Genomic DNA, 135,579 nt, shown 5'->3' on the forward strand with positions numbered 1-135,579 from the left:
GGGTCAACGAAGTTAGTATTAAGGTGTTTTTTATACAGCGTATATAGATACACCTGTAGATTGAATTGTATCTTCTGTAAATATGCTGTATAAAGAAACAAACTACCGGAGTACTAATTGAGGCAAGTGTACATAAGGATTTTGTACATATCAGAAGTACTTTGATTAAAGTATATTGATGTCGTGATCATTTAATGATGTTTATTAGGCTCTACAAAAGGAAAAGTAATGTAAAGAGCTCCCCTGTGCTTTGCACCATGCCATGAAGGCGTATAGGTGGTGTGGGGTTAGGGCCCCACACTTTCTTGATCTCGGCCGAGCTGTGGGTGAGTGATGTGCACCATGCCTTTACTCCCCAGAGTTTCCTCCAGGTACCCACTTTATACGATGCTGGGTGGGCGCCGGAGCCGCTGGGATCGAACCTGGGTCTCTTGCATGGTAGTCAGATGTGCAAACAAAATATATGCACTGATGGGGTGAAGGTCATAGGAAATAAAATGTAATTTGTAAACTGTAGACAGTTTCTACTGAAATTTCTCTTTATTTAAAACTCAATAATTTTTATAGACCCAAGTAGCAAACATTTCATGTAAATAATATACAAAATATTAATCATGTAAAACTGTAAATAAACATGGCAGATGATATTTTACGAACTATCACAGGGGTTCCCAAATTTTTTGTTTCACGGCACCCTTAGTGTTATATATTTTTCCACGGCAACCAAGTAAGAATGTAGGCTTATCCAACACTTGCAATGCTCAGTAAAAAATAAACACATATTTCAAAATAAGAAACATTTTACATGTAAAGGTACTAAAACTATTCATGTGTAGTCTAACAAGCAAGTGCCATTTCAGTGAAAATATTGGAACTGTTCGCAGCTTACACTTTAAGAACCACTGAACGAACTGTCATTTAAAAAATTGCCATAATTGAGCTACAAAGACTATGATTTGATTGATGTGGTGTTTTTAGTCCACTTTATGCACAGTAAGGTTAATTGAGACTGGACCTACAGTTTAAAGTGGGATCTGAACCAGTATGTGCCTCCACTGGGTATCGAAACCGGGACCCCTTGATTACAAGGCGACGACGCAACCACAAAGACTATGAAGAATTATTTAAGTTTCAATTATATAGTACATCCAGAATATTTTATTGTCATTAAAAGAAAAGTTACTGAAATTATTATAGTTTCATTAACACCCTCATCAAGCATTTCCATAGTATGTTCATATATACAGTAACAGAAACATTTATATTTACTTATAATTTTTTATTTGCTTTCATCAAACTGTTCAAATATTTTTCATGGCCGTTTATCAAAAAAAGCCTTTTTACTAAAAATATATATATGTATATATATGGTTTCAAAAACCATACAAGCAATTTTAAGTATGTTACAAAAAACAATTTAAATAAAATTAAAAAAAAATCATCAAAAATATTTTTTTGAATAAAAATCATGATTTTTATCCACCTTGATTAAAAACATACCCTTATAATTACTTATATTAGTATGCAAGTGGGTGGTTTTGTAGTTGCATGTCTAGGCCCTTGACTGACAGTACTCCTTGAATTATGTCAATTTTTATATTGATAAATTTAGACTTTGATGTAATATAAAATGTGTTTCCGAGTGTGGAAATCACAAAAAACTGGGATATTTGACCCCAAAGATATGGTGCATGTAAGTTAAAAGAAAAGCTATCTCAGTTAAAAGAAAAGCTATCTCATAGCACTTTTGCTGTACAGGACCAGAATATTTTGTTTGTTTCAAAATATTTTGAAGTTAGATTTTGAGTTAATTTGAAAAATTTAAAATCTGGTAGCCATTTTTAAAAATTTTCAGAAATAAGTTGTCACATTTTCAGAAGGAACGAAAAAGCCATCAATTTTATTTATGGGTAAGTTAGATAATATATATAAGCTCATTTTCAAAATACTTTTGTTTGTGTTGCACCTTTCCCTTTCAACAATAATTCAAATTTTAGTAAACAATGTTTTCGGTCCAAAAAAATCAGATTATAATATTTCATTAATTTATTAGTGTACTAAAATATAAATGTGATATGTTGACATATTTCTTTCTGGTATCCTTAACATTGTTGTGAAGTTTCAGAGAGAATGAATAATTTCTAAGGGAGATAAAATTATTTTTCCAAGACAGTGCAGCTCCCACTTGGAGGCTCTGGGAATGGAAGAAATAAGTGATCACTCAAAGTTTGAGGGGCTATAAAAATGAAACCAGTCAAGTTTGAGACAAAGAAATTTACGTGGTTTCTCACCTCCATGGAAGGATTAAATGTGCCAAGTTTGATCAAAATCTGAGAGCATGGGTTCCCAAACCCTATTTTTTTGGTTGAATTGACATCAAATGACTCGACGGAGAAACAGGAATAAAAGAAACCCAAATATAATACAGGAAAGGGGGAACACCGTAAGGTAAATGCCAAAACGGTGGCCATCTTGGATTCAACTTCAGTATTTTAAATGGGAAGGTGAGCATGCAATGTATGAAAATGGGCTAGATTTTCAAGAGAAACACATTGGTATGATTCATTTTTGTGTAGCTTTAATCCTAAACTTGTTTTTACGAGATGCGTCCTGCCACTTTCATCTAACACATGTGTTCTATGTGCTGTTCACCAACTGCCCATGTTAGATCCAATCAGTGCACCCACTCCTGCTGAATCTTGATCAACACATCAGGTTGAATGCTCGCACAAGCATCCACAATGCGCTGTGAAGATGTAGAGTGCAACACACATATCTTTGCTGTTGCGCAGTTACCAATTTTAATTTAGTTGACCTGTCCCTTACCATCACGTGTTCTAACCTGCTCGCCAACCGTCGCCATTGTTGCCATATTGTCATTCCATTCCTGGACACACTCGCGCAAACATCACTGAAAACAATTGAATAGCGCTCCAGCTCGCGGTTCACACCGTTCGGCAGGGACAGTAATGTGGCATGTTTATTGGCTAGCTAGTAACTAGTGTTACCAACTGTAATAATGAAGCACTATTTCTGTCACGGAGGGAGAAAGGCAGTTAAAGTGACTGAGTTTTGTTGGATTGGAAGCACCATATTTTTATTTTATGCTAAGTGTTTGACGTTGTGTGCGTGTATTGCGTGTGTGTTTGTTAATAACGTCAAATTCCATAATGCCTCCAGTTCTGTCAAAGTTGAAATCAAAAACCTTGCATAGCCAAGCTTGGGAAATTCTAAGCAACGTGCACGAGTTCATGAAGGAGGAAGCCAGTCAAGGTGTTAGCATCCCAATAAAGAATTTTGGCAAGAGAGTAGCGGCTGCGACTTTTGTTCCTGAATATACAATCAGGGCTATCATGAACGAAAGACAATCTCTTGAGATTTCAGAAGGCCCCTCCACATCATTCCACACTCCCGGTAAAGAACGACAAAGACCAGCGACCAAATCGTCAGTGGACACTTTCGATGAAGACGTTATCCGTAGGCGCATATACGACTACGCTTTGCGTGAAAATGAAGTGCCGACATTGAAAGAATTGCATGTCAAATTACAGGCGGACATAAATTTTGTGGGAAGTCAAGAGAGTTTGCGACATTTGCTGCGAAAGATGGGATTTAGGTGGAGGAAGACACAAAACCTTAGAACCATTCTGACAGAAGTGCAAGATATTCGCCTTAAAAGGACAAGGTTTTGAGGCAAATGATGCACTACAGACGACAAGAACGACCAATAATATACATAGACGAGACTTATTTGCACAACACCCACACCACATTGTTTTCTTGGTCGGATGACTCTGGAAGAGGGCTTCAGATGCCTTTGTCTAAAGGACAGCGCCTGGTAATAGTTCACGCATTAGGCAAGAATGGATTTGTCCCCAATGTCCTACTCTTATTCAAATCAAATACCATGTCAGGAGACTACCATGATGACATGAATAGCGATAACTTGATGAAGTGGCTCCGTGTGAAATTAATTCCAAATCTGCCGCCCAGTTCTGTGGTGATTCTTGACAACACTTCTTACCACAATGCACAAATAAATCCTGCTCGTACTTTCGGCTTGTTAAAGAAAAACATACAGTGTTGGCTCCAAGAAAGGGGCATTCCCTTTACACCTGATATGATGAAGCCTGAGTTATATGACATAATTAAAGTACATAAAGCGAAACATGTAACATATAAAGTGGACTCTTTGTTAAATGAACATGAACTTTCCGTTTTAAAACTCCCACCATATCATCCTGAATTAAATCCCATAGAAAAAATCTGGGCTCTTGTAAAGAACTGGGTGGCATCACATAATGTGACATTTACGAGGGGCGTATCATAAAGAATTACACTTTATTGTATTCGATACATACAGACATAGATACATTTAATCGGCTATATGCACTTTCTCAACATAGTCCCCCTGGAGCTGTGGACACTTACGCCAGCGGTGTGGAAGTCGTTCGAGACCATTTTGAAACAAGTTCTTTGGAGTTGTGTGCACCCAACGCTGGACAGCCTCATGGAGTTCCTCACAATTGTTGAAATGGTGACCACGCAGGGGCTTCTTCATGGCGCCAAACAAGTGAAAATCGGACGGTGCCAAATCGGGAGAGTATGCTGGATGTGCTAACACCTTGAAACCCAGTCGGTCAATAGCAGCTGTTGTTTCACGACTGGTGTGCGGCCGGGCATTGTCATGTTGGAGAAGCACACCTTTGCCCCATTTGCCTTGTCTCTTCTTTTGAATTGCACGACGCAACCGCGTCAGTGTTGCCATGTAGACTGCACTGTTAACGGTGGTTCCCCTCGGTAGCCAATCAATGAGGATGATGCCATCACTATCCCAAAACACAGTGGCCATTTGTTTCCAAGCCGTGGGCGCTGTTTTGAATTTCTTGGGTGGGGGGCTACCCTTATGTTTCCACTGCATGGATTGGGATTTGGTTTCCGGTTCGTGGTAATGCAGCCACACTTCATCACCTGTCACAAGTTTCCCCATGAAATCAGCTGGATTCTGGTCGTAAAGTTCCAAAAGCTCCCTGGAAATGTCTACGCGTTGTTGTTTGTGGCATGCGTTAAGACATTTCGGTACCCACCGAGCTGACACTTTACCCATTTTCAAGTCACTGTGCACAATGCGTTGCAGGGTTCGTCTGCTTAATCCCGTAATCCTCTCCAGTTCCGTAAACGTCACACGCCTGTTCTCCAGTATGACATTTTCCACACGCGCGATGTTTGCGTCTGTTTTCACACTCACATGTTGCCCTGGACTCTTTCCCTTCTCCGTCGACGTTTGACCATTTTTCCAGCCAGTTACCCAATTATACACCATTTTCCGTGACACTGCATACTCGCCACACACAGCCACTAACCGTCTATGGATACGTGCTGTTGTTTCCCCTTCCTTCCACAAAAACCAACTCGTCCATCGTTGACCACGTTCATCTTGTTCCATGTTGTCCGCAACAGCACTCGTGACGTTGTGCTTCGACGGCTGCACAGGCCACAGACTACGCACTGTCACACGGTGCTGCCACCTGGCGGTAGACAAGGTACCTATGCGTCCATCCTGCGCAGTGCGTGGAATTACGCCATTTCATTTTGCATTAAAACAATAAAGTATAATTCTTTATGATATGCCCCTCGTAAATTGGACGATGTCATGACGCTTGCGGTACAAAAATTTGAAAAAGTCACGACCGAAGAATGGGAGTCAACATATCGTCATGCAGAACAGATGGAGTATGAGTACATGGAACGGGAGGGATTAATAGTACGAGGACGTGGCTGTCCCTCTCGTCATCTATGTAGGGTCTGATTCCACCAACACAGAGGATTTATTAGGAATTGAGGATCTACTCTCTTCAGATTATCTGGAGGTAAGTCCGCAGTTGTTTTTTTTTTTTCTGAACTGTAGACAATTTACCAAACCCATAGATGATTTCAATGTGTTCTACTGGTTATAATCAGGGCTAGGATTTATAGGTAAATACATACTTTTAGTTTGACGAAATATTGCTGAAATTTTGTGATATCGTTGCGAATAGTAATGTTTGTAGTGATTTAAGGCACATTTTATTGTCAATATTTTTCCATATTTCTAACTTCAATACATACTTCATGTGGCGAATACCATCATATTTGTCGTTGTGCTTCAAATTATCTAAACAAACTGCTACCCGATGTTCAAAATTCAATAAATAAATATTTGAAGCGTACAATTTTTAGGAAGGTGCTTACTTAGTTATCATTCACCCAGCCCAATATTACACCCTGAACTACGTGGATCGATTTTGCTTGCTCGGAGGAGACAAAGAACTCAAATTGCCTGAGTGCACAAATCTGGGTTAACGTAATCTTATTGAGAAATGGGGGAATCGTCTATTTCCCCCTCCCAAGAAAATTACGTACGCCCAAAAAAAAACAGATAGAAGATCTCTTTTACACTAATTATTCTACGTCGACGGCTTATTCATGAATAGTTTTGTTATGAAAACCAGAACAGTGACTTGACCCGTACAAACAAAGTTCAATTCCTTAAATACCCCGGAATATAACAATTCAACGAATACATTTTTATGGAGTCAATAATGTTCACAATTATCCGTAAGTTAACCTCAATTACAATTTACTCTCCCGTTCCCTTATTTTTGAAGTTTTCTTATTTCTGTTCTTTTCTATACTGCCTATAATAAATAGAAATGTATTCTTCCCAAATTTAACTTCTATGCATTCACACACTCACTCCCGCTCCCAATCCTTCATTCAAGGAAGACATAAGGGTCATTCCATGTCAAGTGGCCTAGTTTCAGAAAAGTGCCACGCTCGACCATCTTGGATTTAGCTTAAATTTTGTATGTAGAGTACCACATGTCTAAAACGAACTTTGGTAAAGTTTTAGATTCTACAGTAGAATACTTATTGAGATATAGCCATTTGTTTGACCCCATACCCTGACCACGTAACGTACGACACTGAGATTTCACCAACTTTGATACCTAATATCTCTCTTGATATTCTTTTAAAATGAGTGAAACTTAGCTAGCTTGTACAACTTTATGCACTCTATTTTATGGTAATAATAACTATTATTTCTGTGCACGCTGTAGGTAGATAAATTATATCAAAGTCGGCCAAAAAAATGGACTTTTAAAAAAAATTGAAATTTTAAAGTTGCATAGTTCCTTCAATAATTATTTAATAGATGTCAAATTTGATGCATAGCATGTCTACAAGTTGTCCTTTAAAGGTTTATAATTTCATTGTGGTAGCTCTTTCTGTTACTTTACAAAGTTAGTGTAAAGTTGACAATTTGTGTAAAAAGTAAAAAAACTGAGGTATTTTAAATTCTATTTTGCAGAAAAGTATCTTCTAGAAACGTTTGAAAACCACTTCCATTGGAAAGAGCATGTCTTGAAGCACCTAGAAAAGTAGATTTGATTGACTAACGCCAGCATCTAGTGCCAAAAAAAGAGGGCCAAAGTTGAAAGTCATTGCCATAGCGACAAATATAATTCAAAATGCAATCATGCTGTCATTTAGATTTCTTGATTTTCTCATATGTGTTGATATTATTAGACAAGTTTTCGTTCATAAACGAGCACATTTAACCTATTATACAGATTTTTAGATTCCCATTAGTATGATATAATTTGCTAATTGATCTAATTCGAAATGGACGTCAGCGAAGCAATTGATTATGATTCTCCTATAACCGAATGCACTGTTGGGCAAAAATTGTCATCAAAATGTCACCATGGTTCATTTTATTCCAACAATATCGGGCTAATTTCTGTTAGCAGCTTGTCAGCAAATGAAAAATTACTTATTGCTCGACGATCAGAAGTTGAGCTTATGGACAATGAATTGGTCTGTTTGCATCACCAAGGAAAATACCTCCTCAAATACGAAATGAGCCAAAAATCGTGTTGCAATCCGTTTGGAAAGCAGAACCACATGATCAAAGGTGGCTTGTTAAAGGTCACTTTAGCCATGTCTGAGGAACTGAACAAAGTGACCAAAGTGAATGTAAAGCCAGGTCAGAAAATTTGCATCAAGTGCAAAGCTGAATAAGACTGAAGTCACAGCAACTTCTTCTTCTGACGAATTTGATTCAAATGCATCCGATAGTCTTGATCAAAGCTTGACTGCTTTAGGCACTTCTCCATTGAAAATTCGTAGGATAAGCAGCCAAAACAAAGCTGGCTATTTGAAACACAAAATTGAACGTGCACAAAATGTGATAGCAGAAAAAATCATGTCCGTCTCCGGAATGACAGATGATATTGCACAATCTAGTCGCTCTGCTGAATGCAGTTTGTGTAATGATTACACTGACCTTATCAAAGAAATGAAAGCTAAAATCGAAATATCCAGTAGATCAAGAAAAGTTCAGCTGCTGACTATGGCCCCAAGAAGTTGGTCAATAAAGGAAACTGCAAGGAAGTTTGGCGTTTCTGAACGCATGGTCAAAACAGCCCGGAAAATTAGGGCAGAAAAAGGTATATGTACATTACCTGATGCAAAGGTTGGCAAACCATTGTCAAAGGAAGTTGCTGAAAGAGTCAGCCGTTTCTATGAAGATGACGAATTTAGCAGGATGTGTCCTGGCAAAAAAAGATTATGTTTCAGTTCGGATTGGTGGTATTAAAGTTCAAAAGCAGAAGCGGTTGATATTGTGCAACCTTAAAGAGCTGTACGTGGCATACCGTAATAAATATGGAGCTGAAATCAGTTTCTCCAAATTTTGCGACCTCAGGCCAAAGTGGTGTGTGACTGTTGGTGCGTCAGGCATGCATTCCATCTGTGTGTGCACCATACATCAGAATGTTAAGCTCATGATGCAAAGTGCTAATATTAAAGATGACTACAAAATGCTAATAGAAAAGGCAGTATGTGATCTGAGTGCCAAGGACTGTATGCTGCACCGTTGTCAAAGCTGCCCAGGTGAAGATGCAGTTATGGTTTACTTAGAAGAAATATTCCATGACTGGGATGCAGAGGAATCGATTGAATTCAAACAGTGGGTTCATACTGACCGTGAAACACTAGAAACCAATGTATTAACAGTGGAAAACTTTATTGAAAAACTCTCAAGCAAGATTTGGAAGCTGACAGGCCATCATTTTGTTGCAAAGCACCAAAGTGATTACTTGAAGTCATTGAAGACTAACTTAAAAGCAACAGAATTGATAGTTCTGATGGACTTTGCCGAGAACTACTCATTTGTAGTGCAAGATGCTGCCCAGGGCTTTCACTGGGAAAATTCACAGGCCACCGTGCATCCATTCGTTGCATATTATGTCGACAATATGGGCAACTTGCAAATTGTTAATTGTTGCATGATTTCTGATAAATTGCAACATGATACAGTGTCTGTACATGTGTTTATTCGAAAGTTAATCGAATTTTTGGTGACGCGGACAGAAGTTACCAAAATATACTACTTCAGTGATGGTTCTGCTGCCCAATATAAAAACTACAAGAACTTTGTGAATTTATGCAACCATAAAAATGATTTCAATATCGAGGCTGAATGGAACTTCTTTGGTACAAGCCATGGAAAATCACCCTGTGATGGGGTTGGTGGCACAACTAAACGGCTGGCTGCTCGGGCAAGTCTCCAGAGACCTTCATCTGACCAAATATTGACGCCAAAAGATCTCTTTGACTTTTGTGATCAAAACATAAGTGGAATTAAATATATTTTTGTCACAAAAGATGAAATTGAAGAGAGCAGAAAGTTTCAAGAAGAACGGTGGCGAGAAAGCAGCACAATAGCTGGTACTAGAGAGCATCACCAATTCATACCAGTTGGCTTAAACTCGATTAGTGTCAGCCAAGTTTCCAATGACACGATAAATTTTGTTGCCAGAATTCCTGATACCACTATTTTGCACTTGAAATTGGCTGAGCTGTCCCCTGGTTGTTACGTTGCCTGTATTTATGACAACAAATGGTGGACTGGCAATGTTTTTGAGGTTTCAATTGAAGAAAATGATGCATTGGTAAATTTCATGCATCCGCCAGGTCCTGCTTATTCGTTTTATTGGCCAGAAAGGCAGGATATATGTTGGATTCCAGAGCAACATCTCATTTGCATGCTCCCTGCTCCTTCAGTCACATCGTCAGGCCGACAATATCAATTTCCAGAAAATGTGCTGAAGGAAGTGGCTTATAAATGTAACAGAATGTGAAGATTGCTATCAATTGAAATCAAGCTGTGGACATCGGCTTAGGAACCATATAAGATACCCACTTTAGGCTTGAGAACCTAGGATAAGCTGCTCAATCATTGGCTTGGGATCCAGGCAGACACCCACTTGAGGCTTTGGAACCTCGATTAAGAAACCAAATCAAAGGCTTGGGAACCTTCACTAAGAAACCCACCCGTGGCTGATATTGCACGGCTATTCGGCGTGGCCCTTACGGCGATGGGGCTGCCAGTTCATGTTCATGAACTGGTAGTGACAATGTCACCATGGACCAACGCAATATAATACTCATAATTTCTCTATAAAAAGCATTAAGAGAAGTCTTAACCTATAAAAGGGCAGAATTTGAATATTAAAATGAAAGCTGTAATAAGGAAATGCTTCTCACTTTGGCCCATTTTTTAGGGCATTGTATGCTGGCGTTAGTCAATTAAATCATTACCTGACATGTGCAAGGACTATGGAAAAAACGACCATGTGATCATAATGGGCGGTTCCAATGATATATCAAGAAATGAAGGAAAATTGGTAATCTCAGTAATTAAAAACTGCCTTGAAACAACAAAACATACCAACGTCGTCATTACTGCCATTCCTCACAGATACGACCTAATACCAACTTCCTGTGTAAATTTAGAAATTAACCGTGTGAACTCTAAAATCTACAAAGTGTGTAAATCCTCTCCCACAGCAAAAATGCTAAGCGTTAGTGAAATTGGAAGAGATGGCCACACAAACCATGGCCAACATCTGAACGGAAAAGGGAAAACACTTCTGTGTGATAATCTCTATGCACTATTTACTAATACACCACCCTCGCAGAAATCAGTGTACCCTCTTAAGGAAAAACCAGAAAGTGAAGTGTGTGAAGTGCAGTGTGATACTAACCTCGTAACTCCAAACAAAAATGATGATACGGTAAAAGGTGAAGAAAAAATTAGTGTCAGTGTAGGCAATGTAACCACAATAAAAGGAAATGGTGAAAATGAAGAAACAATTGAAAACAATAAAGGTACCCTTCGAAAATCTACGAGGGAGAAAAAAGTACCAATAACACATGATAATACTTTTTTATGGGTAAGGTAACTGGAACACTGGATGGTATGGTAAGCTCTAAAAAGTCAGAAACCTTGAACATATTTCATCAAAATGTTCAAGGCTTAAATACGGATAAGAAAATTATGTTAGAAATCCACCTATCAAATTCCTCAGAAAAAATAGATGCACTATGCCTCACAGAACATTGGCTAAAGCAAGAACAACTCAAATATATAAATATCCCATGTTATAATCTCATATGTAGTTATGCTAGGCCAACCATAAGTAGGGGAGGGTCATGTATATATGTAAAGAATAACATAGAGGCAAATGAGTGCACAAAATTTTTGCATCTAAATTTAGAAAAACATTTCGAAGCATGCGTAATGGAATTACCAAAACATAAACTAGTTATTGTATGTATATACAGAACCCCAGACAGCGACTTAAAAATATTCATAAAACACCTGGATATCATCTTAAATTACTACCAACAGAGTAACAAACTTGTAGCAGTTATTGGCGATCTAAATATAGACTTTCTAAAAGGAAATCTAAACAATAATTTAAACACACTCCTTAACATGTATAATTTAGAACACATGGTCAAGCAACCCACAAGAATCACCAAATACACAGAAAGTGCACTTGACCAAATACTCATAAACCAACATCTATGTAACTGTGAGACATCTGTATTTGACACAGGTTTCTCTGACCATCAAGCTCAAATGTTTTCTTTATCACCAACCACAGTGACTAATCCAAAACACAGTGCCAAAAATGAAACACAAGTTGTAAGCAGAAGGTCATTCAGCAAACAAAATATTAATTATTTTCATTATTTATTAAGCAAAGAAACGTGGGGTGATATTCATGAGTCAAATGATACAGATGAAGCATATAAGTCATTTCTAAAAACGTTCACTTATTATTTCGAAATAGCTTTTCCCAAGAAACAAGTTAGAACTTCAGCAACCCAAAAGAACCACTGGATAACACCTGGAATTATTAAATCTAGTGAAAGAATGAGATATCTAAGCAGAATCAGAAAAGATGGAGATACCACAGCTGATTTTGAAACATATTTCCACAAGTACAAGTCAATCTATAGGAAAACAATAAAAAAGGCTAAGCAAATGCACAATGAGAATACCATCATAAATTCCAAAAATAAATCTAAAACAATGTGGCAAATTGTAAACACAGAGCTACATGGAGGCAGCAAAAGAAAAGAAAATATTACACTACAACATAATTCTGAGACTGTAAAGGAACCTCTCGAAGTTGCAACATTATTAAATGAATACTATGCAAATGTTGCGAAAATGTACTCCACCCCCAACACTAATACCAGTCACAACACAAACAACTTAAAGAAATTAGGAACGTGCACCAAAACAATGTACTTGCATCCAGCAACTACTATGGAGGTTGAAAAAATCATACAGAAACTCAGACCTACTTGGTCAAGTAGTGTAGATGAAATCCCCACTTATGTTGTCAAACAATGCAAAGAATATATTGCAATCCCACTGTGCCACATAATCAATTTGTCCTTCACCGCAGGAGTTTTTCCACAAAAGCTGAAGGAAGCAAAAGTAATTCCAATATACAAGAAAGGAGATAGAAACAACTTAACCAACTACAGACCAATATCTCTCCTCTCCCCATTCTCGAAAATTTTAGAAGCTACGATAAACAATCGAATTGTATCATTTTTAGAAAAACAACAACTTATTTCAAATACTCAGCATGGCTTCCGCAAAGGGAAATCAACTGAATCTGCTGTGTTTCAATATTTGGAATATATAAGAGAAACATTAGACAAAACGGGACAATGCACGGGACTCTTTCTAGATTTGACAAAAGCCTTCGACCTAGTACCCCATGAAAAACTATTACAAAAAATAAAACATTATGGCATAAGAGGCATCGCACATGATTGGCTCACATCCTATCTTAGCAATCGCATGCAAATAGTCGAGATTATCCACAGAAAGGATGACGGTGTGCAATCTAGCTTTGTCTCAAAACCCTGCACAATATCAAGTGGAGTTCCACAAGGTTCTATTATTGGACCATTACTCTTCTTAATATATATTAATGATTTGCCAATAAATTTAAATTCAGCAAAAACGACTCTTTATGCAGATGATACAAGTGTAGCCATCACTGGTGGTAAGGAACAAACCCTTAACTCTAATATCAAACATGTAACAATCAAACTCAGCAAATGGTTTTCTGACAATAATTTAGTATTAAACAGCAGCAAAACTGTGGCTGTCAATTTCCATCACACAAGGAATAAAATGATAAATGTACCAAATGTTACATTAGGTAATATGACAGTAAATCACGCTAAAACAGTCAAATTCCTGGGAGTATGGATTCATGAAAGCTTAAAATGGGACCCACACATAGATCACCTCTCCGCAAAACTAGGTAAAATTATATTTGGCATTAATACACTGAAAACAATATCAAACTTAGAAACATTGAAAATACTATATTACACCATGTTTCAATCTTTATTAACATACGGTATAATCTTCTGGGGAAATTCCACTAATAGTAATAAAATTTTTGTGCTGCAAAAGAAAATTGTCAGAATAATAGCAGGAGCTAAGAGAAATACACCCTGCAGAAGACTGTTTAAAAATTTAGGCATATTACCCTCACCATGCTTGTATATACTTCATCTGCTGATGTATGTAAAAACTGACTTAGATTCCTTCAAATGTAACAACTCCTCACATAAATATTATACAAGGAATGGCAGCAACCTCACAATACCATCACACAACACCACATTATTTGAGAAAGGACCTAAATACATGGCTGTTCACTGTTTCAATAACCTTCCGAGTGACATAAAAATAATACAATCAGCTACCTCATATAAAAAGCATGTAAAAAAATACCTATTAGATCATTGTTTTTATTCTGTTAAAGAGTACCTGACAATAAATTGCAAATTGTCACATCCTAAATGAACTCCTAGGACATGTATATGTATGTATTGATTTTATCTATTATATGTATGTAAATTTAATGTAAACCTTGCAACTAACAGCAAGAACAAGGAGAATCAATTATAATGTAATCAATGTTTTTTTTAAATGTTATGTATAATATCTTCATACTTGTACCTATTTGAAAATAATTATTAACGGTAATGTGCTGACATGTTCCATACCATGTGTGGAAAACAACCACTGTACAATGGTCAAAGGAATGAAATAAATCATATCATATCATATCATCTACTTTTCTAGAAGGTTTAAGACATGCTCTTCCCGATGAAAGTGGTTTAAAAACGTTTCTAGAAGATACTTTTTTGGAATATGGGATTGAAAATACCCTCTTTTTAGCCATTTTACAAAAATTGTCAACTTTACACTAACTTTGTAAAGTAACAGAAAGAGCTACTGTCATGAAATTACAAACTTTCAAAGAACAACTTGTAGAGCCACTATGTATCAAATTGGGCATCTATTAAATAAATATTTAAGGAGCTATGTAACTTTAAACTTTCAGTTTTTTTGAAAGGTCAATTTTTTTGACTAACTTTGACATAATTTATCTTGCTACAGCATGCACAGAAATAATAGTTATTTTTACCATGAAATAGAGCGCAAAAAGTTGTACAGGCTAGCTAAGTTTCATTTGTTATAAAAGAAAATTAATAGAGATATTAGGTCTCAAAGTTGGTGAAATCTCAGTACCGTACGTTATGTGGTCAGGGTATGGGGTCAAACAATTGGCTTTATCTCAATAAGTATGCCACTGGAAAATCTAAAACTTGGCCAAACTTCGTTTGAGACATTTGGTACTCAACATACAAAATTTCAGCCAAATCCGAGATGGTCGAGCGTGGAGCCCTAGACCACTTGACATGGAATGACCCATAAGTATTATTATATTATTATTATATATAAAGTATATATATATATGGATACACTCATTTGATATGCATCCTAACAAATATACATACACTATTATGGTAGTGCCGAAAGAAGTCACTGATTGATTTATTGTAAAAATGTTACGTGATATCCAGCCGGTTCGGAGTAGAGAGACAGAAGAAAAAAATAATTTATCACAGATTGATTTTTTTTTGTAAAAAAGTAAAAAAAAAAGAAGTAAAGTGTTCCCCTGTGCTTAGCACCACACCACGCCATGAAGGCGTATAGGGGGTGTGGGGGTAGAAAAAAAAAGTCATTTAAAGTTACTCATGAATTTAGAACAAATATTAAATCTCTTGACAGCAAACATCTCGTGTTAGAGAGTTACAAAAAAACTGAATTATACAAAAGCCCACATTGACCCCTTTCCTTCCCCGTTACGTAACATGGCAGAATCCAGATCGACTCTTAAGATATGGCAGCTCAAACGTATAACATCAGCTAAAGTGCCATGCCAATTACGCAACGAAGGGGAGGTAAAAGGTCGGGCACCCGTTGCACGAACTAATTGATATACCTGAGGTCTCTCCGCTCCGGCTGGCGTCTATCCCTGGTCTGTACTGGGTCTCTACTCTGTCGGAACTGTACTGTCTCTCTCTCGTTCTTTGAGTTCCCAGCACTGCCCGATCAGCAAGAAAATTTACCCATGTGCAGAGATACCTCTCGGGGAAGCAAAACGCGCTCTATCGAGAAAACTGTGCAACTAGATAATATTACGTGATGATCAGTGACTTATTTGGGCGAGTGGAATACTTCACTCTCTTATATCAAGAGAAGAGTGAAGCTGTGGCGGAATGATATTTATATAAATATATCAACCGTCACATTACTTTTACATATTTAAGGAAAATATACTTAATTTTACATATTTCAACAGGTTTATTTCACAAATTGTTCATATGTCATAATTTTGGAATTGTTCAAAAGAAATAAATTATGTGGCTTCATGAGCATTTCAACTCTTGGCTCCGGCACGTGTTCTTGTAGAAATTTCATAGAGGAAGCTGTCATTTTTGCTGCTTAATGCGATGCATATTTTTTTCTGTGTTAAAATTGCCATGCTTTGATGGGTGACAAGTTCATAGCAAAAGAAAAAGCCATGCATCTTATCGTCTAGTGGCAGTATATGTACTTGTTATTGTTGTGGAAGCCTGCATCGTTTGTAAATGTACAACAAATGCAACCGACTGTCGCCGATCAGAGAGAGAGAATAATACTGCTTGAGGAGTAGGTGGAGTAGTGTTGTGGTCCAATTGTCGTGGTTTAACACGTTTGCATGTTATTAGTTCTCAAAGCAGTGGTAGTGTCGGTCGTGTATTATCTGTCGTTGCAGTTCCGTACCAGTGTAGACGGGTTTTGGGAGTGAACAGTTAGAACACCACCAGTGCATTAATGGAATGGAAAATAATAAATTGTTTATTTTGTTTGAAATAACTATGAAGACGTCTTCTTTGCAGCATTTTTGGTAATTTTACGTATGTGTTAGTCCATATTTTGAGAATTTTTAGTCCATATGTATGTAGCTACATACAAAGCTACTTGTTAGTACGTATTAATCCTAGTCCTGGTATAATGCATGACGTTTAAAACTCAACGTTGGATAGACCTGAATTCTCTAATTTTCTTGTTGTACGTAACAGCTGTGCATCGGCTCACTGCAGCGATTTTTCTATCTGCTCCATTAGCAACACTGCTTCTTGAGTTGTGTCGCGCATCGCACGGCAGAAATATATGTGTTGGGCTCTACACATTGAAGATCCTGCATCTTAACGGCATAAACAATTCCTTTTAAATTCCCCCACATATAAAAATCTAAAGGTGTGAGGTCAGGGGATCGTGGTGGCCGTTCAACAAGTCCCCCTACAACCAATCTTCCTCTGAGGAAACTGCGTATGCAAGTAATTCCTGACAATGTTGGCATAATGAGGCAGAGCACCATCATGCTGGAAAAAGTCTGGAAATATTCAGTCTTCAGAAAACAATGATGGAAACACGTTGATCTAACAATTGGAGGTAACCTTCTGCATTCAAAGTTCCCTCAATAAAGAATGGACGACCTATTATACGAGTAACTCATACACCATACCAGGGCCTACCCGATGGCACAGTGGTAGCATCATCACCTTACAATCGAGGGATCCCAGGTTCGATACCCGGTGGAGGCACATAGTGGTTTGGATCCCACTTTAAACTGTAGGTCCAGTCCCAATTAGCCTTTCTGTGCATAAAGTGGACTTAAAACACCAACTCAATCAATCAATCAAAACCCCATCATACCATCACTTTTGCAGAGGCAACCATTTTGAACGAGTAACCAGTGTGGGTTTGTGTCTGACCAGTAATATGGTTTTGTTTAGTTACCTCCCCATTTACGTAGAAGTTCGCTTCATCACTAACGAGCACACAATCTGTAAAACAAAGGTTCATCCTCAATTGCTGTGTTCCCCACTCACCATTCCTGCACAACTCCATCTCCATTACTAGAAGCTCTTCACAGCACAAAAATGCAATATTGCTCCATAAAATTTTGAAAATGCTCTTTTACAAAAAACCGGGAATTCCTTGAATTCTGGGAATTATGCGTGAATTCTGCTTGAATTTTTCTCCGCAGACGTGAAAAATAGCAATTTTTATTAGTCCAAATCCCATTGAATCAATACATATTTATTAATGCTCTGAGGCAAGTTTTTTAACAGTTTAGCTTTTATTTTTATCGAGGAAAGAAAAGATAAAAAAGCTGCGTGAAAAGTAAAAATAATTCTCTGTCTTTTGTTATGTTTGTTACTGTCCTTTGCAGAACAATCTGACATATGGAAGATTATTGTAAGATAAGATATCTTGAAGTTGATTAGGTACATTTGAAATTCTTATACAATTTACAATTTCTCGTAGATTACTATATCCCGTAAAATTTGTGACTTGTGTTTATCGATGTTTTTCTAGTTTGAGTATGCGAAATGGCAAATGCAAACTCCACACCTTAAATTAAATATACACTACCGACAAAAAGTTTAAGACCACCATGAAAAACGGCCAAAAATTCAGTATGGAGTGTTGTGTGGAACCAACGGTTCCTGCCCAAGAAAGACAGGATGATACGCATGGAAAATGCAATGTAGTCTAGTTGGAACCTCGCAACACACAAAACCAATTTTTTTCCGAATATGTAGCATGTGGTTGGCAAAATGGAAAGTGACAAAAACGTTGCTGAAGCTGGCAACATTGCAGCTGTGTGCGTGAAACCGGTCAGTACGGTAGCCAGTCAGTTGCTTTTCATGCAGGCGACATTGCGAGCCCATTATTGTGTGTGAGGTGTGCAAGGTAAGTGGAGCTGAGTGAAATGGCCCGTCATCGTGGGGAACAGACGATTTTGGTTGAAAAGCATGCTATGATATGTGCACTGAAAAATGAAGATTATTCGGAACGCGAAATAGCAAGAAAATTAAATATTTCCAAGACTGGTGTTCATTGTGCATTGGACAGATACCGTAAAAGCAACAGTCATGCTGATCGTGCACATAGTGGAAGAGATCGTGTAACGTCTGCAGGTGACAATAGATATATTACAGTAACTAGCAAACGGAACAGGCCCCTAACAGCACCGGTCATCACTGCTTCCCTGAATAACAGCAGAGTGACGCCTGTGTCTGTGTCAACGGTGAAGAATAGGTTGCGTGAAGAAGGGCTGCATGGCAGAGTAGCTGCTAGAAAGCGATTGTTACGACGTGTGAACAAGACGAAACGATTGGCCTGGGCTAAAACGCACCAAGTTTGGACTGTGGATAACTGGAAACAGGTACTCTGGACCGACAAATCCAAATATGAATTATTTGGCAGCAATAGGTGAACCTTTGAGTGTCGAAAGGTCGGTGAGAGAATGAAAGAAGAGTGTCTTGTTCCCACAGTGAAACATAGGGGTGGAAGTGTAATGGTGTGGGGATGTTTTGCCGGAAACCAGACGGGGAACCTTCATAAAATTCAGGGAACATTGATAAAAGAACTGTATCATCAGATATTGGTGCACCATGCCATCCCCTCTGGTCGTCGTCTTGTTGGTAATGGGTTTATTTTTCAACAAGATAATGATCCCAAACATACATCCAAATTGTGCACGCGGTATTTGGAACGCAAGGCAACAGAAGGGGCATTAGTTCTCATGACATGACCATCACAGTCTGCTGATCTTTCACCAATTGAACTGCTATGAGACGAAATCGAAAGGGACATCAGGAAGAAGGTACCCAGCAACACTCAACAGCTATGGGAAGTCATCAACGATGCCTGGCATAACATTCAATCCTATCTGGAAAAACTATTGGAGCGCATGCCACGTGTTTGCGCTGCTGTCATTAAGGCCCATGGCGGACATATTGATCAAAGCAAAATATGAGGTGACATTAGTATGTATAGTGGATGTACCTATGTTTGTACATTGTCAAGCAGATTCTTACATCTGTTTCTTGTACATTAATTACGAAATACATATATTTCTACTGATTTTTGGCACTTTTTCCTGGTGGTCTTAAACTTTTTGTCGGTAGTGTATACTATATATACCGTTCAATTGAATTGAATTAGAATTTTTGGACACATTGGAATTGCACAGACCCTTTATATTGTTAATATATTTTGTGTGCGAGTGATGAGAGGCGGTAATACGTAAGGTTGAAAGAGAGAAAACATCTGCTTGTATACCCTTGAATTTTAGGAAAGTTCTCCTTGAAAACCTGGAATTATACTTGAATTTTATCATGGTCGTAGAGTGGCTACCCTGTAACTACATACATGGCTGTCAAAGCAAAGTGACTGCCCATTGTCTCTTAAGTAGGACTTGAACCTTAGAAAGCTCCTCTACCAACACTAGAGGAGCATACTTGAAGTAAAATGTCACCAGTTTGCAAATCCCCTGGTAGTTCTCCAGTAGAAAAATTTTCTCCAGACAAAACCTTAGCAACCTTCATTTTTTTCGAAACTTAAATCGTTTTCTTGGCCACTGTCCCATGATCTTTTTCAAAGTCACTTGTCACTAGGTGTCTTGCAGAAGGAAGAATTTACCAGATTTCTTGAATAAAAGTTACTCTGAAATTTTATACTGGCAAGAAAAAAGTGGGTTCCTTTCAAAAAATAATTAAAAAAAGAGTAAGAAATCTCTCTCCTCTTGAAAACATAAAAAGTAAGATAATGTTAAAAATGCTCCGTCAAAGATGCTCTGTTTGGCTGCTTTTGTGATGAAAGATCTAATTCAGTAATGAATGGGATTTCGAAATAATTTAAAAAACAAATGTATCAAAATTCCAGCCTTAGTTATACATATATGAATACATGTATTAAGAATTGTTATACACTTTTCAATACAATAATCTTGAGCAATTAATTCTAGAGGGAGAGCCAGTGTGTCAAATTGTATCTTGTATATTACTCTTTTGAGACTAATATGAAAGTAATCATTACTAGTCTGCTAATTACTGTAGTATATGGCTCAGATGTACTACATAGAAATTCCAACAAAAAGTTCAGGATCAACCAGGACTTGAACCCATGTCGAACCACCTTACCATGCTACTCTACGAACTGAGCTACCGAGCCAGCACTTGTTTTTGCCTGATTTTTTGCTCTTTCTGTTTTACCTGTGCTGGATTGTCAGTGCTATCGCAATGAGATCTGTGCCTTTGAAACAAGGATGTCGACAGTTCCTAGTCATTACCCACCATACTTCACGCAACTGGTTCCCTCATGGAGAATATCAAAGAAACGCACACTATCATCCAGCAGAAATCAATGCTAAAGTCAATGGACAAGCACACCCCACCTAGCTTCGAGATATTCCAGACAGCAAGAAGAATAAATGCAGACCTCCCACCAAGGGAACACAGACCACAGGATGCAGAGCAACACAACACAGCAGAAAGCCCAACCCATCAATCATCAGCCACCAGCACTACCAGATGACTGAAATCGGAACAACTGCCAGAGGAGAGCCCAGCAGAGTGGATATTTTCAATTTGGATTATCCATTTTCTACAATTACAGATACGTGTGTTGGAGATTTAATAGTGGCAATAGTGCTGTATATACGCCATGAAACGGAACCAGTGTTTCTCGCTCATACCACAGGTTAGTTTGATACCTAACCTACCTCCCAGTAAATGGACTCTTACTTTCAACACTAGGTGCATGCGCAGTGATGAGAGGAGTAGAGTATCATTGGAGTTGACGGTCTAAAGTTATGTAGTTTTCGAAGCAGGAACAGCGGAGTTGCATAAAGATTGAATGTGCCCTCGGCTTTACATCATGACAGTCTCATCAAGGTCTTGGTGAGACTTGCGGGGGGATCTGCGTTAGATAGAAGTGGCGACACTTTGTGCAGAATCTTCCCATCATTTTGCAGGACAATACTCGGGTGCATGTAGCACAACCTGTGGCTGATTTGTTAACTTGATGGGGCTTGCATGTGCTCTACCATCTCTCATATTAGCCGGACTTAGTCCCCTATGACTTTGATTTGATCCCTGAGAAGAAGGGCATTTGCTTCCGAACTGTTCTAGAGATTCTTCAGGCAATAGACTGCTCCATTCGAACCATCAGCAGAACGGGCGCTGCTACAGGTATACGATGACTTCCACTTCACTGGCAATGGGTTGTACACAATGCTGGTGACTACATCGAAGGGTTGTAAAAGTTTCACAGAGGTCTCTCTTTTGTATCATTTATAAGTAGAGACTGGATTTTAAAGGGAAGTCGTTTTTAATTTTTCAATAGGGATCATGGAATAAACAACAATACTGTTGATAATTATCTTCCACCAACAAGATTACATGGTTTTGACTTCCCTTTTTAAGCCCACATTCCCTCCCCCCCTTTTTTAAAACATTTTCCTTTCTGGTCCCTGTATTGATTACAGTCGGGACGCAATAAGAAGCAACGTGCAATCAGAACGGCAGAACGTGACCAAATTCTGTCTCCTCATTGGCTGCCATGTGGCTGGGGGTTTTCTGCGTTGCCACGTTCGCACAAACAGACGGACAGGCTAATCAGCTGTTGGCAAGCTCGGGAAAAAATTAAGCGTCACGCGAAATTAAGCACGTACATATCAGTATGCTAATATATGTTATTTCCGTCGTAAAGTGATAATTTAACGAATCGAGAAGTTTGAATCTGAAGTTTCTTGTAGTTTTACGTTAACTTCCCATGTGAATTTTACATTCTGGCAAGCATGAAACATTTTATCTTCCTGCTCTACACAGCAACCGAAAACTTTCACTGAAAGAACCTCTGTTTTGTTTTTATTATGGTACATTGCAAGCATCAGTTACCGGCATATTTTTACTTGTGTTGTATCATATCATAATTACCTACAAAAGAAAATGCATCTTGTGTTATGAACAACTGTGGCAAATCATTCTCCTTTGATTTCATGCCTCCTCTCTTTGCCTTCTTTGTCACACCGCGACGTTTGTCTTTTTCGCAACTCAATACCGACCGCAGCTATGCCCGCCTATTGTTTTTGTATACGAAACTCGCCCTTTGTTTTGTAACAACATGGAATTTATACTTCTGTGACATAGTTGAAGCTTCAGAACATACAAATGAAATGTATTTCTTGAAAATTAGGGCGAATAACGTATAAACAAATTACGTACAACTTGGTTTCGTTAACGTTTTTTAAATTATATTTTGCGGAACCTACAAAAATTTACCTTTTATGCAGAATTTCACAGAACTGAGTTACTGTATTACAGAGAAGAATTGATCAAGATCAAATCAATTGTGTGTGAAATGATTGATTGATTGATTGAGTTGGTGTTTTAAAGTCCACTTTATGCACACTACGGCTAATCTGGAATGGACCTACAGTTGGAAGTGGGACCCGAACCACTATGTGCCTCGACAGGGTATCGAACCCAGCACTACTTGATTACAAGGTGATGACGCTTACCCTACCACTGTACCATCGGGGTGGCACATGTGGGTGTGTGAAGTGAGATAATTTGGGAAGCTACAGGATAATACAGGCTCTGGCAATAGAGAGTTCAATTAATTACAACGAAACGCTTGGCAATTGCTCGATTTCCTAAACATTAATGATACATTTGGTACATGTGTAATTAATGCTTCGATCTACCTGTATGTAAAAACATAAAAAATGAATGAAAGAACAGAAGTAGTAGAGAATGAGAACAATGGAAGTGTCCCGTCGTTGACTGTTTAACCAGATGTTTAATCCTACACGTGTTTCTGTGGAAGTACGTCAATCCGGCAACTGCGCGTCGCTACCAGAGTGGGTGCTTCCACGCCGCTTGCTAGCACGTCCCGACTGTAGTTTTTCAGCCTACATTCCTTTCCATCCCTTTTAGAAACATCTTTCTTGGTCCCTTTATTGACAAGATATCAAATATTTTGTGTGACTGTGTTTTCCCTGAAGAAAACATTCAACAATTGTCTTATTTGGTGCAGCTTATAGGAAAGAAAGAACAAGCACCTTCTACCTTACCTTCCCTCCATGAGTGTTGGGAGCAAGTTGCAGCGATTTAATTTCTAACCCACACATATAGACATGAATCAAATTATCTAGATATGTCAACTGTATAACTGGATATATCTGATCCAATATTTTGATATCCATCGTCTGTATATTTAGTTATGTGCCAAACAATGTATCCAGACAACTGTCGATTGGATTATATTGATATATGTCAGTTTATTAAATGGATATCAGAATTATTCAGATATTAATATCCCACATTACATGCATGGGAATCACCAGAATTTTTTGTGGGAGTGTTCAGAACACTGATAATACTTTAATACAAGACATAAGAACAATAATAATTATTATCATGGCTATGATTATTATTATACAATAACAACTGTTAATAACTAATAAAAATCAATTTTATTCCAGATATATTACAATTATGTATCATTGTGTCCTAAGGGGGAGATTTCTACTTGATCCACCAGATTAGTGAATATCCAACATAACTGTGTCCAGTTATCATTTTACATTTCATACAGTAAGTGTGCTGAAATTTATGCATGCCATTCAGGAAAATATTTTAAAAGTTAGAAGGAAATTTTAATAATAAAGTTTGTTGTGTGACCTTTCACGTAAAATCCTAATATTGGGAATTTTAAAAACTAGAACCATTTGGATTAAATGGTGCAATATGAAAACATTGTTTCATGTATTTTTTTTTTTTATTTAATTCCTTTTTACTTTATTATTCAGTTTGAATATTAACTGAACATTTATTTGTTTTGAACAATAAACTTTCTGCTGCTTTTGTTTCTAGAAATGAACAATTCCAATTTCCAGGGAAGTGAGATTGGTAGACAGGTTCAATCCTCCGTCCTCCATGTATCCATGATTACATGCAAATCTATAATCTGGAATTTCAGAATATCTTGCATCCAGGTTACCATTAACTTGCACTACATTTGCTCCTTTTGAACCTCATCTACATGTAAGTACTTGTTGACATTTCTTTTACACTGTTGCCAGATACATGACTTCAGCATTATTTTTTTTTTACAAGCTACAACTACAATTTTAAAAATGTAGTATCGCTAAAAGAAGTAACTGCTTCCAACCACTTCTAGACACTTTGAACATTCAATACAAGCATTGATTTAATTCACATTCTCATTTCATACATTTGCTATTTTTCATTATACAGAGAGTAAAGAATAAACTATGAGTCTATATGTATGAATCCGAATGAATTTCACCAGCCTCTGGTTGGCTGCCATACTTGAACCACCTTGTCACCTTCATGGATGTAGTACACAGGATACATAGCAGCTGTTGCACAAGCCTAGGATGAAAATAAATATATAATATTTAGAAAAGAACTGTTGAAGTTAAGCTATTGACAACACAAATTATAATGCCTTCAGCTCATCTAAATTGTTACAGACACAGATGGAGATGTTGGTGTGCCCATACAGGCCCATAGTTAGGATTGATCTCCAGGGGGGGGCTCGTGGGTTATCAGGGGGGTTTATAAACTCCATTTTTCAAAAATTTAACAGTATTAAATGAAGTTAAATTTGTGTGTGTGAGGGGATCATTTATATAGTTTATATATAACATAAAATTTATAAATATCACACAAATACTACATTTTTCTACATGTTTTAAAACAGCTCTGAGTGTTAATTGGCTGATACTGAAATCATTCCTTAGACACTCCATACTACTTTACATGACACAGATATTTATACGACACAAAATAATGCACAATATTCAATTACAGTGTCTACAGTACATTCCATCCCCCGGCGGAAGCAATGAAACACCCCTTCGTTCTTAAAACTTGGGAGCTGTTGACCTTTGATGCAGATGCGAAAGGAATTTGCATGATGGCATCAAAGTCACACATTTCTCTCTAAACGGGAGGTCGCAACAGGGGTAGCGAAAGTACAGATAAAGAAGCTCCCCTATGAAGGAACTTTCTAAAGTCTAGGGAAGATAATCTTCTAAATACTTGCAGCTACTTGGAATCCAGCTCATAAACAAATCAGCGACTGTAAAAGCTGCTGTTCATGTTCTGTTGATTTATCCCTAAAGTTGCGAGCTATCTACATTTTTGCTCTTCACTGCAAACAAATTATACAAAAGAGTTTTACCTAATGTCAAACTGGGCTGAGCCCCCCCACCCCCTGGCCTGGCTACAGGCCTGTGCCCATCGGAGGGGTTTGACAGTAGTTATTCCCGTCCATCTCCTGTTTTGGGTCAGAATTCTGTGTTTAAAAAGTGTCAAATTCATGAGTAGATGCTAAAATATAGCACTGACTTAAAGGAAAATAATAGCTCCCCGTATCTGCCACTTACTAAATTATTAATTTATTGCATAGAGAAATGGAAAATATGCATGTGGGATGGAAATACAAAAAAAAATTCATGCCTGGATGAATCACCACAGCTTAAGCAAGAGTGAAGAAATTAATCATTTATTTCAGAAAACCCCTATCAACCACTTCTGGCATACGTAAAACCAGATTTTGAGGTTATTTTGGAGGTCTCACCTCTCTGATGTTCTGAGTAGAAACTGTTAGGTACATGGTGTCTACCAGTCAAGAAAAAGTAAAGAAATCAACAAGTAATTCAAGAAGTCAAGAAATTATTCCTGTGGTCAAGAATTCTTGCTATTTTTGCAATCTCTATTGACTTAGTTTATTTTACTTCACTTTTCTGCCGCTTTGGCTAATCGTGAAAATGAGGATGAATGGTGGTAAGATAAGATGGATGAAGGGACAATCATAAATATATAGGGACGTGACAACATGGACCCCACATAAGATTATACTGGCTGAGAGTCCAGAAGCCAGAGTCTCGCTAGTTTGCCAAATGCAGTCAAGGGTTCATTAATAGATAAAGAGGGTGGCGACAGACCTGGAAAACCAGGGAATTTGAGGTGTCAAAAAAAGTCAGGAAATTTTGTCTTGATTGATTTTATTTATTTATTTTATATATAAAGATAACGTTATCCAACTGCACGGGAACAGGAAATCTTGTTGCTAAGTTTCGGCCTCAACTTTTAGGCACCTTTTATGCACAACACAACTACGGTGCCAGAAACCAGTGATGACAAGAGGAAGGAGAGAGAGAAGAAAATTCCGGATTGGCAGAAAAATGTGTTAAGCCTCTAAATATTACGTGGAAAATGCATTGAATTATCCTTTTTTCTTGTCCATATGGGAGTACTAACCCATGCAGCACACACATATCCAGGAGACGTCTAATGGACGTCCTCTGGATATCCATAGCATGTCCAGTAGACATCCATATGTCCATCCAGGTGAAGTCCATAAGATATCCAGGAAGACGTGTTTTAGACATTCTGTGGATCATTTTGGATGTGTTTTGGACATTATATGGATGACTTTTGGACATGTTTCGGACATGAGTTCACGTGATTTTCTGGATGTTTTTATTTCATTGTGGATAAGGATATATTCTGAACTAAAATTGTACCTAATCTGGACATTATGCCTCTCTCTCTCTCAGTCTCTCTCTCTCTCTCTCTCTCTCTCTCTCTCTCTCTCTCTCTCTCTCTCTCTCTCTCTCTCTCTCTCTCTCTCTCTCTCTCTCTCTTACACTCTCACTCTCACACACACACACGTGTACGTATCTACACATCTGAAAAGTACTTTGTATTCACACGCATAAGCATAGTAAGCAGCGCTTATTCTTCACTACTATGCAAGGCAATGTCCCCATGCAATTGCAAACTGCCGTTGTGTTCGAGACAAGACACAAAGAAAGCCCCGCAACTTTCACCTGCTTGGCACGCATGCGTGACTAGCTGAAAAGACAATGGGCCTACGGGCAATCCAATTCCTGTGGGAGATGTTTTTCATTTACGATTTATTACTGCATAACAGAGTTTGAGTACTAACATAATTAACACTAGATACTATGACTGCATCTTTACACGGATATTAAAACGTTTATGTCAAATTTGCGATAACATGTGGACGTAATACCACATATCCCATGAATATCCAGGAAGGGATATCCCATAGACGTCCCATGGATATCCCATTTTGGATATCCAGAACTGGACATTGTATGGACATCCACAATATCCATGGATCTGAATTGGACATTGTGGACGTCCCTTGGAGATGTGTGCTGTATGCAAAGGAGCAGTGAACGGAAGTATCACGCTACTTGTAGCGTCGCTACTGTAGCTAGCTACAAAATTTGTAGCGGTAGCTGTAGCGGCACTACATTTTTTAAATTGTAGTTGTAGCTGTAGCGAAGCTACAAAATTCCTGTAGTTGTAGCGAAAATTTCGCTACAGCTACATTTTTCTCAGCATTTTAAGGTAATTTTTGAAAGTGGCAAGGGCGTTAAAAATAAACGACAGTATTGTAAGAGACTCAAAAAGACAAAGTACATTACATGGAAATACACATAATCTATATTATAAATATCTTTATATTGCAGGTTATATATATCTGCGTAATTTATTTCATTAGCATCTGAATAATTCTAATATCCAGATAAGTAACTGACATATATGAATATATTCTGGCTAATAGCCATTTCTTTTATCTGCATCATTATTTTGTGGAGAATCATGCCTCATTTGCTACACCGCCAGAAAAAAAATCCCCGTTTGTGATACCCATGGAACAAATCCTGTGGATATCGATGGCGTAACAGACAGCAAAATATCAATAATTACTGTGTAAAACACAACTTACAGTGCAAAAACGAGCAATCGATTTTCTACTAATCTGACAAAGCAATAGTGCCAGCAATCAATGGTTCAGTATGTTAACAGCATTGATCATTGCAAGTGTATAGGATCACACCGGCAAGAAATTATTGTTACAAGAACGATAATGTTTCTGAAATTACAATTATTTTTGTCATATTGTTTGTTTGCAAATTTTAAAATTACAATATGGTTAGAACAATCAGGTTTGCACATCAGTTTCCTCAATATATTTTATCATATTGTAATAGAACGTACGAGTTATTGACTTTCCTGCACAAATGACAATTTTCTTTTGTTAAAATACACAGTTTTCAAATTTATGTATTTTTCCTATGTTTGCATCCCTTTTCTGTAACTTTTTCTAATCATGGCAATGAGGATGCATTGTTTATTTAGTTATGCTCTTATCTATGGCTGTTTTCTGCCACTTTTGGCTAATTGTGAGAATGAGGAAGAATGATGAATGATGAGCAGAGTGGGGAATGTGAGGAGGATCCCAACCTCCCAACTAGGCATCTTTCCTAGTATTTGTTTTGAGTCCACTTTATGCACAGATCAGCTGATCGAAACTGATACGAACCACCATGTGCCCTCCGCCGGGTATCGAACCTGGACCCTTTGAATACAATGTGACAATTACAATTTCCACTGTCTTCGTGGAAGCATTTCCAACATAAAAACTTATGTAAAGCATTCCTGTTTCTCATTTATACCATTAGAAGCATCACTTAGCTATCCTCAAGGATCGAGCAAATATCCGCCATCCCCCAAATAACATTCTGTTTAAGTTAAGAAGATTAAATTGATAAATATCACATTTTTATCTTATTCCCATTTTGTGCAACACGTTATAGTTTATTTCGATACATGTGATATTCTTCCAATTATTTTTAAAAAGAAGTGTCACATAAATATTTTTGATATGACAATAAGAACAACACGGATACGTGTGAGACCTAGTTTTTTGAATTGATAAGCCAATTGCAAAGGTACTTTATTCTCAAACACTTTACTAAAGATATGTAACTGAAGTAACACTGCTATAAAAATTATAAAATGAAGGGAATCATGGTAATAAATAACACAATCTATTTTTCAGTACGTCAACTATCATACTAGGGCTTCTTTTATATAGCCATATGGCTGTTCCAAGTTTTTAATACAGAAGTAGCGCAAAAGTAGCAAAGTAGCGAGTAGCGAACAGGAATAGCGTAGCGAGCTACTTTCTGCTTAAATGTAGTTGTAGCTGCAGCGAAGCTACATTTTGGAAAAGTAGCTGTAGTTGTAGCGAAGCTACTTATAAAATGTAGCGTTCTAATCACTGGCAAGGAGACAGAACTGTCAACAGATGTGGAGGATGGGAGCGGATGACGCTGTCCGATAGTACTTGTACGTCGTAGTAAGTAATTTTGTTGGACAAACTGAAGGAACATGGAAACAAATAGACTCCATTGATACATACGATTTTTGTCGAATATCACCACCCGACGAAAGTATCTCACTACAACGTGGGACAGAAATTGCATGCATGGCACTCTTATGGAATTGATTTTTGTTGGATGTCTTTGGACTGCAACATCCAACAAAAATCGCATGCATAAACAAGAGCTTTAAACTCGTGAGACATGGTCATTAAGCTCTCACTGAGTGAAGTTAATGTCCAATATTATGAAATAATAGACCATTTAAAATAATATACTGCTGGACAAAAGAAACCGGACACTTGCATTTTTTGTGATAACGCATAAATTCTGATTCGAAGGCTAACTAAATGTTGCAGAAATTATTGGAAATAAAAAAACCTGAATATATTCAACAGAAAGCAAATTAAAATTTATTGTTAATAAGTTAAATTAGAACATAAACGAAAGTTACAGAAAACTACCAAAAAAATTAGAAAAAAAAATCTTAGCAATATTTTGTTTTAATATTGTTAAGTGCTACTGGTGGGGTATATAAGCTGTCTAGTAGCGGGTGTTATCTCCCCTGCCATCAATTGCAACTTGTAACCGCCGTGGCATACTTCGAATAAGGTTGGCAATCACTTATTGGTCCAATTGCTCCCATTCTTCTTGAATAGCAAGTCTTAGCTCTTCAATTGTTCCTGGAACTATTGCACGGTTTCTGATATGTCATTTCAGTTGATCCCAGACATGCTCTATCAGATTTAGGTCCAGACTTTGTGGTGGCCATTCTCATCGCGTAATCCCAACTTTGTCCAGGTACTCCGTGACAATATTTGCAATGTGAGGACGCGCATTGTCATGCATAAAAACAAAATCTGGGCCTATGAATGGTGCATATGGTACTACATGATCTGCAAAACATTCTGTAATATACCTGCGAGCTGTCATTGCCCCATTCTCTACAAGAACCAACTCTGTACGTCCTTGTAAAAAAATACCTCCCCAGACCATTACACCACCGCCTCGAAAGGGTGTTATTTCAACGAAACAACATTGTGCATAACGCTCACTAGGTCTTCTGTACACTTGTTCACACCCGTCTGATGAACGTAGGTTGAATTTTGACTCATCGGAGAATAAAACCTTTTCTCACTGCTCCACATTCCAATGTAAGTGTTGTGTAGCAAATTCCAGTCTTCGATTCCGGTGACGTGCTAACAACCTGGGACGTGTAGCCGGCCTCCGAGATGATAAACCACTTTCATTTAGTCTTCTACGAACTGTTCGTGAAGAAACCACAGCTCTATGAACATTTCTCAAACGCCGTGCCACAATATTTGAAGTCGTACGATGGTTCCGTTAAGACTATGATACACATGAAACGATCTTCCCGTGCTGTTGTGCATCGTTTCCGACCAGAACCCGGTCTTCTACCATAGGAACAAGTTGCATCATACCGTCTGAGAGCTTCATTGATAGTACTTTGTGCTATATTTAGCACCCTAGCAATATACGACCATCATCACGAAGAGCTACTGCTTTTACTACCTCTTCACGTCTCATTTTCAAGCTAGCAAACTTACAATACACTTGCAAGATAAACACCAGAAATGACAATATCAATAATATCTGTTACTATGGTTACTATGAACCAAAATTCATGCCTCTCTAGACATTAAACAAAATAACATCAACAGGAATTGAAAATCAATAAATTAAAACAAAATTGCATGAAATTAATTTTGAGCCTACTAGGTGACCCAAATAAGTAAATACGAGTAAATAAATAAATAAATAAATAGTAAATGGAAAACTATGCAAAATGTTCAATAATGAATGTTCAATTGTTCAATACTTAACTGAGAGCGTAATTCATAAGTAATTGCAATTCAGATGTCAAATATTAAGGTGTCCGGTTTTTTTTGTCCAGCAGTATAGTTTAAAAGCACAATGGAAGTATTAAGTTTTGGAATATTTTGCAGAAAAATGTTCTAAAACAAAAACGCGAATTTTGGGAATCATAACACTAACAAGTCAAAAAAAGATAATACCAATTTTTGGTACCATAATATATCGGTATCTGTCACGTGAGATTGATTGATTTAAAATTTTTGGGTGCATAAATATGCACCCTTCGATATGTATGGGGAAAATTCCATTATCTATAACTCTTACCTTAAAATTAAAAAGGGGGTATGGAAAATAACTTTCCCAAAATAACTTTCAAGATATCAATCTCTCACGAAGAGGCCTATGCCATGTAACTTACAATTTGAAACAGTAGTTTAAAAACACCATGAAGGTATAATTTCAGGTATTTGCCAGAAAATGCGCTAAAATGAAAATGTGAATTTTGGGAAAAATAACACCAAATAGTAAAAAATAATAAATAAAAAAATACACCAATTTGGAAAAAAATAACAAAAAATGAAGGTCCCTACCGATTAGGCATAAATAAAACAAGAATATCAGTAGTAATTTATTGCATTAGTAACAGTGAGTCCTAACCTAATTTTCGGCATAATCACTACCGTTGTTCTGGCATTTGTCGTAGCATGGCACTAAATTTTATATGCCCATGTCATATGTGTCTGACAGCAAAGAGACAGTGTAGCTCTCAAATCCTGTACAGGGCTGTACAGAGAGTGGTCCAAGATCTCTCACCTGAAGTGATGCAAAGGGCCAGCATGTACTCAGCTGTATGGGGTTCTGCACATTCGATTGGCCTTCCGTGAATTGTCTGCTCCATCGTCTAACCATACTATCACTCATGACATCCGGTCTGCACACCTCACACGATTGCTGGTGGCTCTGTGCCAAATTCTGAGCATGCAAAAATCTCATTACCACACGTAGGCTACACCGCAGTCGGTAGGAGACTATGAGAGCTGTAATCTTTAATCTAGAACTGTCCTAAAATGGCTGCATTGCGACTGTACCAGATTACAGCTACATGCCACTTCTTCCTGCCTGCATGTGTGTGTGTCGCTCTCCGACCACTATTGCTGCGTACAGGTACCACTGGAGCTTTTTTCAGGATGCCCCTCGTATATGAACTTTTAGAAGCTGTTATTAACATAATGTTCCTGTTTTATTGTTTGATTAGCTAAATCAGGTACCTATACAATACAATTCTATAAATTCCTTGTGTTAAATTTCTAATACCTACATACCCTTCTCGTCAACAATAATGGTATAACTGCATGTTGTCAGTTTCACAGTACTTCACGTGGATATACTGTACTGAAGCAGAAATCCTATTGATAATGTAGGGAAATATGACACTTTCTTTTGTAGAATTCAATTGTTTCACTTATATGCAAGAGTTAAGTTGTTTGCTTTACAGAGAAAAATGAATCTGCACTCATGGTTCTTGCAAGCAGAGAGTTCCAAACCTCAGTAGAAATATCAACATATAATACCAATAATGTATAAGGTGACTGATAAATTACAAAATGTATTTCTTAGTCTATCACTCCTCACTCTAATCTCATTTAGTCGTAACTTTAAAAATAATTAAGTATTTTATTTTAAACTTACTGCGTATGATAAAATTCAGTAATCCTTCACTAGCTTGTGAATTGTAATAATTTTCCAAATTCACTATTTTGCAGTTTGAATTCAAATCATAGACAATAGAGAAATTAAGTCAATTTCATTGAAGATAATATTGGTACTTAACAAATCCATACCTGGATCTGTATCAGTTTATTATTTCCATTTGCAAAAACATCGATTTAGTTTAGTTTGTAATTGTCAGGGAAAAATGTAAATTTTGTCCTGAAAAGTCAAGGGAATTTCATTTCTGCTTGTTTGTAGCCACCCTGATAAAGCAAGTCTCATTCTCTTGTTAAATACTGCTTCAGTTTTCATCTTAACTGGCCTTTTGGTAGGAGTTTTTCATTAAATAAATATTTATTTTCTTAATTGCTAACTTCCAACTTTACCTAAGTAGGGATCAAATAAATAAAGGTTAAGAAAATAAAAAGGTAATGAAAAAGTCCAGCCTTCAACTGGAAATAGACAGATGGATGGGGAATGCTTGCATGGTTGAAAATGGTTAAAAATGAAAGCAGGGGTTGCTTTACATAAATGTACTGGCTGAGCTGAGGGATACCCCCTACTTGAAGTGATGCTCATAAGCAAGCGTTTTACATCAAGCACCTTTACAAAAATTCACAGCTTTATACGTTATGCTATATTATTTAGAGATAATTTCACCAGCTCGTATTCCATGCAAAAGAACGAAATGTAATTTTACATTTACAGCTTTGTATCATCAGTCTGCCCAGAATGGCTCTACTAATCAATAACCACTAACATGAATTTACTTACGTGGTAAGGATAGAGAAAAAGGACACTGCCAATAGGATATTTCTCGTATTCCATGGTTCCTTCCAAAGGCTCCACTTTGCCGATCTCTTGGGTCATATCAACTAGTCTGAAATTGTAAAGAAACATAATGTCTCATGTTGGGAACAACAGGAAGAAAAAGTGCTTTGATTGAACATGTATTTCTGAACTATGAACCAAAAGAATCTCTGATACAGTGGCAGCTTTTGTCTATATTTCCTAGAGGCACACAACTATTTTTAATTTCGTATGTCTTTAGTACTGGTGTTTTCATTTTCTGCCAGTCCAAGTTTATCACAATTTTCACATATACCATACACTAATACAGTTATACATAACTCAGTTCTGCATAATTCTGTTTTATATGTAAATTACTGTAGGTCCCGGCAAAATATAATTTAAAAACTTGTTAATTAAACCTTATTTGTACGTAATTCATTTATACGTAATTTGGTGTTATATGTACTAATTTTATAAACTACAGTTGATTTGTACATAACCAAGCTACAACAATATTATAGAAGTGTGTGTTTCTTGTCGTTACAAGAACACAAGGCAAGTTTCAAATATGGAACCGGATAGGCGGGCATGGTGGTGGTAAAGTCTGGACTTGCGAGAAAGATGAGTGTGGCACGGAGGTGTCACAGAGATGGCAAGGAGAGGTTGCGTGTGGCATGAAATCATAGGAGAAAGATTTACTGCAGCATGAGATAAATTTTCTTTTGTACGTAATCACGATACGAAAGTACACACGTTAAAAATATGCCAATAGCTGCAATTTACCATGTTCCATAATAAAAACAGAACAGCATGGTTTCTTCAGTGAATGTTTTCAATTACTACTGGTCGGTCATGGAGAACAGAAAGAGGAAAAGTTACATGCTTGACCAGAAAGTAAAATTTATATGGGAAGTGAATGCTAAACCACATAAATTCAATAAGTGAACAATTTGTGAAATTTCTTAGTGACAATAATAATATGTGACTTTCCTTGTTAACATTAAAAGTGGAAAGATGTTGAAGTTCCTTATGAAAAAATTCTAGCTCACTAAAACTATATTGTCTACTGTATTATTTTGGTATCAAAGTGTTCACTAATAAAGTGGCAAATGTGATGTATTTAAGACTCAGACTTTTAAATTAGTTGATTTACCACTTTATGACAGAAGAAATAACCTTTATTATACTGTATTTTGTTCCTCAAAATAGATAGAATTACAGTATTTTAATAATGATATGACATGGTATCTAAATCTGACTTGTAAGTAATTCTCAGTTATATGTATTATTTCCTCTTCACCTTGACATACATATAAATTGAGGTTCAACTGTACCGGGTTAGTCAAAAAGAAGGAGCAGATTTCAAAATGTTATTTCCAACAAACCATATACAACAGGAACATAATGCATGGATCATTGGATAGATTAAGGTTCAAAGTTTTGTTGTAGGACAATTGGGTTTGTTTGTACACTAACAATGATGTTTTATGGCTACAATTTGCGAAATGGGAATCCATTGTGCAAATGCCAATGCAAAATTCGAACTTCTGTCACAGTCACCAGGGTACAAGGCCAGCATTAACTGCAACTTATAAGCTTCATATCCACAACACAGGCAAGCCTAGAACTATTTCAGATCTTTAAGAGTAGCAGGCATACTTGTCTTGAGGAATGCCCAGATTTTGTAGAGCTCTCAGACACTCGACATTTTCATCGGACGTGGGTGACTAGTCCTTTTTCCTTTGCATATGCAACCATCTGTGACGAAAATCTTATTCCACTCTTAAATTTGCTTATGACAGGGTGGCTGTTTGTTGAATCTACGGCGGAATTCACGTAGCACACAAAACGACTTTTTCTGTGGTATCATCATTTACTTGCAATGAAAAGAAGTCATTGTTAGTGCACAAATGAAAGCAATTGAACCTTAATCTATCCAATGATGCATGGATTATGTTTCTGCCGTGTATTCTTTGTTGGAAATACATTTTGAAATCTTCTATTTGTTTTTGACTAAACCCTGTATTATATTCAGAATACAGAGGTGTGACATTCATGCAATTGGTATGGTTGCTTGTATTTTCATGAAGAAACTAATATGTTGACTGCCTGCTTATGGTTTTCTCTTACTATTATTATTGTTATTTATTAAGTTATTAAGGCCCAAAATTACATCTAAACTTGTCAAGGGACGAATGACATATTTGTAAATTTGGGGGCAAATTGAAGGCACGGCATTTCTGATATTCTTTGAAAAGTCTCTCAGAATGTGAACTGTGCCAAATGATGGAATTAAAGTTCAAACAACTCATCCAGTTCAGTTATTTATTAAAAATTCCTCGAAAATATCTAAATGATTATTTTCAAAATACGATATAGCTCAATGCTGTACCCAGAAAGGAGGTTGGTGGAGTTGTATTGATTTTCATAAAAAGGAATGACAGGCATTGAAAATTCTGTTCTTTTTGGTAGCTTTGAGGTATTGTGAGTTTTGGTCTAGATGATCACAGATGTTTTAATTTGAATGTTTATTATTTCATTTATTATTGTCTTTGAGCCCATATACCTTACCAGGAATGATGCATAAAAAAAAAACACAACATTTAACAAACTAAAGATTTAAAGAGAAAGAGTTTGTTTGTTTGAGTTTTTGCTTTAAGTTCACTTTATGCACAGAGAGGGTAATCGAGACTAGTTTAAAGTGGAATCCGAACCACTTTTTGCCTCCACCAGGTATCAAACCTGGTAACCCTTGATTACAAGGCAACGACATTACCACTATGCCATTGAGGAGGGCATAAAACAGAAAGAAATGAACCTGCATGCATGCAGTGTCTTTTTCAATGAGGAACCATGTGAATACCTGATATAATATACAGCTTCTAATTTTACTTAGCATGGGATAGAATTACTCTTATAACTGTTAGTTCCTGCACAACTCCATCTCCACTACTCAAAAAAGAATGACCTCTTCACACTACAGCACAGCGATCAAGAATGCCCCCCCCCAAAAAAAAAGGCGAGGGCAAAAATCTGAAGGTTGCTATTTGACCCTTAAATAGACTGACTGTATGTCCTGTTTCGAAAATGTGTCCCGTTGATATTTTTAATATCCTCAATATATCCCGTTTTATAAAAATCAGAAGTTTGTTAAAAAACCAAATCTAAGTTTGTTAAAAAACCAAATCTAAATTTTAGACATTTCATGCTAATAAATGTTGATGGAATTTTCAAACTAGCATCATGCCAACAATCAAAATGCCACATTGTCGTCGAAAAGAATCCAACAGACAGTGGTTTACTGTCTATGTTGGCTCGTTTTGCAGGTTTTATTGTTTTATTGTGGGTTCAGTTAATAATAGAACAGTGAATAAGCATGACTTAGAAGCACACATGCAGTTTCAATGCGAACGTACAACAAGAATTTAAATTACATATGTCCCGACACAAACTCAAAGGCAATTAATTCCTAACAAATTGTGAATGCTAATATATTTTCTAGTTCAAAAGACAAAACAAAACTGATCGATCAGTGGCAATTTGCAAGTGGAAACGTAACACAACTCCAACAACTCTGGAAAGAAAATAAGGTTTGTTTGTAGGATACATGGGTGCAAATTTTTGTTAAGCTGGAAGGGAACCACACAAGGTATGATGTCTTCCCGAAAGTGGTGGAAATGGATGTTACACTTGCCTAGTACAACCTTAGTGACAATGAAGTTCGACCAGTCACAAATATAGGAGTGCGTTGTGAAAGAAGGAGAACACATGCTTATGCTGAACATATTTTATTCAGCAGGCTACATGGAACAAAGGAAAACATAAATTTCCGCTGCAACGCAGCAATGTATGGTGTCCACACAAAATAAAACATTTTCGTCCATCTACACGTGACATTGAAGTTCGACCACTGTTAGAGGGGATCCTGTTTACCTTGGTGTGACGCCGCCCCGTCGGCGAATAACTGTGGCAATGCGTCGGGGCATGCTGCGGACGAGTCGTTCAAGGTATTCCACATCGATGCGGTGCCATTCCTCCTGCAGGCAGGCGATAAGAGCAGCCACTGTCGTGGGTCCCCTCTGTTGCACACGTCGCTTAAGAACATGCCACACATTCTCAATGGGCGAGAGGTCGGGACTCGATGGTGTCCATGGCAGAGTTCGCACGTGATGGCGAGTCAGCCGTGCTGTATGAGGCCTGCCATTGTCATGTTGAAAGATGAGACGCCACCTGTGGAACAGGTGCCTTCGCACTGTGGGAAGATGCCGCTCCAGTATGCGTGTATAGGCGTGTGCATTCACAAAGCCCTCACAGACGTGTAGTGGGCCAACCCCAGATGCCGTCATGCATCCCCATACCATCACTGACGCAGGTTTCTGTACCCTGTAACGTTTGCTTTACTTTATATTTACAAACCTTACACATTCAAAAAAAAAAAAGTGAAGAAAAGCGACGTTTATTTTTTTTTTAGCCATCGGAGGGCGTTCGACCTCACGATGACTTCTGGTGCTGCCTCTAGCGGCGATTTCGGCCGCACAGGTTTACTCGTACAATACGCTGCACCGGGCTGTCAGTCTCGCGTCTCGCCTCTCGCTCTCCACCTCGCCGACTCGCTGCGAACGGCACATGCCTGTTCTTGTGCACGACATCTAGTCCACGTCGGCAAGAGATAGTACTCCACCTCCGTTTGTTGAAGGGAAGTCTGCCATACCAACCGTTAACAGGGAGAAGCAAGTTAAACGAGTATTGTGGAAGGATGGCGTTGCATTTTTGTGTGCATTGAACATTAGTGGGAGGTACGTACAAAACTAATCTCTTTGACCGTGATATGGAACTTTGATAATACCCTTCAATCTCGGTGTTCGCTGCTAAAATTCGATTACTTGACTTTCACTTTCATGGAACTTTGAATAACGAATTCTACGAGAAAAACAGGAGTTTCTCTTCCAGTTATCCCCCCCCCCTTTTTGCCTTTTCGTGTTTCACGGTGAACATTTTTGATAAGTGTCTGAAACCAATGTACTCGTTGGAGAGTGCGCGTTAATAAAAGGAGGCAAAAGAAAGAAGGTGCTTGTATGTACGCGTGAACTTATACAATAGTGCGGACGTGGTTTTATAAACTGGTATTTGTAAATCCTGCACAAAGCGTGATTAGCTGCATAACTGAACTATTTGTCAAACTTTATTTATGCGCAGGCAGTGTATTAAATTTGACCGTGAAACCTATCATTCTCGATCGCCCAAAAACTTGTTTGAGCGACGTTAAATGTGCGCACGTTCGTACTCGATAATAAGGACAGTATAAAATCGCGATTCCTGCCGTTTTGCCCCACTTTACCATCTCGTAGTTTAATAGCCTTCCCGTCCACATTTTGGTAGCACTAGCGAAGCAATAAGAAACAGGCTAAAGTTAAACACAGCAGGTGCAGATTAAGTAAAGGGGGGTATTTTCTACATTAATTAAAAGAGAGGTACCTTCTTGATTAAGTAAAAGAGAGGCATTTTCTTGAGTAAGTAAAATAGAGGCATTTTCTTGACTAAGTAAAAAGGAGAGGCAATTTCTTGATTAAGTAAAAAGAGAGGCAGACTTTGAATAAATAAGATAGCGGTGAGCATTCTTATAAAACTGCACTTCCATGGTAATTTAAAGGCACGAATTTGTACAAGCCCATTATTCCATTGTCTCGTTCAGTAAAGAATAAGATTGTTGTTAAACTGATTAATATATTTTATGCTTGCTCGCTGTTTGTTAAAAATGAAATGAAAATTTATGCGAGAAGGTTAAATTAGCGCGCAGGACGCGCGGGCCATTGTTAATACTATATTGTTGTTATAATTGCTCCCAACTCTTGCCTTTTTGGGATAGTGTGTACTCTTAAAGTGTATTAAATTGGAACATTGAATATATATGCTTTGTTAATTGAATTGTGGGGATCATTTAAATTGTATTGGTTATACGCTCTAGATAGTAAGACCCATATAACAGAAAATTGGTTGAAAGCCCAAATTGGAGTTAACGTTAAAAGACAGCTATTGAGGACTTTACCTTTTTTGTGAAAGTACGGGGAGGAGAAAGGATATATTACGTTGGGAGAACGTCCTTATTAAACCTAGGTTACAGTGGAAAAGGCTTGTATTGCTATCCATTGTCGGACCCTTCGAAACTATTGCGTATGTGTGCGTAATTCACAAGTTTCTTTATTCCAGGGCCTTTTTTGTCTCGTGCTTCTTGTACGTGCCGCCCGTAAACTCTCGCGGCACGGTGCAGGAAGTACGACACAAGAAATATAATTTATAACGTGAAGTGTGGGCATTAAATATTTCCTTTTTTTTTTTTTTTACGTGATCGCCGCCCAGCCGTTTCCAATTAATTACTCAGCGCGATCACGTTTTGACCATACTGTTACGTTACAACCCGACGTGCATAACATTTTGCTTCATTCTGTTCCTCCTTCCGACAAATGACTGTTTTCCGTATTTTCCCATACACAACATTGAAAATGGATACGTCCGTCCACAAAACCCTGTTCCTGTCCCCGGTACATTCGTGCCCACCGTAGTCGATTGCCTTTGTTCAACATGGAAAAGAAGGGTTTACGTTTCGCCTTGTACACTCGGTAACCGCATCGCTGTAGGTAACGGCGAATGGTTCTGGTTGACACTTCAATGTGAAAGCGTTCTCGAGTCCACAGTCGTAATTCAGCCACAGAAACATGATTGTTGGTCTGGATATAGCGCCTAAATATCCGTAGGTCACGCACGCTCAGCAGGCGTTTTCGACCAGGGGCCTTACCTGGCTCTGTAGTACCCGTATTTTGGTGGTGTTTTATGATGCAGTGGACGGTTGACTTGGGTAAGTTCAGTTGGCGCCCTATTTCCCGTTCACTGAGTCCATCCCATTGCAACTCCACCACTCTTCTCCTCACGGTGTTGTCAATAGGTTTGCCCCTGGCCATGGTGATGATGCACTGCGGTTCCTCGGTGCACAGCACGCGCTTATATACGGCGGACTCCCTTATCGTGTCCGTGACGTCATGCTTCCGTCGAATGCGCCACTATCTGGAATTTTCCGTATGGGTCTGGTGCCTGGTCGAAGTTCAATGTCACGCGTATAGTTCCCCGTTTTTGTTCTTTACGTGACCTTGGGTGCAACATGCTGGGATCACGATTCTTGCCTGCTCACACGCCTCCTCTTACACACATGCGTCACTTCTGTGGGTCACCCATTCCACCGCCTATGCCTCTGTGCATTTAATCACGTTTTCCTTTCTGGTCGAACTTCATTGTCACCAAGGTTGTACATTTACATGTCTCAATAATGAAGTCTATCTAGTTACTACTAGTAAACTTTACCGAGAGTTGTGGGGGGGGGGGGGCATGGGGAGTTTTATGAATAGTTTGTGACAGATAAAGCTGGTAACAGCAGATTGATTCTTCTGATAAATACCTCTAGCATTCTTTAACTAGGCCTAATAAGAAAGGCTGATCAGGAGAGAGGAGAAACACTATAAAGTCATACTGAACTTCCAATTATAATTAAAGTCTTTTGATAACAGGAGACCAAATTTTATTTGATGTTTATAATGTATTATTTATGTGATCCATATTATAACAAATAATAATGATAATTTTCTGATTAGCAAATTTTTAGGACTTCCTTTAGAAGTTCTTGAGTCAAAATATTTTGGTCACCCTACCCTTAAATCTATAACAATGTGTAATTTTTCCATCGATTTTTGTTGTTATTATTCCATTTCATTTGAAGTTGGGTGCAGTTTTTTGTATTTTATTGGGGTGATGAATTGGGTATAATATTACGTCCTTTTTGTTTGAAAATTCTTCCTTTTTTAATTATAAAATAATATATTATATTTAGCAATTTTAAAGGAAAATGTTCTTTTTAGATTTTTAATATAAAAAATATGTAGTTTATAATTTATGGCTTATTTCAATGAACATTTGGGAGCAGAGTAGACTATGCAAGACATTTGAAGACTGAAATACATTCCTAGAAATAGATTAAATAATAATAATAATAGTGAAAAGGTATTGTTAACATGCATTCAATGTAATGCCAGTGGTTGTATTTATAACGTTTGAAAGCAACAAAAATTTTCTACACCTCAAATTTTCGCCAAAACCCTCCTCCCAGTAGCGGCAATTAGGGAGCAGTTTCCCCCTATTTTTGTCACTTTTGTCCCCCACACTATGCTAAACCTTATCTAACAAGGTAAAGTAAACTGTCCCATGCCCCCCCAATTTTGACACCTTGCCCCCTACTTTTAGAACCCAATCACCTCCACTGCCTCCTCCCATCTGCATTTCTTCACAAAGGTCCAATTTATGGCCATTTGGCTCTAAATTTACCCTTACACCTAATATAAATGAACTTCGTTGTTAGTTCATGTCCACACGTGCAGTTGTAGCAAGTGATTTATCCACACACATAACACTTCCCCAACATTTCCTCACCATCCCCTAGTTTTTTTCACGAATATCCAATTTAATGTTGTACCCTCAAGTTGGAAAATTCTGCAGAAACCCTTGTTGTGGCTAATTGGAAACTTTACCAATATTGCCTGTAAGATATATGAAACGAAGTTCACCCCATCCCCACCCCCCAAGAATCCAGTGGCGTGCATACAAGGTAAGCTACCGAAGCATTGCTTTGGAATACAATATGCAATAACGTAACAATATTATTATGTCATTATAATCAAACGATTATTCAATAATATCTAGATAAAACCGTCACATTTCTTCGCTACAAATAGAACAAATACCAGTCCCTGCAGGGCTGCACTGAGGTTGAGCCAAAGCAATCTTCCTCGTGCATCGGTTAAGCAGTGGCAGACAGTTGCGCGTGCACCTCAAGGTCACGGGCCGTGTGCATGTATTTCTTCTGCATCGGACAGAGAGTTCGAGAGTGTATCGGAGTGTTTCAACTCGTATTGTATTTGGTTTTCCTCAGTTTACAGGTTTGGTTTGCCGAATGTATGTGAAAATATGTGAAGGTACCAGGTAGTATCTAGTAATATAGAACAATGTGTAGCCTACTATAAAAGAGCTTTTGTCAAAGCCGTTTTCTGCCCGTTCTTTCTCAGAAAAAAGAATGAGATAAATAAAAATGGACTGCCAACACCAGAACTACCGAACTTGGTTCAAAAGACCCGTAAATTCACTAGACATTTTCAGTGTGATATGTATACCAAATGTGACTGGTTAGCCGGTAGGGCTGAGCTAAATGCGGTGTTTTGCTGGTATTGTCTGTTGTTTGGAAAGGATAGAAATACTTCTTGGACCAAAACTGGGTACATGCATTTGGGGAATTTAGTGAAGTCAATAGCCGAGCACGGACTGTCTTAACCATCTACGATCGTCTGTAGCTATAGCTGCTTTTGGGGAAAACAGAATATTAACTGCGCTTGATGACCAGCTTAAAAATGAACTATTACCAGCTGTGATTTTTTATCAAGGCAAGCTTGTCCTTGATTTGCTATTGTTTACTTAAAAAAATATATATATTCAGTGCTTCGGCTATCTAAATGGTCACCGCACGCCACTGCAAGAATCAAATCTTGGGTACCCTAATCCCTAATGGCGCGCTATACTGTCATTCCACTCACTTCAAGTTGGGGTTATCTTGAAACACCGCAAAGCCGGTCTTGAGGTTCCCTTGCTTTGTGAGCGCCATGAAGCCACAGTCAATGAGCAGCTGGTTGCGGTGGGGGTAGTGGCCCAGCACCCGGGTCATCACACGACATGCCACCTGGTCGAAAGTACAGGAGCCCAGGGACTCCTGCTGGGAATCTACAAAAGATACACATTGGCAAATATTTTGATTTCGCTGATGTAGGTAAAAATAATGCAATTTTACATCTAGAGTGATATTGCTCGTCAACATTTCCTCATCTTACCCAAAATATTATATCTATACTCTATGCCTGGAATCTCTGGAGCATGGTCGTGCAGGATGATAGAAGTAAGTGGGCGGAGTAAAGCAGTACACGCTGATACAAACAGCTGTGAGCTGCAGTCGCTTTCCCCCTCCATGCAATCCCGTACACTCACTCCCGAGATTCCCGGGACAGAGTATATATACATGGCTTAACTTACTTCCTTGGGGACCTCCACCAATCTTCTGACGCTTTCGGCATCAGTGATTCCGAAATTTTATTTGGATCGGACTAGGGTGTGGTCAATCATAAGATCAGTTCGAGAGAAATTTAATGCATAAATTATACATATATTCACACACAAAAAATCTAGTCCTGATTTTGTTTATTTATTGTAGATTGCATGATACTATGTTTACGAGCCATACCATAATGAACCTTGGATTTGAATCATTGATATATTATTAATATTTTAAGATGATCAAGTGGTTGAAACCCCACTTCTAATAATGTGTTGTTTCCAAATTCCAAGGAGAAAGAATATCGTTAATTTGAAGAACTTTCCACAATTTAAAATACAACAAATAAGACATTTTTAGTTTGAATTATCATTTACCCTTCAAAATTATTACAATTATATTAGGAAGAAAGTGGTATCATAAAAGCAACGGAATCTTCAGGAATTTTTCTAGGGTACGTATGGTGTTGTAAAACACTGATTCAATTTGAGATTATAGTGTTACTGCAACATCTGTACCAGTCTTACTGTAAAAAAAACAAAAAACAACTTGCTTGCCCCTCCCTGGAAGAAATTCTACGGACACCCATGCTGCCAAAACTTACCGTAAAAAATGTAGTTCCCCGGATGGATTTCCATGAGGTCTTTCATGGCGGTTGTCGGGTGGCTGCAAGAGGGCGTGGAGCCGACACCCACCCCTGGGCAGGGGACACCGGCAGCCCTCAGCCCCTCCGCCACCCTTACGATGCGCCGGATGCTCTCGTCCCTCACTGCCTGCACCTGGCCCTTGTAGCTGTTGCCGCAGTGGAGGTAGAGGCCTCGGAGCTGCATCTTCTCCCCCTGGTTCACTCCGCTGGCTAGTTTCACTATCGACTCCTCGTCTTCCCACCACAGTCCGGCTGAGAGATAAAGAGAGATGACGTTTTGAGTCCATTTTATGCACAGAAACTCTAATCGGGATTGGACCTACATTTTAAAGTGGTATCTGAACCACTATGTGCTTCCACGAACCCGGGACTCCTTGATTGCAATGCAACTACGCTACTACTATGCCATTGGGGAGGCCCAACACAGTCCGGCTGCAAAACTGTCACACGCAATTTTAGGATTTCCATGGATTATTATAGGAAGCAGTGGTTTATTATATGTTTTGTTCTCTTTCATTTTTAATTATTCTATATTGTAGTTGGAGACATTGATGTATTCTCCATGTTTTACCGTTGGTAAACCAACATTTTTCTTATATTCTTATGCCCGTTTTAGACAGAGGCATTTCCCTTAGCATTTTTACTAGCATAAATGCTTTCAAAAATCTTATAGCATATTTTGCAGCAGGCAATACTTTACACGGAAGCATTTGCTGTATAGTCGACGTGCTAGCTACGTTAACGACAGCTGCCTTTGAAGTCCACGGAACGCGCCTACCAGCTCCAACAATCACGTTCAACGCAAAGTGTTGCCACACATCTACTCTCCACATCTACCTGCCGTCATAGATGAAAAGGCCCTAACTACACTTTTCCTTGTTTTTGAGATTTTCGCACCATAATATTGGCCGTAACATGATGCACCAGATGGTAGCTTTTGGAGACCCTGTCTTCAATCCAAATAGGTGAAATCAAGGAATATTGAATACCCTATGTGCAAATGTACCTTACAAAATGTCACAAATGGCCCATTTCCTTTGAAAGGTAGGGTTTTTCTTGAATACTTGTTTCTAACAATGACTTGACTTCAAAGAGAGCTGTCGTTCCTTGGTTGCCAAATAATCGGGCTTTTCTTCAATATTTACTTGCTGATAACAATGACTGAACTTCAAAGTAAGCCGTAGTTCCTTTGTTGCCAAATAAACTGTGCATGAACTGCAGAGAAACTGAGTTATTTGTGAATTGATCGTCGCGGAGAGAGCTCTGTTTTTGTGTATTATAATGGATGATCTGGAACGAAGTAAAAAGGCTTTGACCTCAGCCTTATACAAAATGCAACGTGAACGAGTACAATTATTAAAGAAGAAACTTTCGACTTCCACGAGGGTTGCATTTCATGACAAAGATTATGTTCTTGACGTTCCTTCCTCAAATGGTAGTGATTCCGATATATCCATTAGTGACTCAGCTTCCATTAGTGATTCTGTGTCTAGTGCAACATTACCCACCAAGGATCTACGTGAGAAGAAGACATGCTATGACTCAGAAACTATTCCATCTACATCAAGAAATTGCTTGAATGCACATGTTGGCAAGAAGAGGGAGAAGAAGCAGTTTACAAAAGAAGATAAGAAGCGAATGCAACAATCGAAGAATATTGAAAGACATCCTGTTATGAAGCCATGTGATGAAAAGTGTCGAAGAAAGTGTAAATTGAAGATTAATGAAGATCGTCGAAGAGAGATAAACTGTCAGTTTTGGAAGTGCAATTGGCTTGAACGCCGAAGTTTTATTTTAAACCATGTGAAACAGTGTCCAACTAGTAGGTCTACAACTACTGGAGAGAGGTCGCGGAGGAGGAATAGTTTCTTCTACTTTCTTCCGAATGAAGGCAAGCAAGTGTCCATCTGCAAGACATTCTTCCTAACTACACTGGGATTTGCCAAAGAAACTAATAGTGTTGTTTATGATGCTGTAACATCTACACCTAGTGATTCTCTTACGCCACCTCCTGATAGAGGAAAATATGGTTGCCCAGAAAGGAAAGTCTATAGAAATATTATTGAACAACATATTGAATCATATAATCCTACAATTTCTCACTACCGAAGAGAAAATGCGCCACTAAGGAGATACTTACCCAGAAACATATGTATTTCTGATATGTATTCTGATTTTGTTAGAAAGAATGGCAAGATTTCTTCATACGACCTTTACAGGTCATGAAGAGTGTGAACAATGTCAAGTTTTGTCAGTACACAATGAAGAACACGCAGCGAATCGTGACAGTGAATGTGAAATTTGCCTAGCATGAGCAAGACACATTAAACGTGCTGAAAGAAGTAGAGAGGAATATCAGAAATACACTAATGGAGACATCGAAAATTCAAAGACAGTGGTTGTGTCGGTAGATTTGCAAAAGGTTGTTATGTTACCTCAAATGGGCACATTCAAGTCTGCAGCCTTCACTAAACGAATTATTGCATTTAATGTAACATTTGCTCCGGTAGGTAGCAAAAAGAGAAGGAATGTAATGGCGGCCATATGGCATGAGGGAGTATCTGCAGGCCCATAGCTAGAGCCTAGGGGGGCAGGGTGGCAACTGCCCCCCTGTGAAAAATACAGAACACATTCCTACCTGGAATTCTCACTAATCTTTACAATTATATCATTTGTTACTCTAGCAACATAACAAGGACACTTATTGATTTTGTGATGTGTATGGGATTCCGTATAATGTCGTATCAGGATTGGGGAGGGGGAGGGGGAAATTCCCTTCCAGATTCAGACTTTGGGAAATGATTTCGCAATTTTCAATATCTAGAACAGTTGTGACATTTTGAGTAGTCTTGTATTAAAGGTGCCTAATGTGTTTGGATGTTTTTCTTGGATGTGTTGCTATGAACTTTGAATTGCTTAAATGTTTGTTTCCCAAGTCTACCAGTGATTCATGTAATAGAGAGAGGGAGTGGATATTTGATTTCTGTTACTTAGCATTGCTTTTCTGCCACTTCTTGCTAAACGCAACAATGAGTGATGACGTGAAATTGATGAAAAGACACTCATAAACAGTGCCGCAACCACAGGTGGGCAGGGCCATTGTCCCACCACCCCACTGACCTTGGATGGAAGTCCATTCTAGGGGAAGCAAACATTGAAGTAAAAAAACAAGACTAGCAGAATCTATGAATAGCAGGACAATTGGATACTCATTATGGAATTAGTTTTCATGTGTTCCTTGCATTTTTCTTCCAGACTGCGAGGGGCAATTGCCCCCCTCGATTTCAAATTTTATACAATTAAAAATATATTTCGTAAAATTTTCTTGCTCGTTCCGCTCGCAATGTCTGCTGTTCTTATAGTCCAAGTTCAGAGCTATAGATAGCTATGGGGCGGCGGGAGTCGGCCCTTGGAGCCAAACGATTTATATGAAATGAAAAAAAAAAGAATATTAAAGAGAATGCCATATCGCCCCGTAAAATAATTTTGCCCTATTAAAATTTCTTTCTATGAAACGTAATATGAAATATTAATGATGAGACTGTAATCCAAGAAGTCATTGATTATTCAAGGGATTCCTATTTGTTCGTCAGGTGTCAAACACATGAATTTCACCTATAATTCACACAATAATTTGCAAAATGGTTAACGTAACCAGTAGGTAAACATTGTCTCTAGTGATGCAAGAGTCTCCCCTTTGAAGGAAATAAGAGTCCGTGGTGGACTAAGGGGCCCATGTTTCAATGTTTTAGCAAGTACAAAAAAATGTATTACAAATTTTTACACAATTCATCGAAGTGTACGTAATATGTAGCCATTATTATTTAATTAATTCGATATTTCTTGCTTAACAGAACACAATGGTGTTCTTGGATTCTCGTTAGATTCATTTGTGCGTAAAAATCTTGCATACTGGAAACTAGAGGGAATCATTATGAAGCATGATTTATAAAGGGCTCCCTTAATCAGTTCTGGAGAGAGGCCCAAAGCTGTTGGTACATATTATTAATCGTCTATCAACATTATCGACCTGTAAATATCAAGTAGATACAGTCCTTATTAGCCTATTTATGTTAAACTTTATATTCATTGGCAATCTGGAAAGGTCGTTATCGAAATATTGCTATTTGATGTTGCTCGAAGTTTATTTTGTTCGTTGGAGTTTCAAGATATCATCCCTTTTCTGTTACTTATCTATTTTGAAGGAGAAGGCAAGTGCCTCTGTGTACCCTGCTATATCTGCCAATGCGACACAATATATTAAATTTGCCCCCTCTACAAGTGCAGAGGGAATAACTTGGCAGTGACGTCATCTCCCACCTTCACCTCTCCTTCCAGAAGGCTCATTCGCTAGAGCGGACAAGGTGACATGCAAACCAATCGAAATCATTCCGAGAGGGGTGATGCAGGCGTGCAAACCCCCACACTGCTATATTAGTCTTTCGAAACAAACCGCAGCTACGAGCGAGTGATTAGCAGGCTATTTTGTTTCTTTGTTAGTGAGTTTTTTGTTTGTTTTTTTGCTGGTTTTGTCATTGTTGTACAATGAACAGTGACGATGAAAGAGAAATAGTTTTCAATGTATATAAGTACTTTAATTTCGACGAAAACAAAAGCACAGCTGTTCACAGTACGTCTGTAGTGACAGGTGTCAGTGAAAGATCTGTGTGGAGATTTTTGAAGGAGAAAGACAAAAGTGTTGCGAGTGCGAGCGGGAAACCTTTTTCAACGCCGGGCAAAAACCGACCGAACGCCCAGCAACGTGTCACAAATCTGGATTCTTTTGATGAAGCAGTCGTGCGCCGAACAATCCATGATTTATACACGAAAGGCATTGTTGTCACCGTACATAAACTGATGAAGGAACTGCAAGAAAATGTTAATTTTAAGGGTTCGCGTTGGTCATTGCGTATGATCATAAGAAAATTAGGGTTCAGATTTAAAAAGCACAGCGTAAGCAGCAGGAAGCTACTCTTTCAACGAACAGCATCGTTGCGTTGCGGGGATCATTTTTGCATGAAGTTATAGAACTTCGCAGAGAGCAAACCTCCGGTCTTTCATTTACATGGATGAAAGTTTCGTGAACACACACCACACTGTCCCCAAAGTTTAGCTGGATTCCAAAGATTCGGGGAGAGGGGACTTAAAACTGCCAAAAGGAAAGGATCTCAGAAAGTGGATTTGTGGAGGGGGCGAAGTTAGTGTTCCTTTCAAAAACAACTTCTGGGGACTATCATGGGGATATGAACACTAACAATTTTATGTTGTGGTTCGAAGAACAGATTCTTCACAATCTGCCCCCCCCAAACTCTGTTATTGTGTGTGACAATGATCCGTACCACAATAAGTTAGTGGGGAAAATCCCAACATCAAACAGCAGGTAGGATGAAATGAAGTCGTGGCTGTCATCTCTCAATATTCAGAAGGTTTGCTGAAAGCCGAATTATATGAACAAATTATATGCTAACATTAAATTGAAGATTGGTAGTTTGCACCGCGATCTTTACTGCTCGTACTCTTATTCGTGCCATAATTCCTTTCATAGTAGTTGGCAACGTTGACTTAGCAGGGAGTGACGTCACTGCCAGGTTATTCCTTCTCGGCTGTAGGATTGACTTCGCCCCCCCCCCCCCCACACACAAAGAATTCCTGGCTACGGGCCTGAGTATCTGAGCAGAAGAAGGAAGATATTGTAAGTTGTTTTCATCAATTCTTTTCTCACTTTCGTGATATAACCCATTTTGTTTTTTGGCTTGAAAATTGTTCGTCACAAAATAAGTATTGGTGCCTTTTATCTTATTTTGTATATATAGTTAATTCCGACGAAGTTTCAGCTGAAGTATTTGATGTGAATTACTTTGAACCAGGTCACATCTTCATGTCAGCTGATAGCTTTCATTACCAGGTTGAATTGTCAATGCAAAAAAAAGGAAAAATATATGATTTCAACTACTTCCGCGATGCTGTCCAAGAGGCAAATTCAGGAAAAGTTATATTGAAGGTGATGGAAACAGATCACTTCTGCAAATGGCTCGATTACTCATCACTGCATAAGCTCAAACACACCAATCAACGCCCTCTCATAAGTGACATTGTCAGTATGAAGTTCATGCGTGGAGGTAAGAGCATGAAATATAAAACAGATTATGATCTTGATTTTCAGGAGCTCAATTTCTTACAAAACGCTGTCATGAAAAGAGGTTTTCCTCTTCCTGAGGTAAGAAGGCATCCACGTGGAATTTCAGCAGAAAGGAAGAAAGACATTTTAGACAAGTTACTTAGACTAATGCCTCATAACAGACAGTCATTCTGGATAAACTTTCCCGTAACACATGAAGAAGATACCTTAGATTGAACAACATTTCTTGTACAGTGTCTCTCAAAAGTTTTAGGACAACGACATTTTATACTAGGCAACCCAATTTACATAAGGCGTTGGTGGGTTGCGTGTAGAGTTAGGCTCAATTTCAGGGTTGCCACATGCACAATAGATATTTATAAAATACGGGAAAGAAATAAAAACAAGTATTATTGTATAAAATTATTTAAAATATCACTATTATATCGCAAGTGACAAAATTCTTTCTCAAAAAAAAAATAATATGTTTTCTAGTATTTCATCGCTGATGATTCTACAGAAAGGGAAAGAAGGTGAGAGAAAAAGAAAGATAAAAGCAGAGCAGAATGAGGGGAGAGAAGAAGGAAAAAGAGAAGAGAAGAACGAACAGAAGGGACTGAAGAGAAGAGGTAGTTGCAGAAAATATCGTCTCAGCGTCAAGAATTGATGCATTGGTCAAATTATCGACATGAAACAATCAATAACATTTTGAAATGTATTGGAGAATGTACTAGATCGGTTCGAAATGCCTTTTGGCTTAGTTCAGAGCAAGGTAAAATCTTCCATGTAAGATCTTTGATTTTACCTGCGATTATACCACTAAAAACATGAATGTAATTGTAATATTTATAAGAATTATCCAAATTTTGTCCACTTCTCGGTTCGTTGAAATGGAGATTTTGTAATTTAATATTTCCCCTCGCCCATCGTTAATTCCAAACTGAATCATTCCGTTTCACACGGCGTAGACAATGAACACAATGGGATAGCTGTAAAACTTTCGAAAATTTTCTGCCACCGGAAGGGTTTGAACCTACGACCATCAGATTGACAGTCCTAAACGGTAAACACTACATTACGAACTTTCGCTCCTGAAATCAAGTAGAAGGAGCTGACCAATGTGAAATGTAGATGCAACTCTCCTCCTACATGTAATGTGCAAACAATACTTGTTTGTATAAAAGAAAACGAAGGTAGTACGACTCGACGAAAACATTTAATGGAGAATTGCACATGATCAGAACTACCATTCGATATTTGCGGAGGTATCCATGTATTGAACTAGAGTGGGGAAAGGGGTAAAATTAGTATGACCTGAATTGCCACAAATATAAACAGTTATTTCATTATATTTGTCAATGTCTTTGAAGCAGTACACAATTATCGTTCGAGTAGTATAATTCACAATCTTATACATGAAAGTATCCCTTGTGTGTCAATTCATTTGTTTGTTTATTTTTTTATAAATTCCATATGCAAAACAATGTAGCCACTATACACTGCTATTACAATAATGTTACCATGGTCTTGTTTAATAGAAGGGGATTTAAGAAAAAGAGTAAAAAGAACACCTAGTATGGAGGATCGAACCTGGGACGGCAATCAATGCTTTCAAGAACTCTAACCAATACACTACGCCCTTTGTTTCCCTTGGATCAACAGTTCGTAATTGTTCTGTCGCGTCAATATTGTAAACGTTATTCTGTAAAAAGAAGTTCAATACTCTGATATAGCACTTCTAGAATTACTCTATACACATGCATTTGTAATTTAACTCTGAATTTATTTCTTCGTTGTTAGTATATATAAACTTGTGAATATATTTTTTTGTAATTTTATAACGGTTGCATGAACATCTACGAAATAGTTCCTTATAATTACCTCCGGTTGACCAAGTTGCCAATATAAACAAATGGAATACAGATTGTCTTTGAGCTTACATTGTTAAGAAGGAGCGGATACACGTATTACTATCAAATACTTATTCAATAAGGTTTCTTGTTTGTCAGAAATTATCACTTAAAATATTGCATGTTGAGCTAGAGCCCACCCAGCCGCCTCTGATGAAATATATCATTCTTCAGATTCTCTTTAAAATTCGACTCTGGTCACTTGTAATTTGCTGGGTGCAGACACTGTGCATCGACGCACAGTGTTTTGCCATAAGAAGCGGCCTTGAATAGCGTGAGTGAGTCACTTTGAACGCGAGTAAGCTACGCCACCAAGCTTGTCTGCCTTTGAAAACAGTCATTTTATTCCACAGTTTCCGAACGCGATTGCTATTGTAGAAGTATATATTCTCTCAAAAGAGAAAGAAAGGAAATTCGACCAATGTTCTCCCGTCGTTTAAAACCAAATATTATCTATTAAACGAAAACTTTACCATTGTCAATAAACCTATCTGAGCATAAGGTGGATTTAAACAATAAATTTAATAGAAAAATTCTCCAAAATTTCTCTCCCACTGTCTACGTCAAGCCAGTACCCAGGGGGGGCATGAACACCATGAGTGACCTCGACCTCCTCTTGCCACCTCGGCCTGTTTGTTCGGGTAAAGAGCAGACGACACGAGAGTATCGGCAACAGTGTGCGAGCGACGTCTGCTGTTAGCCCGCGAATCGCTCTTTCTAAGGCCTCCTGCAGTATAATAATTCCTAGTACGCAACATTTAATTTATATATATATTATTTTCAAAACATAGAATTATCATGACTTTTCAATGGAGCTCGAACTATTTGAACTAATTTGTAATATCTGTCTCTCTCATATATATAATATATATAAATTTGGGTCTGGCCCCTCCCTCAAAGAAATCCTGCGTATGGGCCTGGTCTACGTCAATAACAGAAATGCAAGCAATATTTTTATTTATTTTTAACTAAATTAAAGGGATGTGAAGAATTTAAAAGAAATAAGAAAGAGGGGAACGACTGTTGCTCTACTTTAAAAATTGTTATTCTTCGAGGAAGAAAAATAAGAAGGATTTACTCCAGCACCTTAACACAACGTCCCACGAGTCTCTCGTGACTAATGCGAACGGACGTGTTTTCGGTGGTCTCCAGAGTGCAGCGAAGCGGAACAAGATGGGGAATTCCTTGGGGCAGTGGCGGCAGGCGATCGGCCTCTTTCGCGCAGCTTGGTGCCCCAACATCCAAACGGAAAAGAGAAGTTTTTCCGAAAACTGTGTACCATGCTTATGGAGTGGTTCTGCTATCATTGCTCATTATAGACGGCATCGAGCAAAATCCAGGCCCCCGTAACAATGTTGATTTCTCAAGCGAAATTATGGAACTGAAGCAAGTTATGCTTCAAGTGAAAAGTTCGAACGATGTTATTATGTGTGAGGTGAAGCAGCTGACCGTCACTGTGAACAAACTCGTTGGAAGGATTGGCGTGATTGAGGCCGAGACAAGCAAGATTAAGTGTGACATCGGCGAGCTTCAATCGTATGTTAGGACTCTGGAGGATCATCTGGACGATCTCGAAAACCTATCGAGGAGACAAAACCTCGTTTTCCACGGCATGCATGAAAAAATGAACGAGACATGGGATGAATCGGCTAGCGCAGTGCGACAATTAGTCGAAGAAAGACTTCATCTTTCCCTACCAACGGACGCAATCCAGAGGGCTCTTCGTACCGGAAGCACGCGGTCCGGAAAACCTCGTCCCATTGTGTGCAAGTTCCTCCGCGATACGGAGAAAGAGAATATTCTTGGAAGTAGCAGCAGATTGAAAGGCTCAAATATTTACATCGAGCAGGACTATTCATTTTCTGTTAGGCAACAAAGACAGAGACTTAAAAAGCATCTCTTCGAAGCCAGACAGCAAGGATGTAGAGCTCATCTGCAATATAAATATCTCAACGTCAACGGCAGAAAATATACAATTTGGGACTTGGAAGACAACCATGGCGACTTTCAAGAATGCATCGAGGCCCGAGAACCTTCAGCTGCGTCGAATTACCAGAAACAGGCTTTCCCTCTACCCCCCAACAATGGAAATGTGACGTCTCAGGGAGCACAAGTGACAACGACCGCATTCCAGCCATCTTCATGCGGTGATCCGTTTCCCCCTCCACCTCCAACGGGACAAGGAAAGAAGAGAACAACCGGATATCGCAAATAGGTCACCAATTTCCCCCTCCCTCTACTCAGCGATATCCCAAGCGCCAGGGAAGCAACCAAGGAACGAGAGCCTGAGGTGAGGCCAGATGTAAAAAAGTAAGTGGTAATGGTCACGTGACCAGCAATTATGTCGATAAAGGAACTGCAAGTGTAAGTGTTTCCTACCAAAATGTGAGGGGCTTAAGAACTAAACTCAAAACATTCTACCTGAGTGTATTAAATAACGATTTTGATGTAATCATGGCTACGGAAACATGGTTAAATCCATCGTTCAGTGACAGCGAAGTAATTGACGATAGATATATTCTGTTTCGGTCGGATCGCGATGCACAATCTTCTGACAAAGGCTTGGGGGGAGGGGTACTTCTGGCTGTAAACAGGGCGTTTCGAGCTATCGAAATTGAAACTCCGGTAATTGACCCTCCGATAAATTACTTGTTAGTAAAAATTAGCGAAATAAATATGCATATTTGTGTAGCCTATTTCCCCCCAAATACGAATCGATCTGTATACAGTTCCTTCTATCAAACTTTAGAATCACTTTATGAGCAGGGGTCTTCCCTTATTATTGCAGGGGATTTTAATTTCCCTGAGATAAAGGGGGCGGATCACAATCTCTTATTTTCAAACGAAGCTTGCGTAGAATTGAGTCATTTCATGTCACTCCACCTACTAAACAGCTTCAATGACATAAAAAATGATAACCAACGAACGTTAGATTTGATTTTAAGTAACGTTAATAGCATAACAGTCACAAGGGAATCCGATCCTCTCGTACCAGAAGACATTCATCACCCAGCTTTAAATATTGACATTTCCATGACTAAATTTAAATCTATCACGAAAAATTCAATTCAAGCAGAATATAACTATAACTTTAGGAATGCAGATTTTTTAAAAATGTATAATCTTATGAGAGCTGTAAATTGGAATGATCTGAAGAAATACACTAATATTAATGCCGCTATTGATAAGTTCTATGAAATGGTGTATGACATATTTAAGAAATGCGTACCTTCAACGAAAACTCAACCAAAGAAATTTCCGAGCTGGTTCTCACGGGAAATTATAAAGAATATCAGGAAAAAAGCATATCATAGGCAAAAATGGAAAAATAACGCTCCCCACGCTGAACATCATCATGAGAAATTTAAAGAACTTCGGAATATTGTTAAACGAGGGATTCAAAAAGCATATACGCGTTATATTTCAAGCACAGAGTATAACATACTTCATACCCCTAATCTCATCTTCAGCTTTGCCAATAATATGAAAAAACAAAAAAGAGCAGAACCTTTTCAATATGAAGGTAAAGTACTTTCTGACACTCTAGAAGTAACAACAGCGTTTGCTAAATATTTTCAATCGGTGTACCGGCAGGATGATGGAAAAAATAAGACTTTGAATATTCAAACTTACAGTGAAATCGATCAGATATTAGTCTTAAAGAAATCGAAGATGCCATTAAAAATCTTAAACCGAAAAATCTATTGGTTCCGATAAAATTCCGCCTTACATACTTAAAGGATGCGGTGAGATACTCAAATATCCCCTGCACACGCTGTTCAATCTTGTACTTTCCACCTCAACATTTCCAGATATTTGGAAATTAGCAAAAATTACCCCGATACCAAAAACAAATAAGCAAAATGATGTAGAGAATTACAGGCCGATAGCAGTCCTGGCAGCACCTGCCAAGCTCTTAGAGCAAATTCTTTACAAGCACATTTTTTATCACATACGATCAGTGATCTCTCCTTATCAACATGGTTTCTTATGTAAAAAGTCTGTCTGTACCAACCTATCAGAAATAATTCATTTTATCGCAACCGCGATGGATAGCGGAGCTCAAGTAGATGTAATATATACAGATTTTTCGAAAGCGTTTGATATCGTAAACCATAGAATGTTAATAGAAAAACTGAAATCATACAATCTATCGAATCCGATGTTAGAATTGTGTCAATCCTACTTAACAAACCGCAAACAGTACGTAACGTTTCAGGGAAATACTTCCGATGAATTTGAAGCTACATCCGGAGTTCCCCAAGGCTCTAACCTTGGTCCCTTATTCTTTTTCATGTACATAAATGATCTTCACGAACATCTGAATCAAACGGGTAAACTACTTTTTGCGGACGATTTAAAAATATACAAAAGAATTTGCAGTTACAGTGACTGTACCGAGTTACAAGCGGACATAAACAGTCTTGTGGAATGGTGCGAAAGCAACAAACTAATCTTAAATAGCGGTCATATACTCGAAACACTACATCAATAAAATACGACTATTGCATAAATAAACAAAAATTAAAACGGGTAGAAACAATCAACGATCTAGGAGTTCTGTTTGATTCTAAACTTACATTTCACGCGCACGTTAACTTTGTAACAAACGAGGCTTACAGACTTCTGGGATTTATAATGCGTACATGCAAAGCAGTGGCGGCTGGCCAAGTGCAACAAGTGCAGATGTTTTCACCTAATTTTCAAATTAATATTGACATTTTTCATTTGCTTGTTAAATTAAACTATTTCCCAGCAGAACGCACACGATAATACTCAAATAACACGCCGCTCGGCGCTACGCACGTCTTGAGTTCTTCCCAACCCAAGAGCAAACACCGCTAGGTTGCGGAAAACTTAGCCGGTTGTCATGGCAACGGTGACGTCACCTAGCGTTGGCCTTGAACGGGTGTCGCCTTCTAGATGAAGCAGTTCTCTCGTCGGAGAAAACATCGCATCCAGTGCTTGTGGCAAAATCTTCGCGTTCTCGCGAGATCTTGTTCCGCGTGTGTGTTTCGCGTTTCCTATCGTGTGTTGTGTTCATGTGTTGAGCTGTGGTTTCTACAATGAACCCAGTAAATGACTTAGTGTGTAATTTGTTGCTGACACCATTTTCCAGATGGACGGATGAAGACAAAAAAGACGTTTTAAATTGGGGGGGGGGGCACTGGCACTTACTATTTGTTTTCATTGCCTATAAATATACTTCTTCACCTGTTATTTTAGGCACGAGCCGCTACTGATGCAAAGAGTTCAAAAATGTCGGAAGCTTAATGATGCTTTATAATGCTTACGTTAGAGTGAAAATTGAATACGCAAGCATAGTGTGGCACCCTCAAACCCAGCAAGATGTAAACAAAATAGAACAAATTCAAAGTAAATTCTTAAGACACTTAAAGTACAAACTAGATGGTATATACCCTCAAATGGAATCCCGTGAGAACCTTCTCAGATATTTTAACCTAACAACTCTCAACAACAGACGCATCATGCATCAGCTCATTTTCCTCCACAAAATTTTAAATAATCTCATCGAAGCTCCTTTCGCCCTGTCACAGCTTGACTTCTACGTCCCCTCAAGCAAATTACGACCAAGAAGGCAACTCTTCAGCCTCCGTCGTAATAGAACCAACGCTCTGACAATATCCCCAATTTGGAATATGTGTAAAACTTTTAATGATACCATCAAAAGTGAAAACAGTGTGGACTTATTTTGCCCGACCGCAATTTTGAAAAGGAGTATACTAAAATTACATAAATTACGATAGAACCTAAGATTTATATGTTTGTTAAATGTTTTCTGTCTATATACTACATTCATCTGTGCAATATTTCAATAATGTTATCACAAAATTATTGTATAATGAACGCCATTAATGGGTAATATACCTGTTGCGTTCAATTTCTGAAATAAATAAATAAATAAAAAAAATACTGTCAAATATGGAGTGAATTTATGAATAAAATGTTCCGCCTGTTTACGTCACATTTGGTAGTTAGCAAACGGTGTAATTATTTCGTGTTACCTTACGCAACAGCAAATACGGTGAGTCACATAATTATTCGGACAGATAAGGTTTCTGAATATTTACTGACGTAGTCGTGATATAATACGATGATAAATGTTTAATATTTATTTAACAAATAAAACTCAATATGAGCACACTGTTAATTATCTTCAATTATGTTTAATATAATATATTAGTAAAATATTTTCATTAAACAAAACAAACATTTTTTGTGGGTTAAACAAAATTATTCGGACACATGGAAGGAGAAACAGGAAAACACGCTTGAAAAGCAACGAACAGAATGTCAGTATCTGGTAGGCATTTTTAACACCTCGGATAAACGATTTGGCATACTTTCTACCAAATTTCTGGTGTACACTGGCGATATGTTGGCCCATTCATGTTGAAGTCTCTCCTTGAGGTCTGCCTTCGAGGTTATATGTGTTTTCCTCACTTCTTTCTCCAACTTACACCAGAGGTGCTCAATGACGTTCAAGTCTGGAGAATGCGGTGGAGGATGGAGCACTTTTGGGCAGTTGTACAATAACCATTCTTGTACTACGCGGGAAGTGTGCTTCGGATCATTATCTTGATAAAACATAAAGTTACAAAGAATGCCCATCATTTCAGCACTAGCCTTTAGATTTGACTTCAGAATGTCAAGGTAACGGTACCTGTCCATTGTCTGTCCGATGAAAGCCAATTTACCAACGTCTTGGGCCGACATGCAGCCCCAAACCATTACGTGACCACCCCCGTGCTTCACTGTTGCTTTCAAATTTTTCCCTCGGAGCTCCTCGTTTGGTTTACGCCACACTGTTATCCTCCCATCTGACTCACAAATATTGAATTTACTCTCGTCAGAGAAAATTACCCGATTCCACCATGTCTGATCCTTTCCTAAGTGTTCCTTTGCGAACACCAGTCTTTTTGTCCTGTTTGGCTTACTTACAAATGGCTTTCTCCTGGCTACACGGCCATGATAGTTTGCCCTTCTGAGCACTCTTCGTATAGTTTCAGGATGACTATGCTTTCCACACTCCTCAGCTACCTCAGCACACACCGTTGGAGCACTCTTCTTTGTTGTTTTTTTTTTTTTTAAATTTTCCTTACGATTACTGTCTCTTCTCTGGGGGAAAAAATTCTTGGTCTCCCTGTATGACCGTGGGACTCGATCTTGTCTTCATCTTTAAATCGCTTAATAATATCTGCAACTGTACTTTTTTTCATTTTCAACATTGAGGCTATTGCACGGTAAGTTTTACCCTTAGCGTGGTGAATATCACTAACTGACGTTGTTCAAATGAACTTTCCTTTCGTCTTCGCTCCATTTCTACATAGAAAATGTTCTTATATCACAACTTTGTTAAACAAAACGCGATCGTAATTGCTACAGAAACCTACAGGAAACCAGAGTTAATATATATGAACAGAGTATCAATCAATTCGTAAATCGAAATTGTCACTGTATCGCAAACTTACGTTAACATTTACTATGTGTCCGAATAATTTTGTGGCACTATTTTTGCAACGGTAGGGATTCATCCTTCGTTATATTGTTGCTGATGTTCGTTTTTTAACTTTTTATCGTCCAATTTTGTGGTAGACATGACATTTTTTTAAACGAAAATCAACTTCAACGCTGTACACAGATTTCACTCCCTTCCCGGTCTTAAATGTTAGAAATTTACTGTGTGTCCGAATAATTATGTGACTCACTGTACATTTCATAAGACTGTTTTGAACACGAGACTTGCGTCAGTAAACAAGCATTTCGTCTGTTACAGTATCACAGAAAAAGAATATCGTCGTGCAATGTTCAAGCCTCTAGATATTTTCCATTAATAATGTCTAATCACAATAATAAGTTAGAAGAAATAACTCGCATTTTCACAACTAGCAATATTCTCGTTTTTCTTCATCGCTTCGAAAATTATTTCTCGAAGATATCTGCTATACTACAAGAAAGCAATTCAAAATTAATGTAAAAGTTAAACTACATGTATACCCAACGACATTTCCAATATTGGAGGGACAGAATACTTAAAAATTGTTGTTTCAATCGAAGGTAAGGGCGTGGTGTATTGGTTAGAGTTCTCAATTGGGTTGCTAGCGGTCCCAGCTTCGATCTTCCTTAGGAGGTGTTCTTTTTCAAATTCTCCTTTTATTATAAACAAGACCATGGTAACATTATGTGTAATAGCAGTGTATAGTGGCTACATTATTCTGCATATGGAATTTATAAAAAAATAAACAAATAAATGAACTGACACACGTTCAAAGGGATATTTTCATGTATAAGATTGTGAATTATGATACTCTAACAATACTTGATTATTGCTTCAAAGACATTGACAAATATAATGAAATAACTATTTATATTTGTGGCAATTCAGGATATACTAATTTTACCCCTTTCCCCACTCTAGTTCAATACATGGATACCTCCGCAAATATCGAATGGAAGTTCTGATCATGTGCAATTCTCCATTAAATGTTTTCGTCGAGTCGTACTACCTTCGTTTTCTTTTATACAAACAAGTATTGTTTGCACATTACATGTAGGAGGAGAGTTGCATCTACATTTCACATTGGTCAGCTCCTTCTACTTGATTTCAGGAGCGAAAGTTCGTAATGTAGTGTTTACCGTTTAGGACTGTCAATCTGATGGTCGTAGGTTCAAACCCTTCCGGTGGCAGAAAATTTTCGAAAGTTTTACAGCTATCCCATTGTGTTCATTGTCTACGCCGTGTGAAACGGAATGATTCAGTTTGGAATTAACGCTGGGCGAGGGGAAATATTAAATTACAAAATCTCCATTTCAACGAACCGAGAAGTGGACAAAATTTGGATAATTCTTATAAATATTACAATTACATTCATGTTTTTAGTGGTATAATCGCAGGTAAAATCAAAGATCTTACATGGAAGATTTTACCTTGCTCTGAACTAAGCCAAAAGGCATTTCAAACCGATCTAGTACATTCTCCAATACATTTCAAAATATTATTGAATGTTTCATGTCGATAGCCTTGCATTATAAAACTAAAACCATCCAATATTGCAGCCTGAAGACTTTTGCGCAAGAAACAGATTCATTTATGTAAGAACAAAATTGAAATTTTTACACATTTCTAAAATCGACGATGTTATTTTCGTAGTTATTGATAGGTTCACATTTAAATATTTCAGGCTTCGAGGGGGCATGGTGTTCATGCCCCCCTGGGTACTGGCTTGACGTAGACAGTGGGAGAGAAATTTGGAGAATTTTTCTATTAAATTTATTATTTAAATCCACCTTATGCTCAGATAGGTTTATTGACAATGGTAAAGTTTTCGTTTAATAGATAATATTTGGTTTTAAACGACGGGAGAACATTGGTCGAATTTCCTTTCTTTCTCTTTTAAGAGAATATATACTTCTACAATAGCAATCGCGTTCGGAAACTGTGGAATAAAATGACTGTTTTCAAAGGCAGACAAGCTTGGTAGCGTAGCTTACTCGCGTTCAAAGTGACTCACTCACGCTATTCAAGGCCGCTTCTTATGGCAAAACACTGTGCGTCGATGCACAGTGTCTGCACCCAGCAAATTACAAGTGACCAGAGTCGAATTTTAAAGAGAATCTGAAGAATGGTATATTTCATCAGAGGCGGCTGGGTGGGCTCTAGCTCAACATGCAATATTTTAAGTGATAATTTCTGACAAACAAGAAACCTTATTGAATAAGTATTTGATAGTAATACGTGTATCCGCTCCTTCTTAACAATGTAAGCTCAAAGACAATCTGTATTCCATTTGTTTATATTGGCAACTTGGTCAACCGGAGGTAATTATAAGGAACTATTTCGTAGATGTTCATGTAACCGTTATAAAATTACAAAAAAATATATTCACAAGCTTATATATACTAACAACGAAGAAATAAATTCAGAGTTAAATTACAAATGCATGTGTATAGAGTAATTCTAGAAGTGCTATATCAGAGTATTGAACTTCTTTTTGCAGAATAACGTTTACAATATTGACGCGACAGAACAATTACGAACTGTTGATCCAAGGGAAACAAAGGGCGTAGTGTATTGGTTAGAGTTCTTGAAAGCATTGATTGCCGTCCCAGGTTCGATCCTCCATACTAGGTGTTCTTTTTACTCTTTTTCTTAAATCCCCTTCTATTAAACAAGACCATGGTAACATTATTGTAATAGAAGTGTATAGTGGCTACATTGTTTTGCATATGGAATTTATAAAAAAATAAACAAACAAATGAATTGACACACAAGGGATACTTTCATGTATAAGATTGTGAATTATACTACTCGAACGATAATTGTGTACTGCTTCAAAGACATTGACAAATATAATGAAATAACTGTTTATATTTGTGGCAATTCAGGTCATACTAATTTTACCCCTTTCCCCACTCTAGTTCAATACATGGATACCTCCGCAAATATCGAATGGTAGTTCTGATCATGTGCAATTCTCCATTAAATGTTTTCGTCGAGTCGTACTACCTTCGTTTTCTTTTATACAAACAAGTATTGTTTGCACATTACATGTAGGAGGAGAGTTGCATCTACATTTCACATTGGTCAGCTCCTTCTACTTGATTTCAGGAGCGAAAGTTCGTAATGTAGTGTTTACCGTTTAGGACTGTCAATCTGATGGTCGTAGGTTCAAACCCTTCCGGTGGCAGAAAATTTTCGAAAGTTTTACAGCTATCCCATTGTGTTCATTGTCTACGCCGTGTGAAACGGAATGATTCAGTTTGGAATTAACGATGGGCGAGGGGAAATATTAAATTACAAAATCTCCATTTCAACGAACCGAGAAGTGGACAAAATTTGGATAATTCTTATAAATATTACAATTACATTCATGTTTTTAGTGGTATAATCGCAGGTAAAATCAAAGATCTTACATGGAAGATTTTACCTTGCTCTGAACTAAGCCAAAAGGCATTTCGAACCGATCTAGTACATTCTCCAATACATTTCAAAATGTTATTGATTGTTTCATGTCGATAATTTGACCAATGCATCAATTCTTGACGCTGAGACGATATTTTCTGCAACTACCTCTTCTCTTCAGTCCCTTCTGTTCGTTCTTCTCTTCTCTTTTTCCTTCTTCTCTCCCCTCATTCTGCTCTGCTTTTATCTCATATCGCCCTCCCTACTTTTCTCGCATCTTATCTCCATCCCACTCATTTCCACTCCTCCTATCTCCTCTCATGTCTTAGATTTCTCACTCCACTGCACTCTTCTCCTCTTCTTTTCGTTCTCCTATTTTTCTCTCCTTTACTCTACTCTCCAGTCCTCTCTTCTCGTCTCCTCTTCTCTCACCTCGTTTTCCTTCTCTTTTCTCTTCTTTGCTCCATTTTCCTCATCTCTCCTAGAATCTTTTTCCATTCTCCTCACCACATCTCCTCTCCTCGTCTATCCTCTCTTTCCTCTCTCCTCTACTTTTCCTCTTCTCCTTTGGCTTTCTCTTTCTCCTCTCCTTTGTCATCTTTCGTATTTTGTCACTTGCGATATAATAGTGATATTTTAAATAATTTTATACAATATTACTTGTTTTTATTCCTTTCGCGTATTTTATAAATATCTATTGTGCATGTGGCAACCCTGAAATTGAGCGTAACTTTACACGCAACCCTCCAACGTCTTGTGTGAATTGGGTTGCCTAGTTTTAAATGTCGTTGTACTAAAACTTTTGAGAGACACTGTACACTATTGTGACTAAAACTTATTAATATGTTTGCTGTAAGAAACAAAATGTTTTCCTAAATCACTCTTAAATATGTAATTCTTTGTTAAACAAATCAATATATAATTCCTGTAATATATTGCAAATAAATGTAGTGAAAAGTAATAAAAAAGCAATGAAAAGTAATAAAACATTCTAGCAGCGAGTATAACCAAAAATATGATTCCATCAACTCAAATTAAAACATGCTTTAACCATTAAATGAAAAGTTAGGGCCTTTCTTTCTCCAACATCTTACCTCCAACATGTTTGTATTATTGTGAAAAGGCCCTATCTACACTTCCACGGAATCTTCATTTCACCACACAAAGCTGTGAGATGTTGAACACCAAATACCACCCCCCAAAAAAATATTTCAATATCTTACTATGAAATGTAAAAAAAAATATTGAATTTTAATACTCTAACTTGTTTGCACAAAGCTAAACGCGTTTCTCTCTGTTTCTCGAAACATGTACATTTGTAGTTAGGGCCTTTTCATTTATGACGGCTCTACGCCACCTTATTTCTCCGCGCACAAGAACCTTCCCACGGTCTCCACGTTTAAGTTGCAAATTACGGCAACAGCGTATCCGCAGTCATGTGACGGAGACTCCACGTGGAGTAGACGAGCAGAATGACAGCTGCGCCCATTGGCTGAAGGTTGAGTTGTGATTGGACGAAAACAACTCGCCCGCTATTTATCCCCACCCACGTTTGTGGCGACGAGTTTCTTACGTTAATGAAGTAAACGCGTGGACTATAACTCTCCGGTTAGCATTTGCGATTGCCATGCTAAGGATCCAAAATTATGCACCGAAAATACATCAAGTTTGATTTGCAGCATTGCTAGTTGCATTCAGTATATATATAGGCCCATGCGATTACGTGTCTGTTTACATGGGAACTGGGAAAGTAAGAAATATAGAACATAGGCGTGCACAAATCCTCTGATTAGGGGGGGGGGGCAAAAGTCTTGAATCAGGGAAAAATGCGCTCTCGCAATAAAAGTGGGAAAAATGCGCCCTCCCAAGAGTAACCACATTAGAAAGTGGGAAAAAATGCACCCAGCACACAATTAAGCGAGTCTGTGGCGCAAAGTTCAATACGTTGGATTGGTACCGGACTACACGAATGACGAAGAAGTAAGGCTTCATGTCCGCATGTGCAGCGCTCTGTCAATGATCCCCCGCGAGGACGTTGAAGATGGGTGGCTCCAAATCCATAGTACGGGGCCAGCAGGAGAGAAACTGACAGCGTTTCTTGACTACTTTGTACAAAAATGGCTGCAAAATCCAAATCTACCAGTTGATGTGTGGCACTGTGGAGATGCACGAACAATGCTGTCGAAGGGTGGAACAATAAGCTGCAGGAGAAAGATCGACTTCATCCCAACTTCTACACCCTTCTGAAGACGCTGAAGGTGGAAAAGGAATACAGCGGATACAAATATGACAGGGCTAGGATCGGTTTGGAAGGAAGGAAGAGGAAACGAACGTACATAAAACTGGATGAACAGATTAGCAAAATTTTACATACTTACAAAACAAGCACACCCAAGGACCTTAACAAGTGCCTGAGAAGTCTGGAGTAAAAGATCGTCAACGGAGGTCACAAGAAATGGAAATACAAATGTAAATAAAAACCTTAATCAAATAAAATAAAAATTACAACATATTAAATAGAAATTACAAAAGTAAAAAAAAAATATGACAAAGGACATCATCTCCAGCTTCTAAACACGCCAGAAAAGATAATATTTTTACTGTACTTTTTTTAAAAAAAAACTCTCTTTCTTGACAGTCCCAAGCCTGTGTTAAGTGTAAGGGGAAGCTGCGTCAAGGTTGTTTTAATCAACATATTATCATATTGATGAAGGTCGTCTGTGCTGGGCGCATTTTTCCCACTTTTCATTGTGGTTACTCTTGGGAGGGCGCATTTTTCCCACTTTTATTGCGAGAGCGCAATTTTCCCGGGCGCATTTTTCCCGACACCAAAGTCTTGATGAAAGTTCAGTCGGGAAAGATAAACCTAATTTTATCTCTGTTTAAGTTTTATTGCATTGATGGGTGTGTGTGTATATACACACACCCCCATATATATATAGACACACACACACCCCACACACATATATACATAATTAATTCATCCGCCCCATAAAAAACCAACAACAAAAATTATAAATAGTGTCTCTCAAAAGTGCGCGCTCCTTTTCCTCCAAACAATTGTTCATGTAAATTCGTTTAGCAGCAGCAATGGCGTACGCAAGGGGATTTTAAACCCTCCCTTGAGCTTGTGAAATATTATGAAAAATGGTGTGGAAAAATTTTAAACGGCCAATTTATCACAGTAAAAGATCTGCGACAATACTACTACTACTACTACTACTAATAATAATAATAATAATAATAATAATTGGAATTATTATTTCCATGCAGCACGGAGAAGAACACAGTATTCCAAACACACTCGTCTTTCATAATGAATGCCTTAAAAATAAACACGAATTCTTGAAAATAAATTATAAGGGCAACTATGATTTAAAGGAGAAAAAAGTTGTTTTGTGTCTCAGTTGCAACAATGTTCAATACACTGGCGTACGCAGGATGTTTTTTTTCGGGAGGGGCTGGAATAGTAAATGTGGATAGCACATGGCTTCGTTTTGGAGGGCAGGATGCATTTAGTATTTTTGGAGCTTTTCAGTTAATTAAAATTGTATTCAAAGACAAAAATGGTAATCGGGAATCACTTTAAGAGATTTTGATTTTTTAAAGTTCTTAACGGATTTTTATTTCAAAATTCTGATTTTATCAAAATTTCGGTAGGGGCTGTAACCCCATCAGCCACCCCTCTACGTACGCCAATGTTCAATGAACATGTATTTTTTTTGTGTGAACAATGAGAATTAACTAAAGAAAGTTCTTGGTTCGTTGTAAGCGGCTAATGTATAGACAAAGGCTACGCGGACAAGAATACAGTCACCAGTCCGACTTTCCATTGTTTACCGCGACGTTTGAATATGTCTCTTTAAAACGTCTCACCTTTCTAACTAAGCTGCTCGTCAAGTCAACCTTGCAGCAGGTTTTATGTATCAATCCGCGCGAGAACTGAGCTCAGAATCTTCCGTGCCAGTCTTTCCTCAACCGCCGAACTGCTTACATCGCAGACACTGAGAAAATCCACAGTATTGCCAACCGCACAACACATCAAAACCCGCATGCATGTCAAGTGGAATGTATTTTTGCTTCTCTTTGTCTCCTGAAACATAAAATTTTAAAAGTACTTTCTGCGCATAGATTATTTAATAAATGTGTCATTACTTAATATAAATGCGAAATATCTTCGAAACATGAGAGCGTGTGTGTATATTTCGAGCACGCAAAAATAAAAATGAACAAAGATAAAAGTAAACAACGATAGGCCCTCTTGAATTTAATGACAATTTTTTTTTTTGGTTTAGAAAGAAATACATTTATGAAAAACGTGGTTGCTTCGTCCGCAATACATCCGTTCCTGTAAGACACACGCAATTCAAGTTATACCACCAAAAAAGCATGATTTGTTATTGGTGATATATACAATCAGGTGCATTGTCTGTCGCTATTACTCTGGTTTCAATTTATGAATCACTTCACTAAACCAGGATTCAAATCTTGGTCTGTCCATTTCTTGCGGATAATCACCCTTCCCTTTCTTTGCGCGGAACAGTAAATATGCACCTTCAACAAAGCTTTCATTGCCGCCAGTGGGTGAAACAATAAGCCTCCCCCTTCCCCTCATCGTTGGTTTCTTCAGCCCTGGCGTGGTTTTGCATGCTGGTATCCTTCCATGTTTTATTCCCCCTTCCCCCACCCACCGAGTTGAAGGACGTCTCGTCCAAATAATAAACATGTTTCTTCTCACTGCGATATCTTTTAATACCGCGGAGATTCTTTTGTCGTCAAAAAACAAACAATCGTTTCCTCTTGCTAAACTCAAACAGCAAATCATTCAACACCCGTGATACAATTCGTGCGCACATTGACGGCAAATCACCTCACGCCCTGTTTTACTTTGATCTTGTTGCCGCAAGGAGGATTATGCATTCAAAACAACTTGCTTGTCTTTGAAGAAAATTTCCCTTCGGACGAAGTCCAAATTAACATTCGGGTAAAACCGCGCGCTGAACAGTAGATTCAGCCATTCTCGCCGCTCTACAATAAACATAGGGTTAAAATAGTGGGATGTGCAACACTGGTATCGCCGATTCAACGCGTTCTGCAACGCATTCAGTCTCGCTCGACTCGCTCTAAAGTTTCAGTGTCTCTTCAACGCACTACACATTGCAGTTGGCGAATCTACGGTTCTAAGTTCGTCTGCACAGTGATTGCAACCAATTAAGTCCATACCTGCTAATGGATGTACTATTTTGTCTGTATATTACAAATTAAATAACTGTTTTCTTGCAAGTATGCAGTTGTGTCGGAATAGAACCCGTCTCAGTGGAACTATGTTCTTGCGCGCACGTTTGGAACTACATATGCGAAAACCTGCTGCAAGGTTGACTTGACGAGCAGCTTAGACAATTATTCAAACGACTTTTGTTGGTAAGAACAGAGAGACAATCCAGATGTGAATTATTATTGGGGACATTCATGCGGGGAAGAAGCCGGAAAAATTACAACCAATTCCGGGAAGCGAACCTGGAAATCCCGCATGGTTGTCAGAAGCTCTACCGAATAGACCACCAGTGCCGGATTAAGACGTAATTGGGCCTGATGCTTGAAATCTTCGGTGAACAATAAACACAACGACGTTATAGTTACGTCACAGTGCAAAGAATAATAGTAACTGTATAATAAGTAACGCTGTGTCTAGGCGTCCGAAATTGGGGCTCAAAATATCATTCTAAGATTTATTTCAAGGTTAATATAGCAAGAGAAAACTGTTCACCTTTCGGAAAATTCTCGTCTGTTTTCATCTGAGCCTATTTCAGGAATGGGACTAATGCTGCAGCATCAATAGCACCCACCTTAATCCGGCCCTGTAGACCACCGCAGCTCCTTGGATAAGTTCCATACTTTGATTATTTCAATTTATTTTAATATATATATATTTTTGTTTTTATGGATTTTCTTCACACTTAAAATGTCTCACCTCGTTGACCAGACAATTATTTCGTAACAAAGAAACAAAAAATGCTCCCAGAATTTGATAAAAATCGAATGACTAAGCCCTGCGTCAGGTCAACCTTGCAGCAGGTTTTAGCATATGTAGATCCAAACGTGCGCGCAAGAATATAGTTCCACTGAGACGGGTTCTATTCCGACACAACTGCATACTTGCAAGAAAACAGTTATTTAATTTGTAATATACAGACAAAATAATACATTGATTAGCAGGTATGGACTTAATTGGTTGCAATCACTGTGCAGACGAACTTAGAACCGCAGATTCGCCAACTCGAATCTGTAATGCGTTGAAGAGACATTGAAACTTTAGAGCGAGTCGAGCGAGACTGAATGCGTTGCAGAGCGGGTGAAATCGCTGATACCAGTGTTGCACCTTCCACTATTTTAACCCTATGTTTATTGTAGAGCGGCGAGAATGGCTGAATCTCCTGTTCAGCGCGCAGTTTTACCCGAATGTTATTTTGGGCTTCATCCGAAAGGAAATGTTCTTCAAAGTCAAGCAAGTTGTTTTAAATGCATAATCCTCCTTGCGGCAACAAGATCAAAGTAAAACAGGGCGTGAGGTGATTTGCCGTCAATGTGCACACGAATTGTATCACGGGTGTTGAATGATTTGCGGTTTGAGTTTAGCAAGAGGAAACGATTGTTTGTTGTTTGACGACAAAAGAATCTCCGCGGTATTAAAATATATCGCAGTGAGAAGAAACATGTTTATTATTTGGACGAGACGTCCTTCAACTCGGTGGGTGGGGGAAGGGGTAATAAAACATGGAAGGATACCACCATGCAAAACCACCGCCAGGGCTGAAGAAACCGACGATGAGGGGAAGGGGGAGGCTTATTGTTTCACCCACTGGCGGCAATGAAAGCTTTGTTGAAGGCGCATATTTACTGTTCCGCGCAAAGAAAGGGAAGGGTGATTATCAGCAAGAAATGGACAGACCAAGATTTGAATCCTGGTTTAGTGAAGTGATTCATAAATTGAAACCAGAGTAATAGCGACAGACAATGCACCTGATTGTATATATCACCAATAACAAATCATGCTTTTTTGGTGGTACAACTTGAAGTGCGTGTGTCTTACAGTAACGGATGTATTGCGAACGAAGCAACCAAGTTTTTCATAAATCTATTTCTTTCTAAACCAAAAACAATAATTTGTCATTAAATTCAAAAGGGACCTATCGTTGTTTACTTTTATCTTTGTTTATTTTTATTTTTGCGTGCTCGAAATATACACACATGCTCTCATGTTTAGAAGTTGTTTCGCTCTTATATTAATGACACATTTATTAAATAATATATGCGCAGAAAGTACTTTTAAAATGTTATGTTTCAGGAGACAAAGAGAAGCAAAAATACAATCCACTTGACATGCATGCGGGTTTTGATGTGTTGTGCGGTTGGCAATACTGTAGATTTTCTCAGTGTCTCCGATGTAAGCAGCTCGGCGGTTGAGGAAAGACTGGCACGGAAGATTCTGAGCTCAGTTCTCGCGCGGATTGATACACAAAACCTGCTGCAAGGTTAACCTGACGCTTGGCTTAGAAAGTAATTTTGTTCTATTACTTTCATTAAATACTATATTTATGTAGATCTCTACTACTTAATAGTAGTAGTGGTATTAGTAATTTTATTAGTAGTAATTCAACTAATTAATTAATAAGTATTATTAATTAATTATGAGTATTTTTATTTAATTAAAGTAGCTATAATAAAACAATGGTAATGTGAATTTGGAGAAAGTTTGAGAAATGCCCCCCCCTGACAAAATCATGCATACGCTACTGAGCAGCAGTACTTTTCTCCCTGGTAATTTACAATGCATTACAGAAAACAAATTTCAGATCCAAATTTTTGCAAAATAAAAACAATATTGATTTAATATAGAACAAAAAATTTCATGGAATTCCATGGCGTTCTCTTATACAATTTTTTTTCATTTAGATCTTTCGACGTCCAGGACCAACTCCCGCTGACCTATAGCTACGGCTCTGAACTTAACAAGAGTGCAAGAAAAACAGACATTCCGAGCGAAGCGAGGAAGAAAATATTACGAAACGTATTTTCATTTGTATAAAATTTGAAATCGAGATGTCAATTGCAGCTCTGCCCCTCCCCTTGCAGGTGCTCTTGACCGTCTGGTGGAAATAATGCAAGAAAGACGTTAAAACAAATTCCATCTTGAGTATCCTTTTGTCCCTGCTACTCTTAGATTCTGATAGTCTTGCTTTCCTTTACTCCCATGTTTGCCCCGCCCCTTACATTGATTTCCGTCCAAGGAAGGGGGCTAATGCCCTCTTACCCTCTGTGGTTGCGCCACTGCGCCACTGCACCCCTTCCCCCGTAGTTGCTTTGAAATGTCATTTACTTCATTTTCTTTAAGAGTATAATATCGTTTAATAAGGGCGATAAGATTCCTCTATCCTAAATTTCTAGGTTAAACTATAAAAATATGGGCACGGAAGTCTGGAAAGGGGTCAAGGATGGCCACACCTCCCCTTAGAAACCGAATGTCAAACTAAAAGTACATTTTAACACGTATAATTTGATTTCAGTCATAATAATTTACATTAAATATTATAATGGGGATGCAGGAATGCGATAATTTCAAATTCAAGAGGTGTTTTTTTGAGGGGGTAACATTATTATCGGGGTAATATGCCCCATGAAAAAATACCTTGCTTGTCCTTCAGTGGAAAAAATCTGCGGACGTCCATGATTAAGGGGGGGGGGGCATTTGCCCCCCGTGCGCACGCCTATCATATAGAAGGTCTCACCTCTGTTGTTTCCGGCATCTATCTTGACAAAAATCGACCACTTTTTGCCCGTCGGAGGACTATTTTCTTTCAGAACTTGAAGCGCTGTTTCGCTGTCGATCATGACATGGAATTCCTCTAGTCGCTCGGCCAGCTTCCAGCACCGCTCCAAGTGGAAGTCGATGAAGGGGTAGCCGTAGAGAATGTCGTCGAAGCCATTGTCTGCGAAGAACTCTCCTTCGTCCAGTGTAGACACGACGAGTCCCCTCAGCGAGCCTCCAGTCTGTAGTCTCGCTCCCTCACTGTAAAAAGCAAAGTCGGAATTCTTTTATCAAAAGCTTTGTTTTAAGTCAACTTTATGCTCACATATGCTAATCGGTAATCGGGACATGGTCCACGAATCAATGTGGAGTCTACGTACCCTTACCAATTTCTTTTATCCCACACGCACCTTATTAAAATATATAATGTACGTCATAAATAATGCGCAATACTAATATCAATTGTTATGATTATTATTAAATGTTATTGCATGTATATAACCATAACATACTATTCAATAGTCAATACCAGTTACAACACGTGTAATTAAATAGGACTAAGAACACATGCTGCTAGAAGAATTCTATGCATTTGTGTTATATGAATTCTAAGTTGGAAACCAAGAAGTGTAATATGTCAAATTAAAGATAAGCGTTTACGCTACAATGTTTGTTTGAAACATTTTCTTCTCAGATGCCTAGATTATTAATAAATTAATGATAAATATAAAATTAATTGTAAAAAATACGAATTGTTTTAAATAATCTAATCGTTAATTACTTGACGGTTCCTCCTATCGAAAAACTAAAAATAACATTAAATATAGAACATATATTAAGCTTTCATTTAAAAAATGTTCGTTGAGATCGGGCCGTTTCTTAATATGGTAATGAATCTTGAAGGTGTAAAGCGGAAGAAAAATGTTTTTTGTTATTTCGAAATTTGAATTTGAAATGTAGGTAAAGTTAATCTCTTTTCAGTTAAGAATTGTCCAAATGTAGTCGTATAAAAAAATAAGCCACACTTTTATTATTAAATTATATATACTTCGTCGGCGACTTTAAATCATGTCGAATTTTCTATGTTCCAACTGTGACTGACAAGGCACTCACCAGTCTCAAGTGTGGAGTGGAAATGGAACTTAGTCCATTTTCAGAATTTGTTAAAAGATGTTGTAGGACCAGAGCAAGGGGGGGGGGGGTTGTTCGGAATTAGGACACCACTTTTCCAGGTAATATAGTGCTATTCCTGTTCAAGCAGCAATTAGGACTGTTCGCAACTAGGACTGTACGCAATTAGGAATTTTCCCAATTAGGACGTGTGGAAAAAGTCGAAAGATCTCAAAAGAGGGAACGAAAATCACCCCGTGAAGAATGGCCCTCTTTCGAAATAAATTCGAGAGAGTTTAGCTAAAGGGAAACTAATAACATCCAATGAAATGTGGCCCCGCAAAACAAAAAAATTGCCGCCCAAACAAAACTAAATACATAGTATCCCGGAAGAATGCATGAGTACACCATTCTTCTATCTTGGAACATTTCCGTAATATACTTTCCTTTCCCCACATTGTTAATTGTTGCCACCTTCAACCATACACGCAACTCCCACCTATTCCTAGCGTGGACGAAACACGCCTCACACAACAACTAAAACTTCAAGTACTAATAGTAACTTTCCTAAAACGTCATTTCCTATCAACATTTCTTGATATTTTGACTATCTCTCCTTCTCTGATTACCACTGGACTGAAATCCAGAGAATGTTAATGTAATTTACCTTTACGTGAATGAATATAATATTGTTGTATACCTACACCTACACACAGTGCACAGCTTTTGCTTTTCAGATAGTAAATGTTAATTATAGAGATGTGAATATAAAAAAAATGTTCTGGTAATTAATTAAAAATAACTGTAACATGATATTAATTCAAATAAGATAAAAAAGTGACTTACATAGTCTTGTGAGTCTTTGTCTGTGCTCTTAGTTTCAACCCAAAGTTTTTCACTGTGTTGAGCATGAATTCGCAGTTCCTCTCCACTTTCTTCTTGTTCACCAGGAAAGCCGGCGAGGGGAGGTCGTAGATGGAATCCCCGATGTAGCTCTTGGCATTGCTCGAGCGACAGGTTACTGAAAGCATCAACAGGCAGGAAGTCAGAGAAGACACGCATTCTGTGTTTCATACTGCTTATAGGATTTACACTAAGTTACCATTAACAAACTGGAGATATTCCATTCATATATCTTAGAGTGAGAGCTATTTCAAAAATTACTTCTAGCATTCAGACTGCAAGAAATGATCCAGTAGCGAAACAAATTCATGAACCAGGTTATGTTTTTCCATATTGTACCAAAGAATAAATAGTTGTAGTTTTTTTTTAATAGAGTTTTATGTAAGATGTCAGAACCATAAAATTTATGATTACAATGCCCGTCCAACTTTTACATGTTTTTCTTGAACGAGGTATGCAAAAGTTAATCACAAAAAAAGAGGAACCATGCATTACACTAACTTACGAAATGTAAAGAAAATAATGATAAAAACACTTAGTTGAACTGGATATTCACTCATCTGGTTGATCGAGTAGAAGTTCTCCCTAATGATATAATAATTATGATAATAATAATAACAATAACAATAATAATTTGAACTTAATGTGGTTTACTTTTATTAGATTATATTAATTATTACTGTATAATGTTAATAATTATTATTGTTATTACTCTACTATTCAAGCTTGATCAATGGCTTGACCCCACCACACCCCACCCCTACAAAAATTTCTAGCGAAGCTCATGCTGAACATAAAATGAACTTACACAGAAGCCGCCTTCCCCTTGTAGAGTGTTTCAAAAGTCGCGCAACCTAAAATTTGAAAATTCATATCATGAAAACCGTAAGAGATATTTACACCGGGGTTTTTGCATTATGAAACTTCATCCGTTGACATTTTTTCAATGCTTAACATTATCAATTTATTCCATACAGAAAATTAAATAAATTAATAACTGGCGGAAGGCAGCGTTAAAATGTTTCCAGGAATGCACTTTTGAGTGAGAAAACTATGTAAGAAATTATCGGAGAGTCATAATTAGACGTCTAATGAGTGATGCCATGCCAATCTATCATTTGCAACAAAAAATGATCATGTACAGCATTTGATGGATTTACGACTGAAGATTTTATGGGTTGACTGAAAAAGTGCCATTTTTGGCACATATCTCCGTAGCTGGCAACACTAGCAGGTTGTAAATTTTGGCACCAGACGCACGCAATATGTGCCTAAGTATTGCCCATACAGTTAGGTGGAAAATCTTAAATCATGATTTTGTACCGAAATTGGACTCTTGAGAGATTCCTAGGCTGCCCCTGGCTACCCTGAATTTTCTTGGCTCGCGCTTCGCCACTACAGTGCCTGGTTGATTCAGCATGGCGTATTCATTGGAGCAGCGCGCGTGCATTGTTGAAGAGTATTTTACTATCCATTCTTACACTCATGTGCAAGAGGTTTTCCAGGATAAATATCCTGCTTCTATTGTACCTCACAAGTAGGGTTACCAGATCACTATAAGAGAAATGTAGGACATAATGTCCCAAAATGTAGGACACAAACATTCGCAATAAATAATACATATTCTATAAAACACGTTAGAGAGTAATTTAAAATTGACACTTTTCAGTATAAAAAAAGATTTCTTAATGAATTCTTTAATGCAAAACTTCCAAACTTGTAATGATACTAAACAATGCACTTCTCAAAATTTCAGGTTGAGTCAAAATATATTTATGAGAGATTGGACTCCCAAACTCTTTGAAAATATGTGGACCAGTACCAAACTTTTAACAGAATTTATGAAGAAAAAAAAATCTGTCGTAAGTACGTTGTGCTGATGGTAATGAAAGTAGTGTCTCAACATTTGTATTATGCCCTGTAATGGCAAACAAATATTCATCAATTGCCGTAATTGAAATGGTTTCAGAAATTTAATATTGCGTAGCTTTTAGTTGAATAACAAATATTCTTGAGTTTTCAGGTCTTTTTCTTTACTTTTTCCTTTTTCTTAACCTTTATTTATTCGTCCCCTACTTAGGTAAAGTTGGAAATTAGTAATTAAGAAAATAAATATCTATTTAATGAAAAAAAAAAACACCAAATGGCCAGTTAAGATGAAAACTGAAGCTGCATAAGAGATTTAGACCTATTTTATCTATTAATACACACTAGACTGCATTTGGCAGACTAGCGCGGCTCTGGCGTCTGGGCTCACAGCCAGTATAATCTTATGTGGAGCTCGTGGTTTCATCCCTATATGTTTGTGATTGTCCCTTCATCCATCTAATCTTACCACCATCCACCCTCATCTTCGCGATTAGCCAAAGGGGCAGAAAAGCTAAGTAAAATAAACTAAATCAACTAATCAGTCATTGTGACAGCAAAAATTCTTGACCACAAGTAAAATTTCTTGACTATTTATTTACTTCTTGACCTACTTGTTGATTTATTTACTTTCTCTTGACTTTCATAACATTCTTGACTGGTAGACACCCTAAATAACTTCATTCTCTATAGCCCTGCTTTACAATCCAAATAATGAATAAGAATGGGAAACATCTTGTTCCATCAGTATCAACCCCAAAGCAAGAAATTACCCTCATGCATTAAACAGTGACATCATCAATATGTGGCCTCAAAACTTTGTTCATTAATTGCTTCCGTTTTTCCTTTTGTCCTCTAGCAGGACAAAGTTTTATTTATTTATTATTTCTTTTGGGGGTGGGCAATGACTGTATCAAAATATATTTCACTATTGAGTTTGCGAGCGCAGTCCATGGACTTGTAACTTCCATGATTTCTTTTTGTTCAACTGAAACACGTATTGTCCTAATTAATATTATGTGACGCTCAAAATGCAGGACATTTATGATATTTTTCAAATTCCTCCCGGACGCCGGACATAAGGGTAAAATGTAGGACATGTCCGGGAAAAACCGGACGTCTGGTAACCCTTCTCATAAGCAACTGTTTTACGACTAGTGCTTCGATTTCGAGAAACCGGAAGTGTATGTGACAGAACACGAAGTGATCGCCCATGGGTTTTAATCCCTGCCGCAGTGGGGGATGTGCGTACATGTCTGGAACAATCTCCAATCAAAAGCTTGAGGAAACTTGCGTCCCAAGCGGACTTGCCACTTTTAAGAGCTCATAGGTATGTGAAGAAAACTACCCTAACACTTAAGTTTTAATAATATAATAATGCTATCCATTTAGGGAGCAATCTCATTGGCATAGCTCTTAACCCAGGATCTTAGGGTATTAGCGCTAACATCAAATACTTTTGCAACTTGTTCGCGCAGTTCAAGAACTGCGAAACCTTGATAAGGATAAACGCTTGAATACTGCAGGTGGTTTCGATCTCTCATCGAAGAAAATGGCATCATAATTCTTCATTTCGTTTTGTTTCACTGATGAAGCTTGGTTCCATTTGAATGGTTATGCTAACAGCCAAAACAACAGAACATGGCCCGCTGAAAATCCTCATGCGTTCCACGAGGGATCGCTCCATATATATATATATATATAATAAAAAAAAACCACCGGGAGTTTGGTGTACTGTGACGCACGAGTATTGCACTTACTATTGTTGTCACACTGTTTGTGTTTTCCGACCTGACATTTGATTGATTGATTGATTTGCTTTATTTTACTTTGCTTTTGTGCCACTTTTGGATAATTTGCGAAGATGGGTATGAGTGATGATATGATGAAATTAATGAATAGATACTCACAAGCATCGATACACAGGCCAGGATTCAAACCCGGGACCCCTGGCGTCGTACAGCAATGTGTTAACAATGCTTATAAAATATTTTAATTGCTTTTATTGGGATAAATTTATTAACCTAGTGATAGCCTAGATGATTAGTTTAGTGATTTAATCGGAACACTTAATGTCCAATAATAATAATAAAAAGTAGACGTGTAGTACCCGCATTTACGACTCGCCCTTACCAATTCCTAACAAGCTCCCGTCAGCTGTGTTGGAATGGAAGGGTTGCCATGTGCATAGAAATTTACACTTAATAGGCAAATTTCGGCCCAAAATTATGATTTTGATTTTTCATGTATATGTATGGATAATACTTAGGCACATTTTGCGTGCGTCTGGTGCCAAAATTTCCGACCTGCTAGTGTTGCCAGCTACGGAGATATGTGCCAAAAATGGCACTTTTTCAGTCAACCCATAAAATCTCCAGTCATAAATCCATCAAATGCTGTACATGATCATTTTTATTGAAAATGACAGATTGGCATGGAATCAATCATTAGCGTCTAATTATGACTCTCCGATAATTTCTTACATAGTTTTCTCACTCATAAGTGCATTTCTGGAAAAAAAATTAACGCTGCCTTCCGCCAGTTATTAATTTATTTAAGAAAAATATGTCAATGGATGAGGCTTATAATGCAAAAAACCCGGTGTAAATATCTCTTACGGTTTTCATGATATAAATTTTCAAAGTTTAGGTTGCGCGACTTTTGAAACAACTCTATAATCATGCAAGGAAATTGACCCCAGTTATTTCTTGAAAAGTGAGAAGAGATATTTCCGAACTTAATATTGGTTACAAAGAAATTTGGGAGAAGATTCTTGCACGAATTATTCCTATCTTGTAATCGCTAGGGGAGGGCCCCATATCCTCAGGAAAGCGGCTGACACCTCACAGTTTTAGAAACAATATTATTTTTATTATTACCATACCTTTGTTCTGCATGAACAACCTGTCGGAACCTGTCGTGTGTAGCAATGAGAAGCAACTCGAGAAGACGTTATTTGTTTGCCTTTTTGTGGATTTTTTTCTGTTAGAAATTCTGAGTACTGTTTACAGCTCGCTCAGCTTATTGGCTGATGTTGCACTGCTTCTAATCACAGAAGTGTTATATGGATCACAATTATTGTGTTTTAAATGCAATTAAAAATTATTTCCTTTTCCTAAAGTAAAAATAAGGAAATTAAAGCTAGATTAATTTCACTTAACAGGTGTTATGCACCAGGATATTTGCTATAATATTTGCAACCTTACTCGATAAGTATTGCAACACCAAAAGACAGCGAAGCTTAGCCTACATAGAATGATCGTTAACGACAACATTCACAATAATATATGGAATGAGGACCAGAATATACTTATTTATCGAAGCAAATTTTTCTAAAGTAACTTAGCTACTTGAAGTTTTCTTCATTAATTTGTCTGGGTGGGAAATTCGATGGCCGAGCGGTTTGTCCACCTGTGCCCACCCTGGTGGCGTCCTTCGACGTCAGCATTTGCGGTTTACGCGCGCATCCATCCAGGTTCTCACCAAAGAAGGAGTAAAATCTGATTTGAATTTGACAGTTAATGTTATGCTTTATTACTGAACAGTTATAATGTCGTGTTTTCTCATATTACTTATTATAACAACTTAAGCCCGAATCACACGGAACTGGATTTCCAGTAGGAATGCCCTAGTTGGCGCTGGACTGCCTACCCATTTGCTTGTTTACGCCTCACACGATACTTGTTACTTAATACTTGTCGATAGACTTTTGTTCCCACAAGACATTGGGAAGAGCAGACAATCTGTAAAGATGGATGAGCAATTTGAAGCGTGGCCGTATTTAGAGGGGAGGAGTTAGGGTTCATTCCCTCACAAACTTCAGGCATGTTGGATTAATGGGAGTTCAGAAAATAAAATAAGTAGCACATTTTCAAAAAAATATATACGCAGTTTCACAAAAATACAACTTAAACAATTCTGAAATGATCGAGCTAGAATTTTCAAACATTCTGAATTCTGAAATTTGAGCTAAACGGGTTTAATTCTCAGAATCGCAGACCACCTGCGGCCCCTTCATTTTCACTTTTGCCGTCCTCTTTCCAGTGCTGCTCTGATCCATGGATCAGACTGAAAATTCCCTTGTGATTGTCCCAAAATTTTCATTCCAACTTTTAAATTCCCTATTCGATAAGGGTTTAAATCTCCCCTCTTTTATAAGAGTTCAAAAGGATATCCAGCTTCGTAGTGTATTACATTCACTACCCTTCACCCAGTGGTCGATATATACATACAATTAACCTATAGCTATGCGGTCCTATAAAGCACATACTTGTATAGTGCATAGTGGTTGTATATAATGCTGTTTGCTAAGTATTCGAACAATATGAGCGTCGGAAAGTGGGATCGAACTGGACTATAGACCCCCCCCCCCCCCAATTGACATCATGTATTGCAAAATTACAAAATAGCAGAACGATTGTTAGTTTTGTTGTTAATAACTGAAATAAAGTCCAGTTAGTATTCGAACAGATAGAAAAAATTGAGGTTACAATACAGGCACCAGGTTATGCTTTACCATTTAATCCAAATAATAACTGGTTTCCACAGGTTTCAAAATTCCAAAAATTAAGTTTTAAGTGAATGGTCAAACAACATAAACTCTATGACTAAAATTTCTATCTCTTACTTTTAAAGGTTTTCTTGAGGTATCTAAAATGTAATAACAAAATATAATAGCTGTGCTTTATTCACACTTCTCATGGATAGAGTAGAAAAGTCCCCTCAGGGATATAAGGACAGCAAAAATAATAATAAATAATACGTTTGGAATCAATTAGTTATTTATTATGAAATTTTAATTATTATTATTATTATTAATTAATAATCATTATTGTTATTATTTCTACAGAGTGTCCGAAAAGTCACGCAACCCGATGTTTACGAACGTATAACGGAATAGCGAAACGGACTGAGAAGAAACGCTTTCTGCCAAGAGAATGCCCTGTATATTGGGAAAATTTAGAGAGACAAACATATGTAAGAACATGCATGTTTTAATAACAAATAAGCAAAGTGTTGCCAAAGGCGGAAAAAAATTATTTGCAAATCGTGTGTATTAATGCACAGAACTCATTGAGGTAAATTATTGCAACATTTCACAATACCAACGAACAATTTGAATGGCCATCTAATGAATTTGACAGAAAAAGAACTTTGACGAAGTTTCAAAAACATTGCAGAAGGGAATAAATGGGCTGTTCCAAAAATCGATGTTTTCACAATATTACGCAGGACACTGGCAACACTGTTGGTGTCACGTGTCAGTAACAGACGTGTTTCACCTCAGGCTATCACACTAAGGCACTTTTAACGACAAAGGAGAAAGTTGGTTATTCTTGAACATATGCAATAAATTACATACACCTTGCAACCCTGAAATATGGGTATCCCTAAATGCTTCTCTTACGCAAGAATATGACGATGTTCGGATATATTCTTCAACAATAAACACTCTTTCCTGTGTAGAATATGGCATTTTAAAAACACACACACGACGTCAGCATAAGTAGACACAATCTGGAATGCCGTTCGCGGCAAACAGCAACCACCTAAGGCACAGAAAACATAACAATTGATACACGTACTTCTGTACCCACATTTCAAGGTTGCAAGGTATATGTAATTTATTGCATATTTTCGAGAATAACCAACTTTCTCCTTTGTCGTTAAAAGTGCCTTAGTGTGGTAGCCTGAGGTGAAACACGTCTGTTAGTGACACGTGACAACAACAGTGTTGCCAGTGTCCTGCGTAATATTGTGAAAACATCGATTTTTGGAACAGCCCATTTATTCCCTTCTGCAATGTTTTTGAAACTTCGTCAAAGTTCTTTTTCTGTCAAATTCAATAGATGGCCATTCAAATTGTTCGTTGGTATTGTGAAATGTTGCAATAATTTACCTCAATGAGTTCTGTGCATCAATACACACGATTTGCAAATATTTTTTTTCCGCCTTTGGCAACACTTTGCTTATTTGTTATTAAAACATGCACGTTCTTACATATGTTTGTCTCTCTAAATTTTCCCAATATACAGGGCATTCTCTTGGCAGAAAGCGTTTCTTCTCATTCCGTTTCGCTATTCCGTTATACGGTCGTAAACACCGGGTTGCGTGACTTTTCGGACACTCTGTATTATTCAAATTTCTTGCGACGTCCATGGGAACAATTATGAGTGAACACCCCCGAAATTTTTTTCTGCCTACGGCCGTGATTTGAAGAATGTTGTAGGAGAAATAGTGCTTTGTGCTTTTAATAAAAATTAAAAAATAAAAGTATGGACTAGAAATTGGTTCGATTAGAATATGATAATCAAGACGTATCGAACAAGCTTTTTAATGAACTCGGGTTAGCATATTCATACATGAGATTCGCAGGATTCATCCACAAACAAACAAACAAAAACAATCATTTGCGGCTAATCATATTTATCACCAAGGACGTATTAAGGGGGGTCCAGGTGGTCCGGACCCCTCGAAAGATTTATTAAGTACTAAAATTAAATAATGAAAAATGTATTTTTGATTTGATTTAGTTTATTTTACTTCGCGTTTTGTGCCTCTTGGCTAATTTGCGAAGATGGGGATGAGTGATGAAATGATGAAATTGATGAATGGACATTCACAAACAACCAAGCCCGACCGAGATTCGAACCCGAGACCCTTGGCGTCGCAGCGCGATGTACTAACCACTTTTTTTTTTTTAAAAAAAGGAAATACCCCCTACACGGAGGTATCCCCCACCATTCACTTTTTTTCTCACTTTTACACTTTTCAATTCTTACATTTTCTTTGTTTCTTATCAACTGGACGAACACAAATACCCATGCCTTACCCGGGACTCGAACCCAGAACCCCTGGCGTTGTAGCGCGCTCTGCTAACCACTTTTTTTTTTTTTTTTTTTTTGAAGAAAAGGAAATACCCCCTACGCGGAGGTATCCCCCACCATTCACTCTTTTTCTCACTTTTACACTTTTCAATTCTTACATTTTTCTTTGTTTCTTATCAACTGGACGAACACAAATACCCATGCCTTACCCGGGACTCGAACCCAGAACCCCTGGCGTTGTAGCGCGCTCTGCTAACCACTTTTTTTTTTTTTTTTGAAGAAAAGGAAATACCGCCTACACGGAGGTATCCCCCACCATTCACACTTTTTCTCACTTTTACACTTTTCAATTCTTACATTTTTCTTTGTTTCTTATCAACTGGACGAACACAAATACCCATGCCTTACCCGGGACTCGAACCCAGAACCCCTGGCGTTGTAGCGCGCTCTGCTAACCACTTTTTTTTTTTTTTTTTTTTTTGAAGAAAAGGAAATACCCCCTACGCGGAGGTATCCCCCACCATTCACTCTTTTTCTCACTTTTACACTTTTTCAATTCTTACATTTTATTTGTTTCTTATCAACTGGACGAACACAAATACCCATGCCTTACCCGGGACTCGAACCCAGAACCCCTGGCGTTGTAGCGCGCTCTGCTAACCACTTCGCCACGGAGGTCGACACCACTCGGCCACAGGGTCGGGCTGAAAAATATATTCGTTTAGCCGTTGTTATATAAATTCCTCTGAACTTTTTGTAAGACAAGAATTATATTGGGATCATACGGTTTTGAAGGACACGAAGGACGCATTTCGGGGGTCTGGACCCCATCCCCACCCGATAGACTTATTAAGTACGAAAATTAAATAATGAAAATATACTCGTTTAGCATTTGTTGCATTTGAGGGACACGAAGGACGTATTTAAGGGGTCCGCCCCCCCCCCCCCCACAACACACACACAAACACCCGAAAGACTTATTGAGTACGAAAATTGTTGTATAATTTCTTTTGAACTAATTGGAAAACAAGGATTATATTGGGATCATACGGCTTTGAAGGATAGGAAGGACGTATTTAGGGGATCCAGGGGTCCGGACTCCACGAAACTTACCAAGTACTAAAAGTAAATAATGAAAATATTAGCATTTGTTGCATAATCGATGGTTATTAATTTCCTCTGAACTTTTTAGAAGGCAAGGATTATATTGGGATCATACGGCTTTGATTTGATTGATTTTGTGCTTTTAGCCAACTTTATGCACAGTAAGGCTAATCGGGACTGGACCTACAGTTTAAAGTGGGATCCGAACCACTATGTGCCTCCACCGGGTATCGAACCCAAGACCATACGGCTTTGAATGACATTTCATAGATAATTTCTGTACACTATTATTCAAAATAATATGCATAAAATTTTAATCAGAAACTTACTTTTCTGCAACTACATGTAACATCATTTTTGTAATTCGATAAATATTCAATTTTTCATCTATTTGACATTAATTTCATTGCCAGGGCACTTGTTTTTATGTAAGTTATTCCGATCTTAACTACAGGTAAGCTACGTAATGAATATGCGCTATTATATATCTATTCTTATACAATCTTTTGACCTATTCATGTAATAATAATATAATTTTAATGATAAAATTAATTAGTATTAATTTGATTTAATAGCATTACTTTAATTTAAACATTATTATTATATTTTATTATTATTATTATTCCTGAGACACTTGGTTCGGACCTCCCCCCCCCGAAACATATTTCTAGATGCGTGCCTGTTTGTCGTCACGTACACATCTCATCGCTTTGAATAAATACGTAAATATTAATGAACTGAACGCGAATGCACTGCACGTCATCTCTACTTTTTTTTTTATCGAGAAACTAACAGAAACAGCCAACACTCGAAAACCACAGAGAAAAATTTCTCCTTTGCAAACTCACAGATTATCTTCGCATGGCCAAACTTTGCTCTGATTGGCTGTTCCAAAGCATCCAGTCGAGGAAAGCCGGTAGCAATTAGAACATGACCTATTCCTCAAAACCAGTCAAGCAGCCAGCCAGGCAGCCATCACTTAAGCCCCTATCACACGGAACTGGATTTCTAGTAGGAACGCTCTAGTTGACGCTGGACTGGCTACCCATTTGCTAGTATTCGCCTCACACGGTACTTGTTATACCGTACTTGTCGATAGTCTTTCGTTCCCATAATGGCGGCCGCGCGAGAAGTAAACAACGTATCACTTCACATTTTTAAAATACGATAACTATTCAACCGAGAGGAATATCGCTTCGTAGTAAATGGTTTTAGGTAAAGAAGAACGGCGATGATAAAATACATACTTTACAACGTTTACTATACACGTATGGAAGAATATTTTAGCTTTTTCAATTGTAAACATGCCTTTCGTGCTGTATGCACTCGGAAACCACAGACAAAAAAGGCTACTTTGCAAACGCACAGATTATCTTCACATGGCCAAACTTTGCTCTGATTGGCTGTTCCACAGAGTCTAGTCGAAGAAGTTAGTAGCAATTAGAACATGTCCTATTCCTCAAAACCAGTCAAGCAGTCAGCCAGGCGGCCATAATTTCTACCTAGAAAGTCAGTTCATCGCCAACTAGGGCATTCCAACTAGAAATCTAGTTCCGTGTGATAGGGGCTTTACGGTCAGGTAACCAGTTCAATGCCAACTAACTGGATATCCAGTTCCGTGTGATTCGATCTTTACTTATTACGAGGATAAATTTTATATATTTTTTGAGAGACCCGTGGCGAGGCGTAGGTTAATGGGGATGAAGGCTAGAGCGCCCTGTACAGAGGCCGCCAGTCAAAGCAGCGTTTCTTTTTTAAGGGAAAAAAACAACAAAGTCATAATATGCGACAGAGAAATTTACACTTGGGAGAGGTAAGGGGACGAGAAATAACGGAAATATTCTTAAATATGCTAAACTTAAAAAATATATATCAGAAATGCAAATGACATATCTTTAAATATAATAACTTATATTATGTTTAATGAGTTTTTATATGTTTCCTGATTTTAAAGTGCGTAGGACGTTGGTGCTTGGTGGTGCAGGGAGGTGGGGAACCAAACCACAATCCTGCCTAGGACGCCAAAATATATGTAGGACGGAGCTGATTTTTAAGTTTAACCCTCGCATCAACCGCGGTAAGAGAATGTTCCAACGTTTTGGACTTTTTGTTATCGGTTATTACCATTATTGGCCTCCTCGATAGCGCAGTGGTAACGTCGTCGCCTTGTAATTAAGGGGTCCCGTGTTCGATACCCGGTGGAGGCACATAGTGGTTCGGATTCCACTTTAAAACTGTAGGTCCAGTCCCGGTTAGCCTTTCGGTGCATAAAGTGGACTTAAAACAATAAATCGATCAATCAATCAATTACCGTTATTTTCTAAAATTCATGACACATGATATATCACTGTGTCCTGTGAATCTTCCGTTATCTCTTCAAACATTGTTAAGGGCAAACCTCATTAGCTTATCATGTTCAACTTACACGTAAAAAAATGCTATTCTAGAGTGAATGCCATATCTGATTTGCTTATTTATTTATTTCTCTCAGTTTCTGGTAGCCTAAGTGAATATTTTTTAACAACGTAAAACGAAAATAAAATTAGCAAACGTCAGCGTCCAGAATGCAAAAATATTGGTCAAATTTGCTGTCCCTTAGTCTTGGTCCTCAATATTTTTCCAATTACCTCACTACAATGGGGATGTTCATTGTCTTCTTCTAAGTTTTGTCCCTATCCACCATTGATGTGATTTTGGTCACGTGCACTGAAGGAATGTACCAGACAAAATCCTATAACATCCCGCGTGAAAATAAACTCTTCCTCCTATTTACGGATGCAAATAGGTCCTTCGCAATCGCAAGTATTATGTAAACAAAACACAACACAATGTAAAACTCTTCCCTCTAATTACAATGCAAATATGTCCTCGCAATAATGATTTAGACAAACAGAACGCAACACAAAAGTCTTCACGTCAACCTCGGGTTCCGGAATCATAGAAATTCCTTAAAAGAAAACAAGAAAATGTGTAAAGTGATGCCGTGTACCAAATCCCTCCGTCCTCTTGCAAATTCACGTCCGGATATACCGCCGAGGTACATACCAGGCGAACTGACTGTTCACTGCCAAAGTTTTCCGATGGTGGCGCCAGGATAGTTGTATCCGAAGATAATTTCGTTCTTCATTTGATTGCCCTAAGCTTAACATTGGAGCGCGATGAACGATTTTCACGGAAATTAACATCCTCTTTATTACATCCATAATAAAAACGCACTTTGTAAACCTTTTCAGGTAATGTAGGTGATCATAAGTTTTGATAATAACACTTTTATTGATCCAATAAGCTCGTAAAAGCGCAACAGCAAGGTAGCTCGAATTGGCTAAATAGCGAAGCCTATATTCATGCACAAAGACAGGCCCGTACCCAGAGGAGGGGGAGAGGGCATGCCACCTTTCGAACTATGAAATATTTGTATGTGAACATAAAAAAAACCTACGAAAACAATATGGACATTTTTTGAAATTTTGCAAGAATTTCGATTTTGTCATTACACAAGTGAATGGGCTGTTTTTGAAGAGAGATAGACTTCAGAAATCTTGATTTTTCTTAGAGTCACTTTTCTACCACTTTTGGCTAATCGCAGGATGATATAGTGAAATATTTCCTTTCGAGATACTATTAACAGATCTACATCAACAGCAACATATACAAAATAAGGATAAAACACGAGGTCAAAACTAATACAAGGTGAAATCTTTTTGATCATTATCAAAAGAAAGAATGAATTAAATAAAAATCTAACACTTAATGAAAACATTTCAACTATTTTGTTATTTCTTGACATTTTAAAACAGCGGGTAAAATAATTAATTTGATAGTTTATAAATCTCAGACACACGCACACAGTTTATGAATCTCACACACACGCACACATACATACATACAAATGCAAACGTATAAACACATTTTCGGATCTGCGTCCCACCTTCAAAGAAATCCTGGGCATGGGCCTGCACGAAGATCCCTTAACTTGGTACCTATCATTTGGGTTGTTCTTAACTGTCGTAGACTAATTTTGATTCTACACTACGTTTTATGATCTCTGGATTGCAACTATGTCCAATTCAACAGTGGGTGCCGGAATTGGATAAATTTCTTAAAAAATAAGAAAACTGTATTCGAATGCTCTCTCCAATAATTTAATGTTACGTGCGCTTCTTTGTATCAGGAAGATATTTTCCATTGTGATTTCTATCCTCTTTTTCAATGTCTACAATATTTTAAAAATTTTAATTTCTGTAAATAAGAGCTCTCTTTAGGTTATTAAACGTGAAACAAAAGAAACGATGATTTTTATGTGATAACTTTCTTTTGTTATTTACCGTCGCTTATCTGCCACTTTTGGCTAATCGCGACGATCAGGATAAGTGATGATGTGATGAAATTGATGAAGGGGCACACATGCTCAGGCCCAGGCAGTGATTCGAACCATTGACACCTGGTGTCGTAGCGCGCTGTGCTGATTGATTTTTTTTATTTTGGTTCATTTTACTTCGCTCACTTTTGGCTAATTTTCGAAGATGGGGATGAGTGATGATATGATGAACTTGATGAATGGACACTCACAAACATCCATACCCAAGCCGGGACTCGAACCCGGGATGCACAAATCACTCCGCCACGAAGGTCGGCTGTACAGTCCTCCTGAATTATTATATATGATTCGTTAACGCACCATTTCACAACAATAAAGCACTTAAATTGTGAAAAAGGCAAGTGACGTAAACAAATGCTATGCAAATATTGGCCTTTTTTTAGTTACAATATCTTCCCTTTTGTTAACGATCATCTTCTTTAAAAGCACTAATATCTATCGTGTTCCAACATAATTACTCAAGTTAAAAATCAAATTGATACGTGCAATTAAAATAATAACGCACTTCCAGCATAGAATTCCTAATTTGTTTTAATTGTAGAACAACTGCCTGTCGCAAGCGCACAGACACAAATTTTCTGCGAGATATCTGCAGAAACTTACCTGGCATTTTCACTGAGCTTCTTACTCCTCGAAATGAATCCTTTCCATAGTCCCAGTGTTTGTCTTTGAGTTATCACGGTTAGTAACAAAGGTCAGGAAGAGATAAGAAAGGACAGCCAGCAGCGCTCTCGCGTAGAAGCTAAGCTTCTATTGCATGTAATGTAAGTCTAAGAAAATGGCCAATTACACAGCGGCATCGCTAAATGGTGTTATGGGTGGGTCATTGGATGGCTGCCAAAGCTTTGGGTGGTAAATATGTCTATCTTCACCCGTTACTCATTGTTGTTATGCGCAAATTCTCCGAAAATTCCATTCTGCTGTGAATATATACTTCCTGTATCGGTTTCTACATTTCATTGCAAGCACCCATTCAGCGTCATTGTCATGTTCAGTGGCGTGCTCTGGTTATTTTTCGTAAGGGTCAGTCAGTTATGTCTTATTTTTTTGTGGCACGTCCTATATTTTGACATCTTTTCTTGCATTTAGAATGTGGGGTTATAATACTAAACTACAGGGCACGTCGATGGTCATAGTTAACTAAGGAGTATAAATGAATATTACCGACGTTTCAGAGGTCCTCACTTCACCCACCCATATGACTCTTGGTTCGACCGACTTCAAATATTAATACAAAATTTAATACCTTGCAAAAAAACAAAAAAAAAACAACTAAAATTAACAAACAACACTCAAAATAACCAAATTCAAACCCAAACTCAAAAAAACAATCTAAAAACTAAATTAACTATTCTTATAGCAGTATAGACTTTATTATTTAAAGGTGCGTTAGATCTTTCTCTCAACAGTTCAGAAGGACTTGCCATTCTCCAGTAAACGTTTCTTAACATAATATGGATACAATTTATCGGATACTCTGCAAGGCTATTCTAGAAGAATATAGCCTCCCCGGTGGTAAGTGGGAGCGTCGTCGCCTTGTAATCAAGGGCAAGGGGTCCCGGGTTCGATTCCCGGTGGAGGCACATAGTGGTTCGGATCCCACCTTAAACTGCACGCAGGTTCTCTCTTTATCTACAGTTTATTTACACCTCTACCCTTCGCCGTATAGACATCTTTCCATAACAAATCCAATATCAACTGCTGTCAGTTGCCTTTTGCCCCATAACACAGATAAATTGCATTTCTCAGCACTTCACTCTACGAGCGCACTATTTACCATAGCGCTAAACCGCTCTCACCGTTTATCACGCAAGAGTCCCTACGCCGTCCTCTCATCAGTGCAGTATATCTTATTTGAGCTACGAGCGCACTATTTAGCATAGCGTAGGGTGACCAGATATTTGTTGACCAAAAAGAGTATAGTCGATAGGTTGAAGGTACGCATGCATTTTGCTCTATCACGGGGTCCGCAAAAATCCCGCGCGACTTCTTGACAGTCTAATTATCCTGGAAATTATGCAAAATTAAAACTTCCTTTTTATTTTACACTAATTTTGCACAAAAAACTATATTTTGTGGCTACATAATATCTATTTTAATATTCTGATGCAATTCTTGAATATTCTAAAGCAAATTTCTTGGTATGTTGATGCATATAATTGGAGGAGAATATTTACACACCAATATTGATCAATATTTTGAACAAATTTTAATTATTGCAATTTTCAAGTATCGGTATCGGTGGGAATCGATAAGAGTATCGGCATCGGTATCGGTTCAAAGTGGTATCGGCTCAGCCCTAATCATTATCATTAAATTCCAATGAATTTGAAATATGTTTTGGTTGTTTATGGAATATGAAAATGACTCTTGAAATTGTTCATAGGAAACTCTTGAGTCAAGGAGTAAATACTTCAGTTTGTTGACATCTTGACGTTTTCCGTTCTGTGGATTTTAAGGCATTTTTACGCGTAAAATAATGAATGAAATTAAATAGCAAGGAAAAGAGTATATTTGGGAATTTTGGCAAATTGAAAAGAGTATAGAGTATATGAACCTCTAAAAGAGTACAATACTCTTAAAAAGAGTATGTCTGGTCACCCTAGCATAGCGCTAACCAGCCCCTGCTGTTTATCACGCAGAGGTCCCTAAACATTCGGCGCTCACTCTGAGAACCGTCAACTTCCTGCGATATGAGAATATGAGAGACCGTTTTGTTATCTTTCAAACAGGGAAGCCGTTGAGGAAACCCAACCGTTGGCTTCCCCGGTTACTGGGCAAAAAACAACCTAGGCCAGAGCATTTACAAAGAAATAAATTCGTACATATATACTTTCCAATTTCCAGCTGTGTGCGTAAAAACCACACAGCATGGTACATGAAGGGAAATTTTCGTCGTTGCAGGGAAATTAAGGCAGAATTTTAGCTGAAAAGGAGAAAGATTAGCTTTCCATAACCACTTCTCTCATATCGCATATTTTTTGATAATCCTGTCCCAGCCACCTCGATGGCTGAGCGCCCTTTGTAGCCGACTAACAATCTAGCTGCTGAAAGTCCCGACATGAGGATTCTTTGCGAATTTAAGTGTCCATTCATCAATTGAAGCATTCCAACGAATAACGCTGTATGGCGGCACATTTCAGTGAATGCGAGAACAACGGATAAAACCTGTTGTATGTTACTGGACTACAGTAGAAACAACATAAATCCTTATGCAAACACAGTAGCAATCTTTGGGCAACATCCGACCTTATGACTGGCCAGCTTGCATTCCCAAAAGTGCCATACAGCGTTATTCGGTGGAATGCTTCAATTCCGTCGTTCAAGCAGATCTTCAATATTGGCCCAAAAACGCATAAAAGCAATGTAAATCCCTACTTTTTTTCCCAGGGACCTTCTTGAGACATGACATCACTTTCCCTATAAAACACGAGCCCTTTACGGACTCTACTGCTAGAGAAATAGGTCAAGCAGTTGTGTCCGAAATTGTAGGAGATCGAGTTATGTAAACACGTGACAGTGTCTGTGGCACATGGAAAAATGAAAAATAAAGGATAAAGAAGGAAATTAATGGGAATCAATGAATTTACAGGACATGTTACTTAAATGCGTAACATCACGATTTCTTTTGTAATATTTTAAAAATGCGATGCAATGCCATATCACAGAAACTATTTTAGCTACATGAAAACGAAATTTTCTGAGTTGAAATCGAAACCAATCGATACATACCTATTTCTCGGAAACTACAATAGATGGAAACAAAAAATTCGATGAGAGTAAACATCTACCTTATATCAACTTCATATGACATAAATGATCTCGATCTGATTGTCTGGCTATCGGGATCAAACAGTGGAAAGTTAACAATCGATATATATTTAACTTTCGATATCTTAGAAGTAAATGCAGTTACAAACATGGAATTAGGTACACTGAAAGATATATATAAAACAGTAATTATCTAGAAAATTTTCCCTATTGATTCTGCAATTCCTCGATTAATGTTGACATTGGATCAATCGATATCTGTTGATTTTGCTGAGAACACCTACAGATGCGAAGATAAAATTTCGTGAACAAATAAAATATTAGGTGCTGGTATAGTGGAACATTCAGGGCTGACGGCAGTTCCAGGAGGGGGGGGAGGGGGGTCTCAGGACCCTGCCTGGTTACGGGCCTGGTTAGACGTCATATCGACTAAAGCACCGCGGCTTGAAGATATAAATAAGTTTCCAATATGTTGTGGGGAAACCAGGAAACAGTAGTGACGCTAAATGGGGGTCAAAGGGGGTGAATGTGGTTCTCCCCCATAGGGAAACAACTGCCCCCAGTTTTTATAAAGAAATATTTTGGTTGTCAATATATAATGGCATTATTATAATCGGGGTGAGATTTGAAGGGAATAAGGGGGAGTTTTTCCCATACACATTTATTTTTCAAAAAAATCAATTTTTCTGCACAAGATTTTTGCCGAAAAAATGGAAACTTCAAATTTTCTATAATTTTTGCGGATCCTGCAAAAGACTAAAACGACGGGAAACTATCCGCCAGTACCGGTAAACAAAATCAAACCGATTTTGATCGATGCCGACAAATGTATGTATATACAGTGTGCGAATTAAGCTTTTTTGGGGGGTGATTTCATCTCGGGAGGTTATTTCTTTGGATTTGTAAATTTGTATACGATACAAGTCAGTAAAGTAAACTATTGCCTTGTGGTTCTAAGTAATTTTGAACATTATGTCTAACCTAGGTCATTATATCTTGTGATAACATTTACACGTAATTTAGAAACAGTAGGCTATATTTACATTCTAAGAAAACTCAAACTTATACACAAAAAGGACTATCGAACTACATAGTATCACCGAAAACTTGACTCCATTTCTATTGCCAAGTTGAAACTTAATGTCGATCTAACCTTCAAGATCCTTTTAAACACTTTAATACATGTAAAATATCAGCACTATGCCAAGTGCTGTTGCTCGCCTCGTGAGGTTGACCAGTTGCTTGTTTTGCTTTATTTTACTTCGCTTTGTGTGCCACTTTTGGGCTAATTTGCGAAAATGGGGATGATATTCATGAATGGACACTCACAAACATCCATGCCCAGGCCGGGATTCGAACCCGGGACCCCTGGCGTTGTAGCGCGAGATCAGCTGCTTCTTTAATACACCAGACTGCGTACTTTTCGGCACGAAAATCTTTGATCAATGATTTTTCAATTGTGTTGCAGGGATGTTAATATTTTTCTTTTTCCGGGGGGAAAATATTTTGTGAGAGGAAATCCCAGGCAACCCCCCCTCCCCGTTGATTCGCACAAACTGTCTCTGTGTGTGTGTGTGTAATTTTAATTTTTTTTCACTAGAACTTCCAACATTCCACCACTGATAATTACAAATATAATTTTCCACACTAGGACTTAATGAAGCAGTGTTGCCGAAACCGTTAAAATCAATTTCCCTTTCCTACGTTCAAAATTTCCCTTTTCATACAAATTTTCTCTTCATCTGGAAAAAATCAAACGTTTACTTTACGAAATTTTACAATTATTTCCATTTAAATAGAGGGAGAGAGAGATAGAAAGAGAACAGTATTTTACCAAGATACTAACTAGAATTGATTAGACGAATGCAAATATGAAGAAAACTGTAAACTTTGCCAAAAAAAAAACTATACCAAATAAGAATATTTTCATGACAACAGTTTAACAGTTAAGGTTAAAACAACATTAACTGTGATAGTACAAAAACTTTAGTAGATAGTGGGAAGTTATTGATTTTTCCCGAGCCAAATTTAGAATTTCAACTAGTCCATTTTGGGGGAATCAACTTTGCGACGAAAGAAAGAAAAAAATGTTTTCAAGCTATAGAACAGATTGAATGTAATATATGACACATATCTTAAACTTTACCTGTAGTAATATTGGTATTTTTCATAATTTTTCTCTTTTCCCTTTGTACTGTGTATGATTTAATGGTTGGAATCAATCACCTAACATTTTACCTGAATCTACCGGGAGCAAGGGAAAATTTCCTTCAAGTAGCGATACTGCACTGAAACATCCCTCCAGCTATTTTGAGCACTGGCAAAAACAATGGGGGGTGACCAACCAATCGCTGAAGAGTTCGTAGGATTAGTCCCATAGACAAGATTAGTCCCCAGACGACTTTGCTTGCCGCTGTAGTTAGTCACCGACCGACCGTTTGTCCTACAGGTAGAGCAGGTGTCCGCGCGAGGTGGTCCATGGAATAAGCCAAGAGGTGAGTGCAAATGCAGTCTTTGTCCCAGATATTTTGTGTTCTTACAGCCTCTGTGGTTGTGGCGTATCTACCGATGTTTATATTTTCAGAATTTGAACGCATTAAGGAAAGCCTTACAGATTTACTTATTTCATGGATTTGATTTATTTTACTTCGGTTCTTTGCCACTTTTGGTTAATCGTGAAGATGAGGATGAGTAGTGTATAGTGGCGTGCCCAGGATTTTCGAAAGGGAGGAGTTATGTACAGTTTTTCGGGTAGTCAGCCCTCATTTTGCCATCTTTTCCTACCTTTGACGTTCTTTTATTTAGGAATGCTGGGCTAAAGGTGTGTGTGTGGGGGGGGGTGTTATAACCTTCCACCAACCCCCTTTGGGCACGCCACTAAATGATGATACAAAGGGACACTCACCAAGAACGCTCATGCCTAGTCCGTGATTCGAACCCGGTACCCGTTGCGTCGTACCGCCCTGTGCTAACCACTCCGTTTGTTTATTATTAAAAGACACGATAACTTCCAACTGAAGGGGTATTTTGTGAGGAGACAACACTGTTGAGGGGGAAAGATGGCTCGTTTGCCACCTCCAGCTCCGACCGGAAAATATCCATAGTAGTTTCCAATCAATCAAGAGATATAGAATGGTGTTATTGTTGACATGAACAGAAAAATAGGCGGACGAATCAGCAGTAATATATTGAATTAAATTGATATTTTATATGTGTCTTTCGGTACTTTAAATTACATGTTTCTAGCTTTTTCAACTTCTTATATATCGAAGGATAAACACATGTTTTGTTGAGTTTCGAATATTCGACTGCGCTGCGATAGATGTTTGGTTAGGAGGAGGTAGAAGACGTTAACTTTGCGTTTCCATAGTACTTTCAGAGAAATCGATGTTACCGATAGATGGTTGTCGAATGTTGAGTAGACAGAGAATCGGACGAGCTTTATAGGGATGGATATCCCATCGCATCACATGGGCTTGTTCACTGTTCTTTCAACTTGACGACACATTTCATATTTATATCATGGATTGTTTTGGACATAGCATTTATAATGCATCGATTGTTGAATTTCAATTTCCTTCAATTGCTTGACCAACCAGGGAAATTTCCCTTCAAGTGAAAACTGATTAGTACCCTAGAACTCCTGTTTCCAAAGTCAAGAAAGGGAAGAACAAGAAGCTTAGCTAACCCTTTGCAAGACGTAAAATTTTCCTATCTCGCTCATTTTTTTCATTCACCTAAAGAAATTACATAATAATAGTAATAATAATAAATAGTAGTTTCTTTGCCCCACGTTCGTTTATGAAGAATATAAAAAAATGAAACGCATACATGCTTATAAACAGTCTCTTTCCTACCTGGCCAGATATTTTGACCTCAAATATACAAAATGTTTTTGACACGCACGCACCTCTAAAAATCGTAAAGCACAATAAGAAAAATGCACCGTGGATCACCAGTAATGTTAAATTGTTGATGAGAATCAGAGATAACGCGCTACGAAAGTTCAAACGTTCGAACAATCCAAGCGACTTGCAACAATATAAAGAACTCCGGAATTTTACAACAACTGTCATAAGACAAGAAAAGAAATGTTATCTTACCTTCAAATTTGGCGGGAAAAATTTAAACCGGAGAGAAACATGGAATGAGTTGAAACAATTGGGTATTGTTAACAATAAAAAGTCTCACGATAATACATTCTCTCTCATAAGTACCACTGAAGATTTAGATGCTGTTAATGACCATTTTGGTAAAATTTGCAATGAATCTGAAATTCCTCCTCCACTTAAGGCTCAGCAAATAAAGAATTTCGAGAACAAAACCTGTTCCACCGCTGAACAATATTTTAGCTTTACTGAGGTAACTGAAAAAGATGTACATAGAACTATTTATAGTATACGCTCAAATAGTTTTGGAGTAGATGGTATCAGCACTAAAATGCTCAAACTTTCTTTGCCTTATGTTTTATCTCCGCTAACGCACGTCATTAACTCCTCTCTTTCCAGTGGCGTCTTTCCTGAAATGTGGAAAGAAGCACGAATCCTGCCACTTCAGAAAAAGCAGATCGCCACTTCTTACAATGACTTTAGGCCTATCAGTCTTTTGCCTGTGCTATCTAAAGTACTCGAGAAAATAGTGCATTCGCAGACGTTAAACTACGTTAACACGAATAGTTTACTGCCCCCGCTGCAGTCCGGATTTCGTGAGAAGCACAGCACAGCCACTGCTCTTGCTAAAGTTGTGGATGATATTCTCTATGCCATTGACAAACAGCAAGTCACTATTTTAGTACTTCTGGATCTCAGTAAGGCTTTTGACACTGTGCAGCATGATTTATTATTAGCCAAACTTAAATATTACAAGTTTTCTCCTTCAACATTAAACTGGTTTCAAACATATCTATTTAACAGACGTCAAAGGGTCGTATTACATAATTCACCATCTCACGTGTCTCAACCTATAACGCTGAAAGCAGGCGTGCCGCAAGGATCGATATTAGGCCCCCTCCTCTTCACCCTTTACACTGCAGATTTGCAGCAAGTCATAAAATTCTTCACTCCACATTTTTACGCAGACGATACCCAGTTATATTTCTCAGATCATTACGCTTCGTTGGAACATAAGCTTCAGTCACTAAATTCTGACTTGAACATCGTCAGTAACTGGTGTGTATCTAACGGTCTTAAACTAAATCCAGAAAAATCCACTTTCATAATCATTGGTTCTAATTATTCAAGGTCGTTAATTAAAAATATTAAGATCGAGCTCAAAATAAACAATTTGCCCATTGTCAGGAATAACACTGCTAAAAATCTTGGTCTGATTTTTGACGAAATTTTTGATTGGACAGAACATGTAAAGACGCAATGTAGGAAAGCTTATGGAACGCTTAGGAATCTGAATCGTTTCCGTGACTTCCTCCCTGCGGAATGCAAGCTAAGACTCATCCAAGCGTTAATCTACCCATTGTTCGACTATTGTGATAATGTTTACGGTCCTCAACTCTCGCAAAAGCTCAGTAAAAAAATACAAATGGTGCAAAATGCCTGCTTCCGATACATTTTTCAAGCAAAAAGATCCGATCATATTCTTCCATTCTTAAATAATAATCAGGTTCTTACCATGGCAAACAGAAGGAAGTTGCACTATCTCTGTTTTATACGCCGCATACTGACAGAAGGTAAACCACAGTACCTGTTTGAGAAGATGCATTCCCGTAGCGAAATCCATCAGTATGTTACCCGTAAGCGGAACAACTTCGATTTACCCCATCACTCTACCACGGCCTACAAATCATATTTCTCCTTTTCGGCTCCCAAAGCATGGAATGCATTGCCTGAAAATATCGCTAGTGTAAATAACCCATTATATTTCAAAGGTAAAATAAAAGATCTGCTGTTAATGGAACAATGGCAGAGTCGGGGCACATACTGAAGGTATCAAGTCACTCACTAAAAGGAATTGTATTATTGTATTATTATTACTATTGTCTTTTGTATTTCTAGTTTTTGTATGCAACTAATTCCTATGTATTTTTTTTCTTTGTTAATTTTTTATTTTTTATTTGTATTATTATTATTATTTTTTACGTTTAGCTTACTGCTCCATAAGTTTATAAAAATCTCATATACATCATATTGACAAGGGTTAGGTGGCAGAGCAGCCGTTGGCTGAACCTCGCCCGCTGAATAAAGAAAATTTATTATTATTATTATTATTATTAAATAACCCTGGTCATGCGCGATTGATTGATTTAGTATAGTTTACTTCGCTTTTCTGCCACTTTTGGCTAATTGCGAAGACGAGGATGAGTGATGATATGATGCAATTGATAAAGGGACACTCACAAAGAGCATCAATGCCCGGGCCGGGATTCGAACCCGGGATCCCTTGCGTCGCAGAGCTCTGTGCTAACCACTCCGCCACGGAAGTCGGCTGGTCATGCATGAATGTACAGGTGGGTTTGATCCTTCACACATTTTATAAATTCATCATTCAACCTCATCGTCATCATTAACTTAAGATGTAGAAAAGTGACATAAATAAACAAGGCACAAATTTAATAAACATAGAGGCTTACACTCAAAGGGGTGGGAATAAAAAGTGACGGCATAAACAGATGGATTTGAAACTGAAACCTAGTGTAGGCTAATCTGTACTAACTGCTGTCTTCTAATTTCCCTGAAATTTTGTTATTTTAAATCCAGTTTCCAATTTCGCGTAAATTCGATCCGGATTTCCCTGTCAAAAGTGAATCTTCCCTTCAGGTGGCAACACTGCTTCAAACTTCCCAGTTGAACAAACAAAAGTATGAACATTATCTCCAGAAGAGAGGCCGATGACCTTCAGGAGGTTATGCCCATTCAGGTCGGATGGTTGACAGCGGTTGACAGGTGGTTCGTCTTGAATACAGTAAGTGAACTATGCTTGACTTGACGGGTGTATTTGTACAATAGATGCTATGTGCGCGTACGCGTAGATAATGAAGACCTATTTCATCTGTCATGAAGACTATGGCCGAAATAGGTCTAATTTCTAGAGAAGAGCGGGATCAATTGTAAGTTGTAACATTTCCGATAAATGTCATGATTGCTCTCAAACCATTGGCATTTGTAGGATGCAAGTCAGCACACCAAATCTTCGAAATGTTATTAAATTAAAAATGTAATTAAAACCAGGGGGAATTTGCAACTAGGCTATCCTACCCAGTCCGGGGGGATGGGGCATAAAAATGAGACGTTGAAAGGTCAGAAGTGACAAAGACCATCAACTATTAAAAATCCTTAATATTGAGATAATAGCAAAGTAAAAAACATACCAGTCAAGTTATTTTATTTGCTTATATCATGAAATGATGTACAAGGAAGGAGCGTCTAGTGTTTAAATAAGTTCTACCTACATCATAATCCAATTTTCAGTACTGTATTTTAAACCGGAGTGCAAGCTGAATAATTTCTAATCAGATGCGTCTACATTTTAAAGTTTACAAGTGTTCTTATTACAGACCATGCAATTAGTTGAAGTGAAGTACCATGATATCAAACCTATTAATAATATAGGTCTAATAATAATAATAATGTCGGGAGGACTCAAAACAAAAGGATAGCCTGGGGCCCTAAATTTTATAAATCCGCCGTGATTACAACTCACTTTAATATGATGTCAATTATTAACTATTTAATTTTTATATGACAAATGTTACACTTAACACTTTTTAAGGGCCAAATGTAACACAAACCAGTGGAGCATTTAATTTTAACCCTTAACTGTCAGACCGCTGTTTTAATTTTGAATGTTAACTACTTAGCTGTTTTACTATTTTCAATTTCTGACGGGTTTCTCGAGACTTGACATGATTATAGAAGACTATTGTAAGGCAGTTTCAAATTTTTATTGTTTAATTAAAGAAACGTAACGTAATTTATGCAAAGAGGAAGAAAATCGGTCAAAATTGCAACATAGGCTTCTTTAGTTTTTTAAATTCAAATTTTTAAAATATCTACATTTTTATTTTATCAGAAGAGCAGAAGTTTAAAGTATAATGTATGTTTTTGCTGAAATTTTGAAAATGAGTAATGAGTAGAAGTTTTCGTTTTAATTGTCACTAAATTTCGATGTTACTTTTTATTGGAATGTCGTGTTATTTTCGCTGTTTAGAGGAAAATTCGGAGTTATTAATTTAAAATCGGTGTTATTTTTACATACGTTTTTATTGTTCTCTCTATGCTTGACATTTTCTCATTGCTTTAATAATTGAAAATTGAGACAAAGTTCAGTTTTAATGAGAAATAAAATAAGACTTACTTTTGTGAGAAATGACCAAATTTCTTGTATTTAGAAAACTATTTCATTTCATCAGAAACGTTAAACTGCCAAACTGCAATAAATGACGCGTGACAATCTCTTCTGAATCGAACTTTCAGCAGCTAGGTTAGAACTCAGTGGCGATAGGGGGGCGAAGGCAATTGCCCCCCCCCCACTTTTTGCCACCTTTACCGCCGCATTATGTTAAACCTTATCTACAAAGGAAATTAAACTGCCCATACCTCCCCAGGTTTGACATTTCACCCACCCTCCCCTAGTTTTGGGACGCAATCGCCGCCGATGACAGAACTCATAGCGTTTCAGATGATTCACTTTGAACAGAAGAACTGTTGACTCCAGTATATATTGCATATTTCGCGACGTCTTTCACGTTCAAGTGAAAAATTCGATGATAAGAAAGGGCATAATTCGCGTTATTTCGCGATTCGGAAACACCGAAAATTTGCCTTGTTAACCTTTCCAAATACATTTTAAACACTTTATTCTGCTATCCTCAACTTTTCGGTGTTATTGTTAAAGCGAAAACTTCACGTCCCTAGTAATGAACCACTTGAAACACAAAGAAACAAACGTAGACTACGGTACGTCTGTCAGACCGCTCGCCGAAAATAGAATGCATAATTCAATATGATTTGAACAAAGACCTTGACAGGGTGTAGCGATCACCCCCAACTGAAAGGCATGGAGAAGGGTTCACTTGTGGAGTTGTGGTTGGAAGGATGCGACAAATGAAGTAAAAAAGAAAGTCGGCGCGGTTTGAGAGACGGTCCATGGTAGGTATTAGCACCTTTTAATGAAATCCGTAATAGAGGCCTCTGAGCTTCCTATTATCTCTTATGAGGCTTTGTCACTGTGGATATTCATATATTCAATAACTATATATTTATTATTTATGTAATAAATATATAATTATAACAATAAAATATAATAAGATATTTAATTTATATATATATACAGGGTGATTGAAAAGTCGTGCGACATAGGACAACTCCGTTATTTGTGCAGATACAGAAAAAACGATAGAGGGATTAGTCTTCTGGAAATCACAAACAAAACAAAACAAAATGACTGTCAAAATGGCAAACGGAAAGAAACACAAACAAATCAATGTCATAGCCGTACTCCATTTACGACCGAACAACAAAATTTACAATCGCAATAGCAATAGCAACCGCACGGAGTGGCAAACTGATACAAAGGAACGACCTGAACTGACATGTCCAGCAACTGCACCCCTGGGACACTACCGGAGGAATTGTTCAAAATGATTGCCATCCTATTGACGGCACATCCGAATACGGTTCACAGAACTCTTGCGCACATTACGTAACACCATAGCTGTTATTGCTTCATAGGCTCCTCTGATGTTTTCCTGAAGTTCCTGCAGTGTTCTGGGCCTGTTTCTGCACACGACAGATTTGAGATGGCCCCAGAGGAAAAAGTCAAGTGGTGACAAATCTGGCGACCTAGGCGGCCATTCCACGGGACCCCTGCGACCTATCCAACGCCCAGGTAAAACTTCATTCAGCAATTCGCGAGTTGTTAGTCCGAAATGCGGCGGTGCTCCACATTGCAGAAAGAAAAACCCCCGTCTTTTTGCTAGGGGTAGATTATCGAAATAGGGCAGGAGTCTCATCTCGAGATGCTCTCTGTACAGTTCAGCAGTGAGCTTGTTGTTAAGAAATATGGGATCGATGAGAACATCCCCGTGTATGCCACACCACACATTGACCCTTGGGTTAGTCTGATGATGAGCATCTACAGCAATGTATGGGTTCTCGGTTTCCCAATACACAGCGTTATGTCTATTCACTGTTCCGTTCAGATGGAAACAGGCCTCATCGCTGAAAAGAATATCAGCTTCAAGGTGTGGCTGCTGCGTTCGTCTTTCAGTAAACCACTCACAGAACTGCACCCGTCTATCTGTGTCATCTCCATGCAGTTCCTGGTCAAAATGCGCACGATATGGATGGAAATGATTTCTGGATAGTATCCTGGACACGGATGCTTGACTGATGCCACATTCTTGAGCCACTTTTCGTGTTGACCGTGTTGGACTGACTGTCAGCTTAGCTAGTACGCTAGCTGAGGTTGCATGATCTGTTGCTGTATGTGGCCGCCCAGACCGTCGTTTGTCATGGATACTGCCTGTTGCCTTGAACCGCTCCAGTAAACGACCAATGGTTGCATGATGTGACGGTGGTTGATCTGGATGCCGTCTGTGATATTCCTCCTCAGGATTCATCCCTGCAACATGGATAAGAACCATTCCACCCTTTCTTGAATTGTGTACTGGGACATTATTGTTGATTACTCGAAAAAAATAAAAATTCAACATTACGGTCATGATTTAAAACGTATTTTCCAACAATTTTGTTCTTGTTTCCTGCACACAATGAAAATAATACAAATGCAACATCACGGTCATGATTTCAAACATATGTCTAACAATTTTGCCCTCTATCGTTTTTTCGGTATCTGCACAAATAACGGAGTTGTTATATGTCGCGTGACTTTTGAATCACCCTGTATATATATATATGGAAGGAAGAGATTGTAAAAACTGATTGATGGAATTGAAAACCTGCCCCCCACTCCAAAATAAGTTCCGACGTTCACTAAGTTCACGAAGAAATGGGGTGGAAAAGTGGTACACTATGAAGTAAATGGTAATACAATCAAAAACTCCAATATCGTTTTCGTATATAACATTATCACCAAATGTGATCCGTGAAAATGTTACAGGTTTTAGGAGAGGTCACTTCCAGCATCCTCTTCCCCCTTCCTTCAATCCGTCCTTGTACACTGCTGTGAGCAGCATTGTGAGCAAAGCAAGCAAGAACATTATTAGGGTATTTATTACGAAACTGGCAATAATACTATTTTAATAAGGAGCCAATAATTTCACAAGGTGGCCACCTACTTTTCCTATGCGCTTGCGGCGCCCTTTGGCTTTCCCCTGTAGCTAATGCTGTGTCTAACCATCACTCATCCTCGTTAACCTAAAGTGCCAGAAAAGTGACGTAAAATAAAAATAGTTACCCGTGAAGTTTTTGTTTAGTAGTCTGTATTATATTTTACTTCACTGTATTTCAGGGGTGTGCCGTGACCTTTCGTGATAGGCAAGCGATGGGTGAATTTTTCGTTTCGGTTAATTATAACAATTTCCAATATAATATAGGCCTACACACATCCCTACTTACAATAATGTGCATAATGGTGACGTATCGGGCTTGAGTGTGTGAAGTGCATACATACCGTAAAATCAAATCTTCGCTGCACGGTTTTTAAAGAAGGAAAATAGCCTATCGATATAACTTTTAAATTCCAACTATGAAGAAAATTATGATTTGCCTGATATTTGAGGGCAACTGTAAATTAAATTACGTTCTTCTATAATCCTGAAAATAAGAAACATCCTATTAGCATAAAGTTTCGATATTAAATAAACGGACGGCTTTCGGTTTCTTACTTGGCTAGAATTATGAATCATGACTTGTCTTCAGTTGGATGCAAGCGCAGATGTGATTCTGCGAACGTTCATGTCTTTGCACTGCATTATAAAAATTGCTCAAGTCACTCACTGTAGCCTGTATAGTTCCATCAGTGGCGTGCTCAGGATTTTCGAAAGGGAGGGGTTATGTATACTTTTTCTTGGTAGTCAGCCCTCATTTTGTCATATTTTCCTACCTTTGACGTTCTTTTTTAGGAATACTTGGCGAAAGGGGGTTATAACCCACATCAACCCCCCCTCCTTGGGCACGCCACTGAGTTCCATGGTCCTAAATTTGTATTGAATAAAACGCATGGCCAACAAAATAATTTATTAAGATCATTGCTGCCACATAACCATATAATATTGTTGTACCGAGATGTTTTAAACTGCCTAATGAAAACTTTCCCATCTTTCTTAGTTGGTTTGGTTATGAACAATTCAGGACACGGTCGCTCATGCTTCACAAGCTCCAACCTTTCACGTTATGTTCTCGAACTGAATGGTTTTGAAAGAAGGCCCCTAATAATCAAGTCCTTACCTGCAACACTGCAAATCGATGGTTCGTCTGGTATGTCAACCATGGCGGAAATTTTCAATGTAGAATCATACTTTTACATCAGGTACAAAAACACTACACAAAGAACAGAAAAACACAGCACAATATCACAGTAAAAAACAACACGCACCCACGCTTCTTCCCTTTCACCCTACCTGCAGTGTTACATACCCTCCATATTTCCGAGTAACTGACTACATTACGGATATGTTCAAGTACCAGCTGTGATTTCATTTATTATAAATAGCACATGACTGGTGATCACTGGCTAACTTCATAATGTAATTTGTTAATTACTATAGAGTTTCAAACATGAAAATCGTAGCCAGTGGTCAGAAGTAGCGAGCTACTTGTAGCGTCGCTACTGTAGCTAGCTACAAAATTTGTAGCTGTAGCTGTAGCGACGCTACATTTTGAAAATTGTAGTTGTAGCGGTAGCGAAGATACAAAATTCCTGTAGTTGTAGCGAAAATTTCGCTACAGCTACTTTTTTTCTTAGCATTTTGAGGTGAATTTTGAATGTGGCAACAGCGTCAGAAAAAATTGACAATAACCCTTAATTTTGCAGGAGGTTCATAAAGACAGCCTATTACATGGAGATACAGATTATCTAGATTGTAGATTATAGATTTCTGCGTACTTTATTTAATTAGTATCTGAAGAATTCAGATATCCAGATAACTAACTGACATATATGAATATATTCCTGCTAACAGCTACGTTTTTTTAGCTGCATCGCTATTTTGGGGAGAAACATGCCTTGTTTGCTGCACCACTGGAAAAAAGTGCCTTGTTTGCATCACCCCCGAAACAAATCCTGTAGATATTCATGGTGTAAGACACACCAAAATGTCATTAATTGCTGTGTAAGACACAACTTGCAGTGCAAAAACGAGCGATGGATTTTCCACTGCACTGACAAGGGAATAGTGCCAGCAATAAATGGCTCAGTACGTTAACAGCATTGATCATAGTCAGTATATAGGATCTCACCAGCAAGAAATTATTCTTACAAGAATGATAGAGTTTCTGGAATTACAATTACTTTCGCGATAGTATTTGTTCACAAATTTTAAAATTACAATACATTTAGAACACTCAGGTTTACACGACAGTTTCCTCAATAATTTTATTATATTGCAAAAAGTATGTACGACTTATTGACTTTCCTGCAGAAATGACAATTTTCTTTAGTTAATATACATAGTTTTCAAATTTATGTATTTATCCCACTTTTGCATCACGTTTCTGTAACTTTTGCTAAGCATGACATCATCATCATCCTTCGCTGTTTCCTGCCTCTGGCTAGGTCGGCATAGAAGTCAAGCCTCTCCATTTATTCCTGGTCTTCCACGACTCCTCTCTTTCCAAGGTGTTCCAATCTTTTCCTCTTCTCCTAACACTCTCCACCATCTGCTCTTTCCACCGATATCTTGGTTTCCCCCTTGGCCTTATTCTTACTCCTTGTGCATTGTAAGCTCTTACTAGTAGTCTTTCTGCATCCATCCTCTTCATGTGTCCGAACCATCTCATCTGTGCCTGATCTATTCCGTCCTGAAGCTTCACTACACCCACTGTCTGTCGGATCTCCTCATTTCTTATTCTATCCCTTCTAGTCTTCCTCAAAAGACTCCTTAAAAATTTAATCTCCACTGCCTGCATCTTTTCTTTGTCTCTCTATGTCATTGTCCATGTCTCTGCACATATTATAACACATATTATTGGCACATAGTATGTGTTATATATTACCTTCTTGCATTTCATAGGTACATCCCTGTTCCATATTAATCTTCGAACACTTTGATATAGTCCACCACCCATTGTCCTCTTGTGTTTACCTCCTCATCTATTCTTCCACTTCTCTCAATCATGACAATGAGGATGAATGGTTTATTTAAATTATTCTTATCTATAGTCGCTTTCTGCCACTTTCGGCTAATTGTGAGAACGAGGAAGAATGATAAATGATGAGCAGTGTGGGGAATGGAGGAGCAGGAGGTACTCATCCTCCCAACTTGGCGTCTTTCCTAGTTTTTGTTTTGAGTCCATTTTATGCATAGATAAGCTGATCTAGACTGGATCGTAACCACAATGTGCCTCCGCTGGGTATCAAACTTGGGGCCCTTTTGTAGTCAAAGGGCTCCAGGTACTTTTCATTCAAAATGATGACTTCATATCAGTCTATAAAAAATGAAATATTTATTCTCAAGAAAAATATGTTAATGTGAACATAAATACGTAATCCTACCAAATTTTATTTGTGTATAGTTGTAATAATTAATTTGGGTAACACCCTAATTGCAATGTTCATATATTAAATTTGAATTGATATGCCACTTGCATACGTATGGTATTCTCAAAAACTATAGTAAAAATAAGTAACTGAAGTAACACTGCTTTCAAAATTATCAAATGACTGGAATCATGATAATAAATAACAGAATCTATTTACCAATAGATGGGGATTTTTTTAATACCCATATGGTTGTTTTTCATTTTGTTTATGCAGAAGTAGCGCAAATAGTAGCGAAGTAGCGAGTAGCGAACAGGAGTAGCGTAGCAACATGGACGTCCGCAGGATTTTTTCCAGGGAGGGGCAAGGAAGGTATTTTTTTCCAGGGGGGGGGCAAACGAAGACAAATTTTTCCAAAAAATAGTATTGATCTCTAAAAAACATTGCTTAAATTGGAATTTATGGTGTTCATGCAATAATTAACACATATTATTGTGGCTAAAATGAAATTTTATGTGTAAAATACATATTTTTTGGTTGACTTTTAATTTTCCAGGGGGGGGGGCACGGCCCCCCCTTCCGGACGCCCATGCGTAGCAAGCTACTTTTCGGTAAATGTAGCTGTAGCTGTAGCGAAGCTACATTTTGGAAGAGTAGCTGTAGCTGTAGCAAAGCTACTTTTAAAATGTAGCGTTCTGATCACTGATCGTAGCCTACCGCATGAGGTGGTGCTACGGACGCACAGAAAATTCTGGAAGTTAGCAACCTTGTGGCCAGTGTGGACGAATTCTTTCCAACACTCTTGCCAAAGACAGATGCGGGCTTGGTGCCGCTTGCCCTCGGTCTTTTTTCTTCGTGAACGGGGATCGACAGTGACCATGCAAGAACTGCGTAAGTCACTCGAAAAGCGGGGAGAAAGACGAGCAGGCCTCTTCTTCTAACGCGGTCTGTCGTGCCCAGCGTCGTCGAGGGTGCAGCCGGTTTATGTTTCAAGCCAATAGAACAGGAAATAGGGGAAATGAAAATTCTGTAATGTAAATATCTTATAGTAAATAAATTCCATTCTAAGGTGTATAAAGGCATTGAAAAACACGGACTTAAGATATCAAAAGTGTTTTAAAAAACAACGCAAGCGGCGCTTGTCCCGCCTTTCCTTACCGGACGCTTCTGCTGTATTTTCATGTATCCGATGTTTGTTTTAGGAGTGAAGGAACAAAGACAGATGGTTATGACACCCACCGCCACCCCTCTTAGCGAATAATCCAGAGTAAAATCCACTTGATACCATATGACTTCAAATTGATACAGAAAAATGGCAGCTTTAATAATGATCATCATACGAATTTTATACCGAAGCGCTGAATACCCCCCCCCCAAACTTCAATGTTTGATCCCTGTTACTATGGAAATTCTGTGCCAATCTAAGACCTATTCCACCCTCAAGAGCCCACCAATTTAATGCTCAATATGCCCACCGTAGTAGAATTCCCGTGATAATCTAAGAGTAAAGAATTTCATAGTTCTTTCCCCCAAAATGATTAATCTTCCCACAAGAAATCACCTGACATTTTAAAACGTAATAAGAACTGGGCTATCTCCCCCCACAAAAAATACTTATCATCCGTCCCTTAGCAGTAGGCTATACGAAGTGATTATTGCATGTTAACGAAGATCAACTTCTGTCCAATGCTGTATTGTTTATTCGGTCAAATTTTCATCACAAAAAAGCAAATGAAAAATTCCCCCCCCGCAAAAAATGGTCGATGCAACCTGCGTCCTCAAACCCGCCTGTGGGCACCCCTGTGCTACACAATAAACATCAAACCTGGCAATTCATGACTTTTACCGCTAATATTAGTTTTACACGTGATATTTAAAATTTAACTTCACACTAAATATTTTCAAAGGGGGACCAAGCCTTTTCATATTGAAATAAGAGCTGAAATAAATTTCCCACATTGTCTACACCTGTTATAGTGCGCGTCAAATCTCCTTCATATGGCGATAGCCAATAGCAGCGCACTGCAGCGGTGCCATGTCGAAATCTCACACGGAAAAGAGACAGCGTGGTTGAGCGAAACGCCTTGTCACGGAGAGCACGGAACATTAGATAATATAACATATAATAAACTTAATGGGAGAAAAGAACATACCTAATTATGCCAGAGAGACTGCATAATTGTTTCAATATTCTCAAGGTGGAAGTTGTACAGCCTTTGTAAGATATTTTGTCCCGTAAAGAGTACGTTATCTTTTTGGCAGTAGAAAATTCGCCACAATCGTAAATTTCAAAGACGGTTCTACGAACTACGTCTTTTTCAAAGTTATCTGAGTTTGTCGTTCTTTTTTGGTACGTTAATGTGCTTTCTAGGTGATTGAAACATTGGAGCAGGACCCGATCCACATTGTTTTGCCCCCGAACATATCCGAGAAACGGTAGCTTGATTCACACCACACGCTTGAGCTGTTAGAGCCTGGCAGTTCTTAAAGTCAATTTTACTGCTCTCTTCTTCACTCGAAAATTTTTTTTAAAAAAATTGTACACCTCAAAAATCACCTGTCGTGCCTGGCTTCGTACAACACTGTATTGTTCTCTCTTCTCTCGCTATCACTACCACTTGGTTTACTCAACGACATGCTGCACACACACACACACACACTAAAAACGTGGAAAAAACGAACAGTGACGGTATCCTCTTCGTCAATTTCTCCTTCTACCATCACTGGGAACGAACCTGCCCTGTTCCATTCGCTAATCGGAAAGTTTCGGAATGCAACAGGAACGAAGGGAGAACAAGAACGATACAATGCAAATACGTTTATAATAACATTGCTTCTACAGAGGGAACGGTATAAGCTACAATCACGCTTGTTTTTCGTACATACTCGCAAATTAATTATCTTTCCATCTGTTGAACTACTGACACTTGAAATAATATATTTATATCCGAGCGCCAGGTACACGATATAGTGGCGAGGTGAAACAGGTTCTGAACTAGGCAACGCCGCACGTCTGTGATTCGCTGGTGCTGTTCAGCAGTTCAAGGCCATATGCAGGAGATTTGACGCGCACTCTAGGTCTTCTTTTCTAATGTGTTACGAATTTGTGATCTGCAATGTTTGAAGTGAAAATTCTTAGTTTGCGAATTGCCTTGTTCGAATTTGAGGATTCGCGATTAAAATTAACCGATATGCCATCTGGTGGGATTTTCCGGAACCACTCTACGTAGGATACGGTGTTGTGTTGATGTCTCAAAGCATGGGGAATGTGTTCGAAAGAGTAAAGTCTACTGTTCAGTTTTTTGCTCCAAATCACAAGTGAAAAGTTTACATGTGTTTCTACCCCGTGGAATCAACAAAATGAAATTTGTAAATAAATCAGGGAAAACAGAGTTATTTGACAGAAGATTAGCATGGACTGATAACATTGAAATGCGGTAAGGAAATTATGAAGAATGCACGAGTCCGTTCACTTTATTTTCCGAAAGATGATTCTGTTACCATGAAAGTTAAGTTTTAAATTGTTCTTTATGAATAAAACATTAATTTTTCGAAAACAATGTTTTATCCCACCCAGACCTTGTCGGTGGTATTATCTGTTATGTATGAAATTTGAAATAGGTGCAAGTCATTAACACCATAAGCACCAGGACTTTTTACTACCTAGAAGCGCCACCTCCGGTCAAAATGACCGGTATTTAAAATTTGACCATTTCTCAAAAAGGCTATTGCCAATAATCATTATGACTAATAAAAAAAGTAAAAAAAGTAAAGTGCTCCCCTGTGCTTAGCACTACGCCATGAAGGCATATAGGGGGTGTGGGGGTAACACCCCACACTTTCTTGATCCGGTCGTGAGTGGGGGTGATGTGATCAGCATCATGCCCCTGACAGCTTTTACCCCCCAGGGTTTCCCCCAGGTAGCCATGTTATTCGACGCTGGGTGGGCGCCGGAGCCGCTTCCAACGTTACAAAAGTTCCCGGATTTGAACCGGCCGGGGATCGAACCTGGGACCTTTAGCATGGTAGTCTTTTATTTTTTACGACTAATAAAACAAAATATTTTGTAAAAATATTTTTTTGTAAAAAAAAGTACAAAAATATCATGAAACCTAGCGATTTTTATTTTCCATGCACTAATTACAACAATAAATATTAATTTTCTTCAAGGAAATAAGTTTCCGTCATGAAATTTCACATATTACATTTTTTGCATTTCAGTACCTTTTCTACACCAGCAGGGCGATTCACGAAAATGACTACAAAATCGAGTCTACAACGAAGTAGTAGTTTTTAGTAGTAAAAGATGTAGTAAAGTGCGATTCACGAAACCGTCTACTAAGAATCGACTACATCTTTAATTGTCTACAGCGCACGGCTACAAGGAAAGTGGTGAACTTGGCGAAACTAAGCAATATCTATGGAAATAATCGATATTTTAATCGATTGTTGTGCTATTTCCTTGACATTATCGATGCATGTCGTACTTCGAGATTCCGAGAGTTGTTTGTTTACGCAGAATGCACAGAAAACTAGTTTAGTTTGTTAAAACTGCGAAGTAATCGTAATGTACGCGTAACCGCAAAGTAATTTGTATAAAGTGAAAATACTCGTTGAATTAAAGCAATTGTGTGTAAATACACGAAATTTAATAACAGATGCTATGTTTTACCTTACCTTCTACTGTATGTCACTGTTGAAACACATGCGGCAGAACTAAGGAATACTATTTTTCTTATGTGTTGCAATTGAATGATGCAAAATGTAAAGGCAGCTGATTTTTCATGATTGATTGATTTAGTTTATTGGTAACACTTTACTATACCGGAGACGGAGTTCTTCAAATTTACACGAGAAAGTACTTACGCAAATCATTTTCTGTAGCGTTGTTGATGTTCGGGAATGTAGTTTTGGTCCATTTTAATGCGAAAGTATGTGGTTTTCTACGAAAATCTATTTCCAACGCGCTATTGCTGCTGCCGCCATTTGCTTTCTGCACGAGAGCACAATACCCTCTCGTATTTTCCGTATATGCTAAATTGAACGAAAGGAGTGCTAATGGAAACTAACCTAACCTAGTAGGCATACCTCGTCCCCGTGATGGTTCGTGAGGCTATCGTGAATTTTTGGGGCTGCCCGTGAAAGTTTGTGGGAAATAAGGAACAACAGTAAGTACTCGTTATTGTAAGAAATAGACATTATTTTCGTTAGAAATTCATTATTTCACCTAAAGAAATGTTCCGCATTGCAGAATAGTACGTTAGCAATGTAAAAAATGCGAAATAAAACATTGATAGGTGTCTCCGGTATAGTAAAGTAGTACCAGTTTATTTTACTTCGCGTTTTGTGCCTCTTGGCTAATTTGCGAAGATGGGATGAGTGATGAAATAGATGAATGGACATTCACAAACAACCAAGCCCTACCGGGATTCGAACCCGGGACCCTTGGCATCGCAGCGCGATGTGCTAACCACTCGGCCACAGGATCGGGCAGCTGATTTTTCATGCTTTGCCATTATTATCTATAATGCAGGGAGTAAGAAACCATTAAATTATCCACCCATTGAATATCTCGTGAAAACTCAATTTTCTTCTTTTTACAAATGTCAAATTTTTAGTTGTTTGGCATTACATTTTCTTAAGTTAGTCGTTCGTAGCAGGAACGTCTACGTTTTCTTAACCTGTTCAAACCCATTAAGATTAACGTTGCCAGTTTCGTACGAACTGTTTCTCTTTACTCAACTTTATGCACAAATAGCCCTGCTGAGCAGCCATCATCTTATGCTAAGCACATTACATACACATTAAAAATAATACTAAAGAAATGATTTACACTTTTAGTATCTCTTCTGTACTGTTTTCAGTACATCAACAGGTGTTTTGAAACATCTACTGTGTGTAGATTTTCAAGCAGATATGAAAACAAATCGTTTATCATGAGGAATGACAATTTATATTTACAGCCAATATGTTAAAGAAATGGTAGGCGAGTTGTCCATAACAGTTTTTATTTGGTCTGTTCTACACAATGTGAAATTTAAATGAAAATGTAAAAAAAGTGGAGGACAATATGTGCTTCACTTCAACAGAATTCCATTCTTTAAAGCAACATATGATGTGGAATGAAAAAAATGAAAAGATATGAACTATTTGCCTATTATTTTTTCTCTTTCCTGTACATTAGATCTACTGTAGGTGTTTGGTAGAAAACCATTCAGTTTCAGTAGATTTCCAAGAAAACAGTAGAGTACAATTGATAACAGTTGTAAATAGAAATTCCCAGCTAATCGGGCCACTATGTACCTCCACTGAGTATCGAACCTAGTAAAGTAGAATCTGAACAATTGGAATAACTAGCGAAAATTAAGTTCAAGGTTCACGGATTACAAATGTCACTAATTATTAGAACAAACTTTGGCATGAGTTTACAATACCGGACCACTCTCTAATTTCTATAAAATGTCGCCTACTTACTAATTTCAGTGTCCTGATGACGTATCTGTAGTTCATATTTGGCGGTCAGTTGTTAAAATTGTACGTTTACGTGTAGAACTTGTAAAATAACCTTGCGATTTACCACGGTGATTGTCCATACACAGCAATTCGGAACCATCTTTCTCTCACAATTCCTTAATGGTCTCACTTTACGCACAACAATCTTGCTGACAGACGAGGAATGCCTACGAGGTTAGGTTAGGCCTGTTAGGTTAGGTTCCATTAGCATAAATACAAATAAAAATTAATGTTTCAGCTAACAGAACTATACCTTGTCTTGCCTGTTGATTTCTTCATGTTGGGTAAATGGCGTCTTTCGTGGAGCTATTGTTCTTATGGTAGGGTTACGTTACATTAAGAATACATACTTCATTTCGTTGTTTTTTTCATTTTCCATACTTGACCGCCAATTATTACATGCAGATTCGTGATTAGGACTTCACAAATAGTGAGGAGGCGAAATTTCATAGAAATTGGAGAGTGGTCCAGTATTGTAAACTCGTTCCCAAACTTTTGAATGTTTTTGTGCTCAAAAATTGTTCATGCCTTGAACTTGGCCAAACTTTTAATTGATGAATAAAATATTGTCATGTTACATGCTACATTTGTACATATGAATTTGATTTCTGACTGAATGCACATACTACGGAAACATAAAAGATAGGCCAATATGTTACTTCTTTTTTCTTTAAGGACGATTTTCATGTCCCATGTTATACTGTATGGAATTCTCAGCAGACAGTCATTCATTGTTTGTTGCCAAGAAGATGGACTAGTACTGCCACCACCTGGCAAAAAAACAACAACATACATTTGCATTATCTATAAGCAGCTAGTGACAGCAACTTGGAGTATGGTAAAAGCACCAAACCGTGACCTACCTAACCTACTCACACCTGCATCTGAGATCAGAAATAAATCAAACATAACCACCCTAACCTTTTCAGATGTTTGTTTTTGCTATCAGATGCATATGCTAGTAGGTTTGGTGTTTTTAGCATGTAACACCAAGCTGCTGTTAGCTGCTCATGTAATATCTATGTATAAGACAACCACTCACATCACATATGCTTACACCTCAAATTTAAAGAAATTTCATTCAATGAGAATTTCAAGAAATTCTTAAAAGTTACACACATCACAATTTGATACACTCCAGAATATACCTTGCATTCCTGTTGATAACAAAAGAGAAATGTTGACATTTGTAACAATTTGGATTAGAAATCACGGAACGACTTGAGATGACCGGACCCCTCTCCGATTTTCTTCACATTTGGCATACTCACTAATTGAGGCCTCCTAATCACGAATCTGAAGTTAAAATTTGTCGGAAATGTCTAGAAATTGCAAAATAAGCGAAAATAAGGTGTTAGTTTTCGGAATGGAAACTGTCGATTTTCGAGATTTTTTTTGTTTCACAAACAAATATATATATATATGCCTGATACTACCACGACACCAAATTTTAACTATGTTTGCCAAACCTAACAGAACTAACCTAACCACGTGCCAATGGTTCACAATTATTTCCAATTTCTAGATCCTGATACTACCACGACACCAAATTTTAACTATGTTTGCCTAACCTAACCGAAACTAACCTAATCACGTGCCAATGGTTCGTGAGGCTAGCGTCAATGGTTCGCAATTTCTAGACGTGACCGACAAATTTTAACTTCAGATTCATGTTTAGTAGGCCTCAATTAGTGAGTATGTCAAATATGAAGAAAATCGGAGAGGGGTCCGGTCATCTCAAGTCATACCTAAAATCACACAATAATGAAAGGACCAACTATATGGGATTATAGATTTAAAATAAAAATGCTCTGTTCACATATTTTTTTAACCTATTCACTGATTTATTTATTGCATTGGTCTTCTGCTACTTTTGGCTAATCATGAAGATGGGGATGAGGAATGACATGTTTAAATTGACGAAAGGACACTCACAATAACATCCATGTCCTGGGAAGGATTTGAACCCTTAACTCCTGGCATCATAGCAAACTTTGCTAACCTCGATAACAGTTCGTTATATCGGAGACACATTTCTTAGTTTTTACAGAAGAAACTACTTACAACGTTCATCGAGGTATTTTCTTTCATCCTGGAATCTATTTGACCGGGAAATCATGTATTTTTCAAGAGAAACATCTCAGCAACGCACAAGTGCCATTGCTTTCGCTACGTGAACTGGATGCTACATACGTTTGATGATGTAACCCCGTCAGTTTCCAACCCCCCCCTTTTTTTTAACTATGCTTGCCTAACCTAACCTAACCTTATCAGAAATGGTTTGTGGGGCTATCCGTCAGCTACCCATGCATAATATACAATTTGCACACGTGACGAACATGATAGAAGGTATTTTTCGGTAAAGAAGGTTGGAAACACTGCATACCTACAACAGTAGTCAACCTCTGCCCACCATATTGTGTGTTACGGAAGCGAAAAAAGGAATAATAAAAACTACTCTCTATATGAAAAATTGTGTTTGTTTTTGTGTAAAAAGCATAATGGCACCTTGAACTATGTTTCACAATACACAATTGGTAAGTACGAACCATGCGAAACACAAAATATCCAATTTTAATGTGTCTCCGATATAACGAACTGTTACCCTAAACTCTTTACCTATTTACACTAGAATGCTTTGGTGCACCATATTAATTTTTAAAAAATCATGTTCTAATGCAATTTCCTCTCATTGTTTAAAAAATTACTAACCATTGTTATAACTGTATCTTTAGTCAAAACAAAAATAAATGTCTGATGAAAGGAGCGTATGTTCTCCTGAAACGTCACAAAGAAAAACTGTTTTCTTATGCTTGTAATAACCGTAAACTACAGGAAAATATTTCCTCTCATGTATTAACTATTTTGAAAGTTATGTTGTTTTACAATAATTGCTACCACAATTTTTTAACCATTAAAAGATAAGTAGTGTTACATAATTAAACATGAATGTGCTGAGGAGTTGCCAATAGAGGAAATATAGTGCTTCTTGTTTATAATAGTGATATCCCTAATATTTTATATGCATCGAAAGATGTTTTATGCTGGCTGATACAGGATTTGAACTGAGAAGTTTATGTACAATACACTTCCCAAGCACAAATCCCATACCGTGCCTTGCATTAATGCTCCTGAGTCTGGATCCCAGGGAAGCCAGAATGAACTTGGAACCTGAGAAAAATAAAAAAATATATATATAGTTTGCACATGGTAATGAACACATAATCGTCACAACAAACTCTAAATGTTTACATGTGTTTGTGTCAGTACAGTGTACTGTTTTGTTCTAGCAGATAATATGTGCTCTATCTACACTATGCCCTAAGTATACAACGTGCTCTATCTACACTATGTCCTAAGTATACAATGTGTAAATAAAACCTGCTGTAAAGTACAATTTTTATCCACATCTAATTTTTAAATGACATATGTTTCAACAATTTGTATTAATGCATGATCATTATAAAAATTATTTCATAATAAATGCATAATTATTGTGCTGTGAATTTTATTTATAAATTAAGTAAATGCTTAATAAATTTATGTAAAACTATATTTCACACAAATCTTGAGCACTGCACAAAGAAGAAAAATAGCTCTCATGGGACTTCATTGAAGCCCATGTTAACAATTGAGACGGTTAGGTTGATTTGATTTGATTTGCTTTATTTTGCTTCACTTTTGGCTAATTTGCGAAGATGGGAATGAGGGATGATATGATGAAATTGATGGATGGACACTCAGAAACAGCCATACCCGGGACCCCTAGCATCATAGCACGATGATGTGCTAACCACATCGCTGGAAATTAAGAAGGCGAATGGAATGGCATGGATAAATAACAATAATAAAAACAACATTACAACGATTGTACATAACTGGCAAAAATATAGGCTGCTATGATAAGTGGTGTGTGTACTGTGAACATTTTCGATGCATGCGTTTGTATGATTTAGCAACCTTAAGTAGCCTATCAAGAGTTTTCATTTCTTTTCAGAAATGTTTTCACTATTTACTTTTGTCCTGTTACAGCCATCGATAACTTATGCACATTTTTTTTTTCACTTAAGTTTGTGCTGCTTCTTCTCATCCGTCTGCCTGCAAGCACGTTCGTACAAAACCAAACTGCATACTGTTGGGGCTTGACTTCTGTATAATTACGATTTTGGCATGGCTTATGGGATGCATAAGATTCAAAATGAGTGGTTATTATTTATGGTCTGTAGAAGATGAAATTGCTGTTTTTAAATCGCATGAAATCCTAGGTAACAGTTCCGAATGTTTCATGATTTTTCACAAATTTTATAGGAGTATTAGGAAGTGTTTACAAAACTGGAAATTATTGTGGGAGTAAGTTAGAAACTTGGAGAAACTAATTATCACAGTTAAAAGTTGCACAAAGTATTAATTACAAGATAAATTATGTTTTGAAATGTATTGTGCACGAGCAGGAATGCCTGCAAAGAGAGGTGCTAACAAATTATGCCTACCAAACTTAATCTGCTCGTGGAAGTGTATTTTCATATAAATTAGTGCAAGATATGGATAATTATTATTATTACTAACTTGGATTACAGGAGGTTGAGGGAAACAATCCTTTTGTTGGGAAAATGAGGTTCCACAATTTTGATCAATCCGGCACCTCCTGTTCAGTGACAAATTACTATGAAGATATTTTCGAAACAGAAAAAGGATTTCCGATGCCCACTGTCATTTCCTTCTGCTTTTCGAAAACGTGAAAACACAGATTATGGGCCATTTTGGTAGCTCTATTTTCTTCTTTGAAGTTGGATGTCATACACAAACACAGAATATGACGAATGTAGTTCGCTGTAGCCCGCTCTAGGAGGGTTAAAAAGGGTCCTACAAGAACTGTCTACAACTGTAGCCCGATATGTAGTCGACTGTAGCCTGTAGACCGCTGTAGACAGTTTCAAGAATCGCAAATTCAGGAAATGACTACAAATTTGACCACAAGCCTGACGCGGCTACATATTAGACTACATATCGGACTACTAACAGTTCGTGAATCGCGCCGCAGAAACACATTTTCCACAAACATATTTGTTGCACATTGAACAAATGTCACTTGTTTTGTTTTCATTGCACAATGCCACCTGGCATTGGAGCCTCTTTCTGGAAACAGAGCCACTTACATTCCGTGCATGTGATATTGATGTTGACAATATTTTATTGGGTTTTGCATTCAAATGTCCTTCTCTCAGTTCCTCAGCTAATTCTATCAAAAAGTTATATCTCATAACGTTCCTCCCCGTGACTGCCATGTAAACTACCCATGCATTTATTGCTACCAGATCTAAGATATTGTAAAGCACATGTACCGGCCATCTATGTGATGAAGCACGGACTGAATATTTACGTGCCATTTGATCAACAACATCAACACCACATTTAGTTTTGTTGTAATACTTGATTGTTTCTGGGAGTTTCTTCTGGCTTTGCAAATCTACTTCTACATCTGAATGCAGGGAGCTTAGGAGTAGAACATTTTTGTTTGGTTTAGCTTAGTATGCACACAATGTAATGTCCTCCATTTTTAGCAAACATGTTTCATATACTCGTGTTCTAATGTTCACAATTTCATTAGGAATCTCCTTTCTATTTTTCTTCATAGTGCCAATTAGGCTTGTCTTCTTCTACTTTAGATTCTCAGCGAATTTTAGCGATGTGAAATAATTGTAAGTATTTACATTTCTACCCGCATTTAGATAAGGCGAAGTAATTCTCAATACAACATTTTCAGGTACAGTAACATTATCATTCCTTGATTCATCTTCCCCAAGGTATGGAAAGGCATTGCACACGTATTTGGAATATACCTCCAATAGCATCCAAAATTTTATACCAAATTTTTCTGGTTTGTTTGGCATGTACTGTTTAAATCTACACCTCGCTTTCAAAGGAAACAATTGTTCGTCAACTGTCAGATTTTCCCCTGGAGTGTCCCCTGAGGACACATTGTCTAGAAAACATGCTTACAAACTGCAGTGTTCAAACGAAACTGAGTCCTCACTTTCTCCTTCTTATCAGCTTCGACAATACACCAACATATATGGGCGAGTCCAAAAGAGGAAGGAAGAATAGGGGTGGAAACTGTAAGTGCAACGTTCCAATCGAGAAGTGGTTTTCCATTGAAATACATTAGCGGTCAAAATGACCGGCAACGGCGCTTCTAGGTAGAAACACAAATATTTCCATTATTATTATTATTTTTGTAAATAACGCATAGCAGTAATAATGTACTGCAAATTTTAGGAAAAGTCACAAAATTTCAACGCACGAAGAAAAAGGTTTCTGTACAAAGCAGAAACTGCAATTTGAAAAACGGTAAAAATGACCGGCTTGGCGCTTCCAGTGTTAAGTGTGAAGATGAAAATAGTTTGAGAATTAATTAATGTCTGTAATCATAAAGGTAACCAGAAAAAGAAAATCGACATGCTAATGTTGCTGTTTCATTCAATAAGTCCCTTTTCAGTTAAGCTAGTCTCCATGAAATTGCAAATTCTATTATTATTATGGTGTTATTATTAACCCTGCCTGCTTTTTTGGGGGATGAACTGCAACGGTATGTTTATATTTTTCTCCTGCCCACGTTTTGTAAATACAGGTGAATTGCTTTATTTGAAAATCATTTCCGAGAGCCCCAGTTACAACCTGAGATGCAGATGAAACAGCACAGCACCAGTGCGTATACATTACTTTCGTCAGCGTTTTCATGTTATTTTCGCCTATCATAATAAAATGATTCGTTCTCAGCACAGCTTCACCTTCGTTAAAGTCCCTGGAATTCACATCGCATTCGTAATATTTAAAAATATTGCATAATTTAAACATTTCTTCCATACCAGCCATGACAACATGCTGCTATTACGTACTACTACTGAATGTAAACAAAGAGTGGCCATATTGGAAGCGACACTAGCGCTCAGGTGGTAATTTTAATCGCGAATAGAAGGAAGTATCCTTGTATGGATCAGCTTGAAGACGATGTAGTAGGTGGAGCAGGATGCTTACACAAATTCGAGCACTGCTGATCTACTAATAAAACTGCTCTTGTTACATGAAAAAGTCTTTAAGAAATATATGATCAATGGTCTATCGAAAAGAAATGGCAGAGTTAAAATTATTAATAATAATATTGAGGTCCACTAACACCAAAATTAAACACCATGTCTGTATGGCAACAACATTTTGGAAGCTCCAGTCCTTCCAATCAGCATTTCAGTGAGTAGCAATTCTTTTAGTGAATAGAATCTCATCGCCGATTTATTATCTCTCTCAAGACTGGAGTCCGCTGCTATTTCTTCATAGCAGATTGCAATTGACCTTCTGATGTTAGCTCACCACCGAGAGTATAAAGGTCCACTTCAACCCCCATAACTGAAATGATAAGTTTGCTTGAGTATGTAACTCACTATTAGTATTAAAAGGCTAATGTGAGCGGCTGAATTACATGTTTGGGGTTCAAGTAGCATCCACCTCAGAGTGCAAGAGAGAAGTGTTTACTATCCTTTAACATTTCTCTCCAAACATTATTTTTAAAAAATATCTGTGTATTGTGTGTAACCTTATTAAAAAGGTTTCAAGCAAAAATTACAAAGGATCACAAATAAAATATTTGGTAGCATGAAGACTCCCCCTCCTCCAAAGAAGATTCCTGGCTGTGCCGCTGCTTTGAAGTAAGATGAGATATTTCCAGATTCTTCTTCCAGTTATTTATTAGAGATTCGGACCATTCTGATTTAGATTCGAGAAGGTACTACACTGATATATAAGTCGATAACAAAAAATGAGAAGGCAGAGTTTTTGAGCTAAAAGCTAATTTATTGTACAACTATCCGGGGGGGGGGGGGGGGGGTTGGGGATGCTAACTATTGTGCTCCTCCCCACTCTGGCATCATATTCTTTTTGCCACTATGAGGGCCCACGATATTTTACTTGCAGGGGGGCCCAGAGAAGTGCACTACACCACTGATCTCTCCTCAGTTTGTTTATAATGTTATGAAGCAATATCTTATGATTAACATATACATTAGGATTCTATTTATAATCACTGGACTTCACTAAATATCTCTGTCCTCAGTTCTGTTTACAACAACTTTCTTACAGACTAACGAGGCTCTGGCATACAGAATAATCCTTCGTGGGATTTGTGTTCTATCCATGTGTGTTTGTGTGTTTGTCATTGTCACTTCACATATTTCATCTTAACATAATTCATCTTCATGTTCATAATAGACAAAAGTGGCAGATAAGCAAAAATAAAGCTAACCAAACAACAACAATCACTTAAACTTTGCCGGTCTGCCATCTGTTCATTTTCTACGCCACAAACTTTATTTACTCACTTTTGAAGAAAATATGACATTATTCTTTCTTTCACCGTGTTCTCTACTGCATCTTTTGTAATTTTTGTTAGATAAACATACGGGAGCAAGGTTCATACTTTTCATCATGTCTTACGAAAAGGAATTGAAAAGAAAACGGAATGATTAGTCTATCGAGAATATTATCTTTTATCAGAACTAGCAACTAAAAATGATTTCCTGGCAATTATTGTCAATAAACTTTTATTACTTAATATTTTTTGGATTTAACATTTAATGAATACATGTTTTGCAGATTGCTCTTGTGGCAAAACCTACACCCACCTAATCCTGATGTCCTCATCTTTATGTACGGATACAAACCTTTAGTGTGTGTGTCCCCTTTTTTTCTATGTGGTGGTTTTTCACACACCAGAATCTAGATGAAGCTTGCAATTCAAGACACAGCCCAGGTTTTTCCACTTAGCTCTATCTCTGTAGTATTTTTCATATTCTTTCTAGTTTTGTCACCTGGTAAAAGTCTCTTTTTAAGACTGAAAGCAGGTTTTAAATTAAATCCAGTCCATGTAAGTGGTTAGCTAGCCATACTAGTGCATGCCTGCATGAGTGGAGGCTTCCCAAAGGGGCCATATCCAGCAATGTCTGGATTTGACTCTCGGTGGAGGATTATGCCTTGCCCGGAACCAATCCCAGGGGATATAATGTGCTTGGAGAGTGCATTAGTGTCCCAGGAAAGATTGAGGCCTCTTGGGTGTAGTTGCCATGGTTGACTAGGGCCAGACACAACTCTCTGCTGCAAGACTTTTGAGGGCAAACATCCCCCCTCCCTTTCCCCCTCTGGAGTGGATAAATTCCTGAAAATCTGCTGCTAAGCTGACCATATTGAGAAGTTGCCTTACCACATAAAAGGGGCTTGGGACAACCTGATTCCCAAACTGACGAAGCCAATATAGATATTGCTCCACCCAGGCACAGATCCATGGTGACAGTGGTGATCACCCTTTTCAACTGCCAGGTTTCTGGATATATTATTGTAATATTTTTCAAGACTCAACTGTCCTGTCTTTTATCATCAAGTTTAACAGGCTCGAGAATATTTTTCAAAGTTTGTTTTAAGCTCAATTTTTGCTCATGATAGGCTAATCGGAATGGGCCCTACAGTTTAAACTTGGATCCGAACCACTCTGCAAGATGCCTCAAAAAGGGGGATTGAACCCGAAACCACTGCAAAGAATGGGTTTTGGTTTCTTTGTTTATTCATTTTACTCCTTATATCTGATCATTCAGTTTACTGCGACAATGGTTCATTTGCACCACTGAACTGTATCTTCTGTATCCAGCACTGCCTCAACTTGGTAGATACATGCACTAGTAAAATGTCAGGAAATACTTACTTCTCCTGAGTGCAGGCCACTAGTCAAAGTTTCCAAAACAAAAAAGTGACAAAATTGCTTTCTAGTGGTGAGATGATAATTCACCATATGATTATGTTAATGGTTCTCAATCACATCATGATATTAACTCAAAATAGCCATGTTTTAAGTTGTGTCACTCTTATCAAATTAAATCACATGTAAATGTACAATTTTCTTTGGGTTGAACTAATAAAATCTTTTTTCTTTGCAGAAATGGGAGAAACCATGGTAAACCAAGGAAACAAATGGGTCCTCTGCCAAGACTGCTATTATCATAGTGGTAAGGAATTGGTCCATCATGTTGAAAGCAAACATCTACAGCCAAGGAAAACACGGGAAAGGAATATACTCAGCATTGTGGAAACTTCATTTGCACAGTACCTTGAATTACCAGAGTTCCATAAAATGATAGATTTCTTCCTGTATTCAATTAGCCACGAAGGTCAAAACAAGCAGTCCTTGGTACCAACAACAGAAGATGCCATTGCAAATTCACAGAAAGGTGTACAATCAAATTCACCAAAACAGAATGCAAGAGAAGATAAAAGAACTAACATAAAGCATGCATTCAGTGGAGATAAAAATAACATCAATGATTCCTCAACATCTCCTACACTTAACCTGGAAGGAACATCTTCACAGAATCATGAAATAAAACAAAAAGCAAGTAAAGTAAATGGAAATATTTCACTGTCTAAACAACCTAAAGACAACAATATATATTTAAAGAGTCCAAGAGATACTCCTTTACTAAAACAATATGAAACTTATTTAGCAAATATGTTTTTACAGAAAGCTACTATAGAATCAAAAATTAGAAGGCTGAGGAGAATATTTTTTTATGTCAGCCAAGCAAGTGGAAAGCAGGAACATGAGGGCCTATATGTCATAAACACAGCTGAAGTATATAAATATCTAAAGATATGTGAATCACATGGAAGTAAAGCAGGTCACATATATAATTTTTACATGGCATGCACACAATTTATTAAGTTCCTTGTGAGTGAGATAATAAACGCTCAAGAAAATGAATCATTACATAAAAAACTTATAGAAGCTCAATCATTCTATACCTACAATATTTCTGTGATGTTTAAGAGAGTGTATCAGGATCATGTGGCACGAACTTCTACTGAAGATATAGTATCTCTTGCAGCCACTTTTAAGATCATGACAGACCCAAAGGTATTCAGGGAAGTAAGTTTGTGTGTGGAAAGATTGAAGAAGGCAAAGAAGATACACACACAACAAGAAAAGAGAGACTTTTATTTGATAGTGGGTTACTTGTGTTACATAATTGTAATAAAGCATGCACAGAGATCATGCATAGCTTCATGTATGCAAGTTGAAGAATTTGTTAATGGTGAATGGGATGATGAACACACAACATACATGATACAGGTAAAAAAACATAAAATGAGTAGAAAAGTGGAAGGTAGCATTTGCCTTTTTAGCACTGAATATGAACTTCTTTACTTATACGTGAAAGAAATTCGACCAAAAGTTGCAATTAATGTAAAAGCCATACCTTATGTTTTTGTTAACACACGAGGCAACAAGCTAGAAACACCTTCTAAATGCATTTCATCATTCTGTCAAACATTTGGTTACAAGAAGGTTACATCAAATTTGGCAAGGAAACTTGTGACGACTTGTGTCCAAGATCAAAGCGAAGAAGGGCTTGAAGATATTATGTGTTATCTGAAGCACGGACCTTCAATTTCAAGAAAGTTCTACACAAATAACACTTCAAACATGGTCAGCAGAAAAAACATAAGTGTGGTCAATGCTCTTCAAAAGTCAACAGATTTGTATATTGCAACATCCAAAGTTACTGAAATCTTCCCAGCTGGTGAAACAAATGACTTTCCACCTCTACCAGAAGCCAAAGAAAAAGTAAACAAAACACTTTCCTTGAATTTGGAAACAAAAGACATTGAACTAGTAAGAGCAGAATGGGAGAGAGTAAGGGACAAAAACAGAGCTAAGCATGTAGCTCAGACACTGAGGAAGAAGAAAGCTCCAACAATTGATGATGTGAATGCCGAACTTGTGAAGAAAAAATGGAATGGTAGAAGCATTCAGGCACTAGTGTTTGATTATCTTGGGAAATGAATGAATGGACATGAGGAAGGCAGACTGCTTACAGATTAATAGATTTTTCATATCATAGTAGTCTATACCTTTCTTCTGTGATGTTCAATTTATGCTTAAGATTGAGGTATATAATTCTTTTTACTTGTTAAGTTTTTGGTAGACATTGTGTAGTAAATATTGAGGTCCAAATCAAGATAATGGATATACGGATTTCAATGGATATCTTGATAATCCATATAGTACAGATATCCAACTAATCCGAATAATCAGATAAAAAAAGATTTGATGAAGGATTTGTAGAAAATTCACACAGTGGAATACAAAAATAATGAATAAAAGAATATGTGGAGAGCCCGTAAATGGATAAATGATAAAACTGCTCAGATAATGCACACATTCGAATAATCTGAATATCAGATAATTCAGATATCTGGATAATTTGCTTATCTGAATAATCCAGACAATTTAGATATCCAGATATCAGAATATTCGACATATGGATATTTGAAATCCAGATAGAAAATTATCCGACATCCTGAACAAAAATTACCCAGATTTGGCCATCTCTAGTAAATATGCAAAATTGAAATGGAAATGTTTTTGACTATACCAAATGTGAAAGAGGTAATATATAAAAAGCAATGTATTTCAAAAATATTTTTCAAATAATGTAATTTTCAAACATCATGATTGAAATACTTCTCAAATTATAACAACACATTATGTTTTTGGTTGGTGTGATCTATGTTGTTACATTGTTAATATTTCATCATTTCTTGACATGATTACATTTGTTAATGCAAAGTAGCCAACTATCTCAAATTATATTTTTATGTTCATAAATCTACATGCACATTTTACTTGTTTTCAATCAACTCATGCTGTTGCTGTGGTTCATTTCAGTGCTTGAAGTGGAAATTCCTAGCGGAGGGGATGCTTGGTCAAGTGGGGATCAGCATGGAGACAATGCAGTAGGTGGGGGTGGGGGACTGTGCAAATTATCCTAGCTGAGGGTGTTGCTAAATGAAAATGTTCTCAACCCCCCCTTCATGTTTACTTCCAGTTTGAGCACTGTTTAAGTGTTATACTTAGAGTATCCATGAATTCATGACATTTATTGTACTTTTTATGTTAGTTTTCTATGTTTTACTTAAAGGTTATGATTATACATACATGCATAATTTGAAGAGCTTCAAAATGCTATCATAACTATTTATGCGGAATTCAAAGAAAGGTCTTAGTTTTATACACCAGACTCCAATGAATTGCATACATTACTATTTTTTTATTATGTTATGTTGCCACAGATATCTATGCCCTCTGGATTTTCTTTCTTAGGCTCCATTGTTTCCAACCTGAGGTAGAAAAACTTCTTTATCTCTCAGAATATATTATAGTTGTTTTCTTGATTATTCATGAATAATGAACTTAATTAGTAGTGGGAAAGTGATAATTGTACTACTGTCATGTCAAATCTTTGTGACAAGAGTAGAAATCGTAGAACTGTAAGGTTTAGAAAACTGTACACTTCTCGAAATGATATCTAACTGCCCTGAAAGATTTCTACATCCAGAAATCGTTAATTTGGCAACATAGCTCTTGAGCACCAGCAGAGAGTAGCCAACTGTACTACAGGCCCTCTCTACTAGGCGACAAACACTGTGGTGTTCATAGCATGAAATCAGAAACTATATTCATCTAAAATATCAATAGAGAACAAAACGGAAAACTTTAGTTTGACAAATAATTTTAGAGAATACTTGCGATTAGGCATGTTAAAATTTGAATAAGAGAAATTGTTGTGAGGTTGGAAACACTATATTCACTAGTTGTTCACTTGGAGGAAATCCTCGTCAAGTCTGAACACAAAGGGATATAATTACAAATAATTTATGCAAAATAAATATATCAACGCCTTGCAAAGTACTGTGCAATGACCAAAAATTAAAAATGCTCACAATTTGCAGCAAAAATGTGTTCGTCACCTAGAAAAGTGGCAGCTTGTGTAGTCATCAGTGTGTCTGAAGACATTTGTTTCCCATGTTGTTGTAGAGCATTTGGTAGAGTACTGATGTCAGAGCTCTCTTTTTCAGAGGAATGAAGGGTCGTGGGTTCAAATCCAAAGCTCTCCAATGTGTTTTTTTATTTTTTTTGCAAGTATTCCATTGAGGTAGATTAAGTATGGAGTTTAGGAATTAGGTTGAATAATTTTGTTTCAGAATGTTCGCAATAATTAATTCAGTGTAGAATTCCATGTATGTTTCCATTTGCTCAAGGTATTTGTGTTTACCCCTTCTTTTTGGCATTAAGGGAATTGAAGGCATTTTTGGCAATTCAGAGATGAGATTTATTTCAAAGCACTAACTTTCAACTCGATCTAGGCATGCTAGATGTGAAAATTCTGCAATTATTTTGAACGAAATTTGCATAACATATCCTTCATTATTATTAGCATTCACACTAAACAATTCTTTTTATTGATTTCTTCAAATAAGCAATAGGAACTTTCATCAATTTTAATCGAAAAATACCCAAATTGTTGTGTTGTCATAATCCAACAGAAGGTATTTGGTCAAGCAAGGAATGTGATGACTAGGGCTCGGAAGTTGATGCAAAATCATCTTTTCTGAGTCTTCAAAACAATGCTAAACCTGATATCAGTCTGTGATATGCTTCTTACTGTCTGGTATCTGCACCTGCCACGTGGTATCTGGATGTCTGCTGCAAATGGGATAGCTGTCTGGAATTTAAGGTTTACACAACCTTGGGAAGAAATCAGCGTTGTTCCAATGAATGTGAACAAACATTTCATCAAATACTTTTGCCTTCTGAAAAAGTTTCTGCTGTGGTTTGGAATCGATTTTACGCTCCCTGTTATGCAAGTCTAACACGCTGCCACTACACCACAAAGGCCACTGGTACTCAGTATGCAGCTTGAAGGATGACAGTCCACTGTTTAGGTCTTGTAGTTTAACATCTCGTATCCGTATTTCTCAAATTACACAAAATACAATTGTAAATACCCAGCTGGGATATTGAGGTGGCTTTCACCTCCCTCTCTCTCAATCAAAATATGTATAATTTTACTTTTCCCACTTATACGATTGACAAGGGTAGTGTTTGGCCTGTCTTCTTTCTCCATTTCTCGGTACTTCGAACTTCTGAACCTACAAATACACTACTTCCACATACATGAGTAATTCCCCTTCATGTTTCACATAACTAACAGTGAATACGAATACGAAATTTTGTTAAACTAGAAGACCTAAGAATGTCTGTAATTCTTCAAACTGTATGTTGATTTACAGTGGCATCTGTGATGTAGAGGTAGTGTTCTTGACTTGTATTAAAAGGGTAGTAAGATTGATTCCAAAGTACATCACAAACTTTTTACAGAAGGCTAAAGGCATTGGATGAAATATTTTCTCAGATTCATAGGAAGAACGTTGATTTCTTCCCAGAGTTGAGAACCTTAAATCCCAACCAGCTATCTTAATTGCAGCAGTCAATCAGATACCACATGACAGGCGCAGAGACCAGATAGGAAGCATAGCTTGCCAGCATCTTCAAATTCAGTTCTGCTTCGCGTACATAAAATTACAGATTTTTTAATATTGTTACTAATTTTACTTTAAAATCACAGATTAAAGGTATAATAGATGTCACCAAGGAAGGGAACATCAAAGTAGGCTTCACACAAAGTATTTTAAGTTTGCTCTAGGAAAAATAAATTTACCACAATTAATTATTTAATGCTTTGTCAAACATTTCACTTAAGAATAATACTTACGCTTTTCCATTGACCGTATATTCAATTATGAGCGAACTTGCTAAAACGACCACGTCAGGAAATTTAGATGCGTAAGTTATGCTAGCAAATGCATTTAAAATTCATGAAACAAAAAGGGAGGAGAAAAATAAGCTTCAGTAATGAAGAAAAATGGAACACGTTAAGAAACACTGAAAATTTGACATAAAAGCCAAAAAAGACTGAAAAATGAAAAATAAAAGTAATGTTTTCTGCTTCTAGCTGAAGGGAAATGGACTGATATCAGGTTTAGCATTGTTTCGAAGGCTCAGGAAAGAAGATGATTTTTCATCAACTTCCAAGCCCTAGTCATCACATTCCTTGTTTGACCAAGCACTTTCTGTTGGATTAAGACAACACAATTTGGGTATTTTTTGATCCAAATTGATGAAAGTTCCTATTGCTTTCTCAAGAAAACAATAAAAAGAATTGCTTAGAGTGAATGCTAATAACAATGAAGGATATGTTATGCAAATTTGTTTCAAAATAATTGCCGACTTCTCACATCTAGTATGCCTAGATTGAGTGGAAAGTTAGTGGCTTGAAATAAATCTCATCTTTGAATTGCATACCTTAGTGAAAGAAAGAAAGAAAGAAAAAATGCATTGAGCAAATGGAAACATTCTTGGAATTCTAAACCAAATTAATAATTGTGAACATTCTAAAACAAAACTATTCAACTTAATTCCTAAACTCCATACTCAATGTATCTCACTGCCATACTTACGAAAAAACAAACATTGGTGAGCATTCAATTTGAACCCATGACCCTTCATTCCTCGGAAAAAAGATAGCTCTGACGTGAGTACTTTACCAAATGCTCTACAACATTACTGGAAGCAAATGTTTTGAAACGCATTGATGACTGCGCAAGCTGCCACTTTCCTAGGTGACAAACACATTTTTGCTGCAAATTGTGAGCATTTTTAATTTTCGCTCATTACGCAGTACTTTCCAAGGTGTTGTTACATTTATTTTGAATAAACTATTTGTAATTATGTCCCTTTGTGTTCAAACTTCACGGCGACTTCCCCCAGGTGAACAACCACTGAGTGCAGTGCTTCCTACCTCATAACAGTTTCTCTTATTCAAATTTTAACATGCCTAATCGCAAGTATTCACTAAAATTATTCGTCAAACTAAAGTTTTCCATTTTGTTCTCTATTGATATTTTAGATGAATATAGTTTCAGACTTCATGCTATGAACAAGAATGTAAATCTTTCACCACAGTGTTTGTCGCCTAGTAGAGAGGGCCTGTAGTACAGTTGGCTATTCTCAGCTGGTGCTCAAGAGCTATGTTGCCAAATTAACGATTTCTGGATGTAGAAATCTTTCAGATAACTTTTGAAGAAGTATACAATTTGTTGCTATTGTCATTATAATGATACAAATTGAATATTTATTTATTAGATACATTATAGCATTAAAAAATGTAAATATGGAAGAACATAAAGGGACATAAAGGGGCCCTTTTGTGCATTTTTCTTATTTTGAACACTGATTATATTGTAAGTAAAAGATTGAAATATGGTCATAAAAATAATATTTATTGTTTAGTGCACAATTAACATTAAAGGCTGATGATATGTAACCATTGTACTTTGTGATGTTTTAAAACATGTCTATAATTTTGTTAGATTTTTCTCTTGTCCTTTTGGAAGTTAACCTTGCATTATGTATGCTAAAGTGCAGTAATTGCCATGTACTATATCCATTTTGATTCTGTATTGTGAAAAGAGAAAGATCTGAATATAAAGAAGACTGTTTATTTTTATGTGCATTCTTAACCTGTCAACTGCTCTTCTATGTTGTTTTAGTCTACCCTAAACAATCTAGAAAAATACAAGATTGTGAGAGAATATATATATTTTACAAGTATGAAATTTTTATTTTTATTTATTTATGCGAATATTTTAACAAATACTCAATTTCAGTGTTTCACAAGTAATTATTGCTTAATTTTTTCACAGTAAAACTCCATCAATGAACTATTATGTTATGTTAAATAGATAAATTTACAAGCCCAAATTATGTATAATATTCCTAAATTTCTATTTGGGCAAGTTTGAGAGTTGCAACGCTTCTGCAGGGGCAGTGCCAGAAATTTTTGATAAGGTGCACAGAAGCTGTATATTGATATATTAGAATGAGCATGTATAAATGTAAGATATTATGAGAGTTTTACAAATATGTATTTGGAAGAAGAAAAGGTATTCCATGGCTACAAAGTAAGTCCGAGTAAAAGTAAGTTGTTAGCCACCACACTACCCAGGTAAGTAAAGCTATCAATAATATCTTCACTGATAATAAACAGGTCTGTTTTTATGGAGTTGATCCTCGTGGTCTTTTTGAAGTTAATCACTAAGTCCTATTATCTTTGCATTATCTATTAAATCTTCTAGTTTTGTTTGCATATCACCATATGCTTCAGATATTAAACACAAATTGTTTGTGAAATCAAGCTCTTGTTATTCAATTCCCAATGGATACCACATGTTTTTCCTCATATAAAATTTCACATTTCACTTCCTTCCACCTTGTCTCTCTGTTGATCAAGTCGAATGCTTTCTTGAAGTGAACGAGTTTTGTTTTTGAGTTGGTGTCCACTTTATGCACAGTAAGGCTAATTGGGACTGGACCTACAGTTTTAAAGTGGGATCCGAACCACTATGTGCCTCCACCGGGTATCGAACCTGGGACACCTTGATTACAAGGCAACAATGCTACCACTGCACCATCGGGAAGGCCTTTGAAGTCAATGAAAACTGTATAGAGACGAGATGACCATTCTGTACTTTACTTCAAAATTATCCTCAATGTAAAAGAGATGCATAATGGTATAAAGCAGCAGGTGTCGACATACCACCAGAAGTGACATAAACAGCATGGCAAATCTGTTGCAGCTCTTATTTGAGAATATATGGATAGAGGGAGAGATGCCCAAGGACTGGGATTCTACTTATTAATCATTAAAATAAAAACCCAATAAATAACTTATTTTGAACCCACTACTATAATTAACATGCCACGTCCTTCATTGCCTCTTAATGCCAAGGCATCCATCAAGTGCTCTTAATAATTTATTTATCTGACTATATGTAGATGTTGGCTATTGGTGAAGATACTGAAAAAGAAGGATACATGAAAGTGTGACAACTTCCCTCCATTCTGAGTAAGGTCTTCACTCGAGTTATTCTAATAGAATTATAATAATAATAACCCATGTCATAACAGCCCATGAGGGACAGTGCCTTCCTACTGACTGCCAGCTTCACTCCCACCAGAGGTGAGAGATCATCGAACCAGTTATAAGGTCACACGTGGTCAGCAGGACGAACCCCCAGTCATCACTGTAGATTCCCATGACTGGGTTAGGCTACTTATTCCTAACTCCCCAATTTCCTCATAATGGCGAGTGTCCACTGGTCCCACCACAGGCCAAAATCTGAGGAAAAATTGTTATGCTTCCCCTGGGAGACTAGAACCTGCACACATCCTGTAGTTGGAGCCTAAAGCTTGCACCTTAGACGGCATGGCCATGGTGTGGAATTCTATGTAGAATTAAATAATATATTAACTTGAGACCCAGAAAGCAAGCAGGGTTTTGACCAAATTGCTATTGTATTGACCGATAACACATATTGCCTGTACAATTCAAATTTGTTGTTTTTACATTCACAGCTTATTTTAATGCTATCAGAGTTGAACAGCATAAATGCACAATGTGTCAAAAAAATTGTATTATCAAATCTGTAGAATTCACATTATCAAATTTGAAATTTAATTTAAACTTAAATTAATAGTATATTGAAAATTCAGTTGAGTTGAATTTAATTTCAATATCAGGTTAGTTTGAATTCAAATGAAAATTTAATTTAGTTTGTCTAATAGTACAGGGTGTCCAGAATGGGACTGACAGTTTTTAAAAGTGTGTTATTTTAATACGGTAAGGAGTAGCTAGAAACAAAAACATACATTTTGAAGACAAACTCGAAAAGTTTTTATTGGAAGCAGTTACAGCTCAGTATAGTTCCCATGAGATCAGTTTGTTGCATGGAGAATGTCTAGAATGTATTCAATTTTGCTCCACTTGTTCTGTAGCATCTGAGGGGTTACAGAGGCACTGTCGTACAGTTCTTGTAGATCATTAATCTTTTGGCCAAATAAGAAGTCTAGAGGAGTAACTTAAATCTTTGGCACAATGTCAATGGAAAATGAATGTCGTTTCAGCTTGACATCTGGCTTAATTTTGTGCAACAACTGCACCTAGGATACATACAAACGCAACCTTTTGTGCATGACTTCGTGAACAGTGGGCCTTGGAATTCCCAGCTGCTTGGTCCCCCCCCCGTATTGACTTCCATAGGCTACGCCTGCTTCTTCCTGCACCGACACAATTTTTGTTTGAGCGACAGAACACGTGGAGGGAGATTGAATACAGGCTCGACATTCTCCATGCAACAAACGGAGCTCATGGGAAATATACTGAGCTATACTGAGTTGTAACTGCTTCCAATAAAACTTTTTGTGTTTGCCTTCAAAATGTATGTTTTTGTTTCTAGTTACTCCTTACCGTATTAAAATAACACACTTTTAAAAACTGTCAGTCCCATTCTGGACACCCTGTATATTGAAAATTCAGTTTTCACTGTGTGACAATTGTTATGAGTTGCACAGGAGGCTGAGAAAAGTGTTTAGAAAACTGGAAATGAATGTGTAAGCCCAATCTTCACCTTTTCAAGTAACAAAGAATATAAATGTGTGAGAGACTGTCTTGATTGAGTGAGTGGATTGTGTAAGTTGCCAAGCTAGTGAAGATTTCAGCTTGGTTACATACATATACAGGCATGCAAAAATATGGATTGGAAGGTGTTTAAAGGATAGCAAATACATCTTTTTTGAATTTTATAGGGGGGGGTCACTCCTAAGGGGCACCCTCTTTTCTGTCCTGGTCCAAGATTGAGAGGAAAGTCACTAATATTTGTTTCTATTACTAATAGCGATTGTTCAAGAAAATTCTTATAATTTTAATGTTGGAATAAATTTTTCTTAGTTATGACATGGACACAGAGCTTTTAATTTTTAGCAGACCTTGATATGAATTATACCTAACAATGCACTTTATTTTCAATATACCAATGAATATGTTTGTATTAGATTTTTTTGGAAACTAGACCTTTCTTGCATAATTTAGCTTGCAATCAAAACATTCATAACACACTGCAAATGAAAAAAAAACTGACTCAATAGAAATATCACTAAAACTTCAGTGTGGAAGAAAAATTACTTCAACATTGTACAGACTGATTACCGGTCAACAGAAGAAAAAGGAACTTGACAAAATCGACAGAAATAATTACATTTGACTTACACATCCTTTGCCTCAGAATAGTTTTATAATACACAACTTACTACTGAATTTCACTATGCAGACGACAGTATCTGATGAATTTCTGGGATCATGCAAAATTTCAGGAGTGCCTAGAGGATATTGCTAGGAAACTGCTACGCCACTGGTTGCAACATTGCGTGAATGCTCAATTCCCTCACAAGAAGCTTCTCGGACATTTTTGTTTTATTTCCAGTAGCTCTATTTTCTCATGTGGATATCTGTAGTCTTCACTTCTTAAAAAGTTCCATCCGCTTCGAAGTTGTCTGTAATTTTTTATATTAATGATGAGTCATGTTGGTGGATCTCTGAATTTAATTGGGACACCTTACATGAAACTTCAGCTCATATAAATCATGCATAAGTTATTAGAAGATATCAGAGAAACATTATGGAATTCTGCTACTTGCAGAGAATACACCAACCCATTCTACTGATGAGACAATGACACTTCGTGGCAAAGTTTTTCTTTAATACAAAAATTGCTGACTTTACAGTAATTCGACAAGTGAGTCATCGCTGGGAGAAGTGTCTTGCCTTATGCAGTGCACCTGTGGAGGACTAATTAAATCTCACCAATGATTGTACCCACGGTTCTCTTTCTTCTCGACATTAATATAAATTTTATGACAGCCTTTTATATATTATGCAAATTTCAACTAAGTGAGGCAGTTTTGCACTATGTTCCAGGCTA

General features: G+C 37.6%; 3 protein-coding genes across 3 annotated transcripts; 1 reads left to right on the forward strand and 2 right to left on the reverse strand.

The window, feature by feature from the left end:
* The first annotated feature begins 7,665 nt into the window (after positions 1-7,665).
* LOC145978791 (ARL14 effector protein-like) lies at positions 7,666-8,064 on the forward strand. Its single transcript, XM_083111611.1, has one exon. The coding sequence runs from the start codon at positions 7,666-7,668 to the stop codon at positions 8,062-8,064; it is 399 nt and encodes a 132-aa protein (XP_082967737.1).
* Positions 8,065-24,085: 16,021 nt separating this feature from the next.
* LOC145978502 (D-serine dehydratase-like) lies at positions 24,086-89,665 on the reverse strand. Its single transcript, XM_083111122.1, has 7 exons — positions 89,533-89,665; positions 74,698-74,872; positions 72,722-73,002; positions 44,942-45,235; positions 43,829-44,012; positions 34,185-34,290; positions 24,086-25,026 (listed from the first exon to the last, which is right to left on the reverse strand). The coding sequence occupies exons 1-7, from the start codon at positions 89,537-89,539 to the stop codon at positions 24,937-24,939; spliced, it is 1,137 nt and encodes a 378-aa protein (XP_082967248.1). The 5' UTR covers positions 89,540-89,665; the 3' UTR covers positions 24,086-24,936.
* Positions 89,666-102,304: 12,639 nt separating this feature from the next.
* Positions 102,305-103,273, reverse strand: LOC145978792 (histone-lysine N-methyltransferase SETMAR-like). The gene has a single exon (XM_083111612.1). The coding sequence runs from the start codon at positions 103,271-103,273 to the stop codon at positions 102,305-102,307; it is 969 nt and encodes a 322-aa protein (XP_082967738.1).
* Positions 103,274-135,579: the final 32,306 nt, after the last annotated feature.

Source organism: Lepisma saccharinum, chromosome 25 (genome assembly GCF_977018435.1).
Source record: "Lepisma saccharinum chromosome 25, izLepSacc3.1, whole genome shotgun sequence".
In the NCBI taxonomy this organism is placed as follows: domain Eukaryota; kingdom Metazoa; phylum Arthropoda; class Insecta; order Zygentoma; family Lepismatidae; genus Lepisma; species Lepisma saccharinum.

Excerpts from the sequence above, each read along its gene's own strand:
- LOC145978792 (XM_083111612.1), bottom strand. The coding sequence starts at position 103,273 with ATGAATCCTGAGGAGGAATATCACAGACGGCATCCAGATCAACCACCG.
- LOC145978502 (XM_083111122.1), bottom strand. Across the intron at positions 34,291-43,828 it reads CAAGATAACCCCAACTTGAA|ACTAGTTGATATGACCCAAG; the intron begins GTGAGTGGAATG and ends TTACAATTTCAG. Across the intron at positions 25,027-34,184 it reads TTTTTCTCTATCCTTACCAC|GCTTGTGCAACAGCTGCTAT; the intron begins GTAAGTAAATTC and ends TTTTCATCCTAG.
- LOC145978791 (XM_083111611.1), top strand. The coding sequence starts at position 7,666 with ATGGACGTCAGCGAAGCAATTGATTATGATTCTCCTATAACCGAATGC.